This window comes from Felis catus, chromosome C2, assembly GCF_018350175.1.
Source record: "Felis catus isolate Fca126 chromosome C2, F.catus_Fca126_mat1.0, whole genome shotgun sequence".
Classification (NCBI taxonomy): domain Eukaryota; kingdom Metazoa; phylum Chordata; class Mammalia; order Carnivora; family Felidae; genus Felis; species Felis catus.
In genome coordinates this window covers 74,153,271-74,296,903 of record NC_058376.1, presented here as the reverse complement: position 1 = coordinate 74,296,903, position 143,633 = coordinate 74,153,271, and the positions used below count along the sequence as shown (strand labels likewise).

General features: G+C 48.3%; 6 long non-coding RNA genes across 7 annotated transcripts; 2 read left to right on the top strand and 4 right to left on the bottom strand.

Annotated features, from left to right (window-relative positions):
* The first annotated feature begins 7,262 nt into the window (after window positions 1-7,262).
* LOC123379802 lies at window positions 7,263-7,948 on the top strand. The gene is made up of 2 exons (XR_006584671.1): window positions 7,263-7,458; window positions 7,721-7,948. It is a non-coding gene; the product is annotated as an uncharacterized LOC123379802 (long non-coding RNA).
* A 7,917-nt stretch (window positions 7,949-15,865) lies between these two features.
* Window positions 15,866-21,965, bottom strand: LOC123379801. The gene is made up of 4 exons (XR_006584670.1): window positions 21,520-21,965; window positions 19,654-19,831; window positions 19,052-19,167; window positions 15,866-16,257 (listed from the first exon to the last, which is right to left on the bottom strand). It is a non-coding gene; the product is annotated as an uncharacterized LOC123379801 (long non-coding RNA).
* Window positions 21,966-56,381: 34,416 nt separating this feature from the next.
* On the bottom strand, window positions 56,382-63,125 carry LOC109491707. The gene is made up of 4 exons (XR_002145172.2): window positions 62,785-63,125; window positions 62,458-62,512; window positions 62,193-62,331; window positions 56,382-59,040 (listed from the first exon to the last, which is right to left on the bottom strand). It is a non-coding gene; the product is annotated as an uncharacterized LOC109491707 (long non-coding RNA).
* A 23,223-nt stretch (window positions 63,126-86,348) lies between these two features.
* Window positions 86,349-100,155, bottom strand: LOC109503501. Of its 2 annotated transcripts, XR_006585151.1 has the most exons (3): window positions 97,107-97,337; window positions 92,415-92,560; window positions 86,349-86,754 (listed from the first exon to the last, which is right to left on the bottom strand). It is a non-coding gene; the product is annotated as an uncharacterized LOC109503501 (long non-coding RNA). The 2 variants fall into 2 exon arrangements; XR_002745571.2 differs by lacking the exon at window positions 92,415-92,560 and having other exon boundaries at window positions 97,107-100,155.
* A 257-nt stretch (window positions 100,156-100,412) lies between these two features.
* On the bottom strand, window positions 100,413-104,851 carry LOC111562252. Its single transcript, XR_006585149.1, has 4 exons — window positions 104,749-104,851; window positions 103,720-103,772; window positions 102,128-102,242; window positions 100,413-100,853 (listed from the first exon to the last, which is right to left on the bottom strand). It is a non-coding gene; the product is annotated as an uncharacterized LOC111562252 (long non-coding RNA).
* On the top strand, window positions 103,122-107,436 carry LOC123379980. Its single transcript, XR_006585150.1, has 2 exons — window positions 103,122-103,458; window positions 104,082-107,436. It is a non-coding gene; the product is annotated as an uncharacterized LOC123379980 (long non-coding RNA).
* The last annotated feature ends 36,197 nt before the right edge of the window (window positions 107,437-143,633 follow it).

Sequence of the window (143,633 nt, the reverse complement as noted above, 5' to 3'; positions counted from 1 at the left end):
CTTAGTCAGTCATTCATCAGGCATTACTGCACTGCCTTCTCTGTGTCAGGCACTGTTCCAGGCACCAGGGTTTCTGCAAGGAACAAGATAGGCGAGGTCACACCACATAGTCCCTTCCTTTGATGAGAAGACAATAAAAAATTAAATAAATAAATAAATAAATAAATAAATAAAGGAGAGATTGTCAGCTCACGGTAGATACTGAGAGGAAAGCTAAAATAGGATGCAGTGCCCAAAGGAGACCAAAGTGGGGCTAGGGTCTAATTCAGAATGGATAATCAGGGAAGGCGTCACTTAAGAGGTGACCCCCGAAGCCCTGAAGGCCAGTCAAATAAAAAGCCCGACCCGATTTCGTGGGCCTAGTCAGGGAAGACAGAAGATGTTACTCTGGCCGGCCTGGGCAAGGTCTATAAATGGCTGATCACGGCGCCCAGGGCCACAAATAGGGCAAGGGCCAGGCTGCCCCCACCTTGCACCCCGAGGCAGCCTTTGTCTTTGCTTGTCTTCCCTTCATCCTTGCCTCCCACCACCCCCCTCCCTCCTTTTCCTACCTCCAGGCACAGCCTCGGACCCCAGCACACCTGCTTGCCCTACCAGGGGTCCACCGACACCTGCCCAGTTCCCAGGACACTGTTAATACCTGCTAATATCTGGTTTGATGAGTGACAAGAGACCCAGGAAAGGCCGTGACTGAGTCACTTCTCCCAGTGGGATCCCTTTGTAAAGGACTGGGAAGTCTTCTCTGTGACTCTGTGAATAAGTCGCACAAAGCTACCCATTCCTTAACAGGTTCCCCAGTGCACCCACGGCACCCACTCACAGAACTAGGCTGGGAGGGGAACACACTGCCATTGTCAGAGTGGCTGTGTTAGGGAAGGAGAATGTGGGTGGTTTTTTTTTTCCTTTCCCCGTTTTCCAAACACTCTGTAAAGTGGTTATGCCACTTTGATAGCTGAAACGTTCATATTTTTAGACAACAGCTTAGAGAAAATATTTTTCTTTTCTGAATGCCGGCTATCCTAGTAATTGGAACAGTTCAGCTCAGCATTTAGTTATTATCTTCCTGAGTCCTGAGAGTCTTTGTTGGGTCTCTCGGTGCTAGACTGGCACACAGAGAATATCGGGTGCTTTTCTCTGCATCCTCTGCTAAGATCAGCCCAGGGCCCACCTGGCAAGTGGTGCTGCTCAGAAAACATTGCTGGGCCCCTTTGGTCATGCAACAGGATTGAGTGAGCCCCGGGGCTTCAGCCCGAGGACTGAGGAGAAGGCTCCCCACCTTCTCAGCCCTGCCTGACCGTTGTCGGGCTCTGTGCTGACAGCTCAGAGCCTGGAGTCTGCTTCGGGTTCTGTGTCTCCTCCTCTCTCTGCCCCTCCCCAGCTCACCCTCTGTCTCTCTCTCTCAAAAATAAGTAAACATTAAAAAAAAAAAAATTTTTTTTAAAGACTACACGTAGAGAGAGAGGTCCTGCCCTCCCAGCATCCTAGCTGAGGCCAGCCTCCAGCCATCACCACCAAGGCACCACACGTTCGAGGGCGCCATCTTGGATGTTGCAGCTGGTGGAGTCCCAAGAGGCCTGCCACATGGCCAACAGTATGTGGAACAGAAGAGCTGCCCAGCTGAGCCCAGTCACCTCACATGATGATGGGAGATAGAGAATGTTGTTCTCTTAAGCCTATAAAGCTGGCCCCAAGTAAAATGAACCCAATCTATTGATAAGACAAAGCTGAATTCATTGCTTCTTGTAGTCAGAGAGAACACCTACCAAAGCTTTGTCCCTCCAAGGGGGGAGGTAAGGTCAGAATTTATTGAAAACTGGGAGCCTGGTTTCAGGCAGTCTTTCTGTGTGGAGGTGTAATTGGGATTGGGCAAGGATCACCACGTGACAATCCAAAATTGGTGGAAACAGCAAAGCAAGGATTTCCAGCCAAGCAACTCAGAGAATCTCAGGGCACAGACCATCTGTCGATATCTCCCATTGAAGAGTTGATGGGACGTTCCTTTGATGAAGAGATGAACCGTTTCCCTGGGCACAAGACTCTTGGAGAAATACAGTCATACGAATGAAGCAGAGGAAAACTAAAGTTCTGCTAACGAAGGCAGAGAAATAGCATGAAGTCAGGTTAAGACAGACAATAAGATGTGGTGTATGTTCTCAGTGTCCAGGCTGGCCAGTGTCAGTTCTCAAGCCACTAAATTTGGGGGTGGTTTTTACACGGCAAATAACAATCGAGACAACTCCCCAACCCCTCCTCCTCTGAATGTTTCTCATCATCAATGTTTATGGCACACGCGTCATGTCCGAGGAACAGCCCTAGACACTGGAGATACAAAGGAGAATAAGACAGGGTCTCTGTTTTCTCGGAGCTTAAATAGTAGTCAGGAAGAGATAGAAAAACATTCAACAAAACAGTTAGCAAGGTCATTCCCATACAGATGAAGGGCTCTGAGGAAAATAGAAGGGCAAGGAGATCGAGGGCTGCTTCAGGAAGGAAGTAAAGCGGTTTCAGAAACAGCGGTCAAAAGAAGCTCTCTTGAGAAGGTGGCATCTGAGCTGGATGGCGGTGAAGGGTGGAAGGATCCAACAGGTCAAGGGCTCTGGAGAGAACGTTACAGGCAGGGGCACGGTCAGGACCAGGTCCTCGAGGCAGGGAAGAGACTGGCGTGTTGGGAGACCAGAAAGGTCGGCGTGCCCGAAGCGTGCAGAGCAAAGGGAGTGTGCCCCACACTGAGGCCAGAAAGGCTGGCAGAGGTCAGATCGCATAGGGCCTTGATGATCACAGTGAGGAATCTGGATCTGAATCGAAGTCTAATGGGAAACCACTGGAGCGGCACTGCCCGAAAGAGATTGAACACCAGCCACGTGGGCAATTTTAAATTTTCTAGTAGCCACATTGTTTTTTTAAATTATGTATTCAGAGAGAGAGAGTGAGAGCAAGCGGGAGGAGGGGCTGAAAGAGGGACAGAGAGAATCCCGAGCAGGCTCCCCACTGTCAGCACGGAGTCTGATGCAGGGCTCAAACTCAAGTGAGATCGTGATCTGAGTCAAAATCAAGAGAGGGACGCTTAATCGACTGAGCCACCCAGGCGCTCCCAGTGGCCACATTACTTAAAAAAAAAAATGGGGAGCCTGGGTGGCTCAGTCAGTGAAACATCTGACTTCAGCTCAGGTCATGATCTCACAGTTTGTGAGTTCAAGCCCGCGTCGGGCTCTGTGCTGACAGCTCAGAGCCTGGAGCCTGCTTTGGATTCTGTCTCCTTCTCTCTCTGACCCTCCCCACTTGTGCTCTCTCTGTCTCTCAAAAATAAATAAATGAAAAAAAAATTTTTTTTAAGTGGAATTAATTTTAATATTTTATTTAACCCTATAATATACCCCAAATATTATTCCAACATGTAATCCGCATGCAAAATTATTAATGGGATATTTTATGTTCTCTTTTGGTACTTGGTCTTTGAAATAGGTATACGTTTTATACTGAGAGCACATCTCAATTCAGACTAACCGCATTTCAAGCGCTCAGTAGACACGGGGGGCCAGTGGCTACCATTCTGGCCAGAGTAGCACTTGAGGATCTAATAGTCCTCCCAGATATCCAGGCTCAGAACTGTCTTTTATTTCTCCCTTCCTGTCACACCTGCCTGCCATCACCATCCACCAAGAGCTCAGATAATTCTATCGAAATCCCGCCACAGCTATCCCGTCATCTTTACCCCAGCTAGAGAGTCTTTCCTCTTTTGCACATCAGCCATTGCTACATCCTCTGAACAGGGCTTTACTTCCAACTGAACCCAACTCCCACCTTCTCCCCTCTCCCCTTCGGAATCTTCCATAGCCTTCACTGCCCATGAAGTTCAAACTCCTTCGGAGGGGCCTACAAGACCCCTCAAAAAGACCCCACCCCTCGTTTTAGCCTGCTTTCCCACCACGCCCTTTATATGACACAGTTAAAACCCGGCTCGGTCCACTTCAATGCATTTTGCTACAGTAACTTAGGAAAGTTATGTTATTTTATTTCCCAAATTATCCCTAACCACCGTGGAACAATGACAGTCAAACGTTGAAAGTATTCAGGATTTGTTTCCATCTGTTATTTTCCTTTAATAGTAATTTTCCTCTCTGTACGACATTTTGTATTTTTTTTTTCTGATTTGAGGGTTTTTATTTTGTAAAGGTTTCTTTATTTTTTTTTTTCTTTCAAAGGTAATTTCAGTGACCTGCCACATTTGGATATGAGTTGCCTGTGTGTTGCTTAATTTCTTGTTCGTTCTTGTCCCACAAGCGAACCCTTAGCAAAACTGCAAATGTGGCAAATGTGGCTAATCAGGCATCGCATGATGTGTGTATGCGTGTGCGTGTGCGTGTGTGTGTGTGCGTAAATCTTTAGGCTAAAGTATACTTAATTGTATTTTGAGCAACCTATGACATCAGTTGAAGTTACAAAAAACACTATGGGCTATAACAAGTCCAGGCTGGGAATCTCTAAACTCCTCCTTGACTTTGGTTATGACCTTATAAGAGCATCTTAGCTGCCATCTTTGAAGTGTGGTTGAAAGCCATTCCTCGTGTTTTTCTTTCTGCCTTTGATTGAAACGTTTAAGTAACTGAATATGTATTTTTGCAGACCCCAGTCCAAAAGAGCCATCAAAACAAAATCCACATGATGTCTCCATGCCAGTGCCTGTCACCCAGCTGCTCTTGACTGCGTGTGGATGGGAGATATTAACTCCAGAATTAGACCGGAACTGAGTCATGCATTGTTATTGGAGGAAGCTTGTGCTTGCGTGTCTGGAAATTCATATTAAAAGGCAAGGGGCTCACCAGCCTATTCCAGCTGTCGTCCCCGATGCCTAAGACTTACCTACTAACTTGATCTGGTTTGATTTTAATTGGGTTTGGGAGCCTCCTTCAGTCCTTTGACTATATCTGAGTATAAATGCAGGTCTAATAGCAAACACCTTTGCTTCTCTTACAGGCACACAAAGTCACTTCTCCTTGCCACACCACAGGCTTCAGGGCTTGGCCGAGAAAACCCACAACCAAAGGTCAGAAAGCTCATGGCTCCCCAGGCTGCCTGGAGTTCTGGTCTCCATCCTTTTCTGCCTGCCCCCAACACTCAACTCTGACTGAGCCCCTACTATGTGCTGCCACCGTGGAGAAACACATGAATGAGACACTGGCCTCTCAGTCTCTGGGGAGGTTAGGTGTAAGTAAAGAGTTTCTTCTAAGGGGCCCCCTGAGGTGATTCATGCAAAACACGTGCTTCTTTTTTTTAAAGGCTGGGGATTCCAGGCAGGTTGGGAGGTGAGAGCAGCTGGTGAAGTAGAGAAGAGGTTACAAGAGGCTCCGGGGCTGAAGATAATTTCAAAAGAGAGGGCAGAGAAAGGCCAGGTCTGACTGGTTCCATGTGCTAATGAGTCATAGCCATCAGTCAATGTCATCCAGGAAAAGCTGCCTCTTCCAATCCCCTGGATGAGGGCAGGTGGAGCCAGAAGAACCTGACCTGGAGATGGTCCCTGCTCCAACTCATGATGACCTTGGCAATGTCACTTGCCTTCCTTTAACTGTTTCTTTATCTGTAATTTGGGAGCATCGGACCATATGGTCCTAAGGATCCTCCAGCTTTGAGACCAGAATCCCCTGAATTGCTATCCCAATACGCCTGCTGCCACATGGGGGTCAGTATGGGCAGACCCTGTGAACTGTGGAATATTTATGTCAGCGTCCCAGTTAGATGGGTATGATTCGTGAGTTGCAAGTGTACTTTATCTGCCCCAGAACACAGAACCCCCCTTCAACTCTCACCCCTCCACCCTGGTTCCCAGGCTCGGCCCACTCTCGATTTCTGCTTCTTCCAGCTCTTTCTACGCCCCTCTCTATCCGGTTCATCTTTTAATCATTCATTCATTCATTCAGCAAATGTGTTTAGCACCTATCGTGTACTGGGCACTAGATGGGGCACCAAATCTATACCAAGCTGTCTATAGCGGAAAAGGAGGGAAGACAGGGAGAGCGTCCGGAACACTGGGCTCTCCTGTGCCATCAGGCTGGTCCCAAGAAGCTGATGTTGGGCTCTCGAGTTCTGGGGAGGGCCCTGTCCACTGTGTCGGGCCCTGCTGAAGCAGCCTCCATTTTCTGTATTGTCGCCAGATGTCTGGAAGGGAGGATGAGGGCAGTCACCGCACACGGGGTCCCAGCAGACTTCAGACCCAGCATTCCAGACTGCTCTCCCCTCACATCACAACCCCTCAGCGCGCAAGAATTCGCTTCCCCTTTCTCTCCAGTTTAAGCTGTTTCAATCCCTTTGGCCTCCTTGCACTCTGCTCTATTTGGGTGTGTTGATGGGCCCACAGAGGAGGCAAGTGACCCCCCAAAAGTGGAAGGGCATGTGTGGTCACGACAAGCAAGTGAGTAGGAGGCCTTGGCCCATCAGCAGAAGACTGAAGTGACAGAAAGAAACTGCGTTGGGGGTGAGAGAAGGCCCAGGGCTTGCCGGAGGGAGGCCCCTGGCACAGCCTGAGGCTTGCTGAGTAATCTGGGTTTCAGGGTTCAGGTTACCTGACAGCAGCTGGCATTTCTCGGCCACCTCCAAGTCACTTTCTTGGAGCCACAGGGAGGCTCTTTATTTGCTTGGAACTGGGAGAGCCTGTTACGGAATCTAACAGAGGCTCAGAGCTGGAGTAGCTACCTCAAGGGAGATTGGGCAAGCTCCCCGGGCCACGGCCAGGGCAGGCAGACCTGGGCCTCTGCTGGGGTGCAGGCCCTCCCACTGTCCCCGGCCTGCCCTGGAGACTGACACTCCTGTGGTGAGAGCCTTCGCCTTTCCTTTCTGGCCTTTGGGAGGCCACACCTTACCCTCATTCTTCTCTGTCCCAAGAGCGGTCAAGTCTGGAATTTAGGAGGTGGTGAGGGCAGGAAGGAGGGGAGTCCTGAATAAGGAACCCAGGGCAGCCCAAAGTTGTCACACCTCCGAATGCAAGAAGAAAGAATGCTCCGAGCTGAGGTGGGGAGGTCTGTTTCAAGGCAGAAATGAATTGGGGTGGCAAAGCGGGGTTTACACCTTTACAGAATTGTCAGGGCAAACCATATCTTTCCTCCCTCTCCACAGCTCGATCAGGACTCAGCCTGAGGGGCACCAGATCTCAGCTTCTCTCCTTCCCCTCCGCCTCCTTCCTCTCTCCACCCCCTCCCCTACCCCTCCCCCTCTCCCCCCTCTCCCTCTCCACCTCCCTCTTCTTTTGCTTCAGGGCTTTGCATTATCATTTGCTGAGCTCCCCAGGACCTGGTATTTACTTCAGCCCCAGCTGCAAACCTTCTCTCTCACTCCAGGAATTGCATAAATAAACCACTGAGAACAGAGCCCTCCTCACCACAAACAGCACACGGGCTTCTGCTGGGCTTCTGCTCCGCCTCTGAGGCTTTGGACCAGCTCCTGGGAGGGGCTCCTGCCCGGTGACAGGTACCCACACAGCCTGCCTGTCCCCTACAGGCAACCCTGGGGACCCCCTCACCTCCCACGTGAATGGGCAGGGCTTGGTAGGGTCAGAGTCATCCCTCCCCCCCCTCAGGTCTGAGCTGGGTCCGAGGCAAGGCTTCCCTGGGGGGGGAGGGGGGACCAACCACACAACTCAGTGACCTTGAGAAAGTTATTTTAGCCTCCACAGACTTCCCTTTCCCTGCTTTAAAATAGATCAGAGATTTATGCTTCTTAATTCACAAAGGAGCCGCATGGAAAAAGACTGATTTGTTCTGAAATGTTCTGGTTTCCTGAGAAGAACCCAGGGTTCCAGCCGGCACAGATACACGTGTACGCACACGCATGACGCACAGATCGGTCCACACGCTCCGGCTACATGGGTTCACGGATTGGGCTATAATGCCCCGCGACAGGGATATCATTGCATGCACTGCTGGGGCCCCTGCAACGTTGTGCTTGGAATAAAGTTAATGTTCGATAAATACTGACTACATGAATGCACTTGACAAATGTTCCCTGCATCCCTTCCTTGTACCAGGTAATGTGCTCAGAGTGTAGGGACAGCCTTGGCTCTTGAGGGGCTCACAGTCCAAGAGGGAGACAGGCACGTAAATAAACACAGCCCGTAGCGAGTGTTAATGGGAGACCAGAGGGAAGAGAACACAGGGCACAGTGAGGCTCAGGAGAGAGAGAGTTCAGCCCTGCCCTGTGTGGGGAAGGAGGACAGGGGAGTGGAAGTTCTGAGCGTGGAAAAGAGGGGCGCTCATCAGTCAGACAAGACAGAGGTTCCCTCTTCCAACAGAGGGAAACATGTTCAAAAGCACTGAGCCCTGAAATAGCATGGCAGAGTCAGGCCACCAAGAATTATCCCTAGGGCAAGACCACAGGAGGATGGGAGATGAGCAGGGGAGGGGAGAGGCCAGAAAAAGAAGGCTGGATCCCATAGGTCATCATGTCCCAATATTTTCCAGTGATTCCTATACTCAACTTAAACATCCATCTTGGACCAATAAAGGTAGTAGTCTTACTTTTTCTCTGCTGATTGAGAAACTATATAAGCACGATGGACTTACAAACCCCCTGCGGTAACTCTAAGACCCCCTCCTCAATGCCTGGTTCCACACCGTGGCCCATATGTTGGAAAACATTACTTAGGGGGTCCACATTACTTCTCATCCAGATTGGCTCACTCTGGAGAGTGAATGGGGTCACTATGAATAATTGCACCAAAGGCACAAGGAAGAACTAGAACTATTTGGGGCCAACCAGGATGCATGGTCGCGTCGGCTAACGATGTTGGGCTGCTGTTGAAGGGTTCTTTAGAGTAATCGGTGTGATCGGAGGTATTCTATTGGAATTGAGTTACTCTCCCACTCTTACTTTTTACAGAACAGTGGGAGGAAGAGGAGAGGCATGGTTCAGATGGTCTTGGAGGCCTTTTCCAGCTTTGGCATTCTATAAATCTGTGTTCGGTAGGCATTTGAACAGTGAGAAGGGTTGGATAAAATGTAACCTCAAGGAAGTTTTGGGGGTGGCCTGCAATTCAACCTAAACCGTGAAGATCATACCAATATCCTGTGTTTTCAGTTGAAACCCAATGAAAGTGCCCAAGAAAAACACTCCCAAGGAAACTCCACTCATTCACCCATCCAGGAAGGGAAAGGCAATGCCCATGAAAACATTCCACTGAAATTAAAGTCCTACTGCCAGGCAGCCTCTCCCACAAGTCCTAACCCTCCCTTCCCCTCTTCCTCCTCCTCCGGCCTCTAGTGCCCGGCAGGTAAGATATGATTATATCTGTAGCAGGATGTGAGCTTGAAGTGGTTCAGTTGCTGCCATTGGTTCAACTCCAGTGACAATCCCATCTCTCTTAAAAACCCTCTCTCTGAAAACACACACACACACACACACACACACACACACAGAAAAACAAAAAAACTTCACGGGTCCTCATCACCTAGAAAATTAAGCACAGACTCTTCAACCTCCATTTCAAAGCCCTCTACAATCTGAAGACAACCCATTTTTCAGCTGTGTCTCCCATTGTATTCTTTACACGCCCTTTCTCACAACCTAGTTGGAATTCTTGCTCAATGTACTTCATATTATTCTCTCTAGGTGCTACCTCAGGTTCCATCTACTCCCTACTTATCAAATTTCTACCGATAAATTTCATCTCTTCCATGAAGCTTATCCTCCCTCCTCCCTCGCTTCCTGTTTTTCAAGTTCTTTATTTTTTTTTAATTTTTTTTAACGTTTATTTATTTTTGGGACAGAGAGAGACAGAGCATGAACAGGGGAGGGGCAGAGAGAGAGGAGGAGACACAGAATCCGACACAGTCTCCAGGCTCTGAGCCATCAGCACAGAGCCCGACGCGGGGCTCAAACTCACGGACCTCAAGATCATGACCTGAGCCGAAGCTGGACGCTTAACTGACTGAGGCCACCCAGGCGCCCCATCAAGTTCTTTAAATACTTCTCTTCGAAGATACTTTGTACTGTACTTCTAAATAAAGGTGTAATTACCGAGTATCTCTCTCTGAATCCTCTCTCATAAGGAGATGATGGCGAGTGTGGTTTAAAGAAGTTTAGACCCTCATCTGTATGTACCCCTACTAGGCTAGTTCTGGCCAATTTAGAAACGCAAAGAAGCTTGAATAGCCAAAACGCTTTTGAAAAAGAACAAAGTTGGAGATGTATACACCATCTTATTTCAACATCTATCCAAAAGCCACAGTAATCAAGACAGCATAATATTGGTATATCAGTGAGCAAACTGTCCAATGGAACAGTACAGAGAATCAAGAAGTGGACCCTGCATACATTCAATCGATTTTTGACAGAGAGGCAGAAACAACTGGATACACAATGCAAAAAAAAAAAAAAAAAAGAACTTCAATCTATACCTTACAACATATTCAAGACATAACCCGTGATAGATCTTAGGCCTAAATATAGAACCAAAAACTACAAAATTTCTTAAAGAAACAGAGGAAAGGAGTGCCTGTGTGGCTCAGTCAGTTAAGCGTCTGACTCTAAGTTTCTGCTCAGACCATGATCTCACAGCTTTGTGGATTTGAGCCCCACATTGGGCTCTGTGCTGGCAGCTCGAAGCCTACCTGGGAAACTCTGTCTCCCTCTCCCTCTCTCTCTACCCTTCCCCCACTCATGCTGTCTCTATCTCTCTCAAAATAAATGAAACTTAAAAAAAAAGAAAAAGAAACGTAGGAGAAAATCCTGTGACCCAAGGTTCTGCCAATATTTCTTAGACACAACACCAAAAGCACAGAGCTTTACAAAAAATTAGTAAATTATATTTTACCAAAATTAAGAACTTATCTTCAAAAGACACTCCTTTGAGAAAAAAAGAAAACGCAATGTGGAGAAAATATTTGCAGATCCCAGATCCGATAAGAGAATTGTATCCAAATTATATTTAAGAACTTTTAAAACTCAATAATAGGAAAACAAACGAGCCAATTACAAAATGGGCAAAAGATTTAAACGGACACTGCATCCAAGAAGAACACAGATGGCAAAAACACACAAAAAGATACGTGTCGTCTGTCCTTAGAGAAATGCAAATTAAAATCACAATGAGATAGGATGTACCCGCGAGGCACCCAAGAAACGTAGTCTCAAACAAACAAAAACCCTACCTGGCCATGATGTGGACCAACCAGAACTGTCACACATCACTGGTGGGAATGTAAGACAGCAAGCCATTTTGGAAAAGTTAAACATAAGCCTAACATAGGATCAAGCCAGTCCACTCCCAGGCATTTACCCAAAGACTTTTTTTTTTTTTAATTTTTTTTAACGTTTATTTATTTTTGAGACAGAGAGAGACAGAGCATGAACAGGGGAGGGGCAGAGAGAGAGGGAGACAGAATCGGAAACAGGCTCCAGGCTCTGAGCTGTCAGCACAGAGCCTGACGCGGGGCTCGAACTCGTGAACCGGGAGATCATGACCTGAGCCGAAGTCGGACGCTTAACCGACCATGCCACCCAGGCACCCCAACCCAAAGACTTTTAAGTAAGCATTCAAGGCAGCTTCATTTGGGATCACGCACAACTGCAAACAATAAAAATGTCTATCAATACGTGAACGGATAAACACATTGCAGTATATCCATACAAGCAGTATATCCATAAGTAGACTGCTACTTAGCAATAAAATGGAATAAATTATTGATATATACAACAACAGAGGTGCACTTCAAAATAATGACGCTGAGTGAAAGAAGTCAGAACACAGAGAGTGAGTCCTTTATGATTGTCCTCCTATGACCTTCTACACGATGCAAACTAATCTGCAGTGACGTAAGGCGAATCATCAGCTGCCTAGAGACGGGGGCGAGGGGTAGATAGGGCGCCAAGGGCTGAGCAGAATCGCAAAGGGAGATGAGGAAACTTTGGCAGGTGATGGATATATTCACTCTCGTGATTGCGGGGATGGTTTCATGGGTGCATGCATATGGCAAAACACCAAACTATACATTTTAAATGTATGCAGTTTGTTTTATGGCACGTATGCCTCAATAAAGCTGCATTTTCAAAACCGGACATTGTCATCTAGGAGCCTGGAATCATGGTCTCACTGAAGAGATGCCATTCAAACAAGAGCAGGGATTTAATTTGTTTATTTCGCTTCAACATTGTCTAGACCAGCATTATCCACAGTCACTCAACACCTGGCCTAACAGACTGCCCACATATTGCTGTCCCTACTAAGTGCTGACACCTGCTGTTTGATCTTCTGGGTGGGAAGAGGGTGACTATCTGAGTCTGAAATCTTGACCTAACACCAGTTACTTCTGAGCCACAGGGACCTCTAGGATAGGACCGAGGGGGCTTCAAACTAGAAAGGCCCTTCAAACCCCTTTGGGGTTTTCTGGCCACCACTCCCCTGCAGCAGAGGAATCCCCTCCACTTCGGAGTAACCACCATCTAGTCTCTGCCAATGTCTCCTGGGATGGGAAACTTCCACTGTTCACTGCCTAGAAAGCAACTGGCTACATTCCAAGGGGAAGGAACCAGAGTAGGACAAGAGAGACTGAAAGAGCCATCCCTGAAACCCGCCATGAACCACATCGTCTTTCAGTGTTGTTTTTTACATTTTTTTAATGTTTACTTATTTTTTGAGAGAGAGAGAGATGGAGCCTGAGTGGGGGAGGGGCAGAGAGCGAGGGAGACAGAATCTGAAGCAGGCTCCGGGCTCTGAGCTGTCAGCACAGAGCGCCATGTGGGGTTCACACCCACAGACCTCGAGATCGTGACCTGAGCCCAAGTGAGACCCTTAACTGACTGAGCCACGCAGGTGCCCAGAGAAATCTTAAATTTAGGAAGAAATCAGTGTTTCCAGTAGACAAATGCATTTTCTTCGGCTTACAATGGAAGACAAATAGGAAGGAGAGATAGGTAGATTTGTTAAATAAAAGTTGAGTTATCAACAAATTCTTAAAAATAAAAAAAATAATAATAATTTTCATTTCTGATTCAATGGACTGTTTCTTTCTTTCTTTTTTAAGATTTTTAAGTAATCTCTACACCCAATGTGGGTCTCAAACTCACGACCCTGAGATCAAGAGTCGCACACTCTACCACCTGAGCCAGCCAGGCATCCCTCAATGGGCTATTTCTTTTTGGTTGGAGTGGTTTTTATGACAGTTAGCTCTAACTTTGAGCCCATCTCTTAACGTTTCATTACCTTTGCTTCCCCATTTTGTGCATTTAGAATCAAGAGTCTGGACCTTCCTTCCTCCTGATCAGCAATAAGGCTTGTAAGATCTTTGGGTTCTGGAGACAGAAAAAAGCCCCATGTAGAAAGACCAGGACTGCCTCATTTCTATTTCTCTTTGACACCTTTTCATGCTTGGTGATTTTGGCTACTTCTCTGGAGGCAATAATCTCTTAAGCTCTCCATCTAATCTGTGCTCAGACAGGAGTTTAAACTCTCTCCCATTCGAAGTTTATCAGACAGATCTACAGAGACTTTTCCGGGAGGATGTTTACAAAGGACTTTTAGTGTTGCCAAGAAAAGAAAGAAGGGAAAAGATAGGGTTTCTGAAGGGCAGTTTCAGAGGCTGGGAGATTTAAACATAAAAGAACCTTTCTTTCCTTTACTAACAGGTTGTCCAAAGGCCGGTGGTGGGCAAAACAGTTTGCAACAGGGGCAAATGGCTTCCCTGTAGGAGTGTGTCCCTTGTAATCACTGAGACCAGCGGAGTTCGCTCTTAGAGACTTGCTCTCTTCTATTGCAGAGTTGGAATTGTTCCAGATATGAAAGCCTATAGTTCTATTTGCCCCCCTTCCTCTGCCTCCTTTATAATCACTTCATTTCTCTGGGAGGTCTTCTTAAAAGGTGATGTCTTGCTTAGTGACAGCGTCATATCTACGTGACTGTGTAGCACTAACCACGTTAAGGATAAATTCCTCTCCTCTGGGGAGGGGGAAATTCTAGAGCATGCTAATTGCCCCATTTAATAAATCATGCGACACAGGCACAGAGCATTTGAGTATGTCTTCAGTAAATCAGAGTTACTTAGAGATTGTGTACCTGTTCAGGTATTTGCAACTTTGCAAGTTCCCATTGTAGAAATCTGAATGCATTTGGCTTAAGTTTAGATTCGTATGTGAGAAAATTTTTCCTGGATTCCAACATTCACTAATACGTAGTTAGGTGTGGAGAGCAACTTCCTTTTTAATGTGTCACTTGAGAGGCCCTATTTTTATTATTTCCAGAAAAACAAACACTTCTGCCGCCAATCTTGGGAAACAGTTTTCCTCTCTGATAAGAAGGACTTCATTTTATCCTGGTAAAACCTAGGTTTTCATCATTATAATCAAGCAGGAGTGAATTGGACACAATTGGAGTTCATTTTAATGAACCAGCTCCATTTTTTGAATTGTTAATCTCCATTCCTTTCATTTTTAGTCAAGACTAACACGAAATGGATTTCAACAGTGAGCTTCCCCACCCCTTTCTATGAGCTATTACACGTCCAGTGTCTATAGTAGAGAAGGAAATGAATTGATCCCATTTGTCGTGAAGCTGAAGTGTTCAGTTGTAGGGGAAAAAAAAATCCTTCTTATTCATGGCAACATCTTTGGGTGGTGAAAAAGAAAGTCTAAGAGAGAGGTGCTAGAGGGCATCTAGTGCAAAGTGAGCCCAGGGAGAGCTGTGTGTCTGGACGGAGGGGAAGATGGTTGGCATTCAGCAGGACATTTCCACACAACCTCGATAAACAGGGAAATCAGAATATTAGGTACAAATCTCTGGCCCTCGAGTCACGTAACATATCAACACGAAGAAAAGTTAGGAACCAAATTTTACCTTTTTTTCTGGAGCTGCTGTTAGCACAACACACACACACACACACACACACACACACACACACATTTTCTACAGTCTTTATTTTTTGAGCAGCTTTAGGATCACAGTATTTTTTTTGCTTTAAGGAGAAAAAACCTAAGTCTCAACTCATTGCCAAGAAAGACCTCCAAGGACAAAGAGTAGAAATGAGATTATTGAGAATTAAGCAAAAACCCTAGAACAGACTATATCTGTCCACGTCACGTCCACCCACCACTGGGTGGTGATGCGATTGAAACTTTCTTCTCAGGTACACTGCCCCAGAATATCTCCCCCATTCTCCCCCAGTCACCGGTATCAACAGAGTTGGAAGTGTGTGTGTGTGTGTGTGTGTGTGTGTGTGTGTTTGTGTGGCTTTTGAATCAATAGAATGTTGTCCTGATTGAATGTGATCTGTAGCCATCATGACAGAGGGGATTTTTCTTCCCTTTCAATCAACAGCTTTCCATCTAGAGGACACAAAAGTGGCCTAGAAAGAGGTCACCACAGGGCACGCGGCCTGCACGATGGTCCTGAGCTCGTTTTATGACACCAGTAGATAAGCATAGTCAGCCCAAGGGAATGAAATGGAAGTGTCCCAATCAAATTTTAATCAGGCACGTAAGTCCACTCCACAGTCACACAGAAAATCCAAAGCCTGTTGCCTGTTGTAAACAATCAACGCCTCTGAGCTACAAGTTTCATAGGATTTTTGCCTACCAAGGTGCTACTTTTTTTTTTAATTTTATTTTTAAGTGATCTCTATGCCCAACGTGGGGCTTGAACTCACAGCCCTGGGATCAAGAGTCGCACGCTTCCCTGACTGAGCCTGCCAGGAGCTCCATTGCGCCACTTCTATTAACGAATTCACAATTTCTCATTTTTCATGAATCAAAGCTACTAACAATAACAACTAACTTTTTTAAATTTTTTTTAACTTTTTTTTTTTTTCAACATTTTTATTTATTTTTGGGACAGAGAGAGACAGAGCATGAACGGGGGAGGGGCAGAGAGAGAGGGACACACAGAATCGGAAACAGGCTCCAGGCTCTGAGCCATCAGCCCAGAGCCCGACGCAGGGCTCGAACTCACGGACCGCGAGATCGTGACCTGGCTGAAGTCGGACGCTTAACCGACTGCGCCACCCAGGAGCCCCGATAACAGCTAACTTTAATGGAGGACTTACTATGGACCAACTGCAACAACCCTGTGATGTGGGTATCATTACTATCCTTATTTTACAGACAAGGACATGGGGGTTCAGAGAGATCAGGTAGCTCCAGCAAAGTCATTCTGCTAGGAAGTGGATGAGCACAGGCTTGACCCAAGATCTGTCTTCTGTCAAAGCTCAGGTGATTCATCACAATACCATTTGGTCCAGCAGAGCTTCTGGTTTGCATGAGGTAGTCCCTGGTGTAACCACATAGCTAAAAAACAAAAGAGGGGGTGGGTGTCTCCATGAGACTGCAAGCCAGATCTGGGCAAATGCAGAATTCCCATTAAAGCTCTTTGAAATATTGAAAATTGTTCACAGACTTCCTCTCATCTTCCACATCGTTAACACCTTTCAGTATCCCTACAAACCTGCAAGCTCAGAGATAGGGAATCACTTGCTAAGTCCCATCCCTCATCTAAGAGACAGTCTGACTTTCAGTGGGGCTGTGCAATGGGTATACGTGTAAGGCTCCCAGCCCCCCTCCACCAAGGGAGACCCCAGGAAGGGAGAAATAGTACATGGGCTTAAACAAGATATTCTCATTATTTTCCTTTGCAAAATTGCTTCCTGGCATCCTATCCCTCACTGCCCAAGAAGCAGAGCCTTCAGCCTTAACCAAAAAATGGTGGAAAGGTTCTATTTATTAAAAAAAATTTTTTTTTAATCTTTATTTTTGAGAGACAGAGAGACAGAGCACGAGCAGGGGAGGGGCAGAGAGAGAGGGAGACACAGAATCCGAAGCAGGCTCCAGGCTCTGAGCTGTCAGCACAGAGCCCGACGCGAGGCGCGAACTCACGGACTGTGAGATCATGACCTGAGCTGAAGTCGGACACTCAACCGACTGAGCCACCCAGGCGCACCGTATTTATTTTTTTTAAATAAGTCCTTCAGCCGTATGATATTGTGACCTCGTGTCTCTAAGATGTTGGAGATACCACATGTTGACTGCTTCTGGACATTTTGAAACAATCTGAGATCTAAACCTACAGGCCAAGGAATACAAAGAGAGACCCGGGCCATCAATCATGCGCAGACACCCCGAAGTGTGCTTCCTCCTACTTCAGAGGTGGGAGTGGAGCTGGGGCAGAAGAATGTGAACTTTCAAATAGATCTTACTGGGTCCTAAAATAGGAATTAATATCGAAAGATCTTTCAGACGAGCCGCATCAATGTGGAAAATAGTACGAACCCGGCTTCTCCTTCAGGTGAAGCCGCCTCGGAGCTCATGTTTCTGTTGACTGTTAGCTGCTGGGAGCCCGGCCGGAAACTATTCATCCCCGTGTCCCCGCAGCGCCTAATATACAACTTGGCACACTGGAGTATTATGGAAATATTGGCTTTATTACTAAAAATAAAGTCTAGAACCTCCAGGGCAGACACTGGAAGGAGACTGGCCAGGGGAAGGATGGGGGTCTGGGGTAGGCAGCTCCAGGGACCCTCCTACCATATTTAGGATTCGCCTTCTCTTTAGAGGGTTTTATGTCCATTACTCCTACTTCCACGGTGGTCTCAGGGAAGGGCTGGACTTCCCCTAACACGTTGGCCCCAACCATCTTTCCAGGTGAGGCCTGGAGCCTACCCAAGGGAGGCTAGAGCCTTCAAAAAAGACTCTGCCAAGGGAATAGGAAATCACAGGAGGGAGGTAACTGAGAGATCCAGTGAGATTTGAGAGCCTGGCTTTAAAACACGGCTTCACACATCAGCAGCCTGCAGTTCACTGCGGGCCCCTCGCCCTGCCTCTGTGCGGCAGAGAATACATTTCACCGCGTCCCACGATAAGGCTGCCTGAAGCCTTCAGAATTCTCCACGTCCACTGCCCAAAGGCCTTCCACACAAGTGATTTGGAAATCCTACAAGTGAAGTTAGATCTGTATTTTTATAATATAGTTAGAAAAATTCTAAACCAGGGGCACCTGGGTGGCTCAGTCGGTTAAGCATCCGACTTCGGCCTGGGTCATGATCTCAGCTGCAGGTGAGTTCGAGTTCAAGTTCAGCTGCAGGTGGTGGGCTCTGTGCTGACAGCTCAGAGCCTGGAGACTGCTTCCGATTCTGTGTCTCCCCCTCTCTCTGCCCCTCCCCCATTCATGCTCTCTCTCTCTCTCTCTCTCTCACTCTCGCTCTCTCTCTCAAAAATAAATAAACATTAAAAGATTGTTGTAACCAAAACAAGAAATAATATACATGCCATTGCAGGAATTACACTACTTAAACACATCACCAACCACTAAGAGAAAGTTAGGGTCAACCTCAGAACAAAAAGTTTGCTATCGCCGTGTACTTGAGGAATGTCCCCTGACGGCAGGGCCACCCTCAGAAGAAAAGCTCCTATTTGCAGCCAGGAAATGATGCAACAAAATACATTAGAGACGTTTAGCAGATGCCAAGGCTGGTAAGCCAGCAACTGTCACCCGTATTCTCTCATCTCAAAATTTTGCATTAGTCAAAACGGGCAACCTCTTGTTGAGTTTTCAATAAATGTCATAAATGTGACCATACAAAATAAATTTATGCCGGCCAGATACAGCTTTTCTGTGTTTTATATACTGTGTTCTTCGGTACATTTCATCTGGTGGAAGGACTTCTGTGTCTCTGAAAGTTTGAAAGCCCCTCCCTAGATCATTAAAGGGAGGTAGAGCCTTTTCTCCAGTTCCCCAGGACCCCATTTGTATTCTCTGTTCCCCAGGACCCCGAGACCTCCCCACAGACTTGTCCTTATTCCTGCAGGACTAAATAGGAAAACCAGGTCTCAAGTCGATGCACCCAGAAAGCATGCGAGCTGAGGTTGTTGGGAGGAGGCTCTTGGCTACACCCTGGGATGAACTGAGGGAGGGGCACTCATCAGAAATGCGGTAAGGGATCATTTTCTTACACACGACAGCCCAGTGGTGCTGAGATGACTATACAACAGCCTTGCACATGAGCGCCAAAGGGTCCTTCGGAGGGACCTAGACCCGCCCCACATTTACTTATGAGGAAACTGAGGCCCAGAGAGGGAAGTGACTTACCCAAGGTCACACCATGCTTGCTCCCCTCATGCTGTGTCCCTTCTTCCTTCCACCGTGGCCCTCCTTCTCACTGACAGCGATGATCAGTTTCTGAGGTGAGAGGGTTAACCTTCGTTCTGAAAAGACGTTAGTCGTGATTTATATTTTTTAATGTGGCTAATGGTAGAAATAAAATGATAATGAGAGAGCAACACACGCTTTCAAAGTGACTGTTCGCCAAAGCGAACATTAAGCCTGATTTGATCACACCCATTAGAGATTTCAGCCGAACATTACAGGGATGTTTCTGGTGATTCTGTCTGATGGATGTGACAGGGTCAGCTGCTAGGGATAAAGAACCATCACTGAAATGCCCAGCTAGACAAGATTTTTATCAATTATAGGTACAAGAGAATTTGAAATGTTATGTGTAAATCAAACTATTTCTAAAATGAAGCAGTTATTTTTAAAAATTCACTTGTATAATATAAGCAGTTTTACCTTTATTGGCCTTTTCCATAAGTAAAAAGATATTTGGAGAGGATAGATTCTATTTATTGTTTCAGATGTTGGATTTTATAATGTGAGACACCTATATGGAGAGCTTTAAGTCTAGAAGTTACCTTAGAGGCTGTAAGGTTCAACCTCTTCATTTTCCAAACGAGGCAGCTGTGGTCCAGAGAGAGGAAGTGACTGTCTCAAGGTCACATAGCAATCGCCATCAGAGCCAGAACTATGAAAACGCCTCCAGATCCAGGTCAAGGCATGTCATTTGATTAAAAGCCCTCAGAGCTCTCTGCCCTGTGAGTTGCAGAAACAAGATTACAGTAATGAAAATACAAAGGAGCACAGTCTACTTCCTTTATAAGTCCTTTATTTTGCCTTTAAAAATATAATATTGTTACTTACTCAATTTCAAAAAAAATTTTAAATAATATGCAATAAGACAATTGCTTATTAAAACAGATTAAAATGAAAGAGAGAAAGAGAGAAAGAGAGAAAGAGAGAAAGAAAGAAAGAAAGAAAGAAAGAGAAAGAAAGAAAAAGAAAGAAAAGAAAGAAAGAAAGGAGGGAAGGAGGGAGGAAGGAAAGAGGGAGGGAGGGAAGGAGGGAGGAAAAAAGAAAAGAAGGAAGGAAGTCAGGCAGACAAGCAGAAATAAGAATGCCTGTGGGGGCGCCTGGGTGGCTCAGTGGGTTAAGTATCCGACTCTTGATTTCAGCTCAAGTCATGATCTCATGGTTCTTGAGTTTGAGCCCCGCATCAGGCTCCATGATGATGGTGAGGAGCCTGGTTAGGATTCTCTCTCCTCCCTCTATCTCTGCCCCTGTACTGCTCTCTCTCTCTCAAAATAAATGAATAAATAAACAACAACAAAAAAGAACGTGTGTATGATTCATATGCACGTGTTCTCTGTGTGAGGGGGAGGGGTGACCGAGGAACACGTATTTTGACTGAAATCAAAGCCTCCAGTAAGATATTTAGATCTGTGTTTCCTACTAATAAAATTTTTATTTGTTTATTTATTTCCAAAAATCCTTCAACAGAGGCATAACTACAGATTCTCCCCTTCTTGCCTCTAATCCTGTCCCTTCTTCCTACGGAGCAACACTGTAGCTAGCACTCCGGGTTCGCAAGACTCCTTAGCCACCACCATGCCCACCCCTCCCACTGACGCGGACAACCGGGACCCCAGAGAGGGAGTAAATTGTCACAGGAATGGCAGAGGATGCTGGAGACACCCTGGAGGCTTCATGTCTGAGTTTCAGCCGTGTTAATGATTAAAAAAAAATTGTTTTTAAATTTGTTTTTACAAATACCCCAGTTGCATAGCAACGGACGTCATCCCTGAATTGCTTTCGCCACCTCCCTGAGAACCTTGAGGCTGATGGTCGCGGAGTTTTTGTTTCCATGGTATTTTATTAGGCATAGTATCTTTTCATGCCTGGCATGCCCCCTGGTACCCATCTTATCCCTGGGAGGCAAAGGGCAGAACGGGAAACTGGGCTTCAGAGAGTCAGATGGGGCCAAGGTCACGCGGCCAGGCAGTGCTGGTAGATCAGCTTCTGACTGTGAATCAGGCTCCTGAAGGCAAGTGCACTTTCCTCTCTGTGTTGTGCCCCCAACCCCCTTCCCCACCGAGAGGTAGCAGACAGTGCCATCTCTTATAAGCTTTAAACATCTAACATAGGGGATTTAAGTGAAATGGTTGTTTTAAAGGGATATACATACGTATATATATATCAAGGTAAAAGATTCAAAGGCTTCATGTTTGAAGTTTAGCAGAACACTGATGGCTACCTCAACAGATGACCTACAAACTTCACAGTCACCCAGGGGCTCCCGGGAGTTAGGTTAACACTGTTATGATTCAGGGGAATCACGAGAAACTTCAAAATGGGATTCATGGGCTCTGGATGAGGCAAGAACTAAGAGAGACAGATGTAGGAAGAAGTCAAGCAATTGTCAAGCACGGGCTGGGGAAGGTTACCTCTGTGGTCAGGATCCCACCTCTGAGCCTGGGGCTTATCGTTTAAAATAATAATAAATAATCTGGAGGCATCTTGGTTCAATTTGAGTATGAAAAGCCAGTGTCCACAGGCAGCTGCCGGGCTAGGCGTTCACCCTGCTGGGGCATTCGTGGAGACATTGTCGGAGACAAGAATAACTCGAAGCAGAGACATCCCAGCTGGGGCATCGCCCCCACCTACCCCCCTCCATCTGAATTTGCAGTCCTGGCGGTTAGAAAAAGTGTCTCCATCTTGTAAACACAGCAAATTTGATCTGGAAGTCATTGAGAAAACATAAACTTGGAGCCTCATGCGGTCATGTTTACGCTGCTCCAGCCCCGGTGAAAGATGAGCCGCTTATGGAAGGATCGGGTTTTTTTCAAAGGCGCTTTTTTTTTATTTTTTTAATTTTTTTAATTTTTTACAAATGAAAATCCCAAGAAGTACACATTCCTGGGAAGACCAGAGTCCCGATGGAGAGACCACAAATGCGCGAACAAGTGTTGCTTACGCAGGTAACGGATATGATGTCACACTTACTTGGGTTGTCTCCTGAAATTGCAGAAGTTGCTTTTCCCAAAAGTCAATTGCTTTTGAAGCGGAAATTCACAGTACTGGAACAGCTTCTAAACTATATCCTCAGTTAAGAATATGGTTTCGTGACTATTTCATGCTTCTCAAACCCATTCCAACTTTGCAGGAACACAGACCAGGAATTTAGCCCGGCTCCCTTCACTTAATGAGTACATAAATGGAGGCACAGATTGGAAGTGACTTACTTAAGGTCGCAGAGCTTGTTAGTGCCAGAAGTAAACACAGGACAATGATTTCCTGATAATGATTTCCTGATGTTTACTGGTTCTTTCAGAACGTGTCGCTTCCAGATGCTGCCATGTACCTAACATTCTTGTCCGAGGGCAGTTCTGATATCGTGTTCTAAAGGGAGCAGGTAGTGGGTATTATTCCATGACCGTGGCATGAAAGAAATGCCACATGATTGTTCTACAAATAAATTAATTCTGATTAGGAGAAGCCATTTCAAAGGGTTGGTAGAGAAATGCACCAAGTCAGTCATGAGTGAATGGGGCTCATCCTGGAAGCAGCAACAGCACCACCCTCCCCGGGAGACATGGAGGGGCCCCAGATGCCCAAATGGAACAGCCGTAAGAGCCTCTGGTTGTTGATGTCCTTGCACTCCTGAGTCTACACAGGTTGACATCTCTCCTGCTCCTGGGCCGCGGCCTCTGCAGAAGATGTGGGTTCCTGGGCTCATTGAGGCTCCGCCTCCACTCCGGGGCCCGGGGAAGGAAGAGAGTAAAGGCCTGGAACCCAAGCCACCTCTCTGCTAAGTTGAGAGGACCTCTCCAGCCACTTCCCCCCACCCCAAATCCCAATTCTCTTTCTTCTGTTCTTGCTCCCCAGCCTCTCAGGCTGCTTCCGTCCCAGGTTAACACCATCTTCTCCGAAGTCAGGCCAGAAAAGCAGAGAGAATTCTCTTTTTCAACCCTATGCCCAAGGAATCCTGAAACAAGGAAAACCAAAAGGCCTCTCTACCTAGAGCGAGAGAGGGAAAGATACAATAAGAACAAATTCCAGACAGATATCTCAGTAAATTTTCCTGCCAGTGATATATGCCAACTTTTCCATGCAGAATTCAGAGCCCTTTATAATGGAGCCATGATGCACTTGTACAACACAAGCCCGTCTGCAGGGCACTGGCAGACCCACCGGTTCATGTGACCCTCAAATACTAAGGTAGGTCTCGCTGTCCCATTTTACAGATGAGGAGACTAAGACTTAGTGAAATGATATTTGCAGTTCTTTTGTTCTGGTCTTGAGAAGAGGGTGGCAAGCCATGCATGATGTCAAATACCCTCTGAACTTGGGCCAAACTCTCAGTAAGCCAGCATTTGTTAATACGGCTCCATGATAAATTTCCTCCTTGGGTTTTAAACAGCTGGATGAACTTGGGTGAAACAAACAAACGCGACTTTCGACATTCTTCTGCCCTGAGCTCCATTGTTTTTGTTCACTCAACTTCAAGGTTAGGGGAAAAAAAAAAAAAAAGACCAAAGATCATAAACAATCCCCCTACTTTTGTTCCTCCTCGGCGTTTGAAGGTTTTGGAAAGAAATTCACTGAATGATGAAAAGAATTGTGTAAATTCCCTAGGGTTAGTCTAGGTCTCTGTGCCCTGGTGCCAAGACTCGTGAGACTGTGTCCTCAATCTCTATTTGTGTCCACACCCCGGCCTGATCTGCACCTTCAACGGGGTTGGGGCATTGACTGGTGTCAACTTCGTCATCTCCCTGGAGACACAGACTACAAACCTGAAAGAGCTTCCTCAGTCATTGCTATGGTCTGAATGTGTCCCCCCAAAATGCCTATGTCGAAGCCCTAACCCCCAACGTCAGGATATCAGGCGGTGGGGCGTTTGGGAGTGAGGAGGTTGTAAGGGTGCAGCCTTCACGAATGGGATTCGTGCTCTTATAAAAAGGACTCCCGAGAGCTCCCTCACCCCTTCTGCCATGTGAGGACACAGTGGCCTGCTATAAACCAGGAAGTAAGCCCTTATCAGACACCACATCTTGGACTTCCAGCCCCCGGAACCGTAAGGAATAAATTTCTATTGTTTACAAGCCATCCAGTCTGTGGTATTTTGTTATAGCAACCAAACTAAGCCAGTCATTCAGTGCCTCTGGTTACCCAGCAAGCATTTCCTGAGCGAGCGCTATGTGCCAGGCATTGTTTTGGCTGTGGGGACTTAGTCACAAACAGATCAAAGCCCCTGCCCTCATGGAGCTCCTGTTCTGGCAGAGGGAGAGCAGAACAGATGGCAAATTGAAAAAAATAAATATTATCCCAGGTGATGGTATGAATAGGAAGAAAATACAGTTGATCCTTGAATAACTCAGGGGTTAGGGGCACAGTCAAAAATCTGCATATCTGACTCCCCCAAAACATAACTACTAATGGCCTTAGTACTTTGGCTGACCCAAAGCCAACTGTAGACAGCATAGTTGACTAACACACATTTGGTGTGTTACATGTATTATATACCGCCTCCTTACAATAAAGTAAGCTAGAGGAAAGAACGTGTTAAGGAAATCATAAGGAAGAGAAAGTATTTTCAGTACTGCACTGTATTTATTTTTTAAAAATCTGTGGGGGCGCCTGGTTGGCTCAGTTGGTTGAGCATCCCACTTTGGCCCAGGCCATGATGTCGCAGTTTGTGAGCTCGAGCCCTGCATTGGGCTCTCTGCTGTCAGCACAGAGCCCGCTTTGGGTCGTCTGTCCCCTTCTCTCTGCCCCTCCCCCACTGTCTCTCTCTCTCAAAATAAATAAACAAACCTTTAAAAAATATGCACGCGGGGCGCCTGGGTGGCGCAGTCGGTTAAGCGTCCGACTTCAGCCAGGTCACGATCTCGCGGTCCGTGAGTTCGAGCCCCGCGTCAGGCTCTGGGCTGATGGCTCGGAGCCTGGAGCCTGTTTCCGATTCTGTGTCTCCCTCTCTCTCTGCCCCTCCCCCGCTCATGCTCTGTCTCTCTCTGTCCCAAAAATAAATAAAAAACGTTGAAAAAAAAATTAAAAAAATAAATAAATAAAAAAATAAAAATAAAAAAATAAAAAATATGCACATAAGTGGACCCACACAGTTCAAACCTGTGGTGTTCAAGAGTCATCTGTACAGCAGAGTATAGGGGATCTTCTACAGAATGGTGTCATCCAGAGTGCCTCGGGACACTTATTGTAGGGACTCAGAACCCCTTTTACTGCTGTCTGATTCGACTTACTAGGTCTGTGAACAGCAGAAACATGAAATAATCAGCACGGATGTCCCCTGAAAGCTGTGAAAGGCTGTGCCCATTCACGAAAGCCCCACAACAGAGGCCACGATACCCAGTACGGTAGCCACGAAAAAGAACAAGATTAACTTCTACTTGTAATGAAATCGGAAGCTCTTCAGAACGCATCCTTAGGTGAAACGAGCAAGTTGCAGAACAACATGCAGGAGATGATCCCACTTAAGTACGAAACCTACTAGCTGGTATATTCCAAGTGTACCAGTGCATGCACGTCGATTCTGGAAGGATACACCCAAACTATTGACAGAGGGGTCATCTGAGAGCGGGTCACGGAGGGTACGATCGTGGCTAGGGGAGGGGTAAAAGAAGAGTGGAGCTTGTGCTTTTAACTCTAAATTTATGTTTTGTTTGACCTTTTTAAAATTAAAAAATAATCCATATATTGTGTAGATTTCAAGAAGTTAACAGGGGCGCCTGGGTGGCTCAGTCAGTTGAGCATCCTACGTTGGCTCAGGTCACGATCTCACAGTTCGTGAGTTCGAGCCCCACATCAGGCTCATTGCTGTCAGTGCACAGCCCACTTTGGATCCTCTCTCCCTCTCTCTCTGCCCCTCCCCCACTCCCTCTCACAAAATAAATAAACAAGTCTTTTAAAAATGTGTGCATAAGTAGACCCACACAGTTCAAACCTGTGTTGTTCAAGAGTCAACTTGATCCTCCTCAACTTGATCAACTTTGGATCCTCTGTCCCCCTCTCACTGCCCCTACATCCTTTGCTCTCTCTTTCTCTCTCTCTCTCAAAAATAAATAAACATTTTTTTTTAAAGTTAACCAGAAAGCAATATTACCCGGGTAGGCCATGGCTGTCCTCTGACTAAAGTCTCAACTCTAGCATCCCTCTAGGATGTGACCTTGCTCAACTCACTAACATTTGCCCCAGGGCCACCATGTTCGGGTGTATAGGCTGTACACTGCACAACACAAAGGAGAATCATTCACACAGTGCCCTCGTGACTGTGAAACGTGGAACTCATCCTCTCCAGGAATTCTCTTCCCCACCTCCAACCCCAGGCCATCACACGTTCCATATTCACCATTTCCAGGATATGAGATTTCCTTTTGTGCCCTTTATATGCTCAGGTCCCTTTCTTAGGAAAGTATCTCTTTACCCTCTCCATCCACAATCTCTTATTCTTTCAAGACCTAGTTCAAATATCTCTGTTCTTCAAAGGTCATTCTGACTCGCCAGCAGAATCTGTGCCTTTGTTTTGTCCCTAACGCTATGACCTCTCTTATCATATTGGTTTGTCATTTCCCCAGTAAACAGCCTGGGGACAAAAACTGAATATCATATTCATTCGGATTTCCTCAGAGTTGATTGCATGAACGATGGATGATGGAATGAATTAAAAACAGTGACAACCCCAGGACGTTCGTTTTTAGATGGATCGTCCAACATTTGTCAAAGCGTTTCAATTCGTTTCAATTTCAGTTTGTTTTCTCCACCTGTTCTGCAAAGCATATCGCTTAAAAGGTTAATTCTGAATTTTTAAAAAAGGTTCAATGGGTGAATTTCAGGGAAATTCGTATTACAGGTAAAGAATTCCTTTAGCTAGTCCTTCTCCGGGGCTTTCATATGCTGATAATCATTTTGAATCCCCAAGGAGGGAAAATAGAAAGCCAGACTTATTTTTATTTTTATTTTTTTATTTATTTTTGGGACAGAGAGAGACAGAGCATGAACGGGGGAGGGGCAGAGAGAGAGGGAGACACAGAATCGGAAACAGGCTCCAGGCTCTGAGCCATCAGCCCAGAGCCTGACGCGGGGCTCGAACTCACGGACCGCGAGATCGTGACCTGGCTGAAGTCGGACGCTTAACCGACTGCGCCACCCAGGCGCCCCAAAAGCCAGACTTATTTTGACCATGGATCTGCTTTTTCACAAATACCTGTGGGCTCAAGAGATCCATTGTTATGTTTCCTCTCTATCTGTGTTCCAACGCCCTAACCAAGAAACAGGGGAGGTTGGTTGAAATAGTTGCTGTTTCGTGTGTTTAAGAAGCAACAGAAGGAAAAGACGGAGGGAAGGCTGAGGCAGAATACAAGAGGACCTTTAGTGTTCAGCTAATGGATGCTATTTGGTGGGCAGTGGGCAGACACCAGAAGACGTCAAATAGAGTCTGCATTTTGGAAAGTCACGCTGGAATCACTAGAGAGAAAAGAATTGGTAGGGGCAAGGGTAGTTGAATCAAGCGAGGGGGCCATCGCCGTAGTCGAGGCTAGCAATGATGGCGGCCTCAGTGAAATGATGGCAGTGGAATTGAGAAACAGAGACACAGAGAGATAAGGAGGCAGAGACAGAGACAGAGAGACAGAGATAGAAAGATGTGGAAGTTAAAAAAAAGAGACAGACAGAGAAAGACCTTCAGAGGAAGTTACACGTGGAAATCGCGGAATTTAGGACTTGGTCACAAATTAAGTTGTCCTGGGTGATGTGAGAGGAGCTCAGGCAAAGCTCAGACCGGGGTGCAAAACGGAAGCAGGTGTCAAAAAACTCAGGATAAATATTTTAATGCAGTATGTTTTTAAGTTTATTTACTTTTGTTTTTAGTAATCCCTACACCCACGTGGGGCTCGGTCTCAACCAAGAGATTAAGAGTCACATGCTTTTCCGACCGAGCCAGTCAGGCGCCCATTAATGCAATATTTTTATTTTTTTATTTTCTTATTTTTTAAGTGTATTTATTTATTTTGAGAGAGAGAGAGAGAGCAGGAAGGGGCAGAGGGAGAGAATCCCAAGCAGGCTCCCCACTGGCAGCACAGAGCCCAATGCGGGGCTCGAACCCACGAAGCCGTGAGATCGTGACCTGAGCCGAAACCAAAAGTTGGATGCTTAACCGACTGAGCCACCCAGGTGCCCCCGCAATGTTTTTAACAATAAATAGTAATGTAAAACATTCATGATATATAAAATATTAAATTTTTAAATAAAGACAGGATGTATTACTGATTTCTTACTTCTGCTTCGTTGTGCAATATGGCTCAGCAAGGCACTGAATGTAGGGTGACCCCCAGCTTACAGACTTGTGGTGCTTAAAAAACAGTGAGAGAAGGAACTGGTCTGGGGTAGAAGTTGGGGGGTGTTACTCTGGCTCTTCACAGGTGTGCTCGGCCCCCTCAAGCTGCAGCTGAGGTCTATCTGGTGTAGGACTAAAAAACAATCTCTGAGATTGGGGGGTGAGAGAGAGAGAGAAGAGAATTTTGGCTCGATGCTGCGACCACCAAATTCACTCTCTTCTCAAAATGGACTGTAACCTTTACTTAGCTTCCCCACATCAAATGGAAAGTGCCAGGAGGGTGTTCCAGGAAAAAGCGCATTGCTTAAGCAGTTCAAACTGGACCGCACCGACGTGCCAGACCTCCACCCAGGTGCCCAAACCCGAGCTGTGACCATCATACTTATGCCCATTCACCAATTCCTTCATCTCCTCCCCCTCCTCCTTTTCCCCCCTTCCTCCTCCCTCCCCCTCCTCCTTCTCCCTCCTCCCTCCCCCTCCTCCCTTCCTCTCCTCCCTTCCCCCTCCTCCTTCTCCTCCTCCCCCCTCCCTTCCTCTGCTTTCTCCCTCCCCTCCCCCTCCTCCCCTTCCTCCCTCCCCCTCCTCCCTCTCCTCCTCCCCTTCTCTCCCCTCCCCCTCCTCCCTTTCCTCCTCTCCTCTCTCTCCTCCCCTCCTCCCCTTCCTCCCTCCCCTCCTCCCTTCCCCTCCTGCCTTCCCCCTCCTCCCTCTCCTCCTCCCCCTGCCTCCCCTCCCCCTCCTCCCCCTCCCCTTCCTCCTCCTCCTTCAGTTTGCTAGCTCTGGGTGGGAAGGGCTGATGATGATGAGTGGGGAGAAGGAGGGAGAGGAGAACCATAGCAACAGAGGATGAAGGGAAGAAACAAAAAGGGCTGAGAGGAAGAAAGGAGAAAAAGGGAAAAAAAGAAGGGGTATAGACAAGGTGAAGAAGAGAGGAAACGGTGCTAAGTAAGATCATTGGTTTTCTAAATTAGGAATAAACTATTTGACATAAACATCAAAGTTGAAAGCTGCCGCGGTGACCAACTAAAGAGAGATGGCACACTGATTAACACTATTTTTTTAGTAGGGAAAGAGGCCTCCATCCAGAGCACATGGCACCTGCCTGACCTCCCCAGGAGCACCCTGAGGAGAAGGTCGCTGGGGGCCCAGCTCTGACTCTGGCCCACGGAGGTGGGTCTGCACCCGGCCCCTTCGTTCTGCTTCTGCGGGTGCTCTGAAGACCCAGGGAATAAACATATTCTAGGGATTAGTGGCTGAAGGGAATAACTGCTTTCTCCTCTTTAAAAGGAGAGAGAGTGGCACCTGAGTGGCTCAGTAAGTTGAGCATCAGAATTAAGCTCAGGTCATGATCTCATAGTTTCCTGAGTTCGAGCCCCACTTCGGGCTCACTGCTGTCAGCGCAGAGCCTGCTTTGAATCCTCTGTCCCCTTCTCTGTCTGCCCCTCCCCCTCCCAAAAATAAAAAAACATCTGGGGGCCTGGGGGGCTCAGTCAGTTAAGCATCTGACTTCAGCTCAGGTCACGAATTCACGATCCGTGAGTTCGAGCCCCGCGTCGGGCTCTGTGCTGACCGCTCAGAGCCTGGAGCCTGCTTCCGATTCTGTGTCTCCTTCTCTCTCTCTACCCCTCCCTTGCTCACACTCTCTCTCTCTCTCTCTCTCTCAAAAATAAATAAACATAAAAAAAAGGAAACAATAGAAAAAGTAAATAAATAAACATAAGAATAGGAAAGAAAAGGAAAGGAAACAAAGGAAGAGAAAAGGAGAGCAAGAATGAGTGAGAGAGGGGCCACCCGTGGTGATGTTGTTGTTCCCAGTCTTGGACGCACACACCAGACAAGAGAAATGACCCAGAGGACACGAGAGGGAGCAAGTCCGGGTTCCTTCCAAGAGAGACTTTGGTGACGTGAATGTGATTGCCAGAGGAGGCAACTTTCCTGTAAATTCAAAGTATGCTGGCACTCCCTGTCACCATGGGGTCATTCCTGAGCCCTGGAGTCAGGATCACAGTTGTTGAGGAAAAATCCCAGTGTGTGCCGAGCCAGGGTGATTTGGCAGGCCATGGCAACAGCCTCGGACTGAGTCAGGAGAGCCCTACCACTAAATCAGATGCACAGATCACGGCTGTCTTCCTGGAGCTCAGTTTTCACATCTATAAATAGGGGGCGATGGGTTTAGCCCTCCCGTGGTTCCCAGATGTGCATCCAGGATGACCCACGTCAGACCCGCCAAGGGGGTAGGGGCGTGAGTGAGGGGCAGAGGCTTCTTTCTACACACACTCTCTGGGCCGACCCCCAGACTCTGACTTCATCTGTCCAGAACCGCCAGGCTGGTGCTGATAACTAGCCGTGCTGGGTAAAATTGCTGGGCTTAAATGACCTCGGACGTCCTTTCTGGCCCACGGACAGCCAGAGACAACCACGAGAAAAGCTTACTATAAATTACATCCAAGTTATTTGGGGATGGAACTTTCTTTCAAATGACACGGAAAAGAAGGACAGGACGGCCTGCCGATTTAAAAATATTTCAAAAAATAATGCTTGTGATGGGAAACGGAATCCACATAAATAAACAGAACCGACACGGCCCTTAAGAAAAAAATCTCCCCTCAACTTCAGCTCCTTAAATGTAAGCTACAGGGAGTGTAGGAGGGGCAGGGCGCGAGGGAAGTCTCTTTCTCCCCGACAATTACACAGCGATTTGTTGCCGAGGTCACAGTGGCCCCTGTTTGGGCCCCTTACAGTTCGCTAAGCTCCACTAAGCTTAGGTATTAGGGAATCCTGCGTTGCAACATTTGTGTTGGGGGAAGGAGGAGGAAGGAGGAAGAGAGGAAGCTGCTTTTTTTTTTTTTTTTTTTTAATTTTTTTAATGTTTATTTCTGAGACAGAGAGAGGCAGAGCACGAGCGGGGGAGGAGCAGAGAGAGAGAGGGAGACACAGAATCAGAAGCAGGCTCCAGGCTCCGAGCTGTCAGCACAGAGCCCGACGTGGGGCTCAAACTCACAAACCGCGAGATCATGACCTGAGCCGAAGCCGGACGCTCAACCGACTGAGCCACCCAGGAGCCCCAGTCTTCTTTTTTTTTTTTTTTTAAGCTCTGCCTGAGGCCACGTCTAAATCTTGGGGCACAGTTCTGTCTGTCTTCCTTTTCTACCCCCGTTGCTAATGTTCCAGGCATTCTCTGCCCCACTGCTCAGTGTTTGTCTATGGCCGCGAAGTAGAAAATAATGTCTGTCGTTGTTATTGGTGTGCCGATGGTGTGACCACCTCGTTCGCTGGATCCGGGACAAAGTAAGTCCCCCTTTGAGGCTAAAGCTGTATCCTTTAGGAGGAGGAAGGGAAGGGGATGCTTGTCTGCCTTTTGTCTGTGCCTGTGTGTTGTTTGGCAAAGAATCATTTAAAGTTGCAATTATTTCAATGAAAACGATGAACCCCCCTCCCCGCCCCCGCCTTTAGCACGCGTCTCACGGCATAGGTGTGCGGTATAAGGCTGCCTTTTTTTTTCACCGTGAAATGCCCTGGAACCGAGGGATTCCTCAATAAACAACTTCATCCTGGATTTGCCATGTATGAAGCTGGATGTGAAGCTTCCAGATGTCTTCCCAAAGGCCCCGTGCCCTGAGGCACACTGACTGCTCCCAGACATCCCCCTGGACTGCAGACAGCCCACAGCTGTCTCAGCAGCAGATTGCTATTATTTTGGTAATTTCATAAAATGCCACATCCGACGGGCACCTTTCATCCAGAGAGGCTGCTGAAGATGTTCAGAGGAGTCAGAATTACCGGCCCACCCCCTGCTACCCTCCGGAGTCATATTCGTGACTAATATTAATATTAGCCACAGAAAACATTTAACATCTGTACCACCTTACCACCCACAAGTTTTACGTTGAAGGAGGATGTGTTTCTTGCACTAAATTGCCGAAGGAATTACCTACTGGCCAGGACACCACGGCAGGAAAACCCTTCCGTTATTCTTTTTTTTTTTTTTTTAATTTTTTTTAACGTTTATTTCTTTTTGAGACAGAGAGAGACAGAACATGAACGGGGGAGGGTCAGAGAGAGAGGGAGACACAGAATCGGAAACAGGCTCCAGGCTCCGAGCCATCAGCCCAGAGCCTGACGCGGGGCTCGAACTCATGCACCACGAGATCATGACCTGAGCCGAAGTTGGACGCTTAACCGACTGAGCCACCCAGGCGCCCCAACCCTTCCATTATTCTAAGTGCTGGGGGACTGTGAACGGTCAGACAGACAGCCTTCTTACTCCTCATCTCACCTACAGATGCCACCAGGAGGTACTGTTTGGTAGCATTCAACTGGCTCTGGTGTGATGATGATAATAATAATAATAATAATAACAACTGGTGTCACTGGGTACCTACTATATACACCAGGCCTTGAGTGCAATGCTTAATGTACATGATTTAATTTAATCTCCATAGCAACGCTATCAGGTGGGTATGATTACGCTCCCCATTTTATAGGAGAAAATAAAAATAGACGAGGCTCCCAGAATGTAGACGTCTAGTCAAAGGTCACAAAGCTGGTAAGTTAGAATTCAAATCCAGCTTTGTCTGGCTTGGGGTTCACGATCTCAAACACTATGCCCTAATTGTCCCTGACAATGTGTGGCCCCAAAACATGTGGAAAAGCATTAGCCACCTCGTCACACAGATATAGTGCATCTTATCAAGAACCTGTTGGGGCGCCTGGGTGGCTCAGTCGGTTAAAAGGTCCGACTTCAGCTCAGGGCGTGATCTCATGGTCCATGGGTTTGAGCCCCGCATCAGGCTGTGTGCTAACATCTCGGAGCCTGGAGCCTGCTTCAGATTCTGTGTCTCCCCTTCTCTCTGCCCTTTCCCCGCTCGTCCTCTCTGTCTCTGTCTCTCTCTTTCTCTCCTTCGCGCTCAAAAATAAATAAACATTGGGCCACCTGGGTGGCTCAGTTGGTTAAGCGTCCGACTTCAGCTCAGGTCACGATCTCGCAGCATGTGAGTTCGAGCCCCGCGTCGGGCTCTGTGCTGACTGCTCAGAGCCTGGAGCCTGTTTTGGATTCTGTGTGTCCCTCTCTCTCTGACCCTCCCCCGTTCATGCTCTGTCTCTCTCTGTCTCAAAAATAAATAAACGTTAAAAAAAATTTTTTTTAATAAAAATAAATAAATAAATAAATAAACATTAAAAAAAAGAAAAAAAGAACCCTGTTAAGTGCAGACCTGCGGGCTGGGGTCAGAAGTCAAGAAGAGAAATGAATAGCCAATTCTGCTAATAACCAGTCACGCTAACAGGGTAACCAACAGTCCTAGGTTGCCTGGGACTGTCCTAGTTTTAGCACCAAGAGCCTTCATCTCAGATGTGCTAAGCAGAATTCTAGGATGGCTCCCCAAATTCCTGGCCCCTGCTGTACACACAACTTCACCCACTTATTCAATCAAACATTAAATGTAGGTGTTTATGCGAAGGGATTTTCCAGGTGCAAATAAGTTGACTTTAAGATACAGACATGAGCTGGGTGGGCCTGACCTTATCAGAGGAGCCCTTTAAATCTGGGTTTGGAGGTCAAAGACGGAAGTCAGAGAGATTGGAAGTACAGGGGATTCAATAAGGCTTTGGAGATGGGGGGTCACGTGACACGGAATATGGGTGGCTGCCCCTAGGAGCTGAGTGGCCTCCGGCTGACGGCCGCGAAAGAATGGTGACCCCAGCCCTACACTGGAGGCAACTGAAATCTGCCAACAACTTGAGTGAGCTTGGAAATGGATTTTTATCCAGAACCTCCAGATGAGGACTCGGCCTGGCAGACACTCGATTTTCAGCCGTTGAGCCTCTGAGTTACCCAGTCATGCCTGGACTTCCACCTACAGAACCGTAGGCTAATATGGGTGTCGTTCTACGTGGCGATAATTCCTTACGCAGCAGAAGTTCAATATGCCAAGAAGCTCTTCGGTCCCGGGCAAACGAGTCACCCTAGATGAATGGAGGCCCACGTGGTGTGTGTTGCAGGGACATCTACACCGCTTTCATGGAGTTAGCGCCTGTACCATAGGTAGGATTTAGATAGACAGGAGGGGAAGGGAGAGAGGCGTTTTAGAAGGCAGACGCAGCGTAAGCAAAGGCAGAGAGGCAGAGACACGCGAGGGATATCAACTGAGATGCTACCAAGGCACCAGTGAAATCCTTGAGAGAGTTAAGTACCTGGGGGCAGGCACTTCGTAACTGCAGCATTGGAAAGGGTCCGTTCCCAAGCCAGGAAAATGGAAATGAGATTAGCGGCCTGTGGTTGCCTGCTTTGTTTCTGGCATCCAGGCACTGATGCAGTCCGGCCTCCCCCAGGAAACGCTGAACGCCTTGAAGGCAGGCACAGGGCTTGGAGCCGTGTGACCCCAGAGCCTAGTGCAGGGTCTGTAAGTGACAAGTAAAGACGGGATGGATGGTTTAATGTGGACCAAACAACACCACTCTAGGTATAAAGTGGTAGTTTAGACCCGCAGCCACGTTGTCCCTGGAAATTTCTAAGAGGTTGGCTAGAAGGACACCTCCATTCTAACCCTGCCTCCTCCTGGACCTGACCGTCCGGCTACATATGGGGCCTCCTGTGTCCTCCTCCACGGGACCAGGGGCTCTGATGTGACAGCCAGTCTCAGCGCTGCTCCTTGGGCAGGTAACTTAACTTTTCTGTGCCTCCCCCTTCTCGTGTGTGACAAGGGCACCAGAGGTCCCAGCTCACCTGGTGATTATAAGGATTAAACGAGTCAGTACAACAGGACAGCCCTTAGTGTGGAGCCCAGCAAAGGGTCCCTTTCAGTCAGCTTAGTCGTTATTATAATGAACGTTTATTTTATTTGTTTTTATTTTTTTTTAATTTTTTAATGTTTATTTATTTTTGAGACAGAGAGAGACAGAGCATGAACGGGGAAGGGTCAGAGAGAGAGGGAGACACAGAAGCAGAAGCAGGCTCCGAGCTGTCAGCACAGAGCCCGACGCGGGGCTCGAACCACCGGACCGTGAGATCATGACCCGAGCCGAAGTCGAAGGCTCAACCGACTGAGCCACCCAGGCGCCCCATGAACGTTTATTTTAAATAGTAATGACAAATTTGGTGACCAATTCAGGTGGAGACCCTTTCACCACCCCACCCCAACCCGAGGGCATTTTCATTTTGCCAGAAGACTCTTGACATGGAAAAACCTTTCAAACCCAACAGGAGGACGCCTCGATGGAGGTGGGTGGGTCAGACTGGGGAACCTCCAGAAGGCTGCTCCTCAAAGTGTGGTCTGTGGACCCACATGGGCCACACCTGGGAGCCGGTGAGCAACTCTAGAGTCTCGGCCCTCCTCCGGACGGCCCAGGTCAGAACCTGCATCTTTCACAAGCTCGCCTGGGAGAGGCACTGGTCGACAGGAACTCCCATCGGCCCTGCATCTGCACGACACAGAGCCTGTCTGACCTTTCCTTACAATTTGCTTTAAAAGTTAAGTGTTTAAGCACAGAGGCGAGCCAGACCACAAAACTCAGAGCTGGCAAGACAGAACCTCCTTTCTAGGGACAGCTGGCCCTCCCCACGTTTCAACAAACTGGCATTATCCAAGAGCTCTAATGGTCTGAAGTCAGGCTTCAAACTCAGCAAAAATAAACTTTCCAGGAAATTTCTGGCACACCCACTTTTCAAACCCATCATCTCAGGAATGTTATCCAAGCGGTGGCCTCTTTCCCCACTTCTAACTCCCTTTCCCCATTTAGGACAGTTCTCATTCTGGCCTCGAACTGACAAAATCCACACACACAAATGGGAGAAAACAGGGAAGCTGCATTTAGTGAGGGCTTTAGATAAGCCTTTGGGAAAGTCCACAATCTCATTTTGGCACAATTAGCGTTCAACTTCCTCATGCAGATTCTGTTTTCAAAGAGTATCTTAAATCCGAGGGACATCTGCTTTCGGTCACTGGGGTTCCAGGATTGCAAATAGGAGAAACAGAATCCACCCATCTGCCTTCAGGTGGTCAACAATGCAATGCTCGAGGTGCCTCGGGGCTCAGCTGTGTAAGCATCCGGCTTCGGCTCAGGTCGTGATCTCACGGTTCATAAGTTCGAGCCCCGAATCAGGTCTCTGCTGACAGCTCGGAGCCTGGGGCCTGCTTCGAATTCTGTGTCCGCCTTTCTCTCTGCCCCTCCCCAACTCGTGCTCTCTCTCTCTCTCTCTCTTGCTCTCAAAGATAAACATTAAAAAAAAAAAATTGCAACGTTCTCCATTTTCCTATATCCAGTGAGCCGAGCACTCAAGTCTTCCTTGAGGACCCAAACTCCAATCAGCCACATCCCTTGGACCCATTCACAAATATTCATAGTCATGAATGAACTGCCGTGTGATGGCCGCTCCAGGAAATGTAATAAGGTGTGCTGCCAGAGGAAACTCATGGCTCACAGGGGAGAGGTGTGTATGAAACCTATCAGTCAGGGTCTGTCCTGCTTATCTACTGCTGCTATTTCAGTATCTTTCAGAGTATCTGTGAGCTAGGAATCAGGAGGGGCCCAGCTGGACAATTCTGGTTCCAGTCTCTCCCGCAGTCAGACAGGGGTAGCAGAAGCAGCGGAGACTGGCCAGGAATCTCTCTCTCAGGGCATCCCCCTGTTGTCTTTCTGCAACTTGGACTTCCTCACAGCCTGGCCGGGACAATTTACACGACAGTCCAGGGCTCCAAAGGCGAGTGTCCCAAGAGGATCAAGCAGAAGCTGTATCATCTTTCAGGACTAATTCAGAAGTCACGGTGTCGCTTCCTCTTGAGGGAGAACTGTCAAAGTCACACTGTTTTTGTTTTTGTTTTTAATGTTTATTTTTGAAGGAGAGAGAGAGAGAGAGAGAGACAGTGTGAGCGGGGGAGGGGCAGAGAGAGAGGGAGACACAGAATCTGAAGGAGGCTCCAGGCTCCGAGCTGTCAGCACAGAGCCCGACCCGGGGCTCGAACCCACAGACCGCGAGGTCCTGACCTGAGCCGAAGTCGGACGCTCAACCGACTGAGCCACCCAGGCGCCCCTCAAAGTCACATCGTTAAGAAGAGCATATGGGATGGGAGATATCGTTTTAACCACCTCTGGAAAATACAGTCTGCAGCAGGGTTCCAGCAGAGGCTTAACAAAGGCACTAGTTACAAAGACATAAGCAGGGTACAGGGAAATAAGAGCTAAGTGGGGTATCCTGAGAGGGCTGGTAACCGAGAGACTGTCACTGCCTCCCTTGGGAAGGAACAGGAAGAGGGAGTGATTACAGGAACTCAGAGAGAAGGGCTCTCTGGAGAACATACGTGCCCTGACCTCCCTCCCCACTCTCTCCAGCCTCATGCTGGGGCTCCCCGTCAGCCAAACCCAACAGGAAGCTCACACCGACCAGCCTCTGTGGAGGAAAGCAGAGTGGAGAAGAGTAGAGAGTGCATCTCCAGAGGCAAACGGAAGATGTCCAGCGGCCGTAAATATCTACAATACAGGAAAAAGTATCGCGTGATGCCGACAGACAAGTATGTAACAGGACTGCATTTCCGCAAGAGGGAAATTCTGAGCTGTCGCCATGTAACGTCAACAGACGTAACAGACACGGTGGAGGGGGAAAGTTCACGCCACCAGCAGTCCTCTGGATGTCTGGGGTCTCGCTCTTTCTCATGGGGCTTAAAAGGGGCCCAAGCTGATGGAAAGGTAGTCGCCTTGGACAAGCCAGACAGGCCATACAAAGTCTCTGGGCACTAACAGGAGTGGTTCATGATGGAGAGTCCATGGTGGGTGTCCAACAGGAAGGCATCTGATGTGGTTCCTCAACACATATGATAGTGGGATGGAGACCTGCTGGGACGGAGACTGGGTGATCCGCGGCACTGTTCCAGCCACCAGTGCCAGCCATTCCCCCCCCCCCCCAGAGCAGAGCCCCCATGACCCCTGAATGAGTCCTCCCCTTTCCGAGTGGTCCCTCCAGACCTGGCTTTCATGCAGAACCCCATAAACCTCTCTCCCTCATCAAGTTCCTTCTTGCTCCCTTCTCCCCACAGTCTGGAGAATCTTTGTCTAATCTGGGGGTAAGGGAGCCTGCTGGTTCGTCCCGTCTTCCAGATCTGTTACCTATCATACAAAGTGCAGACTCAAGGGTCCGGGTTCTTGTAGCTCTGCATTCTCCCTTTTTGAAACTCAAAAGCCAAGAGCTGACCTGTTTGTTCCCCGCATTCTGCATGTGTGTCCCTCCCTTGAAGCATACAGTAGGGAAGCTTTGGGGGCTGGGGAGGGTCACAAGGTATGTGGTGGCAGTGGGCGGAGGGGTGTCAGACCAAAGGTATGATCACAATTCAAACTGAGAGGTATAAGGATCCAAAATGCCACTTATGGGGGTGACCAGGAAATACTTCATTTGATACTTTGAAGAACGGACAAATAAGATTCCAACACGAAGGGACAGAAGAAGCATTCCAAGCAGACAGAAGAGAATAAGCATGAGAAATAAAACACACTCAAGGAAAGACAGTTTCATTTCTAAGGAATCTAAGGGCGTTAGCACGTAGAGGAAATAATTCTACAACAGCAGGGTGAGGCCAGGTCATGAAAGACCTTGGAAGAAATCTTTCATTTTGCACTTAAAATGCCACTGACCTAGGCGTCTGGGTGGCTCGGTTGACCAAGCATCAGACTTCTGCTCAGGTAGCAATCTCACGGTTCGTGAGTTCGAGCCCCACATTGGGCTCCGCACTGACGGCTCAGAGCCTGCTTCGGATCTTCTGTCTCCCTCTCTCCCTGCCCCTCTCCCACTCATGCTCTCTCTCTCTCAAAAAAAAAAAAAAAAAAAGCAGTGAAGGCTGTGCACATCGGTGGGGTAATCAGGTCTGAGTTGTGCTTTAGAAGGATTAGCACAGTGAGTGTATAGGATGAAGACACTGTGCTTAGGGGGTTGAACTCCGTTTAGGTATAAACTAATCTGAGCCTCATGCCTGTGGCTCTGTCCCCATGTGGCTTGGGAGTCCACAGGCTCAGCTGTGGTTTCTCCCTGGTTCCAGACCTGCGTCTCAACTCCCTATAGGGCATGCCCACCGACATTTCTACGTGCTCTTTAACTCAACACACCAAAAGCTGAACAGTCATTCCCTCTCCCCCACTGCCCCACCTCTGTCGCTCCTCTCTGCCCCCCATCCTCCCCTAGACGTGTTGTAGCTCCCAGGCCCCATATGTCATTTTCCTCAACCTCCCCTCCTTCACTTCCTCCCCCAGCGCCATGGCTCCCTCCACTCTTCGATCACCACAGCCAGATCCTACCAAACCTCCCTTTCTTTCTTGTCCCATTGCACCCATCTCCTTTTTATCCTCGTTGGAACCGCCAAGGTCAAGCCATCAGCACTGTCCCCTGGGTATTGGTGTCCCTGCTGCTGAACTCAGCGTTACTACGTTCCTCCTGCACAGTTCAGCCAGTCTTTTCTAAACACTAAATCTAAGTTTGGTGTTTCCCCTTTAAAGACTTCCTCTGGCCATCCCATAGCCTGTAGGATCGGGGGGGGGGGGGGGGGGGGGGAGTCTTTTACTTAGTACTTAAAACCTTCATAAGCTGACCCTGGTTACGCTTCCAGCTTTATCCCCTGTCCCTGGTGACCCGCAGGAGTTGATATCTTGGCTCTCTGCTTTCAGCTGGCTGCCATACCCAGCCTGGAAACAGCGGAGTGATGGGATTATGTCCCATCTGTTTGGATTGGAGAGGAAGAGCTTCTGGGCCCGGGGAAATCCCGGATGTGTGTGTCTGTCTGCTGGGGGTGGAAGAGGGAGGGGAAATGAGGCTTCAATAATATTATCTGCCACCCAGTCACACAAGGAGGCACATGCCACCTGAGAAAGGTCTGAATTGTCCTATGTTTAAAGACTGGAAAAGAAACAAGAGATTTGGATAAGACCTCATTCCGTGAGGGGCTGCCCTGGTGAGCCCTCGGGTGGGTGTTTTTACAGGTTCCTCCCAAGAGACAAAGCAGGAGATTAGAGTTTCTTGCAAGATTCAAAGCCATAGGGAGAGCTTGGGAGGACAGCTGAACCTTAATCAACACTCTTATGAGAAAGAAAGAGAAGGAAATCAGGGCCAAGAGAATTGGTGAATCACAAGTGATTAAATTATTGTTTCTTCTCTCTCCGGCTCTATTAAATAAACGTAGAGGATCTTAGTGAAACAAGTTTTGGCTTACTTCATGGTGTCCCGTTACCAGTACTAGAGTCAGGAGACCCGGCTTCCAATTCCAGATATGTCTCTAACTAGCTGGGTGATCTTGGGGGTCCTGGCCCCTCTCAGAATCCTCACCCTCCCTATTTATAGAACTAGAGGATTGAACTGATTTACATAAGTCCCTATATACACAATTCCACGTTTCCTCAGTTTTAGGCCAGTAAAACATTTCCCCTTTCTATTTATCTACCTCTGAATTTTACTTTTTGAATTAATTCAGTCCTCCTGTTTATTTTTTCTTCTCATTCTATCTGCTCAGCCAAGCAAGGCACAGCCCTTGTCCAACCGTTTTCCAGGCTCTTGACTCGGGTATACAGAGTACGTTCTGCCCACTGAATCTGTTCAGGAATGGAACCTCCTTGGCTAGGAGGCCTCCAGTGGCCAATAGACCTTGGAACCTACCTGTCTAGGATCCTCTCCAGGCCTGAAGGAGACGAGACCCAGGGACTCTGATGCATGCATGAGATGTCATGCTGGCTGTTACCAAATGGGTAGCATCCTCCAACAACATTCCCCACTTGAATGATCCTATTGAAGAAATTAACTTTTCACAAAGGGAAGTAAATCCAACAGTTATGTAAGCTGCCAAAAAAAAAAAAAAAAAAAGCAGTGACCAAACTAAGGCCACAGTAGTCATTCTGATGCAGAAGAGATCATTCAGTCAGCCCCCTAGCTCAGCAGTCTTGGCAGGGTCTCAATATTTTTGTGTCTACCTTCAGGATGTTCTTGGACCCCTTCAAGTTAATGGACCCCATGCTAGGGCCCTTGGTATTTATATGTTGCCAAACATCAGGATGTTTACTCTTCAAAGGCAAATATCTGGTTGAATGAGTGCATTTTCATTTAAGAACTGATGTCTTAGGGTGCCCCGGTGGCTCAGTGGCTGAAGCGTCCAACTCTTGATTTCGGCTCAGGTCATGATCTAATGGTTTGTGAGATCGAGCCCTGCATCAGGCTCCATGCTGAGTATGGAGCCTGCTTAAGATTCTCTCCCTTCTTCTCCCTCTGCCCCTTTCCCACTCTCATGTACTCGTTCTCTTTCTCTCTCTCTCTCTCTCAAATAAAATAAAATAAAATAAAGTAAAGTAAAATAAATGATGTCTTGACATCACCTTAGTTCGGATGGAAAGATGAACCACCAACCACAGCACCCCAGGTGCCCCTGAACAAGTGGTCAGGGGTACATGGCAGGATTTTCTCCATCAGCCTGTGAAGCTTCTTATGATATTAAAATGTGTCAGGCAGACACTAGCTAAATCTAAAAGAAGTCAAAAAATTATGTAAACTGAAAATACCGTGTACAGTGGAGATACGCTATCCTTTCAGCCTTACCTTATTCACCAACATCCAGTGACATGAGAACGGACCCCGAACAACATTTTCAGACAGCTTGTTTGAAATCTTTTTCTCCCAGTAATAGTCCTTTCCATGTACAGGAGTGTTCTGTTTCATTCGCGAGCCCAACCTCTTGATCTCCTGTCTTCAGCATCTCCAACCTCATCATTTGGCAATATTTGTTGAGCATCTGTTACATGCCAGGCACTGTGTTAGGACGGCACAAAGGGGAACAAAACACCGTCCTGACCTGGGAGGGCTCCTGGTCCAGTGGGAAAAACCATACTTTTAAAAAATTTTTTTAAATTTTTCTTTTAATGTTTATTTTTGAGAGAGAGAGAGACAGAGTGTGAGCAAGGATGGGAGCAGAGAGAGAGGGGGACACAGAATCCAAAGCAGGCTCCGGGCTCTGAGCTGTCAGCACAGAGCCTGACATGGGGCTCCAACCCATGAACTGTGAGATAATGACCTGAGCTGAAGTCAGACGCTCAACTGATTGAGCCACCCAGGTGCCCCTGGAGACAACCATACTTAAACAAAGAATGGCAAATAACAAGATGTGTAGCAAGAAAACACACATGGGAAGGGAACTCAGTGCTGCAAGAAATCAAAGAGAAGGGTTTGTTTTTTTTCAATAAACCGTAGACTACCAGTGTCAGGAGAGACTTTACAGATTATCTGTTCCAACCCCTTCACCTTACAAATTGCACAGTTTTAAAGCTGGGACCAATAGATACATTTTTTTCCCCCTTTTCCTGGTTGGTGATTTCTTATATGTGGGTCAAATAGTTTTTGGATGTAGCTGGAATGAAATCATAAACATACCACGGAAAGAAATCCATTTTGTTTTCCAACCAAAAATACACAAGATATATCTCATCAATATTTCTTAAGCAAAAAAAAAAAAAAAAAAAAAAAAAAAAGGATTATTCTCCTAAGATTGCTATACTCAGCTCCCTGCCATTTGCCATGTCCGTATACTTTAGAGTCGTTCTCTATCCCTCCTTCCCACCACTCCTCTTAACTACTGTGGTCCTTCATAGAAAACTCACCATTATATTGTATCCTCTGCAGTTGCACAGTAGAAAGTATTTAAAAGCCATGTCTCCGTTTTGAGAGTCGAGTTGTAGGCTTGATAGCTTTAGGGGGACATGATAAGGAGGAGGAGGTTCAGAATGGAGCTAAACACATGATCACAGGGGTCAGGGAACAAGACCCACGAAGCCAGGTGAGGGGCGCCAGGATGCCTGGCACTGTTCTCGTGGGTGAAGCCACCCGAGGAGTGCTGGGAAACAGATTTCAAATCCATGAAGCCCAGTGAACTGGGAAGAAACAAGTCAATAAACACTTCGTGCATAACTCCTGTGTGCGGGGCACCAGGCGGAGTGGTTCCGAAGATGAATAAGTCAGACACCCCCTCAAAGACTGTGTTGGAATGCCATACACTCTCCGTCAGCCACAGGGAGGAGAAGGCATGAGCAAACAGAAGCCACGGGACCGAGAGGAGAAGTGGGTGCACCGAATTCCTGAGGTGTGACCAGAGCTCCGGCGGGAGGTTTGGAAGCGCCCCAGCTAGCGGCACAGGGTAGGAGAGAAGGCACCAGGTCTCCTCGCTGGACGGCCAACACAACTGGTCACGTTCAGGCAGACCTGGAGGACAACCTGTCCCAGAAATGGCAACCTCAAGTCCCGTCCACGAACGCCGTGTGGGTTGAACCCTTGGGCAGTGAGTGTTTCGTTTCCAAGCCATTAAGTAGATTCTCATGAGTGAGTTTCTACTCGCTTTATAGACAGCGGGATTTCAATAACGTTTACGCGGGCTGGGAGAGGCCAAAAGGACCATTTGTGTGATATTGAAGACGTGGGTGTCCATGGGGAGGGGGGCGGCGGAGAAGCAGAGGTGCAGGTAAAGGTTGCTGACCGGACGAGTGCAGAGCGGGAACAGAGAGGCTCCGGCAGGCAGGACTGAGAAACGAGCAACCGACCGCCTTCAAATACGTGAAGGGTAATAAAGTTCCCCAGAATCTCTCCAATCAAAATCAGAAGGGAATGGAGGTGGGCCGGGGATGTGGGAGCCTGAGTAGAGAACTGTTACACACCCACAGTGGAGGCAGAAGCTTCAGAAAGAAGGGACACGTTTGGAACTCGTTTAACAGAGACATTGAACTCGTGGTTGGAGCTGCAGACCCACCAGGCCGAGCTTCCTCCATCTGGACCTGCTCGTTTAAAATAGCCCCCGGCTCTGCTTACCAGATTGGAGGCACCCTCACCGCAGCTGGCGGGGGGCCTCCGTGGGCTGGCCCCACCTCACCTCCCAGCCTCCCGTCCCTCTGTTCCCATCTGGGCCTGCCGGTTCTCTCTGCCGGAGCCACTGTCTGGATCTGTTGATATATATCCCCCCCCTCCCCATCCTTCCAGACTCACCTCCCGAGCCACCTCCTACAAGAAGCCTCTCTTGATTCATCTCCCAGATGCCACATGCTCCTTCCTCGTCGCATGTGTTTCTTTGAGACACTTTCATTTCATCTCTTATGACAACAATGCGTGTGCTTGCCTGAGCTCCTACCGCACCCCTCCTTAGGGAACTTCAAGGGCAGTGACCCGGTCTCTTCCATCTATGTATTTGAACCACCAGGAACTAGTGTGTCATAGATGCTCAGTGAGCGCCACTGTATACCCGGGACGAAGCTTCCGTGATTCTTCAGGGGTTGAGAGTGGGGCTCTGGAGTCAGACAGCTCAGACTCTAACACTTGCCTCTGTCACGAGCTAGGAGTCCTAGGGTAAATTACTTCATTGCTGTGCCTCAGTTTTCTCATCTGTGAAATGAGCATAACAAGACCGACTCAAAGGGAGTTGGTGACGATTTAGGTAAGATCCTTAGCATACAGTCTGGACACGTTGAGTGTTCGGTAAATGTAGGGAACGATGAGGAATATGGAAGAGTAAGGGGCATGATCCCCCTTTGGTTTCCAAGAGTACTCCAATTCATTTGGGCTGCATTTCCACCTGGAAGTCTTTGGTGGTCTTCTTTATTTTTTTGTTTAATTTTTTCATGTTTATGTAAAAATAAAGAGAGAGAAAGTGAGCGAGAGCGCATGTGAGTGGGGGGAGGGGCATAAAGAGAGACAGAGAGAGAGAGAGAATCCCAGATAGGCTCCACACTGTCAACGCAGAGCCCGACAGGTGGCTGTATCCCCCAAAGGGTGAGATCATGACCTGAGCCAACCAAGAGTCGTGAGCTTAACTGACTGAGCCACCCGGGCGCCCATCTGTCCCTTAAAGCACGTATTTGCACACAGCAACTCGGTGCTGTTAGGTATTTCGCTCCATAGACACAAGCACGCCCGTAGGCCATTGGTTAACAGATTGAGAATTACCAAGTCAGAGATGTTCCACAGAGCACTTTACCAATTCATCCACTCATGGGACATGTGCCATATGAGTACGGTAAACACTGCAAGGCCGACACAAAGAAAAATGAAAGTTCATGACGTGAAATCCCCGCTCTCCCGTTCATCACGGTGTCCTGGGGCAAAATAGTCAAGGTGCAGGGAGTGCCATGGGGGAGGGCTGTGAGAACACCAGACCACCAGAAGGAAGGAGCTGCCCCTGTGCACGGAGAGGACAGTGTGGGGGGGGTGGGGGGGTGGGGGAGTTCAGTACCAGTCACAGGCTTCACAGGGGAGGTGGCCCCTAACAGGTGGGTGGGAAGAAGTGTCAGAGAGGAGATGGAAGCTACTCCAGGGACAGAGCAACTTGTGTAAAGGGACAGACTCCTGACCGCCCTCGCTTAGAAAACAGGAAGGTCAAGGGCGCCTGGGTTAAGCGTCTGACTTCTGCTCAGGTCATGATCTCACAGTTCGTGGGTTCAAGCCCCGCCACGGGCTTTATGCTGACAACTCAGAGCCTAAGGCATGTTTTGGATTCTATGTCTCCCTCTCTCTCTGCCACTCCCCCTCCCCCAAACTCAAAAATAAATAAACATTAAAAAAGAAAGAAAGAAAGAAAACAGTAAGGTCAGTGGGCCTAAAGGCCCTGAAAATCAAGCCCCACTATTCTACTACTGATGTAGACTTTATTTAAAATAGAAACATTTCAGGCGCCTGGGTGCTCAGTTGCTTAAACGTCTGACTTCAGCTCAGATCATTATCTCACAGTTCATGAGTTCAAGCCCCGCTTCGGGCTCTGTGCAGACAGCTCAGAGCCTGGAGCCTGCTTCGGATTCTGTGTCTCCCTCTCTTTCTGCCTCTCCCCCACTTTCTCTCCCTCTCTCTCTCTCTCTCTGTACCCTAGAAGAGACAGTCTTATTGCTAAGACAAATGTTCTTCCTTTATTTTTTTCCCAAATGATTTGATGGTGGTTTTTCCAAAGTATATTTTTGATTTCTGTTGGAAAACAAGTGACTTCGGAAAGTCCATTTGGGTCCAGGAGAGAAAACGAAGGCAGCCCAGGATCGGAATGATTTAAGGCAACCTCTTCATATTCTCTGGACCTCTCCAACAAACAGAGTGATTTGGGCTCTTCAAAGCCAGCAAAGAGATAACCCCAGGGCTCTTAAACTCAATGGTGAGCAGGCACAAAACTCATTATTCCCTGTTTCGTTTGCTCCTTCAATTATCCCCTAAGCAATGGAAGGTGAATGCAGCCAGAGGCCTCCTTCATAAGAACACAAGTGGAGGAGGAAATTTTGCTCATAACTTTGCCAGGAAACTGGCCAAATGCAGTGACTGGAGGTCAGAAGATACTCTTTTCTAGTGCAGAGAGGAGGTAAGACAAGACTGGGCAGCCTCAGAAACACACACACACACACACACACACATACACACACACACACTTTTCTTTTCTTTCCTTTTCTTTTCTTTATATATATAATTATTGTCAAATTGGTTTCCATACAACACCCAGTGCTCATCCCAACAAGTGCCCTCCTCAATGCCCATCACCCACTTTCCCCACCCTCCCACCCCCCATCAACCCTCAGTTTGTTCTCAGTTTTTAAGAGTCTCTTACGGTTTGGCTCCCTCCCTGTCTTTTTTTTTTTTTTCCCCTTCCCCTCCCCCCCGGTCTTCTGTTAAGTCTCTCAGGATCCACATATGAGTGAAAACATGATAACTTTCTCTGCCTGACTTATCTCACTTAGCATAACACTCTCCAGTTCCATCCACCTTGCTGCAAATGGCCAGATTTCATTCTTTCTCATTGTCAAGTAGTATTCCATTGTATACAGAAACCACATCTTCATCCATCTGGTCAGAGTGGCTAAAATGAACAAATCAGGAGACTATCGATGTTGGCGAGGATGTGGAGAAACGGGAACCCTCTTGCACTGTTGGTGGGAATGCAAACTGGTGCAGCCGCTCTGGAAAACAGTGTGGAGGTTCCTCAAAAAATTAAAAATAGATCTATTCTATGACCCAGCAATAGCACTGCTAGCAATTTACCCAAGGGATACAGGAGTGCTGATACATAGGGGCACTTGCACCCCAATGTTTATAGCAGCACTCTCAACAGTAGCCAAATGATAGAAAGAGCCTAAATGTCCACCAACACACACACTTTTCATGTCAAATTAGTCTTAACTCCCATTTCTTTTTTTTTTTTTTTAATTTTTTTTTCAACGTTTTTTTATTTATTTCTGGGACAGAGAGAGACAGAGCATGAACGGGGGAGGGGCAGAGAGAGAGGGAGACACAGAATCGGAAACAGGCTCCAGGCTCCGAGCCATCAGCCCAGAGCCTGACGCGGGGCTCGAACTCACGGACCGCGAGATCGTGACCTGGCTGAAGTCGGAGGCTTAACCGACTGCGCCACCCAGGCGCCCCTTAACTCCCATTTCTTGAGGTGGGATTGTAATCTTACAGATATTACAGAGGCAAAGCTAAGGCCCCATTACACCCTGCTGTGTCTGTCAGTGGTGGGCGGTCCCTAGGGAATCAACTGTTTAAGCAGCTTTTCTTTGTCCAGAATTTACGAGTAGCTCTTTCCCTCAAAGGCACCATGGCCTGTGGGAATTAGAACTATTGTTTACTTGATTGTTTTCCTTTTGGTCTCAGGGCCTGGGTGGGACTGAGGACCCAAGCTTCAGGATGCTGTGGAGACCGAGCCCTTCCTATGACTGGCTACTCGCGTCACTACATTATCTGGGATTGCTTTAAATGTGTTACAGAGAACCGTGAGCTTGAGAAAATCACTTCCCTCTCCTAGACCTCACTTTTTTCATTTGTTACGTGGAGTTACAGCAGAGTGGGGCAAGGGGCGGAGGGAGGACGAAGATACCTGGAGATCCTTAAAATGTTCTCATTTAAATGATCTGGAAAGGCGGGGCGCCTGGGTGGCTCAGTCGGTTAAACCTCCGACTTCGGCTCAGGTCATGATCTTGTGGTTCGTGAGTTCAAGCCCCGCGTCGGGCTCTGTGCTGACAGCTCAGAGCCTGGACCCTCTTTCGGATTCTGTGTCTCCCTCTCTCTCTCTGACCCTCCCCCATTCATGCTCTGTCTCTCTCTGTCTCAAAAATAAATAAATGTTAAAAAAAAAATTAAATGATCTGGAAAGGGGACTCTTTCTATCATTTGGGTTTAGGGATATTTTGTGAGGGACAGGGAAACTGTGGTTCCTTGAATTCCTTAGTAGGAGACCACACTGGTTATGGGGGAGCCAGTAAAGACTTCTGCATGGAGACCACGGCCTGCTTTCCAGAAGCAGAAGTTGGGCAAATTTTAAGCTTGTATTATGGAGGTATGCTAGGAGGGAAAGAACATAGAGTAAAAGTCTGAGATGAGAATCTAACCACTAAACTAACTCTCTGAGATTGTGACCAGGGTATACCCATATTAGGTCCTCAGTTTACTTATGAGTGGTAGACAGATTCTAAGGAGGCCCCTAGGGTCCATGCCTCCTGGTATCCCCTCCCACCAGGTGCGGGAAGGACCTGTGACTTGTTTCCAACCAACAGAATCTGGCCAAGATGGGCCAGATTGGTTGGGATGTCACCCCCATGATCATGTTACATAAGACTGTAACACTTACCTTACTAGCAGACTCTCTACTGACCGTCTCCCTTCCTGGCTTTGATACAACAAGCCGCCACATAGAGAGGTCCATGTGACAAGGAACCGAGGATGACCTGTGGGTGACAACCTGCAAGGAGCCCTCGGTCCACAAACCCTCAAGGAACTGAATCCTGTCAACAACCAAGTGAGCTTGGAAGAGGATCCTTCCTCAGTCAAGCTTCAAATGAGACCCCAGCCCCAGCTAATACCTGGATTAGGGCCTGGTGAGAGACTTTAAAACAGGGGGCCCAGCTAAGCTGCGCCTGGACCCCAGCCCCACAGAAACCATGAGATAATAAGTATGTGTAGTTTGAGCCAATTTGTGGCAATTTGTTCCAAAGCAATAGATATCTAATACAATGAAGCAGTTGGAACCTGACATCCTGTGAGCAGGATAATTACATTCTTATGTTATCAGCATTACACATAAATAAATAAATAAAACATAAATAAAACTGATCCGTTAGGACATAGACAAACACATTGTAAGCTGCTGCCACCGTGCAGGGTTGAGAATAATTTCTCTTTCTAGGACTCCTAGGGTACCTGTTCTATACTTAGATTCTCATTTAATCAGGCTTCATTTCCAGGCTTCTTCCTGCTGTGTGCAAACACCATACTCACACACACACGTCCACGTTTGCACATGGGTCCTGCATTGCACTGAATTTAATTAGGGATCAACCCGAAATAAAATGGCTCCCGCAGAAACGAGGACTCCTCTGAGATAGATTCTAGGGATACGGAGCAAGAGGCTTCGGTATCATTCGTTCACGGTGGAGGTTCTGGGAGAAAGAATCAAGTAGAAGAATCTGCCAGAATGAATTCGGCCTGAGGAAGAACTAGCCGAGCAGGGAAGCCCCATTTCTGCCATAAAAATAAATACGGTCGCTTGTGTTTTAATAGCAGCTAAAGATTTTGGGCTTTCATTTTACGTACAGATTTGCTTGGGGTGTGAAAGAGCCTTAGTAAGCTGTATGCTATCTGCCACGTTTCCAAGCCTGCTTTTCTGGAATCCTGACATCCTCTATAAAGAAAATCGACACTACGAACTGCCTCATTTTGGACAGGAAAGGAACAGGACCGAAGTTTGGCTAGCGTCTGAGGTGGTTGGTGGCTGTTCAGAATGTTCCAGGGCGGTGCTGAGGAAATATGGCCCACACACATCCAGTGGGGGGCGGGGCGGGGGGGGGGGAGGGCAAGTCTGTGCTTGTACCGCAAGCGCCTTTTGTGCCGGTAGGGAGCCAGATGCTTTGAGTTCCAGGGGAGTTTGACAGGTGCTGTCACCGCAGGAGACCCCGGGGGCAAGACATGACAGGGGCCTGAGGAGGCCAAGACATTCTGAGATCAGCACAGGGTTTGGGGTGCTCAGGGAATGTTTCTGAATGAATGAATGAAGCATTAATTCCTGCCCTTAGAAGCCTAGTTGGGGGGGCAGCAGTTCATTGAGCCTGGGGGGATTTCTGGTGACCCCTCCAATACCCTAGCAAAAGGCCCAATTAGATCAGGGAGTTGTGGACATTTCTTGACGAACTGATTCAAGCTTTAAAAGTCCACTGCCGCTCGTGGCCCCAGCAGAGGCCCTTGGAGTCCCAGGTCTAAGACAGAGTGAGGCGCCCCTTCTCCTTCAGGGGTGTATCCTGGACACAGCCCCAGCGCGGCAAGGCCAAGCTGCAGGGACAGCGGCCCCGGCCAGCCCAGGAGCGCTGTGGAGCCTCTGGTCGAGCAGGGAGGGAGGCCGGCGGGCCGCTCGCCAGAGCCCAGGGGCTGGAGGCCTGTGGAGGGCGGGCCTTCGCGGGACGGTGGGACCCCAGGGGCGCAGGCAGTGGCGCGTAGGGGGCGGGCCGGCCTTTGTGCGGCCCTAGACCTCCTCCTGCAAAGCTCACCCCCACCGAGGCGCCATACCTGGCCCTTTGTCACCAGCTGCCAAGGAATTCAGAAAATCAAATTTATTTCCCTATTGCAGCCGGGGCGCCCCTCTGTGCAGCGAGGCCGCTTAACCGGTGGCGTCCGGGCAAGAGGCTGTGAAGGCGGTTAGGGGCCCGCCCCACGGCCCCGCCACCTCGGCGGGCGCCCCTGTCCCCCGCGGCAACTCACAGGCCAAGTTCTCCTCGCCTTAACGACCGCTAGCGAGCCCCAAGACATCGGGCTCCTAAGCCCCTGGCCTGTTCAAGGGAATAAATCAAGAGAGCATCTGTAGCTCGGAGCCTGTGTTTCCTTTTTGTCCTCTCGGCAATGAATACATGAATGATAACTCCATCGCTCACCAGCCCAGCCCTGTCCTTGCAAGCCGGACACGTCCAATTTCGTCCTGAGTTTTCAGCAGGACCACCGCTCCACCGCCAGAGTCCTCCCAAAGCTGCAGGCTAAACTGCGAGATTCCCAGGTGTCCTGGGCACCTGCCCATGTATAGACGTTACCATTATTTTCCTTGATTAGGTTACTATTTCCGGAAACGAATCCAACATACTGCCTTGCAAAATTTTTCGGGGTTTTTGTGTTTTGGCAATTCTGCGGGAAGATAGATGTCCTTTTTTGTTTTAAATTTTGTAAAGAAAACCAGTAAGAGAAAAAAAGCAATCCAGAGTAGGCACATGCTTACAACACCTATGCCCTACACTCCTTTTGTCCACTCCTCAAGTCGTGTTTAGGAGAGCTGGGTATCCACAAACCTACCAACACATCAACCCGTCCAGTAATACCCTTGGATGAAAACAGTTACAAACAGCATCATAATATGTATCCTTATTATAAAATATTGTACAGCACAATAATTTGAATTACAGAGGCATGAAGCAAAGAAATCGATAATAGAATTCGGTCCACTGCTTGCAAATTATGCGTTATAAAGTTTTGCAAACACTAAAAAAAAAATAATGATCTATAGTGCTTAGGCAGGAGCCTTTTTTTCTCTACCTTTTTTTTTCTTATCGTGAGAACTTTGGAGATGCCCCTCAGTTCTTCTGTGACTAAAGGAAGCGAATATAAATCAATGCCACATTTGCTAGCAAAGAGCATTCCTCTCTTTCCACACATCTGTGTGTTTCCTTGCATGCACACACACACACACACACACACACACACACACACACCCTGCGTGAGGGCTTGGCCCACTCGGCTTCCCCGTAATTTCACAAAAGAGTAACTCTAATGTTTTCTGCTTCAGAGGGAGCCTGTGGGCACGCCAGTGAATCGGATACCTACACCAGAGAAGGCCTGAGAGGCGTAATCAAATAAGGGAGCCACTTGAACTGAACTCCCAGCAGGAGCAGAAGGGAGGCCTGGAGAGGTTACAGGTACTTTTTATCCAACCTCGCAGGAGAGCACCAACTTCCTGCTGCTAGAAATTTGTCTGCAAATTTTTTCCTCATTCAGACGGAGAGCTGGGGTCCAGGAGACACTGGGTTGATATGATAACTTGATTAAGGCGGGGGACAGATGACATGGGGCACCAAGTCGGCTCAAAGGAATCTGTCCGCTCCTCCTTAACCTCTCCTTGGGAGCCTACAAATTATATCTATTAATGTATCAGCCCCCTGGCATCGCACAGATACGTTGTCTGCTTAAATGTATGTCAATCATTCACAGGGGCCTTTGAGGAATTCCCACCTTCTTGTTGCCCTTCCATCTTTAAAAAAAAAAAAGAAAGAAAGAAAAGAAAAAACAGTTTAACCTGTTGGCTCGTTCTGACAATGGCTCACAGCCTGCCTCCTCCTGCTGAAATCACTTTGGAGGGAGAAGTCGAGTTTGTCTGCCAAAGTGTTCACAGAATCGTTTAAGTGGGCCTGGGGCAGCTGGAACATATCCAGAGGAGGGACCCACAAAGAGGAAGGGTTTGGAAACCATGTTCAATGAAGCATGGATGGAAAAACTGGGGATTAGCCTGGAGAAGAGAAAACACAGGGAGAACTTGAGATCTGAAGAGGCGCTTGGGGGGGAGAAGGATGGGAGTTTTCCGTGGGCCCCAAGAGAGAGCCCAGGGAGAGACAGGCATTCACAAAGTGCCAGCAAAGTGCCTGGATGAGAAATGGGCCACGTGCTGGGGCCGCCCCCAGCGGATGTGAGGAGATCCATAGCACATAGCCGCGGCTGCAGGCATCACAGAGTCTTTCCCTGTGTCTGAGCCGGGAGACAGCCAGCCAGCCACTGAAAGGCCAGCAAGGTTCAGCTCCAAATGTTGCGGGGGGGTGGGGGGTGGGGTGGGGAGGTGGGGGGGGTGCTTAATTGAGGGTTAATTTAACCAACAATGCAACGGAGAGATTTTTCAATGTACAGTTCACTGAGTTTTGACAAGTGCAACCTGTGTTTCCACCACCCCAGTCAAGATATAGAACATGTCCATCAACCCAGAAACTTCCCTTGTGCCCTCTTTCCAGGCAAACCGCCGCACTCCACTCAACACCCCCCCCCTGCCCCAGGCAAGCACTGTTCCTATTTCTATCACTCTCGATTAATTTGGTCTGTTTTAGAACTGCATTTGAATTTTTAAAAAAAGCATTCAGTATGTACTCTCTTATGTCTGGTTTCTTTCACGTAGCGTGCTTTTAGGATTCATCCATGTAGGTTGCTCCTTTTTATGGCTGAGTGGTATTTTCTAGTAAGGATATAATGAATTTTATTTGCCCATTCTCCTGCTGATGGACATTCGGGTTTGCTTCTGGTTTGAGGTTACTAGCAACACAGCTGCTGTGAATAGCCTCGTGCATTGCAGGGTAGTATATATTCCAAAAGCCATTTCAAACAAGGCTGCAAAGCAAGAAAAGCCTGAGGTCATGAGGCGTGTGGTCTTTAGTTAAAACAGGCAAGAGTTTGGGGACTTAGTTCCTGGCTGTCCACGCCCTCCCAGAGAAGTGCAAGCTGTGTCCCCCATTCCTCCCATTGGTGAGCAAGAGGCAGATACCGGGGCCAATCTAGGGTAGCCCGGGGTCCTTCATGAGCAAGAATAGCTATTTCAGCAAAGATGGGTGGCAGTCATCATTCAAGTTTACGAATTCACATCGACGGAGCTCTTAACTATATGCTTGGTCCCATATGTGCGCTAGGGGTTATGGGGAAGAGAGAGATGAATTTGAATTTGATGAGCCTCTGACTTCGAAGCGCTTGCAGTCTGAAAGGAGAAACCAAATGAGTAATACATTATGAAACCACAACTCAGTGTTCAAAAACACTTAGGGGTCAGCTGCTATACGTATGCTGGGGAGGTGGCCAGACAGCCTTGAGAGAGAAGGCTGAACCCACCCCTTTAAGCACTGGGAAAAGAGCCTCCCAATTTGGGCTGATGCGTCCCATCCGGAGAAGAGTACATCAGGCCAAAGGACAGATTGGATTTGGACTTGACACTGGTATTTCAGAACACGGATCTGCTGTCTCAGGACACAGAACCTGTCAATGCCAGATGTTGCCATGTGTACTCATGGCCTCACTTCCGGTGGTCCTGAGAATGACTTTGGCACTAAGGCCAAAACACAGAATATTGGCCCTGGATGGCCCTTTAGAGTTCACTGTCCACTCTATCCCAGGGGAAATGGGGAAACTGAGGCCCATGCTAAAAGAAGTTACTTTCCCAATGGCCCAGGGTAAAAATGCTTTCCCCTCCAATACAATCATTCTTCTGCTGTATGAGTCTGCCGTTTATTATAAACTTCTGACTATATGACACAGACCTATTTTAATGCTGTCATTGAAGGGATAAGATTAGCACATTTCTATAGTCTCTGCAGGCTAATCTATCAGATTTTGCCTGTGAACAGCTGCTACAGTTGGAGAAACATTTTAATCCGAAAGTTATCTAAACTCTGATAAAAACAGCAGACCACATTATGATAGGGTCCTATGTGATTCTGGCCCATTTATCTTCTGTACCAGGTTTATTTATTTATTTATTTTTATTGTTAGGCTTCTGGTTTATTTCCATGACATTTTTCTGGGCACAGGTTTGACAACTGTGTAATTATAGAATACTGTATACACTACTTTGTATTTTTGCTTTTTTGCATAAAATAAAACTTCCTTACTTTGGCCAGACTCACCCCAGCCTTTAAAAACACTGATGCCAGGGGAGCCTGGGTGGCTCAGTCGGTTGAGCATCCAACTTCAGCTCAGGTCATGATCTCACAGTCTGTGGGTTTGAGCCCCACATCTGGCTCTGTGCCGACAGCTCAGAGCCTGGAGCCTGCTTTGGATTCTGTGTCTCCTTTTCTCTGTGCCCCTCCCCTGCTCATGCTCTGTCTCTCTCTGTCTCAAAAATAAATAAAAACATTTTTAAAAAATTTTAAAAATAAATGAATAAAAACACTGATGCCATTGCATTCCCACAAAGGGGGGAAAAAAGGTTGTGAATATACTGAAATTCCATACTATCTTCCAAACAGTTATTAACAGATTTTTTTTTAAAAGAAAAAAGAAGACATGAATTTGGATCTATGCAAATTTGGTGGGAATTCATTTTCAATTAATTTGCAAATCAGAGGGAACAGAAGCAGCAATGCTCACAATTCTTGCTTTGTGATTTTTTAATAACACTAAAAATTATAAAGTACTTTATACATGCACAACACCTTAAATTTTTCAAAACATCTTTATATCTTTTTTGGTTTTTTGTTTTTTGGTTTTTTTTTGCTAGAACCTCTGACAAAAAGGCAAGGCTTGTGTTATCTCCATTTTCCAGATTAAGAAAATAGAGGCCTCGAGATAAGTGACTTGCCCATGTTTACTTAGGCGGTAGAGACATGTGGCCTCCCCCACACCACCCTTTGGCCACAGGGCGATTCAGCACCACCCAGCAGCCCCTGTAGCACCCAAATGAGACAGAAAGGACAGTACCATTCACAGTGCTGTTCTTTTGGAATTAATCATGAGATCTGTGATCACAGAAGATTTTTTTTCTTTAACCTTTATTCATTTTTTGAGAGACAGAGACAGAGTGTGAGTGGGGTAGGGGCAGAGAGAGGGAGACACAGAATCCAAAGCAGGTTCCAGGCTCAGAACTGACAGCACAGAGCCTGACACCAGGCTGGAACCCACAGACCACAAGATCACGACCTGGGCTGAAGTTGGACACCCAACCAACTGAGCCACCCAGGTGCCCCGGAGATTTTTTTTTTTTAAGTACATACTATTCATTTCCATATGTCTTCTTTCAGAACAGGGCTAGCCCCAGAATGCAGGACCGGTGCAAAACCAAAGTATTGGACCCTTTGTCCACAAAGCAGGAAAAAGGTACTGTGAAATGTTCCAACCTATAAAGCTTTTGCCTTTCTTTCTTGGTCTCTCTCTCTCTCAACTTGTTGTGGGGGGCGGGGGAAGGTGGTTGCTACTTAATGTCATTCCAAGTAAAGAGAAATGAAACATTGACGTCATTTGCATGAGTTTTACTCTTCCCCTATAAATTGTACAATGCCAGTTCTCAATGCAAACATAAGAGCATTTAACCCTTACCTAGAGTCACCAAAATACAGAACTTTGACTTTGGAGCCCGGACACGTGTATGTGTTTTGTTCTTTCCAGAACCGTGGAAGTGCTGCTCAAAGCTAACTCTGTTTTTATTCCGTTTCGCGGTACACACGCATTGGCCATCCCTCTCCACCTTTGGCTCACAGCAGAGGCTGTGCTGGAGATTACCAGTCTGAACCGCTAACAGTGGAGGGAAGTTCCTGTTGGTTGTTGTCACAGACCACGCCCTCCCTGAACCCTCCCTGCCAGCCTCCTGATCTGCTCTATGTCCAAGGCCCCTCAAGTCCCTAATGGCCTTCAGTGTGAATGACTGGCTCACAGGGGGCGGTCACATGGGCAAGAAGGATATGACAGGGCTCTCTGGTCAGTTGCGTCTCTTAGAACGCCGTCGCCTTCTTTTGGCATTCTTCCATTCTGGTCCCAACAGAAAAGCACAGCCTCTCCAGGGCCCCGCTGGTGGGCCCCGCTCAGTTGCAGCGCAGGGCACTGAGCTTGCTACGACTTTTGCTGAATTCCCGCATGGGATGCCTGGAGAACGCTCTATGCGGTGGGGCAGCCAGGAACTCCGTGGACACGCGAAGTGCACACAGCTCCCTTGCTCCGCCGTTTTATTGGACTTCGCTTATAAAACAGAAGTTCAAAGATGAAAGTATTAAGAAGGTCAAGATAGTGAGAGCACGGCATTAAGCCATGCCCTTTGGAGCACAGAGTCTACTGCAAGTGCGCAGATCATGTGCCCAAGACGCCAGCCTGGTCAGAAATCAAAGTCAACTCTGGTTGTTACTAGTCTAGAGGCTCTGGGGGTAGAGACTTTCCTCTCAGGCCTGAACTGCAGCCGAAGTTGATGATTCCCTTCCTCACAACACCACCCCCCCCCCCCCCGCCCCGGAAGTGATAAGGCTCAGGGAAGCCCTCCCCTGTAGGGAAGGTGGAATTACGGCCCTGCACCTGTAGTTTCAGGACTTGAGGCTGAGGAAGGAAGGAGTGGGGATGAATCACCTGGGCACAGCTAGAGTCCAGTGAAAGGAGAAGTCTTATCCAGGAAATGCTCTCATGACCAGAAATTAAGGAGGAAATCCAAAATGTCACCATAATCTAGCAGTGCCCTTCTTTCTCTCAAGCATAATGTTTTCAACAAACTCCTCTCTGGACATGTCTTTCTGGCACACACGCACACATGCACACACACACACACACACACACGTGCAACAGGTACAACCCCTGGAACAACAGGGACGGAGTGGGAAAAGTCAGGGAGCTCTTCGTTCCGGCCACACCTCCTTTTCTTTCTTGATGTGTGACTCTGGTCAGGTCACCTAACTTCTCTGAAGCTTGGCTGTCTTCGCTGTGAAATGTGACGGGGTGATCCCTAACTCGGAGATCGGCGGCATGCGAGAAGTAAACTCAAGAATGTCCACAAAGTGGGCTGTAAGCTGAAAATTGCGCGTGCAGTGCGTCGGCCATGTTGGTGTCCCGTGTATAAACGGTGTATCTCACATACAGACCCCATCAGGAAATTTCACTCGGGGGCAGAGTGATTTACAAAGCCTGCTCAGAAGTGAAGTCAATTAAGGTCAGCTTTCTATGTTGCTAAACAACAGGGGATTCTGGGTTCAGTAACGTTGAAAGGCAGGCCCAACACACCCCTTGAAACCGGGCTTTTGAGAGGGTTCAAAGGAACGGGAAACAAAAGCCTCTCTTTGTGATGTTTTCACTCTTCCTTCATTGTCCTCTTTCACCCTCCAAGGGCCTTCATGTAAAGAAAGGGGCTGCTAATGTGGCGAGTGGGAGTTTAAAATTGTCCTGGGCCAACAATGTTGGCACATTCTGCCGGGCCTCATTACAGAATCATCTGAAATGCTTGAGAAGTGTTTCCCACTCATTAGCATAAATAGCAGAAAAACTCTTTCACAAACAAAGCAGGTTCCATCTGCCCCCAGTATGTCCTCACCTTGACTTCAAATGGCCAGTCCCTCCCCCAGTACAATACCGGGGGCGCCGGCCTCCGAGGCCCCAAGCACCCCACTTCAGAATGGCATTCAGTGAAATATCAACACGGTAACCTGCATGTTTATTCATTGGCCAGCCCCTGCTTTTAATGGAGTCCCTTCCCCATTGTGGCCACTTGATTCTTTCACAGACCTAAAGGGAGAGGCCGGGAGAGGCTTCCTTTCCGAGCTGTTGGGGTCCTTGGCAACCCACACCTTGTGAGTGGGTTGACCAGGCTAATTAGGTTTGTTCTGCCTTTTTGGCCCAAGCGTATTTTGTCAGGTATTCTGCTCTGGGATTAAAGAGTCATTAATCACCCGGGGCTGACGCTGACAAGGTGGCTTTTACAATGAAGTCCACTTCCCTGGTGTTGGCCGGAGCCAAAGCCGGATCTGTTTTGCATTACATTGCAGAAGAATGTAACGGCTTCTTCTCCCCAGTCAACCTCAGAGGACATCTATCACGGGCTCCAGTCCTGGAGGAGGCCGGTGCCAGCCTCAGAGATAGCATCTGTCTTGCAGGCAAATTGTGCTAACAGCAGCTGGGTGGAGTTGGTTCTGGGAAGGGCATTTCCTAGAACAAGATTAGAGCATGACAGACTTGGGGTGGGGTGGGGGACCTTCCTCATTGGTTAGAATGGTATGTCACTGCTTGTCGCCCTCACTGCATCTGAACCCACGTCTAAGCTTTTATAACTATTTTCAGCATGATCGATACTCTTGTATTTGTCAAGTCAGAGGGCCTGGAGTTCTTAAAAGGAGAAGGAAAGGAAGTCATTGGCAGTTACCGAGTTCCATTAGTTGAACCTGGAACAACATGGGTTCGAAGTGTGAAGGTGCGCTTATATGCGGATCTGTTCCACAAATACGGTAGAGTGCTGGCAATGTATTTTCTCTTCCTTATGATTTTCTTTTTTTTTTAATTTTTAATTTTATTTTTAAACATTTTTTTTAACGTTTATTTATTATTGAAAGACAGAGAGTCAGAGCATGAGCAGGGGAGGGGCAGAGGGAGAGGGAGACACAGAATCCGAAGCAGGCTCCAGGCTCCGAGCTGTCAGCACAGAGCCCGACGCGGGGCTCGAACTCACAAACCGCGAGATCATGATCTGAGCCGAAGTCGGACGCTTAACCAACTGAACCACCCAGGCACCCCCTTTTTTTAAAATTTTTAAATGTTTATTTATTTTTGAGAAGGAGAGAAAGACAGAGCAGGAGTGGGGGAGGGGCAGAGGGAGAGGGAGACACAGAATCCAAAGCAGGCTCCAGGCTCCGAGCTGTCAGCACAGAGCCCGACGCGGGGCATGAGATCATGACCTGACCTGAAATCAAGATTTGGGTGCTTAACCAAGCGAGCCACCCCGGCCCCCCCATGATTTTCTTAGTAACGTTTTTTTTTTCTCTAGCTTAACTTACCTTAAGAATATAGTATTTAATACACATACAAAAGTGTTAACCAACTGTTAATATTATGGATAAGGCTTCCAGTCAACAGTAGGCTATTAGAAGTTAAATTTGGGGGGAGTCAAAAGTCACACAAGGATTTCTGACTGGGTAGGAGGTTGGGACCTTAAACCAGCCTTGCTCCAGGGTCAACTGTACTACAAAGGTTAGGCACTGAGGTAGGTATTTTGCATACAAATGATTTAATGAATTTAAATGTCATTTTAATGCAATGACATGAGGTACTTTTCCTGGGACAGCTCTTTGAAAGGATGAGAAGAGTTCCCTAAATTCAGCAGTTCTTATGAGCTTTCATTATTACTTATGTAAATCATAAGTTAAAAGTTTAGGTCATGGGGCACCTGTGTGGTTCAGTTAGTTGAGCAGCAGACTTTTTCTTGATTTCTGCTCAGGTCGTAGTCCTAGGGTTGTGGGATAGAGCCCCGTGTCAGGCTCTGCCCTGACAGTGTGGAGCCTGCTTGGGAATCTCTCTCTCTCTCTCTCTCTCTCTCTCTCTGTCTCTGCCCCTCCCCTGCTCAAGCTGTCAGTCTCTCTCCAAAAAAAAAAAAAAAGAAGGTTTAGGTCAGTCACTTATCAAATTATCAGGATTATTGTTTCCCTTTTATCTCTCAGATCTGTGATAACTGTTTTTCTGCGGATGCTTTCTTGTCCTCCTTTCTTCTCTTACCCTTTCATTACTTCACATCTATTGAGCACCTATGATGCGGGTGCTGGAAATACTGAGATTTAAAACACATGGCTACAGGGGCGCCTGGGTGGCTCGGTCGGTTAAGCGTCCGACTTCGGCTCAGGTCATGATCTCACGGCCCTGCGAGTTCGAGCCCCGCGTCGGGCTCTGTGCTGACGGCTCAGAGCCTGCAGCCTGTTTCGGATTCTGTGTCTCCCTCTCTCTCTGCCCCTCCCCCATTCATGCTCTGTCTCTCTCTGTCTCAAAAATAAATAAATGTTAAAAAAATTTTTTTTCTTAAAATAAAAAAAAATAAAACACATGGCTACAGGCCCCATTTCTCATCTAGTTCTTGGAAAATGAGCTCCTCACAAGAGAATAAATCGAGGATGTCGGAAAAAAGAAATCCACCCCAGAAGGGCAGTGAAGGGAGCCCCAGGATGCTGCAGGCCCTCCCCTCCCACCCCACCCCACCCCACCCCACGACAGCTGAACACCACACAGGGAGGGCCACCGCTGGCCACCGCTGTAGCACAGAGCTCCAGAGAGTTTTCTGCACAGAGATTAATTTGCTAGGAGACCTGTGGAGGGCATTTAGATCTTTGGCAAAGAGTCTGAACTTTAATGATTGTTTAATACAAAGTAAACCAAGCAAATGAAAAAATAAGACAGTTGCCAATTCCAGGAAAGGAAAACTAATCACGGCTTATTGTCAGAAATATAATCTATATTTTCATAATGTAAATACTGAATTTTGAATAAACTACATTAACTTGCAACAATATTAAGAAGAAGTGGAAGGAAAAAGGAGAGTGTGTATAAGCGGGGTGAGGCAGGGGAGGAAAGAGCTAAACTGACTTTTCATAGTGGGAATTCAAGAGTGAATGCTGAAAACTGACAAAACAGAAACACAAGCATGTTTCTGTTTCTACAAGACAGCCCTTGTAGAATTATTTGGCTCTCCAAATTACATGCATGTTTAATTTTGATCAATAAAAAAAAACTAAAATTTAAAAGTCACTGACCTATGTGACTTAAAAATTTTTTTTCATAACGTTTATTTATGTTTGAGAGACAGAGCACAAGCAGGGAAGGGGCAGAGAGAGAGAGGGAGCCACAGAATCCGAAACAGGCTCCAGGCTCTGAGCTGTCAGCACGGAGCCTGACATGGGGCTCGAACTCATGAGCTGAACCATGAAATCATGACCCGAGCCAAAGTCAGATGCTCAGCTGACTAAGCCACCCAGGCGCCCCCAATGTAACTTTTAAAATAAGACACTGTGGGGCACCTGGGTGGCTCAGTCGGTTAAGCATCCGACTCTTGGTTTCAGCTCAGGTCATGATCTCATGGTTTCGTGAGTTCGAGCTCCACATCAGGCTTCGTGCTGTCAGCAGGGAGCCTGCTTGGGATTCTCTCGCCGTCTCTCTCTGCCCCTTCCCACCCCTTGCGCTGTCTCTGCCTCTCTCAAATAAATAAATAAACTTAAAAAACAAGATAAAATAAAGTAAAATAAAAATAAAATAAGACACTGTGTTGTCAAGGGATTAACAACATCACTGGGAGACTATCAGATAAAGAAATATTCAAAAGGTACCTGGAATGCTGGCCCGGCTGGGCTGTTCAGAGGGAGAGGTGCAGGAAGCTCGAAGGGGAGGGCGGCGTGGCGGGCCAGTATCTAGAGTGATGCAGCTGGGACAGGGAAGGAGCCCTGAGGAGTTTGGTTACCTGGAAGTCTGGAAGCAGGAGAAGGTGATAGAACACCAGGAACATAATGCTCAGGCCCCATCTGATAAGGCACCCCATGTGATGTCCACAGAGCCCAAGGCAGCCGAGGTTTAAATCCCAGCTTCAGTACTTACCAGTCACAGGACTTTAGGCAAGCTATTCAACCTCATGGAGCCTTGCTTCCTATATCTGTTAACAAGAAAAATAATATCTCCCACACGCGATTGTTTTCAGGGTGGATTTAGACACATTTATAAAACGTCCACTAAATACTTAACACATATCAGGCACTAAATAAAAGCTAGTCCTCAAGCACATTATCAGCGAAACACGTAAGGTCAACATTTTTTTCTCGTTTCTTGGAAGTGTCGAAAATGCATGCAGAGATGACCTATTCAGAGCTACAGAATGACTCACAGTCAGAAAGCAATGAGCACTTTTACCCAGTCTATGAGACCTACCTATGTGTTCAATTCCTGAATGAAATTTTCTGGGGCCGGTTTTCAATGTAGAAAGATGCTGTTAACTTGTCCTTTAAAGCCATTTTCTTTGCATGCATTTTTTTTCTTGTCTCATTTCAGATCTTTTCTTAGTTTGAAAACTCAGAAAACTACACAGGCAGCCTGCCCTTGTTTTCTTTTTTTTCTCTAGATCCCTACGCCATGGATCTCTGTCTCTCCTCATCTCTCTTCCTCCCCCTCAGGCCCAGAAACCCTCTTGTCTTCCCTTCTTTCTTTCTGTCTGAGGCTTCATCCTGCTGCCTGTGCTTATCATTAAGAGCCTGGCCGTCTTTCCAGCTTCCTCCCCCCTCCTGTCATCAGCGCATGCGAACAGCTCAAGTCAATGTTTGTCCCAAGGACTGGAGGCTGTTTTTTGAGATTGAATATTTCCATAACAAACGAAAATTTGACTTAGCCTTAGGAGAAATATAATCAGAGGCGGGCCTCCCAGACTTTCTGGGGGTGCGAATGAGCTGCCCGGAGGGTAGGCTTTAAAAAAAAATCAATATAAATGATATTCACTTGTAGTATTTTGGAGGGGAAGGAGGAGGAGAGGGAAGAAAAAAAAAATCTGTCTGAACAAGAGAGGTTATAATTCAAAAGCTGCCACACAGTAAGTAGGAACCTCTGAGGAGGATAGATCATCACTCTCTCTGGGTTTGACAAGGAGGTTGATGGGAAGTCGTGACCAGACTTGCACCCGCTCTTCAAGGAATATGAAAAACACTGCTGGCCTCACCAGGCCCGTTCACAGTCCAGGGAAGGTGGGACGGGTTTAGCAGCACAAGGGAAACCACCCTCCACCAAACTTTATACATGTGATCCCGAAGCTAGGAGATAAAAGTTAAGTGTAAATTTTATAACCGTAGCTAACACCATATGTTATTAAAATCATAGCTAACATTTATTGAGTACTTGCCCTGTATGAGACGCTGTACTAAGAATTTTGCATGCAATCCGGATTTGAACCTCATGGCAATTCAATGGAGGAGTCTCTCCTATGATTTTCACTAGCTTGCGGGTGACAAAAATGAGGCTTAAAGAGGTGATCGGCCCAGGTAAATCTAGGACTCCGACAAACGCAGAGCTTCCCAGATTGTCCCAGATTGCAAAATCCCCGTTCTATGGCAAGACAATTTTTAAAGTGTTAATTTGCACGCCTTTCTCCTGAATTTTCACAAGCCTTCCAAGCAGGTAGAGATTCCTGCCTCAAGGGTTTCTATAAAACAATAAGCAAAAAAAAAAAAAAAAAAAAGTCACCTGAAAATCAAGTCTCCTGCTGTCTCTTGCAGAAGCAAGAGATGCTGACCCAGGAGAAGAGAGTGGTGAGAAATTTCTCTCAGACCTGGAGAGTGGTTCCCAGCATCCTGTGCGGTTTTCCCCCTTCAGGGAGATGCCAGGGCCTCCTCAGGATGGCTCTGTGGTGCATATGGAGAGCCGAGCCAGGGAGTGTTCAGCGGATTCTGCCTTTCCCCGGGACCTGTGGGGGAGAGCAGAGGAGAGATCCCCGGTCATGCCTGGGATTGATTTCCTCTGTCATAGTGGAGAAGGGTTTTAAGATAATTTTAAACAAACGAAAGCTGTATTTCTTGAACAGACGAGTTTATGTACCAAGGTTCATACCCACCACAACATCATACACTGAGTAAGGGGGGTGGGGGAGAGCCTCGGTCTCGAACATCTCTTTGATGCCTATCGGCAGGAGTTGGGCCACATGGGGTCAGGGGATTGGCAAGAAAAGCTGAAATGCCAAGTTTCACCTTCATCTGCTACACAGAAGAAAACTGTTCCTCGCCTTCTCCTTCCCATCCTGCCCCTCGGCCAGAGATAACCCCCTGAGCTCACACTGCTGGCTCCGGGAAGTCCCAACTTGTCACGTATAGGGAACAGAGGAATCCATCGCTGAGATGGCAGAAAGCATCTGTCCAAATGCACACCCCACTGTCAGAGACCCAGCCAGAAACTCTCCTCAAAGCCACCTCATCATCACCTTCCCCCGAAGCTTGAACACTTTTTAAATTAAGGAACTATTACCTTTTTTTTTTTTTGGAGTAGGTTTATCTGACCTTACCGTCCCCACAAGGTATTCTTTTTTGGAAACTCTCGCGTCGCACCTATTCTCTCCCCTTCCCCACACAACTGGTGATGACGCGTTTATTTGCCATTGGTTTAATTTCTGACTTCTCTGTTAGTTCCGTCAGGAGAGGGACTGTGCCTTGTCCTCTGCTGTGTGCCTATAGCCTGTAGCACAGTTGGCAAACACAGTAGGGGCTCGATCCACGCTTAATGAAAAAAACAAAAAAGTACTTCCTGAATGCACCGTGGAAGGAACATGGAGCAGTCATAGGCGGCCCAAAACTTAGCAATCATCCCAATGCCATGACAGAGTAAGGCCTAGAGAGGCTAGATGACTTGCCCGAGGCTCCAAACTTGGTTAAAAAAAAGGTTCCGGGACTCCAGGCAGACCCTAGAGTGACCTTCCTCGACCCTGGCATCTTCAGTCTCTAAACGTGCCAGGAATGGACCAAGTTCAAATTCTGGACCACCTGTCCCTGCATGCATGCTTGCGCTCCCTTTACACCGTTAAGCTCACTCCCCACGATACTGTCTGAGGCCTCTCCTACCTATATCTGTGGTGCTCCCTGTCTCCTGAGGTGTCTCAGTCTTCCCAAAAGAGTCCTTGCTCTCCTTCATATGGAGAGTTTTATATTTTAATATGAGAGTCAAAGGCTTTGAAGTGTGTCCTTTTTCAACAGATGTTCACGGAGAACCTAGAAATACGGACACTGTTCTAGTACTAAGGGCTGGAGCCATAAGCAGTATAAGTCCTCATGGAGCTTATATTCTGCTGAGGAAGACAGATAATAAACGCAAACCAATGAATAAAAATTAGATAGTGGTGGGATGCCTGAGTGGCACAGTGGTTAAGAGCCTGACTCTTCTTTTTTTTTTTTTTTTTCCAACGTTTATTTATTTTTGGGACAGAGAGAGACAGAGCATGAACGGGGGAGGGGCAGAGAGAGAGGGAGACACAGAATCGGAAACAGGCTCCAGGCTCTGAGCCATCAGCCCAGAGCCCGACGCGGGGCTCGAACTCCCGGACCGCGAGATCGTGACCTGGCTGAAGTCGGACGCTTAACCGACTGCGCCACCCAGGCACCCCAAGAGCCTGACTCTTGACTTGCGCTCAGGTCACGATCTCACAGTTTGTGAGTTCGAGCACCGCATCTGGCTTTGTGCTGACAGTGCAGGGCCTGCTTGGGATTCTCTCTCTCTCTCTTTCTGCCCCTCCTCTGCTCTCTCTCTCTCTCTCTCTCTCTCTGCCCTTCCCCCACTCACTCTCTCTCTTCTCTCTCTCTCAAAAAGTAAAGTTTTTAAAAAAGCAGATAGTGGCAAGTGCAGTGAAGAAAATAAAACACGGTAAGGGGTTGGAGGCTGGAGTTCGAGGAGATTTCCCTGAGAAGAACATATTTAAGTTAAGCCTGAATTCTGACAAAAACCCAGCCCACAGAGTTCTGGTATTTCAGGCAGACGTTACTACTGCGAGAGCCCTGAAGACCTGGCCGGTGGCTGGAATGTAATGATGGAAACTTCAAAAAGTCAGGGAGGTGCGTAAAGGACAGATCCCGGAGTCTTGTAGGCCATGGAGGAAGACTGAATTTTATTCCATAGGCACCAGGAAACCACTGGAGGTTTTTAAGCTGGGAGTGATAGGATCCGTCGCATTTAAAAACGACCAGGAAGGTTTGGCTGCCAAGCAGAGCAGCAGCAGAGACAAACCAGAGGCCCGGCCAAGAGAGGGGCGTTCCCGGATTAGGCTGCAGAGGCCGGAACCACGAGAAGTGGCTGGACCGTGGTGTGTTTTGGGCACGAGCTGCTGATAGACTGGATGTGGGTTGGGAGGGAAAGTGACGCATCAAATGTGACTCCTGGAGTCTGGCTCGAGCACCACGGGATGGCGGCACCGACATGCACAAGATTGGGAAAGAAGCAAACCCGTAGGGCGAGGGTAACCAAGAGTTGGTTTGGGATGCGTTAAATCCAGGAGGTCTATTAGCCCAGTGGAGATGCCAAGGAAGCAACCAGATATACAACCCAAGGAATATACAGTAGTCAAGACATTTCTGAAGTCTAACAGGCAGCCTTGGGCCAAGGTTGGAAGCAGGGATGGGAAAGGAGAGGACTCCTAGGGCTTGGCGAGTCTCATCACCCAACCACCGGACAGGTGACACTCCCTCATGCCTTCGGCACCGGCACCGGAGCCTTTTCACTCAACCTTCCAAGCAAAGGGCCTGGTCTAATCTCTCAGCTGCAGGGAGGTGGAGCTAATTTCACAGCGGGCAGCTAATGAATCACCTTGAATTTCTAAACGGTGAAGGTCTACCGCTAGGTCAACGAATCAGGGAACAATTGCAGTTAGAGTTTTTCTGTAATTCATAAAAAGATAGACGTTCTTTCTTAATCCTGCTGTCTACGAGGCCAGCCTCCAACGGTGGGGCCCCCGGGGCCTACATGTAGGGAGCGCAGTGGACACAGCTGTTGCCCATGCCCGTGCTTGTCCTCACCCCACCCCCACTTTCCCGCATGGGAGTGAAGCTCGCTGGTGACACTAGGGAGCCATTGTGCCAGTCCTGGAAGTGCCAGCTGTGAGGCTCCTTAGGTGCTATGATCAATGTCCCTACATTTAAAGCTGCTTCGAATGGGGTCTTTCTCTTCCCTCTGTACACTTAGATGCGCCACGGAGCTCACCCCCTCCAACTGCTTGTTTCTAACCGCTGTCACATAGCCATTTGTTCCGCCACGTGTGAGGCACTCAGCAAAACGTGGTGAAGAAACCACTCGGCCTGGTGGTGCCCGTCCCCGTGGATCTGACAGTCCGGTGGGGACACAGACGGCACACAGGTAAATGATGAAACGGATCATTCCCAATTGCACACCTAGGAAGGGGAAGGTCGGTGCGCTATGAGACACAGCCTCCGGATCTCATCCTCTGAGGAGGTGTCGCTGAGGAGGTGATGTTTAAACTGAGACCTAAAAGATGATGGGGGAACTGGGCAGGTCACTGGGGAGAGCGTGCGGCTCTTGATCTCTGGGTCGTGAGTTTGAGCCCCATGTTGGGTGTAGAGCTTACTTTAAAAAATAAGTAACAACAAGTATGTAAACTAAGACCTGGAAGATGAGAAGGATCCAAATGGGGAAGAGAGGGCAGAGGAGTATTTCAACAAGCCGGAATAACCAAACTGACGTGTTCTTCCAGCCCCATCTCTAAGCAGAAGCTCTTGAACATCACATACCTTTTTCAATACATAGTGTTGTCACTCTGAATCTGAATCATCTAAGAGATAGAGGTGTGTTTTTGCCCCTTCACTAAGCATCCCGAGGTTGCTAAATCCGGAGTGTCTACACCAGCACCAACCCCTCAGATGCTATCACTTGCATGTCATTTTTTGATATTAAATATAATTCTTCGTCAAATTGGTTTCCATACAACACCCAGTGCTCATCTCAACAGGTGCCCTCCTCAATGCCCATCACCCACTTTCCCCTCCCACCCCCCATCAACCCTCAGTTTATTCTGTTTTTAAGAGTCTCTTATGGTTTTCCTCCCTCCCTCCCTGTAACTTTTTTTTCCCCCACTTGTGTGTCATTGGCAAAGCTTTTGAGCAATCCTGTCCCTGCCTTCAAACAAACAAAACCAAGAATAATAAAATTCCTTCCCCTGTGAGTCTCTAACGGAATGTTTTTTTTTTTCTTTTTCTTTGAGGCACCTTTAGATTCCCTTTTTTGGGGGAACGAGAATTAATGCTGGTTAATGGTACTCAAGGGTTCCCTCACACAGTTTCTACTATCCTCCCTGATGGTTGATTCTGGCCAAGAGAGCTGGCTTTGCAAAAGGGGTGTCAACCCCAAGGATCCAGAGTCAGGCAGGCCATTTCGCCACGTTTAAAAATCAGGAGAGGGGCGCCTGGGTGGCGCAGTTGGTTAAGCGTCTGACTTCAGCCAGGTCACGATCTCGCGGTCCGTGAGTTCGAGCCCTGCGTCAGGCTCTGGGCTGATGGCTCGGAGCCTGGAGCCTGTTTCTGATTCTGCGTCTCCCTCTCTCTCTGCCCCTCCCCCGTTCATGCTCTGTCTCTCTCTGTCCCAAAAATAAACGTTGAAAAAAAATTTTTTTTAAAAATCAGGAGAAAGATTTCAATTTGTTTCGGTGAGATGTCAACATGCAATAATGGGAACCCACACAGACAGACAGACCTGTACTGGAATTTAGATTCAGTTCTGTGACCTTGGGGGTGTTACCTAATCTCTCCAAGCCTCCGTTTCCTCACCTGTAAAATATGGATAGTAATTTCTACCTTACAAGAATTAACTGTGATCGTCCGTTTCAAGCACCCACCTGACATGTAGTCAATACTCAGGACGTGGCGCCTGGGTGGCTCGGTCAGTAAAACACCGACTCCTGATTTCGGCCCAGGTCATGATCTCACAGTCTCACGGTTTTGTTCGTGAGATCGAGCCCCGCATGGGGCTCTACGCTGTCAGCTGGAGCCTGCTTGGGATTCTCTCTCTCCCCTGCCTCTTTTCCTCCCCCGTTCTCATGCACGTGCATTTTTTTCTCTCTCTCTCTCAAAATAAATACATTAAAACTTTTAAAAAAATACTCAGGAAAGGGCGCCTGGGTGGATCAGTCGGTTAAGCTTCTTCTGACTCTTAATTTTGGCTCAGGTCATGATCTCGCGGTTTGTGAGATGGAACCCCACATCAGGCTCTGCACTTTCAGTGCAGAGCCTGCTTGGAATTCTCTCTCTCCTTCTCTCTCTCTGCCTGTCCCTTGCTCCCTCTCTCTCTCTCTCAAAAGTAAACAAATAAACATTTTTTTTTTAAATACTCAGGAAATATTGGGTCCTCTCCTTTCAAGGCCTGGCTCTCAATTGCCTAATTATATCTTCTGAGGCGCTCAAATGTGGTTATAGCTGGTGCGCCTCAGAGAATATTTCAATTACAGGTGCCCTAAGTGGTACTCTCTCGTTTGGAATCCGTAATTTAAATCAGCAATGGCTGCAGGCTGCTCAGGTGTGGCAGGAGAGCTCCCACCCAGCTCACCTTCCCTCCTGCCTGCCTCATCAAAGCCAAGTCAAAAGCCAAGGGAGACTATGGGAATAAAAACCCTTTAACACATATAGACTATTGAGCTATTTGCAAAGAGCTCCTAGGCTCGGAGCAACACGGAGCCGGCATTATGACCATCTCATTACAACAGGATTGGGGAAATTGAGGTCTAGAGATGGGAAGTCATGTATTTAAAGCCTCAGAAGTAAGTTGATTGGAAATCCAGTGCTCCTGCCACACCACCGCATCCTGACAAGGGCAATTTCGTCCTTCACCGGAAAAGTTCACCACCAGCAACTGTCCTGACTCATCAGCAGCAGGGAATTCACTCCTGAATTGCCCTTCCTACTCCATGCCCTTCCTTGCTCCTTGTTCTGCTAGCTGTTCTAGACCGATGTCAGTTGCTTACTCTGGCCTCAGGATAGTCTGACCCTATTCTGGGGCTTGCCTAGCATTTCTCACTGCTGTCAAGGTGCATTCACAGGTGGTAGCAGGTTGCTTTGGAACGCTTTCACCAAAACCTGTGACTTTTTTCTTTTCTTTTTAAAAACAAATTTTTTGTTAATATTTATTTATTATTGAGAGACAGAGAGCATGAGCATGGGAGGGGCAGAGAGAGGGGGAGACAGAGACTTTGAAGCAGGCTCCAGGTTCTGAGCTGTCAGCACAGAGCCCAACGCGGGGCTCGAACTCACAACCCGCGAGATCATGACCTGAGCCGAAGTCGGACGTTTAACCAACTGAGCCACCCAGAGCCCCAGAATCTGTGACTTTTTTCGAAGGCAGGTATGGGAAAAATCAGCCTGACTCTGGTCGGAGTCTGGTTCCGGCCATGGCTCAAGGGTTACGGGCACTGGGTGATGTGGCCCACCCATTTACCCAAGGCTGACAAAGGTAAATTAAGAACCACTCTGCTCTTCAAAAACAAAGGGCCAGCCAAAAGAAATGGAAAATAGTATTCCATCCTCAACAAAGTCAGGATGGAACTCAAGCAAAGCTCCGATGTTCGCATCAATTTCTCCAAAATAGAAACAAAGCATCAGAGTTGACAGAGATCTTCGGATCCGATAACCTCATTTCACACAATGACGGACTGGCGAACAGAAAGTGGCTTATCCACGGCCACACAGCTAGCAAAGGCAGGGCTAGAACCCAGGCCCCAGAACCCTGGTTCACTTTTCTTACCGAACGATACGGTTCACTCCAGAGCCCTAAGCATGTTCTTTTTGGAAGATCCAGGTGATCTCTACCCTACCACTTCCCACACCCCACTCACCCTCCCAGAAAGGTTGTACTGCAGTGGATGTTTGTCATGGGCTTGGGTGGCACGGATCTATGTCTATGAGATGCTCATCCAGGGACAGCTGTTTCCAGCAAGCCCCCTCCCCCAAGCAGACTTCAGCTGTGAGCAGTCGCCACCCTAAACCTGCCCAGTGACCCAGGAGAAAAGGATTCACATATTCCCCCCCCCACCCCACCCTCGGGAAACCAGAGATTCCTGGGATAAACTTTGCATTCTCCCCAGCTTGTGGGATCCACCGGGACATGGTAAAGGAAGCGCGGACAGTAGCTTGCTCTTGTTTTCAGGAACTCTGTTCACACTTCGTTGACCCCGCTGCCACCATCTCTCCCCATCCCCTCCTTTACTTCCTCTTCTGCTTCCTCCATCACTGCCATCACTACCCCCACCCTCCACCCACTCTACCTCTGTCTCCTCTGCACCTCTGCCCCCAACGCCCCTTCCTCCTCCACCACCGCCACCTCCTTCGTTGCCCCTTCCCCTACGCCACCGCCACCACCGGCAGCTTCGCGGCCACCTTTTTTATAGCCTGAAAATAGGTATCCCCGCCAAAGATGACTCAAGACCCTAATGCTTTCAAAACAAGACAAGTGATCAGTATTTTGAACCTATAGCCGGGGTCGCTGAGACTTATCATGGCTTTGAAATAAACCGGGATTAACTCCTTCTCTTCCTGGTCATGTTTCAAAGCGCTTACCTACCATCTCTCTCTCTCACCAGAAGACCTTAGGTACTCTGAAACGAAGCAGACAATGGTGGCCTTGTTGCAGAAGCCTGATATTAATAGACTCTGCCTTTTGATTTCAGCCTGGAAACACTGGCAGCAAACCAGTGTGAGAGAAGAGGGCCTTGTGTGTAGCAAAAGTTTGAAAGAGAGACGAAGAAAAAACCCAACCCAGCTTTGATCAGAAGGGTCTGAAGATGAATTGTGGTCATTTCACAGGTCTCTGGGAGGAGGTTAATGTCATTTTGAGACAAGGAAACTGGGTTAAAAAAAAAAAAAAAAAAGGAACACTGAGAAGGGATGCACTTTCGGACCGAACGGGGCCACCGCACCGAGAGGATCAAAGCTGCTCGCCATACAGAGAATGAAGGATTATTCACTTTCTATTTTTTCACGCCTGCAGCACACATGGGGATCTAATTGGTGGGGATGCGAAATACAGACAGGCAGCCCCAGCAGCAGGGCAGGGCCCGAAGGAGGAGGGGGGCCCCCGCTTCGTGCAGCTGCAAGCCATTAAAGGCAAGCCCGCCGCCCCGCGCCGCTTTAATTGCTCTTCTGTGTGTTTCCTCCGCTCACCAGCGCTAGTGTCTACTTCCCAGTCTCTCTGATCTCAGAGGTGATGAGCTTGACGGCTGTCAGGCCTGCGGGGTCAGGGGAGGCAGGAGGCGAGGCTCAGGGGAGTGGGGGGCACCCCCGCGTCGGGGAGGGGCTGCTGCGGGAAGAGGCGGAGTGGGGCCCTGCCCTGCTCCCCCCCACCCCAGTCTTGTTCCTTGGCAGGTAGGGAGCCAGGGTCCCTCCCCCGACGGCTGCTGTCTCAGTTCTAATCCATGACACCAGGGGAGATACGGGACAGAACGAAGACCCACACCACCGTGCAAGTGTCTGACCGTAGGCACATCACTCAGTCTCCTTGACCTGTCATCTCCTTGTCTTTGGAAAGGGGTGTGTGCCTAACCCCTAACATGCCCTGGAGATTACTCGTCTTGAAACGCTAAACGGTGGAGGGAAGTGCCTGTTGGTTGTTGTCACAGACCACACCCTCCCTGAACGCTCCCTGCCAGCCTCCTGATCTGCTCTATGTCCAAGTCCCCCCAAGTCCCCCCTTCAGCCCTTCTCAGTGCCCCTTCCCTGGGGAACACTGCCCTGACTACCCAGGTCTGTAGGATCGCAGACCCCTCCTGTCACTCGTATCAGGCTCCCGCCTTCTCTCTCTTAGACCTCATCCTTGCCACATCCTCCTGCAGGCATGGCTGTCTCCAGTCCCCCCCCCCTTCCCCCTCCATCACCTCCATTTCAAACCCCCAGTTATCTACGTATGTGAAGCTACAAAATGTAAGCTCAGCCACTCACTTCTCTGCTGAAAAGTATGGCGGCTCCCTGTTGTGTTCTTGTGCTCTCCCCTTAGGGAATGCTTTCCTTCTTCCTTGGTTTGACTTATCCTCAAGACTCAGCTGAGTTATTACCTCTTCCAGGTAGCCCCCCATTGCAAGACAAGAACTTCCGCTAGGCATAGTCGTGCTTTTGTATTGCCGTGCACTGACCACAGCGGACTCAAACCATTTAGCCTTTCCCCCGCTTGAAAGTGTCTGTCCCCTCCACTTGAAGGTGAGCTTCTGGGGGGAACAGGACTGCATTTTCATTCATCTTTATACTCCCAGCATGTAGGATGATGAGCATAGTGCCTGGAAAAGAGCGGGCACTCCATAAATATATTTTGAACTGATTTATGGCCATCAGTTGTTGTTTATTTGTCTCCCGCGCAAGTTATCCAATTAAGTTGAAAGCATTTGGTGAGATGGGAATGTGTCTGATTCATTCTGTATTCTACACAATGCCCAGCACAGGGCAGAGTCTCAATGGAGAGTCGCTAGTTCCAAGGTCTGGCGCTGCTAGCAATAATATCCCTGCTGAGTCGGGCTTGTTTAGTGCTGTTTCCTCAGCATCTAGAACAGAGCTTGGCAGGTACTCAATAAATACATTTTGAATGGATGAACGGTTATGACACTGTAGGGAAAACACCTGTCTGGTTAGAGGGCCTGAGTTCTAGAGGTAACACATTCAAACTGAATGAGGCCAGGGTCGGTTAAGCGTCTGAGTGGTTTCGGCTCAGGTCACGATCTCACGCTTCGTGAGTTCAAGCCCCACATCAGGCTCCGTGCTGACAGCGCGGAGCCTGCTTGGGATTCTCTCTCTCCCTCTCTCTCTGCCCCTCCCCCTCTCGCTCTGTCTCTTTTTCTCAAAAAAAAAAAAAAAAAACTTAATGAGGCCAAAAGAGAACTTGTTTTCTCCAAAACTCCACCCGTTACCCCAAAGCCCCAGCAAACATTCTGCATCTTGGTCCCACCATCCACTCAGTTGCTCGGACCAAAATCTGGGAGTAATATTTGATTCATCCATTATCTTTGGGTCTTGCATTCAATCCACCAATAAATTCTACAAGCTCTGTTTCCAAAATGTACCCAACCTCTAACCATCACCTTTACAGCCACCGTCCTAGTTCAAACTGCTATCATCTTGCCCTTGCAACCGGTCTCCCTGCCCAACACACACACACACACACACACACACAGACACACACACACACACAGACACACACACACAGACACACACACACACAGACACACACACAGACACACACACACAGACACACACACAGACACACACACACACACATACACACAGACACACACACAGACACACACACACACAGACACACACACACATAGACACACACACACACAGACACGCACACACACACAGACACAGACACACACACACACACACACAACCTATCGTTTCATTTTATCACCATGGTCTTTCTATCACCCCAATGCCTTCCCACTTAGAATAAAATCCAAACTTCTCATGACAGTCTACAAACCTCACACAATCCAGTCCCGCCCCCCCCCCCGCTTTCCAGGGTCCTCTCCTACTAATCCTCTCCTTCCAGCCACACTGATCTTTTTGCTCTTCCTGGAATATTCAGGATTGTTCCACCCTAGAACTTGTTAGTCCCTCTACGTTGAAAGCTCCTCCCCAAGGTTACTTGGTTACTCTTAGTGCAAATGTCACCACCTCAGTGAGGCTTTCACCAGTGCTATGTGTGATACAGTTTATTGTATGTGTCACCTTGGCCTAGGCTACAGGATGCCCAGATATTTGGGCAAACACTATTCTGGGTGTTTGTGAAGGTGCTTTGGATGAGATAAACACTTGGGAGTGGTTGACTGGGTAAAGCAGAGTGCCTTCCCTCATGTGGGTGGGCCTCATCCAATCAGTTGAAGGCCTGAGTAGAACAAAAAGGCTGACCCTTCCTCAGGTAAGGCGGAATTTCCTCCTGCCTGTCTACTTGAGCTGATGTATCAGACTTGACCCTCCTTTGGACTCAAATGGAAACATTGGCTCTGTTTGGATTTTGAGCCTGCCAGCTTTCAGGCGGGAACATACACAGACGACTCTCCTTGTTCTCAGGCCTTGGGACTCAGACTGGAACTATGCCATCCATCATAACTGGGGGTCTCCAGCTTGCCAGCTGCAGATCTTGGGGACTTTTCAGCCTCCATATTCTTGTGAGCCAATTGCCTATAACAAATACATTATTTTATATATTATATTGTGTGTGTATATATATATATAGATATATACATATGTGTATATATATATATAGTTGTGATTCTGTTTCTTGGGAGAACCCTGACTCACACACTAGGTAAGGCTGTATGCCTCCACCCCACCCCCATGAAGATTTTAAAATTTATTTGTAGACCTCTTCGTATCTGTCTCCCCTCAACCAGAATGCAAGCTCCCCGTTCATCAGTGATGTGTATCTCCAGACCAGTGCCTGGCACACAGTGAACACTCAATACATATCAGTTGACTTGCTTTTTGCCTCACTAGCCCCATGACCTTGGGCAAGTCATTTTGCCTGTGAGCTGATTTCTGCATCATTGAAGTAGGGATGACATTTTGTTTGCCAACCCCCAGAGCTGTTTGGAGGGGCCCTAGGTAGATGGTTGTCAGAGTGCTCATTACAAATGTAGGAAGTTTTCTTCATACTGGGATATGAGCCTTGACCATGATGGCGTTATGTATTGGTCATCTTTGTACTCCCTTCCCCTTCTTTTACCACCCCCCCCCCACCCTCCACAGCACTTTGCATAGAGCAGATGCTCAGTGGTGTGTATTTTCAACAGTTAGCTAAATCATTCCATGGCAATCTCAGTGTTTAGTCAATGACATTAACGACAACCACATTACAAACTCTGCTTGTTGCGGAGTACCTCGATACCTAAAAAACATTGGTCAGGAAAGGGTCAATGGGGGAAGCACAGCTGGAGTGCGGTTACATCTCCTTGAATAAGATCAGTAGGAACCTTAAGAAAGCTTCACAGGAGCTTCTGGGTGGCTCAGTCGGTTGGGCGTCCGACTTCGGCTCAGGTCATGATCTCGCGGTCTGTGAGTGTGAGCTCAAGCCCCGCATCAGGCTCTGGGCTGACAGCTCAGAGCCTGGAGCCTGTTTCGGATTCTGTGTCTCCCTCTCTCTCTGACCCTCCCCTGCTCATGCTCTGTCTCTCTCTGTCTCAAAAATAAATAAGTGTTAAAAAAAATTTTTATAAAAAAAAAATTTTAAAAATAAAAAAAGAAAGCTTCACAGGGTGCAGTGCACTGGGCTGTCTCCTATTTGTTAATGGGCAAGTGCATCGGTACAGCTGCTTGGGAAAGCCATTTGGCAATCCGCATCCAGACACATCGAAATTTTCATACCATTTAACTCTGCAAACTCTCCTCTACAAAACAACCCTGGGCATTTCCGTGAACCACAAACTCTGAGACCTAAACTATGACGCTCTCAGACGAAAACAAAGGTGTGGATCTTTGCAACCGCGGTCTAGGCAGTGGAGTCTTTGATATGCTACCAAACGGACACGTAAAAATAACTACATTGGATTTCATCAAAACTGAAAACTGTTGTGCATCAAAGGACACTATGGAGAAGGTGAAAAGGCAACTCACAGAATGAGAGAAAACATTTGAATTTTTCTGCACGTATCTGGTAAGGAATTTTTATCCATAATCTAAAAGAATTCTTACAACCAAACGACAGAAAGAAAAAGAACGCCACTTTAAAATAGGGAATGAGTTTGAAAAGGTATTTCTTCAAAAAAGATAAACAATACAGATGACCGAAAAGCAGACGAAAAGATGCTTCACACTTAGTAGGATGGCTATTAAAAAAAACACACATTGGGGTGCCTGGGTGACTCAGCCAGTTAAGCGTCTGACTTCGGCTCAGGTCATGATCTCATGGTCTGTGGGTTTGAGCCCCACATCGGGCTCTGTGCTGACAGCTCAGAGCTTGGAGCCTGCTTCAGACTCTGTGTCTCCCTCTCTCTCTGCCTGTTCCCGGCTCACACTCTGTCTCTCTCTCGCTCTCAAAAATATATAAACATTGGAGTTTCCATTTAAACACACACACACACACACACACACACACACACACACACACAAACTGGGGCGCCTGGCTGGCTCAGTCAGTTAAGTGTCTGACTTCAGCTCAGGTCATGATCTCACAGTCCGCGAGTTCGAGCCCCGCGTCGGGCTCTGGGCTGATGGCTCAGAGCCTGGAGCCTGTTTCCCATTCTGTGTCTCCCTCTCTCTCTGCCCCTCCCCCGTTCATGCTCTGTCTCTCTCTGTCCCAAAAATAAATAAACGTTGAAAAAAAATTAAAAAAAAAAGTGTCAGCGTTTTCGCTTCTGTGCAGAGAGTGGAGCACAGCCAGTGTCGAGGGAGACGAGACCAAGGACCTGAGGGGCCACACGCGGCTCCAACCTGGATGAGTCCAGGCCTCACTGACCCAGGGCCGAGGCATCCTCTTTACACGCAGAGAACCTTTTCTTCTCCTGTTTTACATCGTGCTTCATTTTCTTCTCACCCGTTGTCATTTCAAAAGGGGCACGAAGCAATTCGCTCCGCAGGCCGGCACCTTTCCTTTGTTGGCTCTCCCCTATTTATGTCCTTTTCCATCTGGGGGTGGCGGCCCTTCAGGAGGCGACACCAGCGATGTTGTTAAAGGTGTTGGCTCCCTCCGGTCTCATTTGCTCTGGAAAGAAGTCTGGTTGGATCGAATGCCCCTGTGGAAACTCAAGCTGAATTGTCTTCATTTTCTATCGTTTTATTTTAGCATCCCAGTGGTCCCCGCCAGTCAGGGTCTCCACCGGCAGTTCAGTCATTCATCAATTTAAAGCTTGGCCGTAAGGTTCTGGAAAGTATCCAACTCCACAAAAGAAATCAGTTCTTTCCTTTTCATTTTTCTTTCAAAGCAAGAAAGAATCTGCTCATCTGGAAACGAGGGATAATGACTTTAGGGTCGACTGGGAATCTGCTTTTAGGTAGTTAATACTCAACATTTTAGTCACAAACCAAAAAATTACCCCAGGTTAGGTACCAGGGCTATTGAGAAACTAGTGAGCTCATCTTTTTTATTTCATAATAAATATGCCTAATTATTTCATGGATCCTTGCTCTCACTTAATAATAACAGCACTTATAGGGGCGCCTGGGTGGCTCAGTTGGTTAAGCGACCGACTTCGGCTCAGGTCATGATCTTGCAGTTTGTGAGTTCGAGCCCCGTGTCGGGCTCTGTGCTGACAGCTCAGAGCCTGGAGCCTACTTCAGATTCTGTGTCTCCCCCTCTCTCTACCCCTCCCCTGCTCACGCTCTGTGTCTCTCTGTCTCTCAATAATAAATAAACGTTTAAAAAAATTTAAATAAGGGGCGCCTGGGTGGCGCAGTCGGTTAAGCGTCCGACTTCAGCCAGGTCACGATCTCGCGGTCCGGGGGTTCGAGCCCCGCGTCGGGCTCTGGGCTGATGGCTCAGAGCCTGGAGCCTGTTTCCGATTCTGTGTCTCCCTCTCTCTCTGCCCCTCCCCCGTTCATGCTCTGTCTCTCTCTGTCCCAAAAATAAATAAACGTTGAAAAAAATTTTTAAAAAAATTTAAATAATAATAATGACACGTATTACACAGCAGAACTTCTCTTATATTAACTCATAACTCTCTGAACAATCCATAATATTATCCCCATTTTACAGATGAGGAAATTGAGGCACAGAGAGGTTGGGTAGCTTGCTGAGTTTCACACAACTAGTCCTGGCAGAGGTGGGATTTGAACTCGGGCAGTCTGGCTACAAATCCTGTGCCCTCAATCACGGCTGTCCTCTACTTTTTATTTACAACCATAGTGAATTACCATCGGGCCAGGAAAAAGGAGGGCCAGACTTCAAGATTAAATGAGCATTAGAGCTGCATTAAGTAACTTTTCAGGAGGACCAAGTCTTGCTTTCTGGAGTTGGAGTGGTTTTGCTCCAAGCTGATTTCATCCCCTAAAGGGAACTCATTGGGATGCTGCATGGGGAAGGAGAAAAAAGGACACGGAATGTCCCTCGTCAGCCTAGGCCTCACCATAGCAGAGAAGTCCATGCCATTCCCACGGAGGACCCCCAGACCACTGGTGGGACAGCCGCTGTTTTATAGAATGCTCCAGCAACCTCAGAGGAGAAAAATGCTGAGGACATCATACACCTCTGGGGATACTGGCCTCACGGTAATGCACGTGGAAGACTTCCCGGAGCACATCTCCCAGTAGTCTAGATGCGAATGGTTTGTGAACTAGATGCCCTGGGTTGGGCAATGTGGATTCGTATCCCTGGGCTTCCTGATGGAAGTCTCTGAGATCCTGTAGAGATAGCTGGTGAAAAACCACCTGGTATGCCAACTCCAAGCATTCCTGCTCCAACTTCTGGGTATGACCTGTCTCTATAGGGGTCAACTTCTCCTCTAAAGAGGGGAACGTTCCATTCTGCCATGGGTTCTCCTCAGAGAAATCTCATCTGTGGCCGCCATTCCACATTTCCAGACTTCTTTTATTTTGATAAACATCTACCAAATGTCTGTCCTCATATTGCTGTTTTCCACAAAGAATCACAGGTACTGTGTCTCAGCCTCCTCGAAACCAACCATGGGCAATGCTTCCTTACCCTACCTCCTCTCCATCTTGAATAGACCAGGAAGCTTTTGTGGGGCCGCTCTTTCTAGGATTTGAATATAGAAGTCATAAATAGTGCTTTTTGCACACACTACTTGCCCCTGCCCCTTCATTCTGAGGCAGAAATCACTGTACTGGGCAATTACTACCACGGTATGGTCTTTAGATTCCCTAAGATTTTCCCCCGGGATACTCACTGTTTATTCTGACTCTAATTCTATCTGGGATATCCCACAGTTCAGAGTTAGTTGAGCCAATATTAAAAGTAGCATGCTATACAACCCAGCCTAGCTGGTCTCATTTTATAAACGTCACACCATTTATAAAAGTGCTTTGGGTGCATCAAAAAGTTCCAGCAAGAGCTTTGGTCTGTAGAGCAAAGCATTATCGTGGTCCTCTAGCATCAAGAGACAGGCAAGCGGCATTTTCCAGAAGGCTGAGGGTTCCAGGCCTATGGGCCAGCCATATTTGTGAATCTAGCTTGCAACGTACTGCCTGACAAGAAAGCATAATTCTTATGTCTACAAGGGGACCTTGAGACGAGGAATCTGGAAGTGAGTGGCTGTCCCAGAGGCAAACTCCCTAAAAGATAAAAGAGGAATTTGTAGCTGCCACACTATTTTGAGATCACGAAGGGTCGGTCAGAGTGAGAAGGCAGCATTTCAAAGTGTGCTGATGATATAGGCCTGGAAAGTCCCTGAGTCAAGGACTGTCAGAGACAGGACTGTGTCCTCTGACAAACACTGTGGTGAGATTTGGAGCAAGTGATTTAATCCCCCTGGTTCCCCTTTTCTAAACTGTAATACCTATTAGCACTGACTGCCTAGGGTTAAGAAGGAATAAACTGGTTTTTACAGTAAAAGCGGGGAGAACACTACTTGGCACATTGTAGCACTCAAGAAGTGATGCTCGTTATTAGGAGGAGGAGGAGCCCTCCCAACTAAAACAGTGGGCACAGTTCAAGACCTCAAGTTTTCTTGAGCCATTTCCTTTCCGGCTTTGCCCCACTGGATCCCAGTGTCCTTATATTCACACATGTTCTTTCAAGATGGCGTCCTGGATCCTGGGAAGCCAAGAGGCTAGTAACTGGAATACTGGAGGGAGAAACAGGACACCACCTATGAAGTGTTCTTGCTAAAAAAATCCAAAACACGGACTCTGGGCAGCCCATATACAGAAAATCTAGGGGACAGAGCTACCACAACCATATAAACTATAGGACTGCATTCAGTAAGATCCATACTGTGGCAAACTCTATAGGGCAAGTAACTTTGCTTCTTCAAGCAGCAATAACAAACAAAATGCTAGAAAAAAAAAATAGAGGAAGATACCTATAGATTAAAACAATCATAAGAGACCTATCAGCCATTTACAATATATGAAATTTATTTGTATCCCAATTCAAATAAATTTTTTTCATGTAGAAGATAATCAGGGAAATATAAACACTGACCAAATAGTAGATTATACTAAGTAAGGATTATTGAATTAGTGTCGAAAAGTGTTAGGTTTCGTGGTTAAAAGATTAACGGTTTCATGGTTAATGTTTTTGGAAGAATCTCTGTCTTATGGAAATACAAAATGAAATACATATACTCGTGATGTCTGGGATTTGCTTCAGAAGAATCCAGGGAGAGGAGGGGATCGAGATAAAGCAAATTGGCCAGGAGTTTGGTAAGTAATAAAGCGGGGCTCCCGCTATTTATGTGTTTTTATTACAGTATTCTTGGTACTCTTCTATGTGGCGAAATATTCTACCATAAATAGGAAAAGGAAACCCAGTTGAGTCTGTGGGTTTGGTGAAGTGGTGGTCCCCTGAGGAAAGATTCTTCCCCGGGGTAAGACTATTGCCACGGAAAGGTTTGGGGAGTTACTCACCTCTTCTGTTTTGTTATCTGTAAAGTGGGGATTGGATAATAACACGTGCCTCATGGGGCTGCTATGAATATTGAATAACTAAGATATAAGTAAAGCGTATACGACGTGGCCTGAGTAACAAGGTAAGTACCGTAGGACGTTTGCTATTATTACAGCATATTAACCAGCCTGCAGTGCTTCACCACATCAACCAGAACTAAGTCTCCACAGAACTCCACACCTCACCAAGTGCCTTCACAGACACCACCTTTTTTGAGCTTCACAACTGCCCCTGGAGAGAAACACTGGTCTCATTCCCATTGGGCAGATGGGAAAACCAAGGCTTGGTTCATGGTGATGAAAGCCAGGTAACGGCCAAACCTGCACCAGGGTCAGGTGTGCTGACTCCATCCCACGGCCTCTCCAATGTAACAAGGCTGCCCCTTGGGGATGAGTCAGAGGATAAGATTAGATGCTCAGTTTTACGTAATCAAAAGCTCGATGTTGTCTCCGCATGTTGCGAGACATTGGTCTCTGCATGTCTCTGCATGTTGTTGTCCCCTTTCCCTGGCTGGGGAAGGCTGATCACACTCATTTGGAGCGGACGGATGACTCATAGCCCCAGCCTGGGCTGAGGGAGGCCACGGACCTTAGGCAGCCCCTCCAGGTAGAGTTTGGCCAGCCAGGCCTCCGTCCTGTGGTCAAGGAGCTTGTCACCGGCTGGGTCTAAGCATGGGTCTGCCAACAGGGCTAAGGAAATATAGCAGACAGGAGCCACCCCGAGGCCGTAACTCAGGAAGGAGACTTCCTCTGATCTCGAGGGGGTAAGGGGCAGGCAAGTGGGTCCCAAAACACTAGTCCAAGGTTTCAAAACTAGCTTCTCTCAAAGGGAGAAATCTTCGGGCAGCCGTATGGTTGATCCTGTTAGTGATTTCTTCCAAGAACAGGCCTGGAGGCTCTGGGCTCTTTGAATACACATTAATAATAATAATGAAGCCTACCATTTATTGAACGCTGGCATCGTGCCAAGCACCACAGACATATTTCTCATTCAGACATTCCTCATTTACAATACACTGTGGAGCAGGTTATTTGTTTTTATTCAAACAAGGCAGAAGTTTAAATTTTTTTTAATCTTTATTTATTTTTGAGAGAGAGAGAGAGAGAGAGAGAGCGTGGGGGAGGGGCAGAGAGAGAGAGGGAGACACAGAATCCGAAGCAGGCTCCAGGCTCCGAGCTGTCAGCACAGAGCCCGACACGGGGCTCGAACCCACGGACCGTGAGATCGTGACCTGAGTCGAAGTGGGACACTTAATCGACTAAGCCACCCAGGTGCCCTATATTTAATTCACCATATACGTGCACACCTACTCATGCATTTGGCATATATATATATATATATATATATACATAAAACCCCACAGTTCATTGTTTTTATGAAAATAGGATCATACCTTATTCAGCAACTTTTTTCATATATTCATCTATCTTGTTTCCAACCCTGTGCATATAAACATGTGAGAGACCAGAAGGAAACCTGGAATAAGCAAGAAAGGTTACTGGATGTCTCTAAGAGAAAAGTACGTATTGTTCAGAGCACACCCTTTGAACCTCTGAGTTCATTCTGCAGCTCTGTAAGTGGTAGGGGACAGAGGGCACACAGCGGTTCTTGACTGTGGACACACAAATGAGCCAGGCAACCTTCCTCTGTCAAGCAAGGCCAGTTCATTGTGTCCATTGGAAAATGCATTTCAAGTTTTCTCACCTACACGTGTCCGTTTTTTGGGTTCTCCTTTGACCCAACTGCAACATCTCTCTAGTTCATTCAATGGTAAGCGAAAATCTTTCACGGGTGTTCATTTGTTATCTGTTTGAGAGCTGTAATTTTACATCCCTTGGAAATCCTCTTTCCACAGCAGGCATTACTTTTATTGTAGAGATGGGGAAATTGACGTTTAGCAAAATAAGCCAAAGCTCAAGGTAACACTGTTGGTAAACAGCAGAATTTGGATTCAAAGTCATGTCTGTCCATCTCTAAAGCGACCGTGCAATCCTGCCTGGATGGATAACTTTAAAGGAGCAAGTACTAGCTACACGCCAGGTACCAGTCTAGGTATTTTAGATGTACTAACTCATTGAACCCTCCCTGTAACCTACGAAGTGACTGTGGCCTTGTTATCGCCACCCCACACCCCATAGAAAGAAAAGCAAGCTGTGCACAGAGAGGTCAAGCGGCCAAAGTGGGATACAGAGCCGGGCACCAGAGCTGACGCTCTTAGCCGCTACGTGTCCCTCCCAGCTCCTCTATCTGTGTTCTGGTAAACTGAAGCCACCCCAGTCAGTCATTTGGATGATTATCGGTAAAATAACACTGCCAGGAAATTTCGGTCTTGAAAGAAGCTAGAGGCAGGTGTATTCATTTCCCATGGCTGCCGTACTGAAGTGCCCAAAACTGGGTGGCTTAAAACAACAGAAATATATTCCTTCATGATTCTGGAGCCTGGAAGTCTGAAACCAAGGTGTTGGCTGAGGCACGCTCCCTCCAATGGCTCTAGGAGAGAATCTTTCCTTGCTTCTGCTAGCTTCTCGCGTGTGCCCAGAATCCTCGGCGTTCTTTGGCTTATAGATGCGTCCTTCCCATCCTCTGTCTTCACATGGCGTTCTCCTTGTGTGCCTCTGTGTCTCCACAGCATCTTCCCTCTGTGCCCATCTGTCTGTGTGTCCCCATTTCCCTTCTTATAAGGATACCAGTTGGGTTGAATGAGGGCCTGCCTATAGTCTTCACCTTAACTTGGTTAAATCTGCAAAGACCCTATTTCCAAATCAGGTCACATTCCCAGGTACTGAGGGTTAAGACTTCAATGTATCTCTTTTGTTGGGGCTGAGGGGACACAATTCAGCCCGCAACAGGCACCACACTGGAGGTTACCCCTCCTAAAGTGTCTCCGGAGCATGCTAGTCGCACGAGAAGCTCTATAGCGAAAAGGTTCCTGTGGTCTCACAAATGAGGAAAAGCCACACCCTGCATGTAGATTCCCCTGCGGTGATCCTTAGGGAAATTCACACACCTCACATGACCCTAAGACCACTGAGGCCTAGTCTCGCATTGTCACCCTGTAATTTCTTGAATGTGTGTGACCTTGGGCAATTTATTTTCCTGTCTGGCCTTCAGTGTGCTCATCGGTAAAATGGGAATGAAAATTCCTAATTGGTTACTTATGGTAGGTTGACCAGTATCACAAACAGACCCCAAAAAGTATAATGGCTTGGAAACAATAGGATATGTTTCTTTCTTGCTCGGGACTGAGCAAGGAACACGCTGGCCGGGTAGTCTTTCTCCACACAGGCATTCTGGAGCCATTTTACATCTGTGGCTTCCAAGGGCATCTGGGGGTGGTCCCCGTCCCTCCCCCCCCCCACCCCAGGGGGCAAGGTAGAAGGCTTGGAGAGTGCTTCTGGGGAGCTTTTCACGGGCCAGGCTCTGTATGGAGCAGCTCACTTCTGTTCGTGTGCCACTGGTCAGAACCCACTGCTGTGACCGCCACTAACTGTAGAGGGGGGTGGAGAACGGGGTTCCTGGAGGAGCGGGTTATTTCCCAGCAGGACCTCAGCCCTGAAGAAACGGCTGGAGGAACTTCTGGCTGAAGATGAGCCATCTCTGCCACCCTTACCTCGCAGGTGCATTCTGAGGATTACGTGCCGCTTTTGACATATGCAAAGTCCTTAGTATCACACACAACTAAACAAATGGCAACAGTTTAAAAATGAAAAGGAGACGAAGAGGAAGCCCCTTGAGAGATGGAATAAGAGACCGGCCCTGGGGCGCGACAGAAGTGTGGGACCCTCCTCACTGCTCTTCCCAAGGCATCGCAGGGGCTGCTGGCCGGTGTGTGGCAGGGAAAGGGGAGCAGAGGCCCTCGGGGTGTCATTCAGCCCCGAGCAACTCCCCCCTCCCCCCCCCATTTCCTTTCCCACCAGATGGAGAAGCGTGTGCTCCAGAGTCTTGACAGCCTCAAGGCTTCCTGGCGGTGGCCCCCAGGACTGCAAACCCCACCTTCCTGTCTTTGCGGAGCCAGCTGAGGGGTGGGCAGCACGCCAGGCCCCCGCGGCAGCCCCTGGAGCACACGCCAGTTGCAGACTCTCAGGATGCTGGAGGGAGGGAACGGGCTCTCACCAGATCACCGCAGCCACGGCCTCACTTGCAAAGGACTCCAGACACCCACAGCCCGTGCTTCGTCCCGCTCCCGGCTTCCCCCGCTACCTGGCCACACAGCACAGATGAGAAGTGACCATCTCCAGACCTCCCGCCCTCCGGACTCCATTGGTCCTCAAGGTGCCTCAAAGAATGCACCTTTTCATTTTAAGTCCGCATTGATTATTAAGCTGTACCTCACATCACGTCCCCAACCCCTCAACATGAACGCGGTTCCAACAGATGTCCCCCACAGCCCCTCCCCACCTTTCTCGAATGTAAATAAGCTTCTCAAGCTGCCATCGGTATATACACACAACTCTGCTTTCGGCTCTTCCCGCTCTGCTTTGTATACACTTTCCCATGGATCTGGGTCATCGTGGTGTTGAGTATCTCACAGGGCTGCAAAAAAATATGGACGACGTATTTTGCTTGAGACTCTTAATACCCAGAACATCTGGGTGATGATGCTCAGACAACTGGAGAGATTCTTGCTGATGCTGCAAGTCTCCAAGTGCAAGTTCTCTTGCAGGCAGAAAATGCTGGATTTTGCATCTGTTCGCAAGAACATGGGTTTGCTCAAGCCCAGTGGACCGTGGGGTGTGACAGTGATTTCTTCCTTGCAAGTGGCATGACCTCTAGGAGTTGCCATTGGCCGCCGTCGTGAGTACAGTCCAAATTTATTGGCTTTGATGCCCGCCTGGTTCCCTGTGTAAATTAAAATGTGACATTATTACACCCTCCAACAGCCCACTGGTGACCTTTAGCACACTCCCCCCTCCGCAGCCATTATTCAGCATAATTTGACTGGTTAGAGGCAAGTTGGGGGAGTGGGGAGGGTTGGGAGGGGGCAGGGACAGGCAGAGTCCAAATTAGAAACAGATTTAAAGAGCATTTGCAGGGAATTAGGCAGTGGGCCAGGAGTGCTTGCTGGCAGCATGTGTAACCCCTCTTTAGGGACTGTCAGCTCCTCCTAGGTTTCCACAGCGGATGTGTCCCGGCCAGAGCGCAGCTGGGTTTCAGTTGTCAAATCCACAGCCAAGACATCTGAGAAGGAGGCGGAGTGCCTGTATGCACACGTGTGTACGCGCCCAGGCCACACTCACACACACACGCACGGCCCCGAGGACACTCCCAGCACAGTCCCACACGCGCACACCTACAAAGGTGCGTGCTGAGTTGTCCACGCACTCCCGACACGACAGACAGATGCAGGTGCACTCGAAGAGAATCAGGACAGACACACACACTGACGTGTGTGCGCACAGACTTGGGCTGTGCCCCTGCCGACACCTCCTAAGAGGAATCCCAGAGCAGGTTTATCAATCCACGCCCCCTTGCCCCTCCCCAGAATGTCTGTGTGACGTTGGCTTAGCCCTTCAACCTCTCTGAGCTTCTGTATCTTCGACTATAAAGTGAAAGAAGGCAGCCGTGACCGTTGGGGTGAGATCATAAAGGTGAACACCCAGGTAAACCATGCAGTGGCATTCAGGTGTGAAACATGGTGAGGACAGGGGTGGTGGTGACAGTGATGAAAAGAACAAGCCCTTGGTCCACATCCTCTCTAGAGGGAGCATAAAGAGCTCACTGACTTGATGCTTACATTGTTATAAAAGAGTGAGAAGAGCTTTGCATCATGTGGGGAATGGGGCAGAGAAAGACCAAGAGCCCCTGCGGCCGGAGGAGGGCAGGATGCACCATGCCCCGCGCCCGGCATGCACTTCTCTGTGGCTCTCCGCTGCCCGGGAGGCCTGGCCATGGGCTCGTGCATCAGGATTCTCTCTCTCCCATCTCCCTCCCTCCATGTGCCTGCTGTTCCCACCAAGATCCTTCACATCAGCTCGTCCTGCATCCACACCCTTGGTGAGGAAGATCTTCCCTTCTCTCCTCTCCTTCCTTACCCTTGAGGTTCTCCTCTCCAGCCACCCTCATTCCCAGAGCCCCACCCACCTGAGTCCCTCCAGGTTCTGATCAACCTCACCTGCCTTTTCCTAGAAACCTACTATGTGCCAACAGGTCTTCGTTCGGGGTGCTGCGGGGCTGGGAGGGGGTGGTAAGACATGAATTAGATGTCACCCCTGCCCCACAGGGTTCATAGCCCAGCACGGAACACCAATAGAGACCCAGTCAGCAAATGTCAGAAGAGGGCACTGCACTAGATAGACCCTGGGAAATCAAAAACCACCAAAGCACACCCTACTGTGCGGGCCAGGACACTCTATACCAAGTGACCCAACGTAGGGCAAGAATCAGAATGGGTGACACCAGTTCCTGAAAACAAACTTCCATATGGAGCTGGTCCCAAGACTCATAGTCCCACTGCACATCAGATTTCCCCAGTGCCAAAATCCAGACGGATTGGGCGGTGGTGATAGGGGAGGGACTAGAGACATAAGGGTGGCAAGGTGTTAGGCACAGCAGCAGGCTTTTCTAGACCTTCATTTAGTCAATAAATATTTAAGGAGCGCCTCCTACGTGTGAAGTGCTGGGGACGCAATGATAAGTAAAACGCAGACCCTGATTCGAGGGGCTCAGTGTCCAGAAAGAGAACACTTAGTGCACAAACAAGCAATGCCAGTGCAGGGGGATATGTGCTCTAGAGGAACGGGCTGGGCGTGTGGGGCTCTGGGGCACAGAGGAGCCATCTCATTCAGACAGGAGGACGAGAGAAGGCTCCCAGAGGGGTGGGCACACAGGGGGCCAGAAGGAGTTCGGATGGGTGCTAGGTGAAGAGGGAGCTGGAGCGAGCACAGAATGAGACTAGAAAGATCATCGTGGAAGGTCTAAGCTGCTCACTCACTCTCTCATTCACTGATTCAACAAGTATTATCAGCAGCCACATGTCAGGCCCGATGCTGGGTGCTGAGACTGTGATAGGGAGCTAGACTGGCACAGGAAGGCTGAGCTGAGGTTGTAGCAGTGTGGTCGGAGAGGAATCCATAGCTTTGAGAAATTGACCATCAACTTTACGTGGATGGCGGCAGAGAGGGAGGAGGAATGATTTAAGGTGATTCTCAGGTTCCTAGCTCGGTGCTGAGTGGGAGGTGCCCTTCTGTGCAGGGGGAAGGGGACACACACAGGGAAGCAGCTGAGGAACTGGGGAAATGATGCGTCTGCACTGGTCTTGCCCGTTTGCAGGGCCAATGAGACAGTGGCAATACTCAGCACCTAACTCGGGCTGGTCGCCACCCAGACGGGAGTAAAGCCCCAGCTGAACATACAGGGAGCATCGGAGAAGGTGGCAAGAGATTAGTCAGTTGTCTGGGGCCCAGCTCAGAAGGGTAGGGTTTCAGATGGTGTTCTAGTCCCAGAGTTGAACTAGAGTGCTAAAGGCAAAATGTCAGTTCATTCCTGGTCTTCAGCTATTGGGATTGTGCTACCAAAACAAGCCCCAGCCCCCTCCGGTCGAGGAACTCTCTGGATGCAGTCAGCATGGCTTAGGAAGCTGGGGAAGGAGCCGGCACCCACACGGTACAGTCTTTCATGTGTTAGGTCTGTTCTCCACAGCACTCAGCACAGAGCTGGTCGGATAGTAAGTGCTCAATAAATACTCTGCTAGGAGCAAGTAGACAGGTAGCAGAAAGCAGGAGTCTCACAGTGACGAATGCAGCACTGACCTCAACTGGGCCCCTCCCTGCGGGGTCTTTTGGTCACATTAGGAGAAAGCCCCATTTGCTTATCATCCTCCATAAAGATGGCAGCTTTTAGTGCCTACCTCTACCCTTCTGGAGCGGAGGTCAGAGACTTGAAGCTGACACCCTTTGAAACCTCAGACGTTAGCCCTGCAATCGGATTCCCTAAAATACTGCCACTTTGATGAAGTCCAGGCTGGCTTGCTTAAAATAAATACCCAGACATCACAAATCAAACTGAGATTTAGGACCTGGAATAAAGGAGAAGAAACAGCCAACCCAAGACATCAGAAGAGCATTTCAGTGCGAAAGCTCACCTCCCTTGGACCAGGCCTCGTTTGAGTAGGTCAGTTTCAAACGTTTGCACCGAAGGATGACTGTTTAATCAGCAGAAAGGACAACGTGGAAACCTGGAGTGACAGGATCCTCATTTTTTTTTTTTTCCTACTAAAAAGCTAAAAAGCAGCTGGGCGTTCACGGTTTGGGAGGCACCTCACCCAACTGCAATTGCCAGACAGAGGTACGGATCATCAGTGCCAGCAGGGCCCTGTTCAAAAGCATCCCCTCCTCCATGGCGGTGACCTCTCCGAAGCTTCCAGCTAGCTGCTCCTGCAATTCACTAGTGTCCCGGGCACAGGGCCAGTGCGTTTCCTTTAATCCCAGCGCCACCCTTAGTGACGTGGCTCAGTGGACCCCTAGGGCTGCAGAAGAGGCAGCTGAGAGGGAGGGCCTCGGAGCCAAGATCTCCAGCTCCGTGGGCAAAGCTGAGTCCGACTCCACCTCTGAAGTTGTCCCTCATCTGTGCTGTGGATGCGAACTGTGAGCGAACTCCACCCCATCTGCCTAATTTCTCTTTTGGAACATTTTATTTATTTTTAATTGTTTCAATGTTTATTTGTTTTTGAGACAGAGAGTGCACGCGAGTTGGGGAGCGGGGCAGAGTGGGAGACACAGAATCCGAACCATCAGCACAGAGCCCGACGCGGGGCCCGAACCCACGAACTGTGACATCATGACCTGAGCCGAAGTCGGACGCTTAAGCGACTGAGCCACCCAGGCGCCCCATCTGTATTTCTCTTCAAATAGAAAAATATCTTGTTTCTTGTCACGCCTGTCACTCTCTGAGGAGCAGACTTCTCTAGAGTAAATTATATGTATGCTGTGTAAACAAAAAAGGTATTAGAGAAATGCCAATATACAGAGGCAGGGGTTCAATCAAATAAATATACCATACTTCTGGTTCCCAGATAGTGAAACTTTGGCTCAAATTTATTCTAAGATAAAACCTGATCCTGTAAAATATACTCTAATGAATACATCACACAGAGTATTTGTTTTTCAAAATGAGGAAAAATAGATTCTCTTATCAAATACTTGGGGTTTGCAATAGATTCGTATTAAAATAGGAAACTTAATATTTTTTTCAGTTCCTGAACAGTAAAAGCATGGGAAAAAACGAATCACAAAAAATCTCTCTTCCCAGATGCCGGGCCAGGAATATCTCCCCTGGAACCTGAGATGATGAAGTTGTCACAGAGATATAAAATATGAGAAAAATATAAACAACTAAGAAATCGACCGAATGTGGCCCCTCCTAGAATGAAGTGAGCAGTCGGGCCTGTGCTGCATGCCCGAAGGGTGTGTGGTCCCTGCCTGGCCGAGAATAGAAGCAGCCGCCACCAGCCGGTGGCCGCCACCGGGATGGGAGTGGGACCGGTGGACTTCCTGCCTTTTGGTCGGACAGGCTGCCTTCCTGAATTACTAGGTCTAGGAAGCGGTGTTGACAGGGGTGGGGGGAGACGGGGGAGAAGTCACACGTGTCACCTAAAACCCCCTCCCGGCCTTCCTCCTCGCGCTTCCCCTCCTACAGACCAGTTACCTAATCTGCACCACACGGAGATGGTATCTGGGACCTCTAACGGCTCTGAAATGCCACAGTTCTATAACTCAGATACAAAATCAGTAGTATGTCATCGGAAAAAGCTCAGCCCCGACTCCCAGGTCGCTCGATGTCATGGGTAATACGCCAAGTGTCGTGGTCAAGGACTCCAACAATGGCTTTCTGTGCTGAACACTTAGCATGTACTCGGCCCATGTGGGCATTACTAGCACCCGCGAGAAGACAGAACACACCCAAGGCACAGTAGCCCCCCCAAGCAGCCCCTGGGGTGTTCAACCCCCAACCCCAGTCTCTGTCCATCCCACCACACTGGACACTGGACTCTTTCTAGAGGTTCAGGCGAGGCACACGTAAGGGTCTTTCTGCCTCATACCCCCTTCCACTGGCAGCACTGGGAGAAACAGTTACTCCTGACCTTCCGTCTCCCCACGGGAGGGTGATGTGCCTGACCGGTAAGTCAGGGAGAGCCCACGCCTGCCGGATCCTACTCTTCGGCCTCTCAGACCCGGGTTGGCTGGGCCAGTATATCCAAAAAGTATCATTTCAACATGTGCTCAAGCGTCACATGTGGCTACTGGCCACTGTCCTGGCCAGTGCAACCTTAGAGGCTGACCCACCCACCTCCCGGACTCCGGCTTGAACATTTCCGGGGGCGGAGAGGTCCCCACCTTCTGAATCACTCCAGTTACTTGGTGGGTGCCTCTGGGTGCCAGAAACCTCTTCATATCATGCTGAAATCTGCCTCCCTACAATTCCCCATCTCAGTACAAGCCACGCCTTCTGGACTACCTTTCCCCCATGGTGGCTCTTCTGGCGTTTAAAGACAGTGGACGCACCTTCCTTGTTCCCCAGCGTCTGGCTCTTATCAGGGTTAAATGGCCCCTGTTACTTTAGTTCTTCCTCACACGACTTCGTTTCTTGGCTCCTCACGGGCTCATCCTCTATTAGACCCCAGTCTGCCACTGAACTCACGTCTGTCGCTCTGAAAGACAGAATGGGTCACATTCCCCCAGAAAGTTCCTCAGCCTCTTTCAAGTACCCAGATCCCTCTTTCCCGGCTCCTGCCTCCCTGAGTCACTGCCCAACTTCGGTATTGTTTGGTGGGACACAGCTTCTGGTTTTTCCTCACTGGAGAACACTATATTTATATCTGCCATGGGCACCTGTTGTTTTTTGACTACCCACTATCCAATCTGCCTAATTTAGAAGAATCCCAAAATAGGGGAGAGGCACAGCCCCACCCGCTGTGGCAGAGGCCGAAGGGGAACAGACGTTCACCCTCCACACTTCAAGGCACCCAGTCTATCACGGGTTCATGCCTGAGCTTTTGAATCCGACAGCGAAGCCTGAAAACAGAGGTTTCCGAGATTTATTTATGATGGTGGTGGCAGTCAAGAGTCCCAAGAAGAGGCAGCAAGTCTCCTGAGGTGGTGGCATCAGGGGAAAGAACCTACTTCTGTTGCCTGCAAACAAGGCCCCGACTGGCAAAAGAACCACAGACAGACGGTGCCCTGTGAACACGGGCTGCACCTCGGGCAAATCGTCTTCCCTCCTCGGCCTCTGTTTGAGTGGGTCCATCTGAGCCGCGCCCTTCATTCCTGAGTGTTTCGCACATTCTTCCTGATGGTTGAGAGATGTGGCCGAAAGTGAAATGGAGAGAGGTCCAGAATATCAGACGGAGGCCTCGCTCCCAGTTCTTCGAAACAGTTCTCCAGAAGTAACTGAGTTCATGGCCTGAGTCCAAGGCCATGCACACTGGATGAAAATGCAAACCTCACCATGGCAGGGCTTTTTGTGTCTCCCTGTATTTCCCCACTCCAAATCCACTTGGGGCTCTGAACTCCAAACCGTTTTCCAAATCGAAGCCAAGTTTGAGATGAGAATTCTCGTGCCTTTCTCTGCTATCACCAGGGATGACTGCTCCCATGGCCACCTTGGAGGAGAGCCCCGAGGCCCTGGATGTATGGCGGCAGAGAACAGCACAGGTCTTGGAGTCAGGACAACCTGGGTCCTCACCACAGCTCGAGACCCCTGATGTTGAGGGACCCCGGGCCAATGGCTCCCCTTTGCTGGGTCTCAGGTTTTCCACATGGAAAACAAGGCAGAGAGTGATTTTTGAGGTTCCTCTCAATTCTGATCCTCTGTGACCCTGAACGCCTTACTGTTTTTTCCGCTTCTTTCTGTCTTCGATACTAAAACTTTACAAGTTTCTGAAGGGATAAACAAAATACGATATATCCATACCATGGAGTATTATTCGGCCGTAAAAAAGAATAAAGTACTGATACAGGCTCCAGTAAAGACGAACCTTGAAAACATTAGGCTAAAAGAAAGGAGCCAGTCACCAAAAACCACATAAGGTATGCTTTTCAGAATAGGCACATTTACAGGGACCTGAAGGAGACTAGTGGTTGCCTAGAGCTAGCAGCGAAGGGGTGCTCACTGACAAGAGACACAGGATTTCTTCTTAGGGTGATGAAAATGTTCTAAAACGGACAAGGGTGATGGTTGCACCACACTGTGAACTTACACAGTATCTTGAATTTAAAATGAAATATATTTAGAATCCAACAATTCTATGTTGTTTGGTTTTTCCGGTTTCTCCTTTGGTCAATTAGCCAAAATTAATAGATCTGTTCGAATGTAACGTCTTTAAAGCTGCCCCTTCTCGAAAGGTCAAATTAGCAGGCTAAAAGGATCCGAAAAAGGAAGGATGGGGTCTGACAAATTCCTGCACTTGAGTGCAGAGAGTTTGCTGGGAGTAGCTTCTCTTGTCTCTGGACTTTTTATTAGACTCTGACACATCCTCATCTGAAGAAGAAATACAGGGGCACCCGGGTGGCTCAGTTGGTTGGGCGTCCGACTTCAACTCAGGTCATGACCTCACGGTCTGTGGGTTCGAGCCCCACATAGGGCTCTGTGCTGACAGCCCAGAACCTGGAGTCTGCTTTGGATTCTGTGTCTCCCTCTCTCTCTGCCCTCCCCTGCTCATGTTCTCTCTGTCTCAAAAATAAATAAAAACATTAAAAAAAATGTTTTTTTTTTAAAGAAATACAGAAAAGTGCCCACCATACTTGAATGTGCACACCAATCACCTAGGGATCTTATTAAAATACAAATTCTAGGGGTGCCTGGGTGGCTCAGTCGGTTAAGCATCAGACTTCGGCTCAGGTCATGATCTCACAGTTTGTGAGTTTGAGCCCTGCGTTGGGCTCTGTGCTGACAGCTCGGAGCCTGGAGCCTGCTTCGGATTCTGTGTCTCCCTCTCTCTGCCCCTCCCCAGCCCGTGCTCTATCTCTCTCTCTCTTAAAAATAAACATTAAAAAAATTTTTTTTAATAAAATAAAATACAAATTCTAATTTAGTAGGTCTGGGGTGGGGCCCAGAGTCACCATTTCTAACCAGCTCCCCAGTGCTGCCCATGCTGCTGGCCTGTGAGACACACTTCCAGTTGCCAGGCTCCGAGGTCACACAGTCTGGTGTGACTGTGGGTCACTTGCCTTATGGCTGATCGGAACTCAGATACGGTGTGCGTGAACGAGCGAGAGAATGGAAGTGATGTAAGTGGAAATAGACACTGGATTTTATAGACTGAGTAACGAAAGAATGTGAAAGAATTGTTCTATTGGTTGTTTGTTGAAATAATGTTTTGGATTTTCTATATTAAATAAAATGTATTATTATTTTTTAATTACAAGTTTTACTTGTGGATGATACCAGTAGTCCCCTGCCCCCCACCATTATTCATTTTCTCTTCTTCCTTAATAATAGATTTTCAGCTGGCTCCTGGGGGTCACTGGAAACAAAGACTACATTCCCACCTGAAGAAGAAGGAGAGGAAGAAGAAGAGGAAGAAGAAGGAGGAGGAGGGGGGGGAGGAGGAAGAGGAGGAGAGGAAGAAGAAAACTACATTCCCCAGTTTCCCTTGCAGCTAGGTGGGGCCACATGACCAATCACCACATAGAATGAATGGGAAAGAATCATCTGGCTTCCAAGAGCTTTCTTAAGAAATTACATAGGTGCAGGGTGCTTGGGTGGCTCAATCTGTTTAGCGTCTAACTTTGGCTTAGGTCAGGATCTCGTGGTTTGTGAGTTCAAGCCCCACATTGGGCTCAGCGCTGGTGGAGCCTGCTTGGGATTCTCTCTCTCCCTCTCTGTCTGCTCCTTCCCCACTTGTGCTCCCTCTCTCAAAATAAATAAACTTAAAAAGAAATTACATAGGTGTATTCTTTCCTCCTTCTCCTTTATTCCTTCTTCCGTCCTGCTGCCCAGAATGCAGAGATATTGCCATCTCGGGCCCTGAGTTCAAGGCCATGCACAGTGGATCAAAATGCAAACCTCATGATGGCAGAGATTTTTGTGTCTCCCCATATTTCCCCCGCTGCTGTAATGCCGGTGCCTAATTGATGCTGGATAAATATTTGCTGACTGACTGATTAAATAAATGAATGAAGGGACAAGTCTGGGTGTCCGATATACTAGGGAGTTGATTCAGCCCCATACCACCCACCTGGACTTTTACACGAGAGAACCAAACTTATACCTTGTTTAAACCCAAACCTAATCCTAATCAATACAATATGAAAAAATCCTTAACTGATTTATGCCATGGAAGGTTTACGTGAAATGTTAGGCTAAACCTCAGTAAATCGAATCACATTCTCAATGCTGCGTGATGTTCATCTTTTCAGTGTTGCAGATTAGTCTACACTGCCAAAATGCATTCTTTTGTTTGTGTAATAAGTTGAGGTTTCAATATTTCAAGTTTCTAAAATTAAGCTATGCCTCTCACAGTGCTTTCTTACTTACAATTCAAAGCATTGTAGAAATCCAACACAGCAATAGTTTTTCCTAACGGCCCTAGAGTACAGGTGAGTTAGCATCAAAAAGAAGCATTTTGTAAGGTAACAAGGAGCTAATTTCCTTTCCAGATTAAGGGACAATCTTCCATCTCGTTCTCTGTCCCTTACACTTCACTGTTTCTAAACCCAACAGGAGTTTTACATCAGAGGTTAGTAATAGCAGATTTTAAGCAAAAACAAATGTCTTTCTTATTTTTGAAAAAAATCATTTCTTTGCATTTGCCCAAGTTTTCAGCCCTACCGATGTCTGAGAAGAACTGAGCCTTTATACAATGCTCTGCAAAAGAAAAGAAAACAAAACAAAACAGTCTCTGTAGCTTTGGACAAGACAGCAGAGTACTTAATTCTGGTATGCAAACCGGTGAGGACGAAGGTTCCGTCAACACTGTATGGGGCCCCATGTCCTAGTTCCCTATGCTCAGAAGAAAGGATTTCAATAAGCCCTGAGTGGGTAGCAGGTTAGACTAAGGTGGAGAGGAGAGGGGCGAGTAGAGTGGGAAGAAAACCAATACAGACTGGCCCTGGTGTTTGCACTTGGACCCTTCCCAAGGACAAGGATGAGTTACAATTACCCATCAGCAGGATGGCAAGGACAACACCCATGTGATTTTTTTTCTCCCTTCCAATTCCCTGGCCTGGAAGCCTCATTCTTCATTCCAGACTCACCAGGCTTTGAAGTTGTAAGGAGGCCATGTATCAGCTGCCGGTCATGTCGGATTCATGAGTGGTCACTCGGGGACAGGTTTTGCTGGAGGTTCCAGCTGCTGGAAGGAGCCCTCTGTTCTGTAACACTAGAGGAATTCTGGAAGGAGAATTTAATCAAATGGCATCCTTACTGCTCACAACAGTATTCTCCAGGACTGGAAGCCTCATGTTTGCTGTTACCGAGTTGACCCATAAACACAATGTCTGGATATTTCTAGACAGAAATTGTCTGATATGTAAGTTCCCTGATTTCAGCTGAAAAAAAAAATTAAATATGCCAATGGTACAGATTTTCCCAGAGCTAAGTTCCAAACTAGAACTGAGTGACAAGCCTTTAAAAAATGTGTTTAAAAACTCTGAGGCCACAGGATACTATTTAGTGATTGATTTGTGATATCCTGGACAGAATTCGGAGTGCTGGGGTGTGAGCAGAATGGAGCAGGTAACAACATAAAAAAAAAAAATGCAACAGATGAGACTGCCCATAGTGAGGTCCACCCAAGAGGCTAGACACGTGGCAAAGAATGCTGGGAGATGAGGCGGGAAAGACCAAAGGAGATCAGTGGACTTTGGCCTTACCAGCAGTGGGGGACCATTGAAGATTTCAGAAGCCAGATTTGTATTTTGAAACGTAAATCTAACAGCAAAGTGGTTACGCAGATGAGGTAGGGAGCCACCGGAAGCAGCTATAACACAGGCGATAGACCCTGAACAGGCAAGGGCATGCAGAAGAGGGGAAGGTGACGGCTTTGGTGCACACTGGTCTTGGGGTAGGAGGGAGCCAGCCAGATGCAGATGACCTTCAGGTGTCCACCTTGGCATCTGTGGAGACGGAGAGGAAAGCGCAGCTTGGGAGGTGGATGGTGGAGACGAGTTCTGTTGTAGACAGTGACTTTGGGATGCCACATAAGGGACACCTCTGCAAAACTGCCTGGGTTTACATAACCCTACCTTTTCCTGGCTAAAGGATATCTTTCCATTTATTCTCACTATATCCTCTCTGTGTGTCAGACAGTAGACAATACTGAGGCCCCATCTGGAACCTGACCCCGAGCACAGAGAGCGTTCAGCAGGAACACCATATCCCTCCAGGTAGCAATGGCCACCATTTCTTCAGCACAAGTTACGTGCCCAAGCTTTCAGGGCTAAGAAGTAGCAGAATTGGTGTTCAAATCAGGCCTACCAATTCTCCTCAATGAGATTATACTCAACCATATTGTATAGCTTCCAGCTGAGGATCAGAATCAAAACCTAACCAGTTCTATAATGGCTTCATTTGCAAACTCCTTCGGACATTCCACTCATTGAATTAACTAACAATGAACTCCGTTAAGCACAAGGTATAAACACAGTCAACCCAACACTGGTGCCTGGAGTAGGGAGAGTGCTTGTAGTTGTGTAAGAACAAGAGTCTCTGTCTTCAGGGAGTTCAAAAGCAGAGATCCTTGAACTACAGCCTGGGTGCAAAACCTAGCTCACTGCCGGTTTTTGTGAATAAAGCTTTATTGGAACACAGCCACGCCATTTGTTTACACACTGTCTATGGCTACTTTTGCACCACAATGGCAGAGTTGGGCAATTGCTACAGAGACCAAGTGGCCCGTAACTTAAAATATTTACCGTCTATCCCTTTACAGAAAAAGTTGCTAACCCTTGGTCTAGAGTCAGAACCATAGAGGTCATAGGCTATGATAAAATCTAGATTATTGAAATGCCACTAATAAAAACCTGTGGGCATGGCAGGGGGAGGGAATAAAGCCACAGGCAGGATTCACCCAGAAGGTTTTCAAAATGTGCTTCAAACAACGGGCTATTAGCTACAGACTCCGAGGGCGGGAGCTTGAAAGCACGCAGTCCAGGGTAAGGTAGGAGAGGTTCGGGCCCTTGGAAAGTAATAATCATCTAAGTTATCTTTTTAGAGCAAGACAAGTCATGGCGGTGGCCCTGGATCTGCCATGACTGAGCCGTGTGACCTTGAGCCAATCTGCCTACCTCCTGGTCCCCAGATACCGGGCATCTCTTACTGACGTATCAGGTCGTGAGAAGCAAAAGTGGGGGGAAAAATACCCGAGCGACTTGTGAAAATTTGAAGCGCTCTGTAAATCCTGGGGGTCCTTGGGGCACACACATGGTCTGCACACACAGACTGCCCTGAGGATAATCACACGTAGCACTTAGAAGCAACAACGTCGACCGGAATGCAAAATTGCCTTTGTCCCCAGCTCAGCACGCTCTATTTTGTATTAATTCACTCACAATACAACCCGGTAGGTTACGAAAGAGGCTTCCCCTGAGAGGAGTCATTCTTCAAGCTGGGAACGTGTGGACATCCCACCCCAGGGGACTACAGTGTGTTTTCACAGAGGCGGAGGCCGCCTGGAGGTTGGAGCCGGCCTGGGCTTATGCCGGAGGTCTGGGCCCAAGCGAACACATTTTGTCTGGAACCATCACAAAGGGGTCTTTGCGTGTCCCCAGCCAGCTGGCCGAGGTCTGCTAGACGCCGTGTTCCCTGCTCCCTCACCCTCCTCCAGGAAGCTCCTCCTCTGGTCCAGCCTCAGCGGTGCTTTTCCGCTCACGCCCAGAGCCCACATCCCAGCCCTGTCAGTGCAGGCCGCAGCACCTGGCTGGTCTTCCTCTACACTGGGCCAGGCCCTCAGACACGGGAGAAACCAGAGCTCGCTCAGCTGGCCAGCGCCTGCGCTTCCTGTCCAAGTGTTTGTGGCTGGGCTTCCTGCTGACGGAAGGGCGGCTGCAGCTCCCCTCTGACATCCCGAGAGGTGGCTCCCAGGGCCCCAGCCGCCAAGCACGTCCAGCTGGCACCCGGCACAGGAGCTGCGGCTGCACTCCATGCAGCAGTCAGACGACATTCGCGGGGACGCTGGGGTCAGGCCTCGAGAGCTATAAAGGGGATTCCTCTGGGAAGAGAGGAAGCTGTGAATCAGAGCAGAAACCCGGGAGCTCAGGCTTGTGGCTTGTCCTGGGCAGACGGCCAGAGAGTGCCTCCCATACACCCCCCCCCCCCACACCAGAGTGACAGACCCCCGCGCTTCACTCGGGCCCGCCTCCCCGGCCACCTGCAAACCTCTGCCCTGCATCCCTTCACGGGTCTCCGCCACACAGTTTCCCTCCGCCCCCGGTGGCCTGGGGACAGGGCCTGAGCACCCAGAGTATAGACAGACCACCCTGGCTCTGACCTCACGGCCTGGGGGAATTTAACGTCACAGAGAATCAGCTTCCCTTTCACGAGTGGAAACTGGAGAGTGAGAATGTTTTCTGAGCGTACCATGTTTATTTTTCCACGTTCTAAGGGCACTGACATAGGAAATGGGGTTAGACTTGTTTTGTATAGCCCCAGAGGTCAGAACAAGCATCACAGTTTAAATAAGGAAAAACTGACCGGAAAAAAAAAAAAAAAAAAAAAAAAAAAGAGGCCGTCCTGTAAGGTGGCGAGCATCCTGTTACGGGAGGTATTCAACAGAAATTGTTTGCAGAGACTTTCAAGTGCTAGACTGTCAGCTCGGTGAGGACGAGGCCCATATCTGTCTCCGTTACTGCCCCAGGACCAGCGCAGTGCCTGACAAAGCGTGCGTGCTCCAAATATTTGTGGAAGGGAGGGTGGGAAGGATCATCTTTGAGAACTTTGGAGAACGGGTTCCTCCTTCAGGAGAAGGTTTGGACAAGCTGCCTGGAATCCAGCTGTTTTCGATTCTGTGGTTACAAGACAAGGGTTATAGGTGTCCACTCCAAAGGGATACATCGACCCCGAAACAGAGCTGAGCAACATCTGTGATCGTGTGCATTCTCAGGCGCAAGACTTTGTCTGAACGTCCTATGGTCTACAACCCCCCTTGCGTGCATTCTGTTGCTCACTTCTACAGAACCCTGGCAAACACAGTCCCCATTTGAAAGATGTGCAGCCTGAGGCTCAAAGATGGTAAGCAACTTGTCTGAGCCAAGACATATCCTCAGGTCTCCTGACCCTGAGTCCAGTGTCCCTCCTAACACGCATGTAAGTCTGCCCAAGTGTCTGCCATAGATCTTTCCGTCCCTCGAGACTGATTTTATCGTCAAACCTGGTGCTTGGTCAAGAACCAGAGGTTCCCATAGCCTTCGAAAAATACCCAAGAAGCAGATCTGCTTGAAAAAATGGTTCTTTCTCTGCCTCAGTCCCAGCAGGGCTAATGCTTAGGCATTACCACTAATTGCAATAACCAGTAGAGGATCTGGGACAATTTCCAGAGGCAAGTTTAGGGCCAACCCTCTCGATCGCCCCTTGGAGGGATGCAGTCTCTTTCAAAGGTCTGACTAGCTGGAGATTAGGCAGGTCGTTTGCTTGTTTGCCCTCAGATCCGGGTCCTCCCCTCCTGCACCCTGCTCCCTCCCATAGGAGGCTGATCCCTGCAGGCCACATTTGCCAAGGTCCCAACAGCCACAGCCAGGAGGGTAGAAACCAGAGTCGTTCTACCCTGGCAGGTCACCTCTGCGGTCCCAGTTCCTGCCAGGAAACCTCCACCAGGATTCCAGTCTCTCCGGTTCTGGAAACATCATCTCCTCTCTGTGACTTTCCACCCAAGAATGGTAGCATTTTCCAGTGGTTGCTACTCTCAAGACTGCCTTTCACCCTTGTCTGCCCTCCCATCTCCTCCAGTGCCTTCATAACCATAACCGCGGAGATTTCTGAAATGGGTTACATTTTCTGCCTGGACTGTGACCAATTTCATGTCAGTGCGGGTCTGTTGAGACCCAGCCCAGAGAGGGTTAAACACACAGAATTATGGGACAGTTCTATCTCAACCACCTTAACGAAAGCCAAGAAGGCAGGCGGGCCGGGAGGCTCCCAGAGAAAGAAGCAGGTGTGCAGTTGCCTGGAAATAAGGAGGCAGGCCAAGTGCCCCGTGGGTGTGCATGGGAACCAGGGGACCCCGGGGTTGGCCCAGCCGTCCCACCGCAGACCCTTTTCCTTCCAACAAGACCACACCCACTCCAACATCCTTCGATGCTGTGACACTGTCGGTGTTTCTCACACATGTGGGTGTGACTCAGCCTCTCGGGGCTCTGAGTGGTCCAGGCTTCCGGGTCCACACCGTCTCTGTGGAGCTGGAAGAGGAGGGCTCTCTTAGAGACGTCAGCAAACAGAGCGGGTGTCTTTTCTCCCAAGCCTGTGGCATGTGGGACGCAGAAGAGAGTCACAGACTCATCCTTCCCTCCCCCACCCCACCAGCATGGCCCTTTACTCCCTCTGGCCAAGGGGATATAACAGGGTCATTTCACAGCCTTGCCGGGGCAGGGACCCCAGGCGGTGCTGTGTTCTCTGAAAATACTATTCCCAAGCACAGATACATCACGTAGAAAGGAGGAAAGCCGGGCCTCACCTTCGGATTTATGTGGACCTACTACACGCACACCTGCCTCTGAGCTAAGTACTTTCCCATATTTTACGTTATTTCATCAGTCTATAACGGGAGAGAATCAGACCCCCCAAAATACATCAGGCCCTGATCAGCCTATCTTTACTGGATGTCTTCCAGGTACCAGGCATTCTATAGAGACAAGGAGACTGTGGTTTCTGCCTTCTGAGAAAGTGAAGAACCTGGGGTCTGAAATCAGCCAGCCCCGCCTGGGTTTCAATCCAGACTCCAGCAATTAGTATTTCTGTGACGTTGAGCAGATGACACTTGCCCCTGACCCTTGGTGTCTTCATTTATAAATTGGGCATAACAATACTCTCGTCTCATCGAGTTGTTGAAGGATTCATGTGGGTAACAGGTTTAGCAAGCGCCTAGTACGTGGCGAGCACTCTTCAGAAAGCACTATTGACTTATGGTTTTTTTTTTTAATTAAGAAATCTAGGGGGTGCCTGGGTGGCTCAGTCGGTTGAGCGTCCGGCGTCGGCTCAGGTCATGATCTCACGGCTTGTGAGTTCGAGCCCCGCGTCGGGCTCTGTGCTGATAGCTCGGAGCCTGGAGCCTGTTTCAGATTCTGTGTCTCTCTCTCTGCTCCTTCCCTGCTCATGCTCTGTCTCTGTCTCTCAAAATAAATAACTAAACATTAAAAAAAAAATTAATAAAAAAAAAAAGAAATCTAGGATACATGCACAACCCTGTGAGAAGACTTTTTGGAGGCCATCCCAGGACTTCTGTTCACACTGTGAACACATCCCAGAGCCCTCTGACTCCAGAATTGGCTAAAATACGGCTCTTCCTTTCTCCTCTTAGAAGTCTCCAGCAAACCTGACCTCAGAGGAATCCCACACGCGCTCTGTCCCCCTGACAGGCCCTGCCGCTGAGTCGCCGGATGTCCGCTGAGGTCCAAGGTTTGGAGCGTTTCCGGGACTGGCGGGGTCACACTGCGGCTGGGCCTTGCCAGGCAGCCCCACCCTTCCTGGCAGCCTGGCCTCCTCCTCTGTCTCTGAAAGGCTGCCAAGGCCGAGGGAGGGCGGTCAGAGGGAGATGGAAGGTCCTGCTGGGATGTTTGCCCTGAGGGAAGCCTGGGAGAGGGGGGAGAGGAGGGAGAGGGGCGGGCGGAGGTGAGGGGGAGGGGGAGGTGGGAGCAGGGCAGCGGGTTCCACTCCAACCTCTCATCCTGCCACGCAGAAAATCCAGCCTCTGCAAGTGCCAAGTGCTCCTCCTAGTGGGGAAGGAATGATGCAAAATCCCACTGGGCTGCCCCTCCTCCCCCTCCCCCCCCCCCCTCCCAGGGGTGAGCCACCACCACCAAGCCTGTTGGTGACATCGGTCCTGGCCGCTAGCGCATCACAACTGAATACGCCCTCTCACATCCAGGGCTCACAGCTTGGTAACCTTTCAGGGGGCACATTTTTCAACAACCCCTTTCACAGATAAGAACACGGAGTCCACCTCTGCCGGTCAGTCTGTGGCAGAGCTGGGACTCGACACCAGGTCTTTTCAGCCTACCTCCCACAGGTTTTCTTTTCAGTGCACCACATTCGACACCAGCAAAGAGGGGGAAACGGCCACCTTCTTGCCCACCGCCCACCCCCTCCGTCTCCGGGCCTCGCACAAACATGACCCCATCTCGAGAACAAGACTGGCTCTTTTCTTTGTCACAAGGGCCTCAGTGCCCAGTGGGAGCCTGATTAAACCCAACCCCCTCCTGCGAGATCATCCTGCTTCTTCAAACCCCACACATCTCAGGGTCAGCCTTCCCGTCCACCGGCAGGCTGACCCCACCGTTCTCCAGGAGAAAAAAAGGCTTTCTCACTGTGGTCAAATCTAGGATTCGGGAAGTCTCCTCCCCGTGCTATCTCAACCACACACAAGCTGTGCTGAGACCAGGCAGCTCAGATGGTGGGGAGTGGGGGTGACAGGGACTGACGTCAGCCCTGTTGACCCTGTGTGTCCTGCCCTGGCAAAGACAGATTGGAGAGAGGCCATTTTGGAGCCACTCGCTCATCAAGGAGAGGGAGGTGACTCTTGCCCTGTCTTCTTCCCCAAAAACACAGTCCTTCCTTTGAGCTCTCCAGAGGCTGGCCTCCCACCGGGAACGTCACTGGACACACGGCCCTTGGGATCCCCAGTCCCTGTGACGACCCCGGAGGCCTGGCTTAGTGCTGACGCCTCTCCTACAGAACAGAGGTTCTCACCTGGAGGTTTTCCCAGGTCTGGGAACCTGCTGTCCTACCCGGGAGAGAGGAGGAGGACAGTTTGCCGCTCCCCGTCCATATCCTGCCATGGGACAGAGCTAGGCCTGGGCTCAAGGACAGGCCGACCAGACAGTGACCTGTGTTTTCTGGGAAGGCAGCCAGTCCTCATGGCCTTGGACTTCCAGGCACTGAGGAGAGTGACAGAGCGGACACCTGCCACCATCCTGGGGAGGCTCAAACCAGGCCCCAGCTGGGCGGGCATGTCTGGCTCTGGTCTCCGGGCCAGGACATTGCAGCAAAGAGGGGACCACTAGACTCAGCCCTTTCCCTTGGCCTCTGCTTCATGGACTCAACAGTGCTGCATGAAGGGGACGAAGGGCATGACCCGAGGCCTCACATTTGTCCCCGGTGTGCCAGAGAACAAACACAGGATTCAAATCTTTGGTTGTTTCATTAGGAGAAAGTCTTATCGCCCCTGCACGCAAGAGAGCTGTTTGAGGACATGGGAAAAACATTTGATTTGGCCTCAAAAACCCCCGGTTCTATTCCTGGGTAGTGTTGCCATCTACCCAGGGCCGTGGTCACGTCATCTCAATCCCCTGAGCCTCAGTTTCCTCAGCTGTACCATGGGGCAGGAACCCAGTTCCTCGGTTGCTCTACTCTGGAGAGTGTAAGATGCCTGTAAAAGCGCCCAAGGCACTACACTCATAACGAGGGCTTCTTGTTGTTAGTAAAATGTTATTAACCTGGTTTAGTATTTCCGTTTTCCGCACGAGGGGAAATGCAGAACAGGGAGAACGTAAGCTCTTAGCCAGCAACGGAGCCATCTACTCAGAGCCCCAGGAGCACCCATTCCAGGGACCTTGTGGCTAACAGAGTGGGGTGCTCGCCAGCCTGAGGCCAGGAGATGGGAACCCCACTTCTCATTTGATAGAAGGGCCCTCCTGCCTCTCAGAGGATGCGAGGGACTGTCAGCCCCCTCTCTCCAGCTACTCAGTTCACACCTGGGAGCCACACTTCTAGAAAAGGGAATGGGGCTTGGAGAGCCGGTGAAAGGGGTCAAAACCAGGTTGTAGGAGAGCCAGCTGAAGAGGCCGAAGCAGTTCAACCCCTATCAAGAGATCTACCTCCCGAAGCGCAGAGCAGTTCCAGGAAAGGGGGGATTGGACCTTGTCTGACCCCAAAGAGCCCCAAGGTGAACACTTAGAGGGTAGATTTTGACTGCACTAAGAAAGAACTTTCTAAAAGCTGAGCCAACCCCCAAGGAATAGCCGAGGTCCTGGGCGGTGAGCGTCTGACGGCTGGAGGTATTCTGCGCTCAGATTGGACAGACGTGGTGGTGGGAGACCATTGTATAAGGTAGATCATGAGCGAAGGGCATCAGGGATCTTCCCCACTTCCTGAGGATCCCAGGATTCCCTGGTCACCACCGCTGTGGGCTTCTCCCTGGCATTCATTAGCCCGCACTGCCGAGGAGGGCTATTCAGAACAGCAGTGCTTGGCCAGAGGTGTTGCTGGTACCTTCCGAAGCACTACACATATTGTACATATTATCCGAATGCAGGAGGGGCCCGCATCTATCAGGACAGGCAGTTTAATGGGTTATAAACCGTTCTGTTTACACACACAAAAAAGTGCATCTCTCTCCCCCCCGCTGTGTAAATAGAGCCCACAGAGGCTCCACGACTTGCTGCCATGAAGTATGTGGCCGTCCCCCTGCCAGGAAAAACAAGTCCGCGCACGAAAATAACCCACCCTGTAGCGTAGCAGGCCAGCGGTTCAGGGCTGGGTGGTCCCCTGGCCGCCACACATGAATTTGGTGCTTGGTATCCACCGGCCAAAATCCACACTGCAGTCACCCTGAGTCAGGCGGGAGGCAGGTGCTGGGCGGTGGCCCATTTCTAGGGAGACTATTGGTGATTCTTGAGCTGGAACTCCTGTGGCCGTCATGGAGCTCCCCGTCAGCCAGCCACCCCATGAGTCCAGAAGCCCGGCCAGCTGTCGAGCAGCTGTTGGTGTGCACAACACCAGCGACCGAGAGTCACGTGGTTGGGGAGCAGTCATCATCTTAAAAGGAGGCCCTTTTAAGCACAGACCCTCCGGAAAGTACAACTCTTAATGGAAGCTTGCCGGGCCAATTAACCAACAGAGCAGAGGACATCTTATCCTGTTTTCATCTGCACCCCAGAGGACGTGTACGGGAATGGCCTTCTGGGGCTGGGGTGGCCAGACATCACCCAGAAGGAGGGAGGCAGAATAACACAGCTGCAGTCCAAGAGACGGAAAAGCATCCCGCCCAAGGCCTGTTAGGTCAGAGACGGAGCGAGTACAGCCCCGTCTCCCGAGTTACCGTTCTCTTTCCACCAACTCCTGCTCCACGTGATTTGGTAATTTGCCGGGTGAAGGAGGAAAGATCATCTGACACCCGCTGCCTCCGCGGTCCTCTCCCTCCCTCCTTCCCCCTCCAGACCTTGGATCCAGCAAGCCAACACTGGTAGCACCCTCAGCCTGGAGTGTCCTTCCCCGGCTTCCGCGCCGGGGCTCCCCTCGACAGTTGTCTCCTCCAGCAGTGAGCTGTATACGTCACTGCTCAGCGTACAACCCTCTGACGTGTTCTTGTTTACTGACACGTATGTATGTGTATCTGTGTTTAATCTCTCTTCTTCCAATAAAATGGAAATATCAGGAGAGTAGGGACCAGGTGGGCGCTGAGCAAATACGGTTGAATGACCAAAAGAGAGAATTTCATTTTTAACTGCCGATAGCCCCGTGTCGGTGGAGATGTTAAACATTTGTGGAGACGTTGTTAAACCTCATGTGTTGCATAACGTGTGTGTCCCTCGGGTGACTCCCAAGGTCCTTGCACCCTTGGCCAGCACCTCCAATGTGATCAGGGTCCTTCAGGCTCACAGACTCTGATACCTAAACAGGACAGAAGGACAAGGCACTTTCCTGGTCTCTTAAGGAGCAAAAGGGATTTTCTGAGAATAAGCCTTCTTAGTTTTCCTTCTCACTTGCAAAACGAGGGCTCAGGAGATGGGGTTGAGAGCCCCTTCTCCCCTCCCCTCCCCCCCATAATTGCTTCCCTCCCTTCTTCCTCTCCCATCCTGACTATTTGTCATTCTCTGCTTGTGGCAAATTGCTTTTCACCTTTGAAAACCCAGAATGGTTGTTAACCAAGAACAGCCTGGAAGTTTTTTGCAAGCAGGGGGTGTTTAGAGATAGAAAACACTATTGATTACTCTCCCAATAGCAGCGTCACTGAAATTCAATTTACTAAGCATTTGTGGGCAATCTGTGAGGCCAGTACCCCGCTGGACATCCTGGTGATGTGGAGGCGGGTCCTGCCTTTGAGGGGCTGTCAGGCCAGTAAGAAAGAGATTATTTTGACTCAATAAATGTTTTCCTAAGAGCTTACTAAATGCTAACCACTGGACAGCCTCCAGAGAAGGAAGGATAGGCCTGCCCTGCATCAGCACATTGGAGAAGGAGAAATTCCTGATGATTTCAATACTCTGCTCTAGGTTCTGTGGAGGACGAAGTGCAGAGGACGGGAGAGGAGAGGGTGGCAGGTGCTAAGGGAACAGGCAGGGGAGTTAAGCTCTAAAGGAGAGGTCAGGGTTCACCTGACAAGGGGGGCGCTGTGGGGAGTAGTTAGACAGAAAGGCTTCAGGCAGAGGGACAACAGGTGCAGAGGTGGGCATGTGGTTGCAGGGTCCAAGGGCTGAAAGGAGGCTCCTGTGGCTGGAGGACGGAGGAAGGGACAGAGGCAGCCGACAGCATGAGGCCGGGGTTGCAGAAGTAGACAGGGAAATCATGGAGGACAGAGCCTGGGAGAAGATTTGCAGAATGGCAAGTGGTCTATTGCAACAAAAAGATAGAAAATGCATAAGGGGGCAGTGAAGGAGTTTAGGCTTTATTGGGGAAGCCATGGGGAGCTCAGGAAAGGATTGCTCAAGGTGGAAGTGGGGAGACGGCAGCCGGGAGATCAGTCTGGAGGCTGTGGCCAGGGAGAGAAACAGATGACAAGGGTGTGGCAAAGCATCAGGGAGTGTGGGCACCGGCAGCTATAGTAATAATAATGTGGTCTTTCCACCCCCACCACCGCATGAAGTCCCCATGTCAGTGCCTTCTCAGACTCCATCCCAAGGCCCTTGCTCGCTCCATCCCTCCCCTGCCTCCCTGCTCCCCACTGGAGATGGCATCGGGCATTGAAAAAGAAGCACTCCTAGAGATTATGCACATTCTGACATGGGTAGCTGACATGGGGCCCAGAAGCGACACAGCCTATCCTGAAAACAGACACCCACGAAGGGCCTCTCCCACCCGAAAGATGCCCACTCCTCCTTTGTCCAGGCACGTGCACTGACGTTCAACTTACCTGCATTTCCAGCACCTAGAAGTGAGCCAGAAGAGCAAAATCCTCATTGAGAAAGCATGGCCTGACTTATACCTGGGAAGGGAGGCCCTTAGGTGCTGGGAGACACAGTTGATCATGAAACACTTTTTTTTCTGTGAGAAAGCGCACCCTCAGCTCTGATCAGCTGACTTACAACCCCTCGGTCCATCGGTGTATTAAGGCACCTTGATTTGCCCGGCTGGGCCCAGGCAGGGTTTCACTGACTGCTAGAAGCAACCTCTCTCTCCCAGACGGATCTGGCCTATTCCTCTTCCAGACGGATCTGGTCTATTCCACTCCCTCATCCCTTTCTAACTGGGCCTCTGACAGCTCTCAGGACTTCCCAACCTGTCACGCCAAGGCCCCCACCCAACCTGCCCCTGAGTAAAATGCCAAAGACCTATGCCGGGGAGGCCAGCGCCTGCCGCCCACGGGCAGCTTGGGGACCACAGCCCTAGCCACTAGAGATGGAAAGGCGCGGCCAGAGGCGGCCTCGAGGGCTTTGCCTGTGTTTCCAGGGACAGCTGTGGGACCTGGGCTGCAAGACAGCTGAGAAAAGCAGGAGAGAGTGGCAGAGAGACAAGTCACCTGGTCAGAGATAAAAAGAAGGTTAAAGTGAAGGAGACTGAGCCAGCTCGGTGGCAGGCAGGGAAAGCAAGAGAAGGATCCCCTCCTGCCTCCACCCCCATCGTCCCTATTCTCCCCCAGACCCATTCCCACCATCTTCCACAACCTCCCAGCAGCCCCTCCCCCAGCAACCCCCCTCCTCCACCCCCCCCTCCTTCCCCCTCCCCCCCCCCCCCCCCCCCCCCCCGCCACAGTCCGAAGGAGAGCTGGGCGGTCACCAGACAGTGTTTGGTTAAGCTTTAGAGTCATACACCCAGCACGAGGGTTGGGTTTGTCTTCCTCCTACCCTCCCTCAAGCTTCCCAGGAGAGTAGAAACAGACCCAGCCCAGAGAGCCAGGCCCCAGGGCTCCTGGCATCCCGCCCCAGCACCAAAGAGCCCCGTCTAACACGCAGCGGGAGAAATGGGGCCTGGGAGAGCAGGCAGGGCATGGACCCCCCTGAGGAGGGACGGGCCCCAGCCCCCGGCTGAGCTGGCAGCGGTCTGCTTGGCTCAGACAGACTCCCTTGGAAACAAATCTTTGCTACTCACTTCTTTCCTCTATTTGGCTGAAAACGCAGTCGGAGCTGTTGGCTTGAATCCTTTTTTTTTTTTTTCTTTTTAACCTCGCTCCCTCCTTTTTTTTGCTGCTTACAAAAAATTTTGAACCGAGACCTAGTGCCAAGTCTTTTGCTTCTTAAACTTTCTTTAAGAAACCGATGGTGCTCACAGTGCAAACGTGATGACCCCGGTGTTTGCGCATTACTTCACAGGGTATAAGCTACTTACAGGACTCTTGGACGGCCCTGAGCTACAGTCGAGGCAGCTGCTATCCTACCCACGCCCAGGGCAGAAGGCGTTGCCCCGGGTCCCACGGCTGGTCAGGTAAGGACACAGGGTACCTGGATTCTGCCAGAGAAGACCCCGGGGCAAGTTTCCTTGGTGACTCTCTAGGCCACCGCAGCACGAATGTGGAAGGAAGCCCAGCTCCCCACAAGATGCATTTCCCTCGAACTTTTTGCCCAGGACAACCTCCAACCAGACAACCGGGTGGCATACAGATGTAATCAGATCTGAGGAAGTGGCTCGCCAGTCCCCACAGGGACAAATCTTACCTCCTTCCTCCACCCGAGAGGGAAGGGTAGCGACTGGCGCTACGTTTCTTGAGCACCTACTGTGTGCCCAGCGTCTGCCAACACTATCTCGTTTGAAACACGACAGCAACCTTGTGAGGTGGGTATTATCGCCCTCCCATAAGAAAAGCAAAGCCCAGAAATGTGAAGTTCTTTCCAGGGCAACACACAGGGAGAGGTGGAGTTAGAATTCGAACTCGGGTCTTTTTTTTTTTTTAATTTTAACATTTATTTTATTTTTTAATGTTTACTTATTATTTTTGAAAACGAGAGAGACAGAGTGCAAGCAGGGGAAGGGCAGCGAGAGAGGGAAACACAGAATCTGAAGCAGGCTCCAGGCTCTGAGCTGTCAGCACAGAGCCCGACGCAGGGCTTGAACTCACAAGCCGTGAGATCATGACCTGAGCTGAAGTCAGACGCTCAACCGACCGAGCCACCCAGGTGCCCCATCGTTTATTTTTGAGAGAAAGAGAGAGTGAGCAGGGGAGGGGCAGAAGGAGAGGGAGGTAAACACAGAATCCGAAGCAGGCTCCAGGCTCTGAGCTGTCAGCACAGACCTGGACACAGGGCTCAAACCCATGGACTGTGAGATCATGACCTGAGCTAAAGTCAGACGCTTAACCAACTGAGCCACCCAGGCGCCCCTGAACCCAGGCCTTGTTGACTCCAAAGCCCATGCTCTCTTACCGCCCCTGTGCCCCACCTCCTTCATGCCCCTGTGGAGCTACCCACCACCCCCCCACCCCATGCAGGGAGAAGCCAGAGTCTAACGAAAGAATGTGGGCAGGTGGTTTTGAGCAAATCTCTTCGTGGATGGTCAGGCAGCCCGAAATGGGGCTGGACCCATCATAGCACTGAAGTCCTTGAAGTCAACAGTCCTGAGACAAACTGGAAGAATAGATTCCATCGACTCCAAACATCCTTCACTGAGTCCCTTCCATGTGCCCTCACACAGAGCGAGGTGCCAGGACAGGCTTAAACCGTACTCAGTCCTTGTCCTCACTGGGCTTCTAACAGCGAGTGAATGGACCGTGGACGGTGAGAATGACCCACTGGCGTCCTCTGGCTCCCCGGTGTTGAAGGTGGAAGCAAGATGTGAAAAGAGGGAGGGGTTGCATACAGTCTCGACAACTCAGAGGGCTGGCGTCCTCTGTGTGCTCAGCAAGCTTCTTTCCACAGGCAAGTAGAGGGGATCCCACACCCTACTCCCCTGCCTGATCTGGGGGAGCCTGCAGGCAAGACCCCTCTGAGGCAGTGCTAACAGCACGGAATCCTTCTCAGCCCCTGTCCTCTGCAGCAGGTGCTTCGCCATACAGGAACGTGTACCCCACGTGCTGGAATGGGGGTTCTACAGTCTCACCTCTGAGCCCTGGCGGAGGCTGGGGGGTATGTGGCAGAATTGGGGAACCCTCATATGGAGGCAGGGGACCCTCTGAGTAACTTCACACACTCGATGGAGCCTTCCGTGCACTCCACTATAATGGGCTGGGAGAGAAAGACAACAGGAGGAAACCCCAGCCTTCCAGGGGCTCCCAGTCCCCTGGGGCAAGAAGACTGTCTCTGGTCTAAGGAGAAGTGAAGGGGGCAAGAGAAGGGTAGACAAAGTGTTACAGGGGTTCTGGTGGGAGGAGCCATAGGCTCTGCTCACCTCAGGGAAGGCTCCACTCTGCCCTGGCAGCTGGGGTTTTGACAAGGGGAGTTGGAAGGAAAAGGCCAGGGATGGTTTTCTAGAAAGAACAAAGCAAAACGTGGCCCGAGCTGTGGCCCAGCCACACTCCAGCTGGTGGACTGGCCCAGCTTCTCTGAGGCTATCTCCTCCTCACCTACGGAATGGAAGAAACTGTCTTCTGCCCCTGGAAACGCCTGCCTGTGCACACCCACCATCAAGACCCCTCTTCCTGTCTCCTCAGCCACACCTTGGCCCAAACACATTCTTCTGGGAACTGCACACTTACACAACAGAAACGAAACGAAGCACACGAATGCTGGGGCGGCTCTTAGCTGTCAGTCGGTGTATCCTGATGTTTTACAAATAGGGAAATGGAGTCCCAGCAATGTTGTGTGACTTCCCCAATGTCGCCCAGGCAGGACTAGAAGCTCCTTATTAATCACAGCCTTGATCACATGTTTGCTTAGGATCGTCTTGTTTTTTTGAGGGGGAGAGGGTTAACCTTGCCCAGCCCATCCCCCACCCTGGTCCTCAGGGTCAGATCCGGCCCTCGTGTTTCTCTCCCATTCACAGCAGCCTCTTGCGACCACCCTGTTCCCGTGTTGACTACTACGGTGTGTCTGAGTCAGGATTTACAAGACAGCCCCCGGCTGTGGAACTCAGTATCCAGTTAACGGAACAGGTCCTGCCCCTCCTATCTGTCCTCGGTGTGGGCCCAGGGCAGAAGGTGGGCAGCTCCTATTCCCAAGCGGCTTCCTTCCTAGGGCCTGTGGGGAGGACTGGACGGACAACAGCTTGCCGAGGGCAGCCAAGGAGTCTTGGCAACAGGCAAGGTAGGGAATGGACACGTGATGGGGGACACCAAGGACAGATCACCTCGGGGAGTTAATAATTGCTGGCCTGAGTGACATCTCGCAAGACCTGAGATGTCAGCGGTGGAAGCCTGAGGGTGCGGGGAAGCAAGGGTGGAGAGGAGGGTGGCAGGCGATACACACGACCCCCTGGCTGGTGTTCCCAGGCTGCAGACCAGTCTGTCCACACACAGGGGAGAACAGCTGTTGGGGCTGTGAGTTCGTGCCTGTGCCTGTGTCACACTTCCGGTCCTCTCTGCTGCCTTTGTTTAGATTCCAATCGCATCTCCCACTGTGCATCCGCCCGGCTTCCGTCACTGGTGGGGCTCTTCCTCAGGAGGGCAGGCAGTTTGGAGAAATGTCTTGGGGGGGAATTCAGACATCCCAGGCCTCCAAGCAGAGCTCCAAAGCCAGCAGCCGCTCACTGAGCCCTGGCCCCCTCCACAGTCGGAGGGCAGCTGGAAGTCAAGGGTCGCGGGCGTGTTTGCAGGCCTCAGCACCTTCTAACCCCTTGAGCCTGCACCTCGCTCAGATGGACCGACATGTTAGTCGGCTTGGATTTCACAGGATTTGGGGTCTGGACCCTTGCTTTTTTTCCTCCACCAACAGAATAATGGACCAAGCTGTGAACACCATGGGTGCAGGCCGCCTCAGGGAGGGGAAGAGGTCAGGCACGTCTGGGGCAGGATCTAGGAGGTACTGAGTGACCCCTGTCCACAGCAGATAACCACCGAACTTGAACTAGAAAGGGCCTCCCGGACCGTCTACTCAGAACCTCTCAGATCACAGCTGGGGCCACTGAAGCCCAGGGCAGGGAGCTGTCACCCTCGCAGAGGAATGTGGGACATTGCGTGAAGGCCAAGCTTCCTCAGCTTGGGAGAAGCAGTGAACAGAAGTGCTGGGGAACTGGCCCCGCGGAGACTGTGGGAGGGGCAATGAGAGGGTTCGGTAGGAGCTCAGTCCTCTAGCACAGCCTCAAAGTCCTCCGTGGTCCCTGCTGCTTGCTGGCTCCCACTATAGACCCACCCCCAACGTAGTGTGCATACAAAGCCAACTCGCAGAGACCAAGAGTGAAGCATTAGCCCTTATTTTTGGGGGGTGCCGATAATTGCCAGTTCTTTCCTTGGATGCCATTCCCCAGGCTTCCAACAGGAAACCAGCAGACCAATGAGAATGACATCCTGGCTTCTTCTGACCTCCTGTCGCCTTAGGTGAGAACGGGTCATGGCAAGAGATAAAGATAGACGGCAAGAGAAAACTGAGGTGGAAGGAAGACCCAGTGCAGCCAAGGGCTCAGGTCAGAGAATCGAGGGTTGCTTTTGACTATCTCTCCAAAGTTGGTCAGGCCAACCAGCAGTTTTAAAAGCTCTGTGTTATAGGGCCACCTAGGTGGCTCAGTGGGTTAAGCTTCTGGCTCGGCTCGGGTCATGGTCTCACGGGTCATGAGTTCAGGAGCCTGCTTCGGATCCTCTGTCCGCCCCCCCCCTCCTTCCCCCTCCCCCACTTGCTCTCTCTCTCTCTTTCTCTTTCAAAAATGAATAAACTTTTTTCTTTTAAAAAGCTCTGTATTATAAATAAAAAGAGGGAGCAAAACCATAGTCTCAAATTGTGCTGAGTGTAGGCGTCCTGCAAAAATGCAGATTCCTAGGCCCCTTCCCCAGACACCAAAACTGGTGGGTGAGGGCCCAGCAACCCACACCAACCAGCTCCCTGCCCAGTGATTCGGATACGGGTGGAGGGGTATTACACGCTGAGAACGCGGGCCTGGTGAGCTGGGGAAATGCGGGTGTCCTTAGCAGCGACAAGCCAGGCCCCTCAGCGGCAGGCAGGCTGTGCGCACTGTGTCCCCACTTCCGCCGTATGAGGAGCCAGGAGACCAGCCCTCAGCGGAGGCAGAGAGAGTGCCAAGACCCCGGGCCATGCCACACAGTGCGTTCCAACGACTGAACCAGGCAGAGAGGCCTCGGGTCAGGGAGCTGGGGCCACCCCACAATGAGCGGAAAGTGGGTGAGCTGGGCCAACGGGAGGGTGGTCTGGGAGAGTGCCAGACACAGCGGGCTCTGAGTTCCCAACCGCGCGGGACCTGGGGGACAACAGACACTTGCCCAGTGAGGAAGGCGAAATTCTTACAGTCTACACAGGCCATTACAGCTGTGCAAAGAGCACTCCCAGGGAGAATTTGGAGAGATGTAAATAGCTCTGTTTCATGATCATCGGGTTCCTTTTTTTTCCATAAACTTTGCTTAAGTTCATCATAAAAAAATAAACACAGGCAAATTACACTTACTTCACACGGTCATTTCTGGGTGGTAAGTTCTGTATTAAATTCAGAATTCATATGTGTGGGTTGAACTTCCTACTTGGGCCAAAACATGAGCCCTGGGAAGGGGGGGGTGGCGATGTGGGCGCCGTCACCCTCTCAGCCCCATGCGTGATCCCCTGTCTCCCCCCAAGACCCTGTGTCACGGCTGCATCCCCTGCCGTATCCAAACACCTGAGCTCACAGGCAGGCAGAAGCTTGTGGGATTAAATCCTTCTCCTCCCTTAGCGGCAAGTGGGGGAGAAAGGGGGTCTGATATGGTGCAAAGAGCATGCGACGAGACGTCAAAATATCTGAATTCATTTCAAGAACTGACTTGTCATTTGTGAAAATGGGTAAGTCACTTCCCCACCCCCACGGTGCCTCCATTCTCCCAAGCAATCAATGAGGAAGCGCTTGGAAACAACTTCCTCCCAAATGTAGCAGTTCCGGCAACAGCCCTTACGGTCTCAAGGTTTCCGAGGGCCTGGAACCTGGCCACAGCCTGACTGCTTTTCAGTTCAAGGGGTCTCCCGACGTTGCAGTAAGTAAATCCACCAGGGCCACGGGGAAGCTGGGATGTGCTTCCAGGTCGCTCGCGTGGTTGTCGGCAGGCTCAGAAGACCATTTCCACGCTTGTTCATGCAGTGGCTGGCAGGTTTCTCCATAGGCTGCTTCACAGCATGGCAGCTGGCTTTCTCCAGAGCAAGTGATGAGAGAGAAAGAGGGAGAGAGAGAGAGAGACAGAGAGAACCCAAGACAGAAACTACTGTCTTTTTATAACCCAATCTTGGAAGTGATATCCCATCAGGTCTGCTCTGTTCCCTAGTGGGCTAGTCACTAAGTCCAGTCCACACTCAGGAAGAGGGTAACTGAGATCTGCCTCTTGAGGGGAGCAGTGTCAAAGAATTTATGGACACATCTTTAGAAGCACTATGGGGTGGGGCACCTGGGTGGCTCGGTGGGTTAAGGGTCCGACTTGACCTCAGGTCATGACGTCACGGTTTGTGAGTTCGAGCCCCACGTCAGGCTCTGTGCGGACAGCTCAGAACCTGGAGCCGGCTTCAGATTCTGTGTCTCCTTCTCTCTCTGCCCCTCCCCCACTTGTGCTCTCTCTCTGTCTCTCTAAAATAAATACATGTAAAAAAAAAAAAATTAGAAACACCACAGGGAGTTAGATCCAATGATCCCTACAGGTTCCAGGTCTGTGACTATGGCTCCCTGACCCCTTGGAACGTCAGGTGTGGTGGATGTAAAAGAATCACAGGTGTCTGCTGACTTTTTCTAAGTGGGCGGCATTCTCCACTCACTAGAGGGGACCTGAAGAATGAGAAAGTATGCTTCTCAGAAGGTGTGTGCCAATCAGTGAGGCCAGTGCCTTAGAGTAAGCGACTGCTGGATAGAGTTCTGTTGGCCAGTGGACGAAACACCTGACTTGGGTGCCCTCCTGGTTCGGGGGAGGAACAATGTCCAACCACCTCCATGTCTGGGGCCTGGCAGCTGGTGTGGAACCCTCCCCAGCCCACAGCAGCCTCCAGCTCCCCCAGGTATCCCTCATTCCTCCAAAAGAATGACGAGAAGAGACACTGCCCCAATACGGGATCAACCAGGTAGGACAAGGTCAATCCCTTCCTACTGACCAAGAAAAGAAAAGAACAGAAAATGTTTCAGAGTCAAGTTCTCTCAAGAGGTCTTGAAACTCGAGGTCAGGTGCCAAAGCTTGGTGTTAGAGGGGTCTGGGTTTGAATACTGGCTCTGTCGATCCCAGCTTCTCTGGTCTTGTTTCCTGAGCCACAAAATAGGCGTAAGAGAGTTCTATGGAATGCAGCCGTGAAAATTAAATGAAGTAATCCATTAAGGCCCTTAGAAGAGTGCCTAGTACATAGTTAGTACTCATAAATAATGATATTATTATTAATATCATGATGACAAAAGATGTCGAGTTCACCCAGTGCTACTGCACATCTAGCATGGGACTCCCAACCAATTAACGATGATACATGACAGAGGGTTCAGAGCCCATTGCTTGTTGAACACTTTGAGAGCCTGGGAGCTCACTATCTGCCCTGGCAGCCCAAGACCACAGTACCGACCCACGGATGGACAGTTTGAACCAGACCTGGAGCCATAATCGGCCTTCCTGCATCTGCCCCCTTCACTTCCATTCTTTCGGTAACCCAACAGCAAGCGATGGTTTTGAACTTCGAAAAGCCCCCTTACCTACCAAGGGAGAAATAAAAGTGCACTCTCCTCCTTTAGCTTAAAGTCTCCTTGGCGGTCTCCAAAACATTTTACTTATCCTCACTTGCATCTTGTTTCATTCTAGAGCCAAATCGTAACTGAAACATTTGGTTAAAAAAAAAAAACAACTGTGTGCTAAGGAGATGGGTAAGGAAGACGTTTGCCCATAGGCTAAACTAAAACAGTCCAGACTGGGACAGGGTGGGTGACTGTGGGGGCTCGGGGGCGGTGATGTTGTGTGTGTATTTATAACTGCAAGGATGCCCCTACGCGGGAGAACGTGGAATGAGTCGTTATGAGCGTAGGCGTGTGTATGTGTGTGCGGAGGGGAATGCGTTCCTGCGCGCAGGGCGAGGGGCGAGGGGCGAGGGGCGGGGGGGGGGGTGGGTATGCGTGTGAGTGCGGTGAGGACCATCTCAGAGCACTCCTGCCAGGGTGCAAGGGCAAAACAATCGCAAATCTGGGAGCACGTTTCTTTTCGCGCCAACCGGCGCTGCATCCGTTGGCCAGAATTTGAGATCGCTCCCGTTGAGGCCTCTGGAGAGCCATTCCAATGGTGAACATAGAGCACAACCTCCCCCCCCCACCCCCAAAATAAAATCACACCAGCACCTGGAAGGCACCAGGCAGGAGGGTGTGGAAAACTCCCCGGGGGAAGATACAAAGGCTCCCGGTTCTGTAACCCACACCCCTTGAAAGGAGAGAGGAGGGTCAGCTCCTCCCCCACCCCAAATTCCCAGTTTGAATTTTTTACATCAGTCTTATAAGCAAACATCTGCCGCTCTCCATCTTCTGAATGAAAGGTGAAGATCAGAATGAGAAATCTTTGTGTTTTCATTAGGTATTTTAGCAAATGCAATGAGGGCATTCAGATTCGATTTCCCTGTTTTGTACACACACATAAGTAGTGCTAAGAGGATTACTTTTCCTGGGGCCGCATCCTTCCTAAAGGCCCCAGTCAAAAGGGACTCTTGTTAAACAGCGTTTTTTCTAATTCCCCCCGGGCCTTCTCCCTTGCCTCACGGGCAGACACCTCGCCCCATGCCCAAATCCACCCCCCTCGCCACAGCCACAGCCCGCGCAATAAAGAGGGCCCGGGGACTCCGTTCTCCTCCTGCCCCTGGTTCCTTAACAAAGCTGGAGATGAACATTAGGGCCCGCTTCAGCAGCAGCGCAGTGGGAAAGGCGGCCTCATGGAACCCTCGACGCCCCCAAAGAAAAATGTAGCCTTTTTGCCTCTGCGCCCGTGAATGAATGGCTTTTCCAGGGTTTTCATTAGGCCCTGGGTCTGCTGGTGCAGAAAGCCTCACAGATGTTGACATTTTTTTCATCCCTGGGTTAAGATGTCTTCCATAAGCTTTTATTCCTCATTTGTTACTTCTTTATTATCCGGGAGGTTTGGCCGCCTCCCTCTTCTCCTCTCTCTGAAGAGAGCAGCGGTAGCTGAGCCTGTCATTATCTGGGCCCTTTTCTCTTGCCTCCAGAGGCAACCGGGGCCTCGGGCCCCATTGTGGGGAACAGCAGGTAGCTGAGGCAGGCCGGGTCACTCCTCAGACCCTTTTGTGCTGCAGCTCCCTCCTCCACACAGCTTGGCTCTGGGGATGTGAAAGGTCAGGGGCACGCCATGCTTCCATACCTGAGCTTTTGTTTGGGGCTGGAGGCAAATGATTCTAGAAGCAATTCCTTGGAAAGCGGCCTAGAGCCTCCCTTCTCTCTTGTGACTTTGCACAACTGTACCACAGCCCTTGGGGCTGGGAGTGCGGGGACGGGGGACTCGTTTAGATCCTCTGAATCCAAAAGTGCCCTTAAGAAAATAATTTCTAGGCGGAGGATGGCCCAGAGATGCATCTGAATGGAAGCCTGAAGCCTCTGAGACATTGAGAAAAGGGTTTTGTGATAAATAGAGAGAGCATTCCATCGGTTTTGATGTCCTTTCTCCCTATTCCCAGCAGCCTGGAGCCTACTTGCAGCCTCAGTTTCTTCATCTGTCCAATGGGAATATTACACCCACGTCTGCACACATCATTCAGTCATTCTGCTTATTCCACGCATCCAAAGAGGTGATATAGAAACTGTTTCACAAACTATAAGTTTCCATACAGTATCTTGTCCGGTGGTGACTGTGCGGACGCTGACCTGAATGTAAACCATCACAGGCTGCAGAGCAGACGGATCGTTCTGAAAACTACAGAGCAGAAACGCAAACAGATTCAAGGGCCCTGAGGCATTCAATTCCAAGCTCTGGCCAGGCCTGGTGCTCAGAGGGTGAGGGGAAGTCTCAGGGCAAGACGGGGTTTGACAATGGCAAATCCTGTGAAGCTTGATTTTGCCCTCCTTAGACGGCAGTAGAAGGACCCAGGGGTGCTTACCTACCCCCAGCTTCATAGGACCAGTTGCAACATGGCTGGAAGTACATCGGTGGGTAACCTAAGCTCGGGAGAAGGAGATTCGAATCTGGAAAGGTCTAGAAACCCACACCACAAATACTGGCTGTCGGAGCTAAAGCTGCATCCCGCACTTGAGGGCACAGTGATTGTGTGGGAAAAGGGGATTGGGCTCCCTCTATGTGGCCCTAAGGATTGGGACTGGAACTGAAGAGAAAACGCTGAAGTGAGAACGTTTTGAGTACATGGAAAGAAAATGCCTCAAATAGTCAGATTGCCTAAAATGGTGTGAGCTGCTTCGTGGGGGAGTGAGCCCTCTGTCACCGAGAGCAATCCAGCAGAGTGGGATTCGGGAAGAAGCTTTATCCCTGAGCATGAATTTAGGGCTGTCACACCCAGCAAGCTCTTTGTAATTCTGAAAGTCCTGAAATTCCTCCATTCTTTGCACTTATTAAGAAATAGATCGTTCATTTTCTAAGTTAAATGCAGTCCACTTCCGCTGCTGGTAACGGTTGGGTAATATCACACTCAGTGAACAAAAAGCAGGTAGAATACGATGGAAAGCGCAAATTTCCACACTTGCAGCTTTTAGGTGACACCAGATCAATTGGTACAATATGCGATGAGGAGCTGGGTGGGCACTGGCGGTAAAAATAATCTTTTCTGGGGGCACCCGGGCAGCTCAGTCGGTTCGGTGTCCGAGTTCAGCTCAGGTCTTGATCTCAGAGTTCGTGAGTTCGGAGCCCATGTTGGGCTCTGTGCTGACAGCTCAGAGCCTGGAGTCTGCTTCAGATTCTATGTCTCCCTCTCTCTGCCCCTCCCCCCACTTACACTCTGTCTCTCTCTCTCTCTCAAAAATAAAACAAACATATTTTTTCATTTTTAATAATAATCTTTTCTAGTCTGGCAACCAGAGAAACTACGATAGTGAAGAAAAAGAGGGTAGATCCTTAATGGGAAAAAGGAAGAAAGAAGCTCCCAGAATTCTTTCTGTCTACATCTCTGTCTGAACCCTGAACCACACATACAAAGAGAAGACAGCTAAACTATTGAAGAAAGAGAACCGATAATGTCATTGTTGCCTAAGAAACAGAGTCCACAGTTGGAAGCCAAGCAAGATAACTGCCTGATAAAACAAAAGAAATAATATCCAGTCAAGGAAAAAATACTAAAATCCGGAATCCATACAATTTAACATAATGTCCAGAAAATAATCCAAAATTATTTGAAATACATAGAACTGGGAATAAAAGACACATTCCCAGGATAAAAGAGGACCACCTGAGACAATCACAGATGACCCAGATGTTTCAATTAGCAAACAAGGAATTTCTAGTATGCATTAGAACTATCTTCACTGAAACAAATGAAAATGTGCTCACAATGAAATCTCAGGAAAAGGAAGTCGCAGAAATAAAAAGAACAAGGAAATTCTAGAATTGAAAGCCATAACATCAAATTTTTACTCTAAATCACTAGATGAAAAATTAAAGAAGAAAAGAGGAAGTGAACTTGAACATGCAACAATAGAAATTATTGAATTTAAAGAAAAAAGAGTAAAGGTATAAAGTAGACCTCCATGTAGTCTCTAAAGAAGAGGAGAGGAAAAAGAAGCAGGAAAAAAACCTGAAGAAAGTCAAAGCAAAATTTTCTCAGGGTGCCTGGGTGGCTCAATCGGTTAAGTGTCCAACTTCAGCTCAGGTCATGATCTCAGGATTCCTGAGTTCGAGCCCTGCCTTGGGCTCTGTGCTGACAGCTTGGAGACTGGAGCCTGCTTTGGATTCTCCCTCTCTCTCTGCCCCTCCCCTGCTTATGCTCCCCTCCCCCCTCTCAAAAATAAATAAACTTTAAAATTTGTTTTTAATTTTTCTCAAATACGAAGATATAAATTTACAGATTCAAGATGCTCAGTGAACAGCAAGCAGTGTAAACATAAAGAAAATCTCATTAACACCATAGTCAAATGTTGAAAGCCAACGATAAAGAGAAAATCTTGCAAGAAGAAAGAGGAAACGACACATTATATGCAGGAGAATAATAATCCAATTAAGAGCTGATATCTCATCAGGTATTATGAAAGCCAGAAGAGAGTAGAACAACATTTTAAGTTCCAAAATTAAAAAAAAAAAAATCTTGTCAACCCAGAACACTAGATTCAGTGAAAATATTCAAGAATAAAAGAGAAATAAATTATCAAATAAAGAAAAACTAAACAAATCTGTCACCAATAGACTTGCACTGCAGAGAATGCAAAAAAGGTTTTCCAAACTGAAAGGAAATGATACCAAATGGGAACTCAGATCCTCAGAAAGAAAAGAACAATTAAAAATAAAAAATATCTGGGGGTGCCTGGGTGGCTTAGTTGGTTGAGCATCTGACTTCGGCTCAGGTCATGATCTTGTGGTTCGTGAGTTCCAGCCCTGCCTTGGACTCCTTACTGACAGCTCAGAGCCTGGAGTCTGCTTCAGATTCTGTCTCCCTCTCTCTCTGCCCCTCCCCTGCTCATTTCTCTCTCTCTCCCTCTCTTTCTCTCTCTCTCTGTTTCTCAAAAATAAATAAACATTAAAAAATATATATATATATCTGTATAAATACAAAACTCTATTTTTTCCTCTTAATTTCTGTATAATACAAAACAAGACAAAAACTGTATCTCCTTTTAATTTCTTTATAATATATACAACTGTTTAAAACAAAAACTATATTACTGCCTTGAGTGGTTTATAACATATATAATTGCAACATATATAATAACTTGGGCATAAGGAATGGAGGGTATGAAATTATAAGGTTGCAAATTTTCTCCATTTTGTGTGAAATATTAGCCATAAGGTAGACTGAAAAGTTAAGGATACATCAAATGCAGTCCTTAGAGAAACCCTGAAAAAATTTTTAAATGTTTTCTAAAAGTTAATATGTAAGTTAAAATGGAATTCTAAAAGCTATCCAAATAATCCAACAAAAGGCAGGCAACGAGGAATCAAAGGAAAAAACAACCAACCCAGCATATGTTTATATATATATATATATATATATACACACACACACACACACACATACATACACACACACACACACAGTTTAAATATAAAGACAAAGATAGGCTTAAGGTAAATGGATGGTAAAAAAAAATATTTGCCCTGCAAACAATAACCATTAGAAAGTTTGAGGGGCACCTGGCTGGCTCAGTCAGTAAAGTATGCACCTCTCAATATTGAGGTTGTGAGTTCAAGCCCCACACTGGGTGTGGAGATTACTGAAAAATAAAGTCTTTAGAATAAAAGCGAAAGTATGAGAAGTTATATTAATATAGATAAAATAGATTTCAAGACAAAAAAATTAAAGAAATAGGGGCACCTGGGTGGCTCAGGCAGTTAAGTGTCTGACCTTGGCTCAGGTCATGATCTCGCAGTTTGTGAATTCGAGCCCCGCACCGGGCTCTGAGTTCAGAGCCCGGAGCCTGCTTCAGATTCTGTGTCTCCCTTTCTCTCTGCTCCTCCCCACTCTCACTCTGTCTCTCTCTTTCTCTCAAAAATAAATAAAGATTTAAAAAAAATTTTAATTAAACAAATAAAAACAGTTTATAATGAAAAAAGGATCAATTCAACAAAAGACTTGATATATATATTTATATATATACATATATTTATATATATACACATATATACATATATATACATACATATACATATACAATGAAACACAAAAAATCACAATGAAACACAATGAAATACAAAATCAATGAAACAAAAACTGGTTTTCTAAAGACATCAATAAAATTAATTTCTAGCTAAGCTGATCAAGAAACAGAAGATACAAGTTGTCAATATTGAAAGTAAAAGATAACATTAGACATCAAAAGGCTAATAATTTTCACTATTAATAATATTACATCGATGTACTTGACAACTTAGATAAAGTGGATAAATCCATTGTAAGACACAAATTGCCAGAACTGATCCAAGAAGTAAAAAAAACCCAATAACCTCGTATCAACTAAAGAAATTGAACTTGAAATTAAAAACTTGCTTATTAGAAAATTTCAGACCCAAAGGTTTCACTGGTGTATGCTACCGAGTATTTAAAGAAAAAATAATGCCAATCCTATGTAAACTTTTCAAAAAGTGAAGGAGGAGGGACCACATCTCAGCCTATTTTAGAAGGCCAATATTACCCTGACACCAAAAACAGACAAAGAGATCAAAAGAAAAGAAAACTACAGACCAATATCCCTCATGAACCTAAGCAGGCCCCCAAATCAAAATTTTAAATAATAAAATCTAACAATTTATGAAAAAAGATAACATATCATGCTGGTAGATTTAACACAGGAATTCAAGATTGGTTTAAATTCAAAAGTCAGGCACCTGGGTGGCTCAGTCGGTTAAGCATCTGACTTGGGCTCAGGTGATGATCTCACAGTTCATGAGTTCGAGCCCCATGTCGGGCTCTGTACCGACAGCTCAGAGCCTGGAGCCTGCTTCAGATTCTGTGTCTCCCTCTCTCTCTGCCCGTCCCCCACTTGTGTTTGCTGTATCTCTCTCTCTCTCAAAAATAAACAAATAAACATCTAAGAAAATTTTAAAAATAAATTCAAAAGTTAATCAATGTAATTTACCATATTAATAGCATAAATGAGAAAAACATTTGAATGTGTCAATAAATACAGAAAAAGCATTGTGCAAAATTCAGCATCAATTCATGATTTTAAAAACTCTCCAAAAAGTGAAGTTCCTCACCTTCATTAAAAAAAATATTTTTAAGTTTATTTATTTTTGAGAGAGAGAGAGAGAGAGAGTGAGGGAGCAAGGGAGGGGCAGAGAGAGAGAGAGAGGAGATGAGAGAGAATCCCAAGCAGGCTCCACACTGTCAGCACAGAGCCCAACATGGGGCTCAAACTCACGAACTGTGAGATCATGACCTCAGCCAAAACCAAGAATCAAACACTTGACTAAGCCACCCACGCAACCCTAGAAAACATATTTTTTTAAACCTGCAGCTAACATCATACTTAATGGTGAGAGACTGAACACTTTCCCCCCTAAGATCAGAAACAATGCAAGAATTATCTTAGAAGTCTCATTAGTGCTATTCAACATAATACTAGAAGGTCACGTCAGGGTAATAAGGTAAGAAAAGGAAATAAAAGACATACAGGCTGAAAAAGAAATAAAAGTCTCCCTCTTGTTGGGGCACCTGGGTGGCTCCGTCCGTTAAGCATTTTACTTCGGCTCAGGTCATGATCTCACCGGTTCGTGAGTTCCAGCCCCGTATTAGGCTCTCTGCTATCAGCACAGAGCTTGCTTCAGATCCTCTGTCCCGGTCTCTCTCTGACCCTCCCCTGCTCACTCTCTCTCTCTCTCTCTCTCAAATATAAACATTTTTTAAAAATTGGCAAAGTATCTGCACAGACACTTCATCAAAGAGGATACACAGATTAAAAAAAAAGTCTCCCTTTTGCAAATCACATGGCTATTAGAAAACCCAAAAAACACTACAAAACGCATTGTTTAGAAGTAATAGGTGAGTTCAGCAAGATTGTAGGATACAAGATAAACATACAAAAATCAACTGTATTTCTACATACTAACAATAAAGACAAGGCCACTGAAATTAAAAATATGACCACTTACCACCCAAAAGAAATAAATACTTGGGGGTAAATCTAACGAAACATGTACAACACTTATATGCTAAAAACTTCAAAATGCTGATGAGAAAAGGTCAAAGCAAATCTAAGTACATGGAGAGACAAGGATACTCACGGATGGGAAGATGCAACATAAAATGTGTTAATTCTCCTGAAGTTGATGTACAGGTGTCACAAAATTTCTACCAAAACCCAGTAAATTTTTTACAGATATGGACAAGCTTATTCTAACATTTTCATGGAAAGGCAAACATCTTTGAAAACGAATAAACTGGGAGAAATCATTGTACCTGATTTTTAAGACAACATAACTACAGTAATCAAGAGAGGTAGATATGTAGATGAATGGAACAGAATGCAGAGCCCAGAAATAGACCCACACAAGTAGGGTCAACTGATTTTTTAATTAAGGTACAGAAGCAATTCAAAGAAGGAAGGCTAGTCTTTTTAATAAATGGTGCTGGAGCAAATGGATATTCAAAAACAAAAGAAAAAAAAAGAACCTAAACTTCGTATTTTTTACAAAAAAATTAATTCAAAACAAATCATGGATTTAAATGTAAAACATAAAATTGTAAAACTTTTAGGAGATAACATAGGAGAAAATCCTCAGGATCCAGAGCTCGGTGAAGAGTTCTTAGACAAAAAAGCATCATCCATAAATTTAAAAAACTGATAAACTGGACTTTCATGAACATTAAAAAATTTGCTCTGCAAAACACACTCTTAAGAGGTTGAAAAGACAAGTTACAGAATGGGGAAGATATTTGCAAACCACATATTTTACAAAGAACTCATATTTAGGATATAAAGAACTCTGGAAACTCAAGAGTTAAAAAAAAAAACAAAACACCAACAATTCAGTTAGGAAATGGGAAAAAAGGCTTGAAGACATTTCACCACAGAGGGTATACAGATGGTAAATAAACATATGAAAAGAGGGTAAACATCACCGGCTATTAGAGAAAAGCAAATTAAAACCATAATGAGATATCACTACACCTCTATTAGAACAACTAAAATTTTAAAAATAGTCACAATACCAAAAACCTACAAGGATGCAGAGAAACCAGATCTCTCCTTCACCGCTGGTGGGAATGTAAAACAGTATACAGTCACTCTGAAAAAACAGCTTGGCAGTTTCTTTTAAAACTAAGCACACAAACAACAACAAAGTTTTTAATAAAAATTTTAAAAAACTAAACACACACTTAACCATATCTCACAGCATTTGCATTTTGGGGCATTTATCCCAGAGAAATAAAAATGTATGTCAACACAAAAAACTATATATGACTGTTCTTAGCCTCTTTATTTGTAACATCTAAAAATTGAAAACAGGGGCGCCTGGGTGGCACAGTCGGTTGAGCGTCCGACTTCAGCCAGGTCACGATCTCGCGGTCCATGAGTTTGAGCCCCGGGTCAGGCTCTGGGCTGATGGCTCAGAGCCTGGAGCCTGTTTCTGATTCTGTGTCTCCCTCTCTCTCTGCCACTCCCCCGTTCATGCTCTGTCTCTCTCTGTCCCAAAAATAAATAAACGTTGAAAAAAAAATTAAAAAAATTAAAAAATAAAAATTGAAAACAAACAAAATGTCTCTCGGTAAGTGAAAGGTGAAGCAAACAGTGGTATATTCATACTATAGAATATTGCTTAGCAATAAAAAAAAAATTGTAACTATTGATACATGCAACCATTTGGATTGATCTTAAGGGCATATGCTTAGTGAAAAAAGTCAAGCTCAAAGTCAACTCCTTTTATATAACATTCTTAAAATGTAAGGTTATAGTGATAGAAAATTGGTTGGTTGTGTCCAGAGGTCAAGGATGAGGGAGATCAGTGTGATTATGAAGAGGTAACACAACAGAGATCTTTGGGGTGATGGAATGATTCTGTATCTTGCTTATAGTGGTGGTTATGTGAATACATACATACAATAATGATATACATACACATTGTACCCATGTCAAATTTCTGGTTTGTACTGTGTTGTACTGTAACCATCGGAGGAAACTGGGTGAACAGTAATTTGGGTCTTCTCCCCTTGTAACTTTCTGTGACTCGATAATTATTTCAAAATAAAAAGTTTAATAAAGCATCCACTGTATTTCTATATACAAGTAATGAACAACAGGGAATTAAAAGCTTTTAAACACTCCATTTACAAATAATGTAAAAAATATCTAGGAATAAGTTTAAAGAAAGATGTGTCAGACTTGCACTCCAAAAACTATAAAATACTATTAAAGGAAATTAAAGAAACCTAAATAAATGGAGACGTATACCACATTCAAAGATTTCAAGATTCAATATTGTTAAAATGTTCATTTTCTCCAATACAAACCAATCTACAGATTTAATGCAATCCTAATCAAATCCTAGCAAGCTGTGTTGGAGAAAGTGATGAGGTGATTCTAAAATTACATGGAAAAGCGAAGAATCAAAAATAGTAAAAATAATCTTTAAAACACAAACAAGTTTTGGGTGCCAGGGTGACTCAGCCGGTTGAGTGTCTGACTCTTGATTTTGGCTCAGGTCATGGCCCCAGGTCATGGGATCGAGCCCCACATTAGGCTCCTTGCTGAGCATGAAGGCTACTTAAGATACTCTCTTTCTCCCTCTGTCCCCTCCCCTGCTCCATCGTGCTCTCTCTCTAAAAAAGAAAGAAAGAAAGAAAAAAAAAACATATATATATATATGTATATACATATATATATACATATATATATATGTATAACTTACATTACCTGGCTTCAAGTAATCCAGCATAGTAGCATTGGCATAATTACAATTACAAAATATATATATTATATTATATTATATTATATTATATTATTATAGACCTAGAGAACAGAACAGAGTCCAAGAATCGACTTGCGCTTACATAGTCAATTGATTTTTTTTTTTTACAAAAGTGCCATAGTTCTTTAATGAGGAATGAGTAGTCTTTTGTTTGTTTTGAAGTCGGCTCCACGCCCAAGGTGGGGCTTGAACTCATGACCCTGAGATCAAGAATCACGTGCTCTAGAACTGAGCCAGCCAGGCACCCAGGAATGAGTAATCTTCTTAAGAAGTGATATTGGGGATGCCTGGGTGGCTCAGTCAGTTGAATGACTGACTCTTGATTTCTGCTCAGGTCATAATCCCAGGGTCATGGAGACTGAGCCCTGCACTGGGTGTGGGGACCACTTGGAATTTTAGAATTCTCCCTCCCTCTCTCTCTCTCCCTCTGATCCTCTCCCCAACTTACACTCTCCCCCACCCCACCTCCCCAAAAAAAGTGATCCTGGATATCTGCGTGAGGGAAAAACTAAATCTTAGATTTTGCCTCACACCATATACAAAATGATCAAAATGGATCATAGGCCTGAATCTAAGAACTAAAATAAAATTTCTGGAAGAAAACAGGAGAAAACCCTTGTGATATTGTGTTGGCAAAGATTACCTAAACATGACCCAAACAGCGTGAGTCACAATATATATCTATATACAGAGATATAGGTATATATAGATACATATGTGAGATATAGATATACATATGTGAGATATATATATACACATATGTATATATATGTGATATGTGATATATATGTGATATATCATGTATATATATATGATAAAATTAAAAACTTTTGTTCGTCTAAGGACACATGTAAGAAAATAAAAAGACAAGCCACGGACTGGAAGAAAATATTTTCAAAATACATATCTGATAAAGGGCTTGTCTCCACAATAACAAGAAAGCAAATAGTGCAATTAAAAAATGGGCAAAAGACTTGAACAGATACCTCCTCAACAAAGATATGTGACTGCCTAATATGGACATGACCAATCATTGGGGAAATAAAAGATAAAACCACAGTGAAACATTATCACGTACCCACTAGGCTGGGTAAAATGGAATGACCATCAACACCCGGTGTTAGATGGAGAGAAACTGGAGTTTCATACACTGCTGGTGGGAATGACAGAGGTGCAGCCACTTTGAAAAGTGTTTACCAGTGTCTTGTAGAGTTCAACATATATCCGTCATACAAGCCAGCAATTTTACTCCCGCTGTTTACCCAAGAGAAATGAAGACATATGTCCCCACAAAGACTTGTACGTGAAGGTTCATAAGCAACATTATTCATGGCCACAGATGCAAGAGTCCAAATCTGGAAATAAGCCAAACGTCCATCCATTGGTGAATGGACAAGTTGTAGTTATCCTATGAAATACTTCTCAGCAATAAAAAGAAACAAAACATTGATTCAATATAGATGAATCTCCCAAACCTCACGGTAAGTGAAAGGAGTCAAATACGAAAGAGAAGACAACGTACCATTCTAGTTACATCAAACTCTAGAAAAGGCCAAACTACAATAAGATCAGCAGGTGCTTGGAGCAGGGGCTCTAGGGAGGGTTCTGACGATGACAGGGCATGAGGGAACTTTGGGGGATGATGGATATTCTCCGTATCTTGATGGTGGTAGTAGCTAGATGACTGTGCATGACTGCCAAAAACTCACCAAACTGCACCCATAAAGTATGTAAATATTGTGTAAACGATACTGCAATAAAAAAAAAAAGACTTTGACCTAAAAAATTGAATATAGTTTTTGGTAACTTTTTATTATCATCAGCTATGCTCTGCTACCATATTGAACGGAGCCCAAACCGAAAGAGAACAAAAGACAGAGACACTTTACATGACAGCAGGCCCTGCACCCTTATCTCTGGCTTTTCGAAATATTGGAACGGGTCAAAGAGCCTGGTTCACTACTTTTATGAATCCTTGGTGGTCCGGGGACCCCACACTAGAAACTACAGGAAGAGATGCTCTCCTGCTCGCAGCATTCTCTGAATGTGTAAACACGGAATTGAGAAACAGGACTTGTGCCCCTGGGTCCCGGCCGGAGTGTGAGGTTCATACCGTACCATGGACTCGTGCACAAGGGGCATTTTGTGAGCCGGAGCCTGAGCAAGAGCTGCCTTGCCGTCCACTTGGCCAGGAACCATTTCTGCAGAAATTTCCTAACGTCACTTAGGAGGCAGCAAAGGAATGCCTTATTGGGCAGGACTAACCCACTTGGAAAGGAGGCATAATCAAACTGACATTGCCAACTACACTGAAGCAATTTTTCAGATTTTTCAAATCGGCTGGGATTCAAGGCAAAAACCAAAGATGGATGTGGTTTAAATAAACGTGAAAAGACAAGATTTCATCTTTTCCTCCCCTTCCACAGTCCCTCATGTCCCTCTCTGACACACCGAGTGGGGACAATGCAATTCAAGGGGCGCCTGGGAGGCTCAGTCGGTTAAGTGTCTGACTCTTGATTTCTGCTCAGATCATGACATCACAGCTCATGAGTTCAAGCCCCACATCGGGCTCTGTGCTGACGGTGCAGAGCCTGCTTGGGATGCTCTCTCTCCTTCTCTCTGCCCCTCTCCTGCTTGCTCTCGCTCTCCCTCTCAAAATAAATAAAAATAAAACTTAAAAAAAGAATGCAATTTAAGATTTAGTGCATAAATTACTGTGCACCAGCAGCTGTACTAGGGACCAGGGAACCCCAAGAGGAATTAGACAGTGTTTCTGCAGCTGAGAAGCTCAGAGTAAGCAGGGAGAGAGGTGCATACTAATACAAAACGGACCGATGGGGCAAAGAACAGGAAAATGTTTCACAGTGGGGACAGTCAGTTCCGACTGGGCTAAGAGTTTGAAGACTGTGGCTTCACAACAGTGACACTGCATAGGACCCTGAAGGATGAAACAGATTTAATAGGCAGAGAAAGTGGATAGATGATAGAGAGGAAAACGGCAGAAGCAAAAATGATGGAGCAGGACCTCATGTGATGCTTGGGAGAGTGGTGGATATTTTGTGGGGAGGGGCTTAGGGCAGACAAACTGGAAAGTAATGAATGAAGGGCACTCAGTCCCTATTCTAGCTTTTTGCTGTCTGATTATCTCTGTGTTTGGGCCCCAGGGCCCCAGCCCTGCCTGTGCCCACAGGGCCACCCCTCAGGAGATGGAAGTCAGCGAAGCACCCTATATCTGTTGGTTCCCAGAGAGCCGCCAGATGTTAACTCCAAATGAAGAATCCTCTTTCGAGCCAGACCACCGGTGACATTGGATCCATATAGTCAGGTCCACAAGGCCGTGAAATTCCCCGTGTTCTTTCAGGCTCCAGGTAAAGGGTCAATAATAGTCTTTTATGAGTGTGTGTGCGTGTGCGTGTGGGTATGCACAGCATAAACCCATCTAGCACCTTCCACGTTAGTTACAAAGCATTTTCTCACCTGTTAACCAGTCGATTCCACCAATGCTCCCGTGAGTTAGAGACGCCGAGAAGTATGCCCCATCTTATAGATGAGGAAACAGTCTGGAGCTGCCACTGGGTTCAAGGTTGATATCCCCTGTCACGAAGTGGCCACGGAATATAAACACAGTCTGAAGGGCAGGCAGGGGAAGGAGTGATTTGTTGGTCAGGTCTCCTCCTACTTTTTAAGGCTATTAGTCCTCCAACAAAACGTCCAAAAGTCCAGTTTTCTGTGGGCTTCGGAAAAGTTGCTTCTGATCAGATCAACAGGTCCCGTGGAGTGTTAAAAGTCATATCCTCCAGCGTTTCCTACTCATGGCCGTGAAATTCGCATTCAGTGATCAACTTATTCTCTGGATGACATGCTCTCATATTAATGCTAATTAATAATGCTCTTCTTCTCCTGCTCCTCTTTGGAACATCAAATCATAGGGCACTGATGCTGGAAGGACTTTAGAGGCATTGATTATGTGGTTTTAAAGTTTTTTCATTACTGGATAGACAGATTCTTCAGCATTTACCGTCACATTGACTCATAACCTGCGAAGTGGGTAACTGCGTGGATCGTCATCCCCCTCTTATTTATAAGTGAAATAACCAGGACAAAAAGAGGCCAAGCCACTTCCCCGGGTCACAGAGCTAGGCCTGGAGCACACGTCTCACGACCCCACCCAACATTCCATCTACTACACTCAACTCCTCTCCCTTCCACCCTGCAGCCTGCATATAAATTACACCTGTGAAGTTCACAAACAGGGACATGCAGGTCAAAGAAACGCAGAGGTCTGGCCTTGATGGCATCCTGTAGAACGCCCTACTTCTCACACTCCCCACAGAGAGGGAGAAACATAAATACCCCCATCGTGCCACCATGAGTGTTGTGGCTTGCTAGCCCTGTCGTAATTTAAATATGAGTCCAAGCCAATATCAAAAGGAAGGAGACCGTGTCTACCTACCCATTTATGGGTAGCTGGCCACATTGTGTTGTCCTGGCCACAGCCGAGCCTGCTCCAGGGCATTCTCTTGAAACACATAATAGCATCCCCTGCTGACAGGCAGGCTCTGAAGCCAGCAGGCTGCAGCCAGAAGCAGCTCCCAGCAGGAGCTGGACGAGGCCGACAAGGTTACAGGTGCTTTTCATCCAGCCTCGCAGGAGAGCACCAACTTCCTGCTGCTAGAAATTTGTCTGCAAATTTTTGTCTTCATTCAAATCGATGGATGGAGGCCTGGAGACACCGGGGTGATATGATAACTTGATTAAGCCCCAGGACAGATGACATGGTAGCTCAAAGGCCATGTGCTCTCCTCCTTAACCTCTCCAAGGGAGACCGCTGGCTTTGCTGGTAATTGGCCCATTGTCCCTTCCACTGCACTTCCTACAGAAGCCCCCTAATCACCATGTCCCTGGGCTCCTCTCTAGGGCAGCCTTCAATACTCTCAGACCCATCAGACCCAGTGAACTATGAAAAATACCTGTCCAGTGTGACATACCAGAGCCATAATTTGAGAGGCCAAAAGTGACCCTTACTGGAAACAATTACTTGTTAAGATACCCTTACACCCTCCAGCCTGGGTGTAAATGGCAACACATTAGGGATGAAAGCCTGAGATGGCTTTGTTTAAAGATGAGTTCAAACTTGTACAATAATTTTATTCTCTGGTGGAAATACACCCCCTCACCTTCCATTCTTTTCCAGTTCAGTGTCTCCTGTTGGACTACACAATATTGAGAGTGTTTTTGATCAGACTTTTCCAGATACTCTGGCAGACACAGAGGTACATCTGCCTTTGGTGAGCCAGTTTGTGTACGTCATTGTTTTCTGGAACAGATGTGAGGTGTGGGTCTGGGGAAGCAGAGCACCAACCAGAATCGGGGTGGATAGCTGACAGATTAGATCGATCATTTATCATGGTGATAGGTTTTCCCCCCCCACTCTGTGTTAAAATCCACCAGCCTCTGTGCACTGATAGACTTAAAGAACTTTAGAGTTCAGAGGGGGTTCAAAAGGAGTCTCCTCAATCCTTTTTCTTTCTGTTTTCTTTGAGGAATATTGTAAAGGAATAAAACTTGGAAATGGGTTCTTTCTGAGGGAAATCAAGACACAGAACTGCCAGCAGCTCTCTGAAAATAAGGAAAGCGCACCCTTAAAAGCTGAAGAAATGTTATTTTAAATTGTGATTCATTATGACTTATTGCCTGAATTTCCCTGTAAGAGAGAGGGCCACGGTAAGCCAGCCTCACCGTTTCTGTTTCGGTCATGGGAATGGAATGTCTTTTGAACTGCTAAAGGAGATAATTCCATGCCTGGAAGAAAAACGAAGGGAGGGGGAAGGGGCAAGAACGGTAAGGAAAACAAAAAAAAAGATCCTCGCGTTTCCCAATAATTGCAAAGGCCAGGAATGTGCCACAGTGGCATTCAGGGAAACGCAACCATGCGTCCCACGGTTGCGTGCGCGCCTCATTCCCCGGGTGCCAGGTGGGCGCCTGCGGAGCCGCTCTGGCCATCTGCCAAGGACCCACGGGGCCCAAGCCTTCCGCGACTGCACCATTTTTTAAACCCACGCTGTTGTTTTAGCGGTGGCCTCGTGGCCTCTATGCGCAGGGCGCGCCCGCGGGCAGAGCCCCGGCCTCGCCGCGCCCGGAGCCTCCAAGCCGGGGCCCCGCGGCTGGAAAGGCCTCTCTAAAGGGGGCGTTCCGCTCGGCCCACTGTGCCGCCGGCCTTTGTCCCCAATCGCCCCGCAAGGGGGCTGAGGAAGGGGTTTTTAAAAAGGTTTCCCGGGAACAAAGGGGGCCCAGACTCCCGGCTTCATTACGGGCTCATCGGCCACACCAGCGGGCCCGCCCCTCGTCCGCACGGCCGCCCCAGGCTCGCGGCCGCCGCCCACTTTCCCGACCGGCCCTGCCCTCCTGGTCCTCTCCTCCCCCTCCCGTTCCCCTCCTGGGCCCTCCTCCCCTCGCCCTCCCCCTTCTGTCCTCCCTTTCCTTCCCCTCCCCCCTCTCCCCGCCTTCTCCTCCCCACTCTGGCCTCCCAACCTCGTGGAGCCTCCGCCCCCCACCCCGGGAGGCTCCTAGCTGCCTGATAAAGGCCAGGCTCCTGGAGAAACCTCGCCCCGGCGCTCTGCACCTGCTTCCTTGCCCTGGTGGAGAAGCTCTAGGACCTGGGGTGAGAGAGGCATAGCTGCCGGAGGGGACACGTTTCTACGATCCTGGCCCAGTGAACACGGGCTCGGCCTGACCACTATCTGACCCTCCTCTGACACCATGGCCGAGCGGACTTGGCTGACCATAGCCACGAGTGGGGCTTCCGAGGGCCAGGATTCTGACCTAAAGTATAGACATATGGCTGACCCCAGACATCCTCTCTGAGCCTCTCGTTGGGCAGAATGGAGAGTTTTGAGGGTGGGCAATGAAGTATGTGCCGCCTCTCTTTCTGGTAGGTGCTGCAGAAATCCTAATTACAACGTCATTAGAGCAGGGAATGGACTGCGTCCAACAGCAGTCACTTGGGAAGGTGCCTCCAAAGTGATGAGGTCTGGGGGGGGAGGCAGAGGGCAGGCCCACTGGATGCCCTTTTCCTGAGAGAAAGCTTGCCCCAGATTCCCACCCTTCCCCCCACGGCCACACCAACTCCTCTTCTGAGGCACCTGCTAAGCCTGAGACAGGCCCTGTGAACAGGCGCTTCCCTTCCAGAAAATCCCAAAGGCCTGCAGACAGGTCAGATGGGCCGTTTCCAGGAAGCCTGGGGGTAAGAGGAGGAGGCAGACTTCCTGGATGGCTGGGAGGGAATATTCATTGACCATATGCCTTGCTCATTTCTCCCAGAGGATTTGGCCAGGGCCCACACAGAACCTGGGTGAGAGAACATTCACCATCAGAATAAGAGCACAGCCTCCCCCGGGGGAACTTCCCAAAGGACCAAAGAGCCCTTCACTCCAGCTTCTGAGTGCTGTCCTCTGTTGAGTTAGAAGGCTGCCTCTTGGGTGCCCACACAGAGGACTGGTGATAACACCGGCCGATGGGCTTGAGAAGGACACAAGTGGGAAGCACAAACCCGCAAGCAGCCAGGGACACCTAGACCTCCTGCCACTGTCCCAACAGCAGACTGTTTGCTCCTTCACACTTGCAGTGCGCCTTGAAGAACGCAATTTGTTGCAGAGTGGAGCAGACGGTGGTTCAGGCTGGAGATCGGAAGCCTAAGCCCGGATCCCAGATCCCAGATCCCAGATCCCAGCCCAGTCAGGACTACCCCCTGGGAGTCTCGAGGGAGAATGTAGCATGGCGGCCCTTCAGAGGGGTCAGCGCATGCTTGCTCCTCAATGCCGTTCATACCCGGCGTCAGTGATGCCCGCCATTTGTGGCACACCAGCTGTTGTGCTGTGGTCCCCAAAGGAGAATAGGGAAGGAGCAACAGTGTAGAGGGTCCAAAGCGCACCATCCTTTTCTTGCCGGATTGATTTCAGAGAGATCTACCTACTAACTGGTCTGGAGGTCCATCGCTTTCTTTGATGTGTATATATTTTAACCTCCTGGTATTAATTTTTAATATTTTCCTTTTATTTACACTTCCTCCCTATTTTTCTACAATGACCACGGATTAACTGTGAATTTTTTTTTTTTTTAATTTTTAAAAAAGAAATAAGAACCCCCTGGGTAGTCTGAGAACATAGATATTCCAGTGACTGAGACTCCTAGCTGAGACTAAAACAGACTTTAAAACTACCCCAAGATGTTGAGGTGTTCGGGTACTCGTGTCCCAGCACGGGGGGGGGGGGGGGCATGGACGAGGAAGGGTCGGGCTCCCAGCCCTAGACCCCAGGTCTATAGAGTGTCTCCATTGGTGCCCTCTCACTGCTGAAGGCAAACCTCCCAAAGCCTCCCAGCCTGCTAACTACCATGCAGTCTGTCCAGTATGAAGGGATACCGTCCCAGAAGTGCAAGGAAGCTCACTGCAGTCTTCCTGGAGTGGGAAACGTGCCACGCAAGTTTTGCCCCCATCTGGGATGGTGGAGCGAATGATGGTCCCACTGTTGGGATGCTCCAAAAGCACTTGTGGTGAGCTGGCCTCCAACAAGGCGGGCTGCGGCCCGCGATGGATGATGTAACCCTGGCCGCCTCTCCCAGGCTGGCTTGGGAGAGAGGTGGAAGGCTTTCATAATGCGATTCCCAGCCCCGCTCAGTCAACCAGAGGCGGTGAAATTATCCGAGAGCCAGAAACCTTGCTCTGGCTGGAGCAGAATGCTACGCGCTGCTCTTTTGGAAGGAGAATCTGTTTAATCTGGAGCAACAGGACCTCAGAATGAGTGGTATTTGCGTGTGCCTGGGGAAACGCTTTGGGGAGGGGGGGAAATATGTAAATATTTATTGGTGGTGGTTTTAAAAGTCTGGGGAGGGATCGGCTAAATGAAATTTAACATATATTTAATACTCAAATGCATTGCCTATAATGAAACAGTCGATTTTAAAGTCTCAAGTTTTGGGGTTGTTTTTTTTTTTTTAAAGCCTATGAAAGTTTCCAAATTAATTTTGTTCAACCTCCTGTCTTAACTGGATACTTACATGTTCACTGAACTGGTTTTGAACTCTGATTTTGAACTAGTGAAAAATCGCATTTCATTAGACTGGTTTCTGAAGCCTGTAAGATTTCTCTGTAGTGGGGTAGGGCCCACCTGTCAATTGTGGCTGGATCAGTGCACTGGCATATGAGCTGATCTCCACGCCTCAGACTAGTTACACACATAAAACCAGCATTTCAGGTTAACTCCACTTAATTAAAAAAAGAAAAAAAACATTGGTCTTCGGCCCAAGGCACTCTTTTTTGGAAGCCATAACATATTTGATGCTTAATAGGCACTCTGCGTCAGTAATGTTTGAACGATTGTGGATGATACTGGGCCTCTGGAACTTTAAAAAACAGAGTTAAGTGACCTATGACCTTTCCAGGAAAGAAGGTATATTATATCTGTATTCTAGATTTTAATTGATCACTGTGGACTACTCGTCACTCTCGTTATCAGGATTGTCATTCAAAAGCATCATCACGATAAACATTATATTCATTTGATAGTGGTACAGCCCTTTATTCAATATCTACTCTGTCATTTGTGCGCTCAGCAAACATTGATGGATTTCCTCCAGTGTGCCAGCTGCTACGCTAGGGACCAGGAATTGAAATGAATGGGCATCATTTCTGTTCTGGGGTCAGTTTTCAGTAGAAGATACAAACATGGGAGCAAATAAAGACAGTAACACATTATAAATGTTCAAGAAGTAAACGTGAGGCCACGAGGAGAAAGGTATACACTCTTCCCGCAGGAGGTGGCATTGAGAATGTCTCCCGGCTCTCATCGTCACTTTTTGGGACTGTTCCTCCTGAGTGGTTTCCCAGAGTCCACACTTTAACTCAAGGGACTTGAGTTCTGACCTTGTGTACAAGGCCCCAAGCCTCCAGTTCTTCAGCAGGAGTGGAAAATAGCCATTCTGATTAAAAGCAACAGCCACGGGCACCTGGGTGGCTCAGTCAGTTAAGCATCCGGCTTCTGGTCAGGTCATGATCTCACAGTTTGAGCCCCACATAGGTCTCTGTGCTGGCAGCATGGAGCCTGGAGCCTGCTTCAGATTCTCTGTCTCCCTCTCTCTGCCCCTCCCCAGCTCATGCTCTGTCTCTCTCTGTCTCTCAAAAATAAATAGACATTAAAAAAATAAAAAAATAACAGTGACAGCCAGCCGTCTCTGCAAGACATCCCCATGGACCCTCGGCCATCTACAAATAAAGGAACACATTTATTCACTCAACATTAACATTACGAAGGAAACACTTTTAATAATGACACTCAGGAATTCGGACTCCTATGCTTGGCTTGGTGACCCTGAAAGTGAAGCTGCTCTAGGTTTTTGTAACTAGACCACTTAGCCATGGATTTATCCAGGAAACCGTCCTGATAACCCTCAGCTGTTGGGTACTCATGGAACCCTCTCCTTCCTTCATTCATTCTACGGAAGCTCACTGAGCATTTACCACACAGCAAACATTAGAGAAACAACAATGAACAAGACAGACAAAACATCCTACATTCTAGTGGAGGGAAAAGAACAATAAGCAAATAAATAAGGGAAATGCAGTGCATTAAACCCGGGAGAGTTAGTGGGAGCTGCCCACCCTGATGGGCATTATTTAGAATGGCCAGTACATGGGGCTAAAACCGACTGACCTTTAGTACATTTCATGATTATTCCTAAAGCTTCTACAGATGATGCATCTCCTTATGCCCTGAACACAGGGAAGTTTCCCCACCCCTACCCCACCACTGAATTGCTATGGCAAAATATCAGAGAATAATAAGTACAATGTAGAAAATAGAATAGGGATGGGGGATGGGGAATGAGAGTGGGATAGGTAGCAATTTTAAATAAGGAGATCAGGAAGGACTAAAGCAATGTTTGAGGAAAGATCTGGGAGGAAAAGAGTTCTAAGCAAAAGAAACTGTAAGTGCAAGGGTCCTGAGGCAGGAAAGAGTGAGCAAAGGAGAAAGCAGAGGGAGGCAGTCAGAGAGGTAGTAGGAGGATACATCATATAGGCATCTACAGGCCTTGGGATGAATGTGGTTGACACTCGGAGTGAGACGGGAAGGAAGAGACATGATCTAACTTACTTTTGAAAGGGTTATTCTGGAAGCTGTGTGCAGAATAGACTGAAGGCAGGGAGGGGGTTGTGGGGAAGGGTGGAAGCAGGCAGAACCAGTTATGTCTTGTAATGCTCAAGCCAAGACATATTAATGGGTGAGCCCAAGGTGACAGCAGCAAAGGTGACGATCAGACCTTGGAGGTAGAGCTTCAGATTTGATGATTCACTCAGACTGAGCCTAGAAGAAGCCTCAAAGAGGATACAGAGGTCTTTTTGGACTTGCCATTAGCTGAGACGGGGAAAACTGCAGGCAAGAGAGGGTTTGCGTGGGGGAGGGGTAGGTGTGAGCAGGAGCTGGGTTCTGGAAGAGACCAGCATTCAGCTGCCCAGCAGAGATGCCTCATACACAGCGAGCTCCAAGGAGACACAGCCCTGGGAGTCAGCGTGAAAGTGTCATTTAAAGTCACTCAGTGAGTGAGGATAGATAGAGGAGAGTTCTGAGGACTGAGGCTTGATGTCCTTCTTTGTACCTCCTTTTTCAGGAAGCTGTGGAGAAGCAAGGGGAGGAGATAGATGGTGGAGCCAGAAGTAGAAAAGAAACCCCAGGAGCGTGGTGCGCTAGAAGCTGTTTGAGCAGCAGGAAGGGACGGGCCGACTGCGTCTAATGCTGCTGACGGGTCAGGCCCGATGAGGCCCAAGAAATGTCCGCTGGATTTAGCAAAATGAGGACACTGATGACATTGACAAGATGGTTTTGTGAGTGACAGTATGACAGGGGTGGACTCAAAGCAGAATGCAGGAGAGGGTTTGGAGCCACAGGTACAGGCTGCTGTGGTCAGAGTTTAGCTTTAAGGAGAAGAGCACTGAGGCCACTTTTCTCAGCGAGGAAGCGGGGTCCAGAGAGGGGATATTTGGGTGGAAGAAATGACAGCGCAGTCCCCCACTGTCAGGAGAGACCCAGTAAAGAGGGAGAGACTAATGGAGCAGCATCCCTGAGCAGCCAGGAGGGCACGGGAGGGCTCGTGCAGGTGGGGGGCCGACCTTGGCCAGCATGGAATGTTCATCCTTCATCCATAGGAACAGGGCAGAGGTGGGGACAAGGGCACCGAGGCAGGCGTGGGGCAGGGGTGTGGTGTCTCTTGTCACCGGAGTTTCTCTGGTACTGGTGCAGCACGTGTTCCAAAGGCACTTCCTGGAAGATGAATGATTGACTACTTAAATGAATGTTTAACAGGCCGATTATCACAGGACCTGGAACTCTTTTCCTAAGTGGTCTCCAGCCAGATGCCCAGTGCCCTGCCAGTGCACTTGCATTCATAGCCATCAAACCCCAGGGCTGTCTGGGCCACCGAGGGACCACAGGGGAGTCCCTGCTCCTCCCTGTCTCGCTGCTGAGGCTGGAAGGGGTTGGCCTAGGCCGCCTGGGAAAACAACCAGTCTTATCTCATTTAAGATTAATGCGGCATATCATGCTTGTCTCCACGCCTCACTCTTTTTCTCTTTCCTGATCACTCTCATGCTGCCACGTTTATTGCCAAGCCCATCAAGGAGGCCACCACGGGACCCGTGTTACCACCTGATTGCACAAGGGAAAGTTCGAAAACCACAACACGTGACCCATTTGCTTTTATAGGCGCATTACAACTCAGTGGCTTCGTCAAGCCCCGGGGAATGTTTTTCTATTAATATTACTAATATTCTATTCATATTACTAATAGTTGGAACCGTTTGGACTTTCTGAGTCCATGGAGGAGAGAGTCCTGCCTGGCCATCCTACAGGGCCCTTCAAGCGTGGGCGTGGGTCCTCAGCCAGGTACCACACGGCCTGGAGCCCACCAGTGGGAAGCTCCCTGCCCCACTGCAAGCCACTGGGATCACTCAAGGGAGTGCCCAGGACTCTGCCCAACCCCCTCCAATGCAGAACTGCTTATGTGGTCAGGTGGTCAGCTGGTCTCCACCTTCTGGGTGAACTATGGGTTTAAAAACAATCTGCTGGGGGCGCCTGGGTGGCGCAGTCGGTTAAGCGTCCGACTTCAGCCAGGTCACGATCTCGCGGTCCGTGAGTTCGAGCCCCGCGTCAGGCTCTGGGCTGATGGCTCAGAGCCTGGAGCCTGTTTCCAATTCTGTGTCTCCCTCTCTCTCTGCCCCTCCCACGTTCATGCTCTGTCTCTCTCTGTCCCAAAAATAAATAAACGTTGAAAAAAAAATTAAAAAAAAAAAAAAAAAACAATCTGCTGGGGGCGCCTGGGTGGCTCAGTCGGTTGAGCATCCGACTTTGGCTCAGGTCCTAATCTCACGGCCCGTGAGTTCGAGCCCAGCTTCGGGCTCTGTGCTGACGGCTCAGAGCCTGGAGCCTGCTTCGGATTCTGTGTCTCCCTCTCTCTCTGCCCCTAACCCACTCGCATTCTGTCTCTGTCTCTCTCAAAAATAAATAAACATTAAAAAAAAATTTTATTTTTTATTTTTTATTTTTTTATTTTTTTTCCCAACGTTTTTTATTTATTTTTGGGACAGAGAGAGACAGAGCATGAACGGGGGAAGGGCAGAGAGAGAGGGAGACACAGAATCGGAAACAGGCTCCAGGCTCTGAGCCATCAGCCCAGAGCCCGACGCGGGGCTCGAACCCACGGACCGCGAGATCGTGACCTGGCTGAAGTCGGATGCTTAACCGACTGTGCCACCCAGGCGCCCCCCAATTTTTTTTTTTTAAATAAAAGGAATCTGCTGGAGAAGCAGTTGCCCCTCATGGCTGTGTGTTTCAGTCCCTTGATGTCCTCACTTGGCATGCTGGATTTCAGTCCACAGTCCTTAGGAGAGGGTGGAGGAGGGAGAGAATTGAGCCATCATCTTACAAACATGTGACACCCTGGCCTGGTGTTTGCATACTGGGGACGCACTTCCTCTCCCTAGCCGTCTCTTGGAAACCCCTGCAGAAAGGTGACAGTCTTTGCCGCCAGGGCACCAGAAGAGCGGCTGACAGCCAGGGACAAGGTCTTACATTCCTTTCCCATCGGGTTTGAGAGGAGGCTTGGGGTGGGGGACAGGAATTCAATTATTCAGTCAACAAATATTTATTAAGAACCTACCGTGTGCCAGGCACTGTGGGGAATAGAACCAGTAAAATTCCACGTCTGGGGAACTTGCGTGCTAGCGAATGAGGCCAGGGCTCAGGCAGAGAGCATCAGTACAAAACCGACTGGGCCCGGGTTCGTCTCGCATGCACTCAGAGCGAGCGAGCGGCAGCGCTGGACCCCGGCAGACCTCCTGTTCCCTGACAGAGGCCCAGATGCCTCCCACCCCCGGCCTGTAGCACCGGATCTGCAGGGGACATCAGCCAATTCCATCTCCTCAGAGAGGCTCCCTGTCTCTGGCAATCAGTGAGATCAGCACGGGCCACGGTTGGTGGCAAACCCCGGCCTGCTCTGGGGGATCTGTGGGGTCAGCTCCCTGCCACCTGCTTCCTGCCTCAGTAGCCACAAGGGAAATACCGCCTTCTGGGGAGGTAGAGCCCGGCACCCAGATAAGCCACCACTGCCAGTACCAACCCTGCAACAGGAAAACCCACTTGCTGAGAAGCTGCCTCTCTCCTAGCTGTTTCCCTGGCAAGTCGACGCAGCTCGAACACCTGCAGATCGCAGGGCGATGGGTGGATTCAAGGTAACTCTCCTTGCTTTTCAAACACCCGCCGTGTCCTCAAATCCAAGGCCGCTTCCCGAATACAACACTTTTAGAGAA